The 144,179-nt window shown below is 37.4% G+C and overlaps 1 protein-coding gene and 1 pseudogene across 1 annotated transcript; both read left to right on the top strand.

The window, feature by feature from the left end:
* The first annotated feature begins 63,024 nt into the window (after positions 1-63,024).
* On the top strand, positions 63,025-68,611 carry LOC121791927 (EEF1A lysine methyltransferase 4-like). Its single transcript, XM_042189740.1, has 9 exons — positions 63,025-63,364; positions 64,702-64,815; positions 64,983-65,051; positions 65,166-65,185; positions 65,270-65,322; positions 65,452-65,482; positions 65,571-65,652; positions 67,454-67,686; positions 68,331-68,611. Exons 1-8 carry the CDS (start codon positions 63,175-63,177, stop codon positions 67,663-67,665), a joined length of 771 nt encoding a protein of 256 aa, XP_042045674.1. The 5' UTR covers positions 63,025-63,174; the 3' UTR covers positions 67,666-67,686; positions 68,331-68,611.
* A 10,512-nt stretch (positions 68,612-79,123) lies between these two features.
* Positions 79,124-133,340, top strand: LOC121776697 (annotated as a pseudogene).
* Positions 133,341-144,179: the final 10,839 nt, after the last annotated feature.

Genomic DNA, 144,179 nt, shown 5'->3' with positions numbered 1-144,179 from the left:
TTAATCCCACAAGTAATTGAAAGGCATATGGGCAAAAATTATGTAGAATAGCATATGGATAATTAGGTTTGGATTTAATTTAGATAAATATCCCAAAGCAATTAATTAAATCCATGAAAGAAAGTATTATTCCCAATGGATAGGAGGGCCGAAAATTCCAAATAATATGGCTAGAAATATATGCATGATCCCACTGAACTTAATTCACACATTGGAAGCTTAATCACATTAACTCACATAACCCACAACAACTAATTTTACATAATTAACTCAAACACATAGAGACTCAATTTCCACAAAAGAAATTCTTGTTCAACATCCACATTAATTAAAAAAAAATCCATCAAATAAAAATAAAATAAAATTAAAAGTCACAATTTTCCGGGGTGCTACATCCTTCCCCTCTTAACAGAAATTTCTTCCCGAAATTTAGTCGTCTCACAAAAACAAATCGGGGTACTTCTCTTTCATCTTATCTGCTAACTCCCACGTCATAGTACTTTCACACATAACACACCTTTATGACATCACACAATTCATGCTCACGTTGCAACATAATAGTATCATCACATTAGCATATTCACACATAACTTCCATACACATGCATACTCTTGCCAATACACCCTTATCATATCATCATCAATTCCATATTCTTTCAATAACTTAAAATATACATCACTCTCTTGTGGTTGAGCGTGATGCTTCGGATGTTGAGCCTTCGTGACACATTTAATCTAGGGGTACTAATCTAGACTTAATCTGAAAGAAGACTCTCGGACCAGAGCGAAAGAACGAAGCTCTGATACCACTTTGTCACGGCCGCCCTCACTAAGGATAGTAAAGACGGGGAAATCATGACTAGGGAAGGGACTAAGGAGCAGGGAAGAAGAAGAGGAAAGCAAAGAAAGACAACATCTTAAACAAAGCTTCAAAAGAAAAGTTTTAATCGATTAAACAATTAAGCAGCGGGTTAATATCTCAAGGTAATTAATGTCAAAAAGTAGTGTAAAGCAAAACGAAAGACTTTAACAAAAACGATTCGAAACAAGGCAGCGGAAAAACAAGTATCAAAGGAGAGTCATAGGTGACGCCCATGTATGAAGACACGACGCATCTGGGAATTCCTAAAGCTCACTCAACATCCGCTGCAACATCCCGCTCAACCTGCACATAGGAAAAACGTATGCAGGGCTAAGTACTTGTTGTACTCAATGGGCTCATGCCGAAAACATTTTATAACAGTTATGTCATCCAAACTAGTGAACTCGAGTTTTACATGTAGTTAAGAAATATCATCGAGAACACAAAAACATTAACATAGTCTGGCCAGACAAAACAATCTCCCCACTTTCCCATCAATCAATCAATCATTCACATCCTCTTACCATAGTACAACGAAAGTGGCCACACTAATCGCCCACGAGACTGACTGACTTGCAAGGACGACTCTCGATCCCACCTGTGTACACAGCTTGATAGGGTTTGCGGCCCTACTCATACCCGAATTCGTTTATCATAGCCCTATAGCCTAATGGAGCGAACTAACAAACTAGGCATCAAGCACAATCTCAACATAGCCCTATAGCCTAACGGAGCAAGCTCAAACGAACTAGGCATCAGACAACAATCTCAACATCAAAACAATCACGGCATGACATAATACTTTAAACCACCCTTATAGCTCCACAATCATACTTTGGAAAAATAAAAGAGTTTAGTTAAAGAAAGCCCACCTCGATTACTTACAAACACGGTTAACAACTTTATTGAAATCCTTGCTCTTCGTACCCACGTACGCACAACAACCCTTATCAACATCATAACCACATAATACAACACAATCAGCCTTCCATCAATACAATTTGTCATGCATGTCCTATCGTTCCTTTTATCTTTTTCTTAAATTGCACATCACAAACGTTCACCAACATAAGGAAACGCCCATAGTATTTCTCAACGTGTCACACATAACCACGCCATAAGATACGTTCCTTAATCACACATGTATCATTTATTCACTCAAAACTTGACAACAAGTATTATTTTAACATGACAGAAATCTGGCAGAACTGCGCGGTTGTTTTGTAAAAATCATTAAAAATCCATCCGAGCTCCGTTAGGGCTAACATTTTACCACAACACAGTAGACACATCAAATATCATCCAGCTACAATTTCACATCAAAATCACATCTTTAGCTCGGTCAAATAAAAATGAAACTCACTGGACGAGAATACAAATTCTGACAGAACTGTGCAGTTAATTTCAAAACTTCATTAAAAATTCATCTTTCGTCAAAAGAGGCTAAAATTTATACAAAACACAGAAGACATCTCAAATTTTACTCAGTTTAAAATTCGTGCCAAAATAAGGTCGTTTGGTCGGTCAAATACACGTCGGAATCTACTGTCCGAACACCACAGTTTTCGTGCTTCACAAATTCGAATTAGGGTTTGTCTATCATTCATCCAAACACATATATTCATGCTTCCAACACATAATCATGCTTTAAAAAGATCTCACCACCATGTTCTCATATATTAACATATCATTCACCAACGAATCATCCACAAGTTCATTCATCCACATCAATAAACGCATACACATATATTTTCTCATGTAACCCTCAATCCCAACCGATTAACTTTGAGATCTATGATCTCTACACTCACTATATGCATGAGAGGTTCAAAAAAAACATGGGTTCAATGGAAAGGATGAGAAAGAGAATTCAATATACCTTTTTTTTGTTCAAAACAATCGGTAGGAATGATAATTGATGCGATTCTTTGATGAATCTTGAATTTCCAACTCCACAATGATGCAAGAACAAGGAATTGGTGAAGGATTGGTGGAGAAGGAGAGGGACAAAGGGAAAAAGTGTGGGAGAGAGGAGAGGGAGAGAAAAAGGCGTTGAAATAATGGGTCTAGGGTTTGGGTTTCTCCATTTTTATATTCTAGGATTAATTCCCCACTTAAATAAACAAAAATAAAAAATAAAACAAATTGTGGAGTGAAAATAGGGAAAAGGGACGTGTACTAGGGAAGTATTTAAAAAAAATATTTAAATCCTCAATTAAACAGGAATAGGATTTAAATTGGTAATTTCTTATAGGAAAAGACTCCCATAAAATAGGTAACAAATAAATTAATCCCACAAGTAATTGAAAGGCATATGGGCAAAAATTATGTAGAATAGCATATGGATAATTAGGTTTGGATTTAATTTAGATAAATATCCCAAAGCAATTAATTAAATCCACGAAAGAAAGTATTATTCCCAATGGATAGGAGGGCCGAAAATTCCAAATAATATGGCTAGAAATATATGCATGATCCCACTTAACTTAATTCACACATTGGAAGCTTAATCACATTAACTCACATAACCCACAACAACTAATTTTACATAATTAACTCAAACACATAGAGACTCAATTTCCACAAAAGAAATTCTTATTCAACCTCCACATTAATTAAAAAAAATCCATCAAATAAAAATAAAATAAAATAAAAAGTCACAATTTTCCGGGGTGCTACATCCTTCCCCTCTTAACAGAAATTTCTTCCCGAAATTTAGTCGTCTCACAAAAACAAATCGGGGTACTTCTCTTTCATCTTATCTGCTAACTCCCACGTCATAGTACTTTCACACATAACACACCTTTATGACATCACACAATTCATGCTCACGTTGCAACATAATAGTATCATCACATTAGCATATTCACACATAACTTCCATACACATGCATACTCTTGCCAATACACCCTTATCATATCATCATCAATTCCATATTCTTTCAATAACTTAAAACATACATCACTCTCTTGTGGTTGAGCGTGATGCTTCGGATGTTGAGCCTTCGTGACACATTTAATCTAGGGGTACTAATCTAGACTTAATCTGAAAGAAGACTCTCGGACCAGAGCGAAAGAACGAAGCTCTGATACCACTTTGTCACGGCCGCCCTCACTAAGGATAGTAAAGACGGTGAAATCATGACTAGGGAAGGGACTAAGGAGCAGGGAAGAAGAAGAGGAAAGCAATGAAAGACAACATCTTAAATAAAGCTTCAAAAGAAAAGTTTTAATCGATTAAACAATTAAGTAGCAGGTTAATATCTCAAGGTAATTAATGTCAAAAAGTAGTGTAAAGCAAAACGAAAGACTTTAACAAGAACGATTCGAAACAAGGCAGTGGAAAAACAAGTATCAAAGGAGAGTCATAGGTGATGCCCATGTATGAAGACACGACAATCAATCATTCACATCCTCTTACCATAGTACAACGAAATTGGCCACACTAATCGCCCACGAGACAGGCCGACTTGCAAGGACGACTCTCAATCCCACCTGTGTACACAGCTTGATAGGGTTTGCGGCCCTACTCATACCCGAATTCGTTTATCATAGCCCTATAGCCTAATGGAGCGAACTAACAAACTAGGCATCAAGCACAATCTCAACATAGCCCTATAGCCTAACGGAGCAAGCTCAAACGAACTAGGCATCAGACAACAATCTCAACATCACAACAATCACGGCATGACATAACACTTTAAACCACCCTTATAGCTCCACAATCATACTTTGGAAAAATAAAAGAGTTTAGTTAAAGAAAGCCCACCTCGATTGCTTACAAACACGGTTAACAACTTTATTGAAATCCTTGCTCTTCGTACCCACGTACGCACAACAACCCTTATCAACATCATAACCACATAATACAACACAATCAGCCTTCCATCAATACAATTTATCATGCATGTCCTATCGTTCCTTTCATCTTTTTCTTAAATTGCACATCCCAAACGTTCACCAACATAAGGAAACGCCCATAGTATTTCTCAACGTGTCACACATATCCACGCCATAAGATACGTTCCTTAATCACACATGTATCATTTATTCACTCAAAACTTGACAACAAGTATTATTTTAACATGACATAAATCTGGCAGAACTGCGCGGTTGTTTTGTAAAAATCATTAAAAATCCATCCGACCTCCGTTAGCGCTAAAATTTTACCACAACACAGTAGACACATCAAATATCATCCAGCTACAATTTCACATCAAAATCACATCTTTAGCTCGGTCAAATAAAAATGAAACTCACTGGACGAGAATACAAATTCTGACAGAACTGTGCAGTTAACTTCAAAACTTCATTAAAAATTCATCTTTCGTCAAAAGAGGCTAAAATTTATACAAAACACAGAAGACATCTCAAATTTTACCCAGTTTAAAATTCGTGCCAAAATAAGATCGTTTGGTCGGTCAAATACACGTCGGAATCTACTGTCCGAACACCACAGTTTTCGTGCTTCACAAATTCGAATTAGGGTTTATCTATCATTCATCCAAACACATATATTCATGCTTCCAACACATAATCATGCTTTAAAAAGATCTCACCACCATGTTCTCATATATTCACATATCATTCACCAACGAATCATCCACAAGTTCATTCATCCACATCAATAAACGCATACACATATATTTTCTCATGTAACCCTCAATCCCAACCGATTAACTTTGAGATCTATGATCTCTACACTCACTATATGCATGAGAGGTTAAAAAAAAACATGGGTTCAATGGAAAGGATGAGAAAGAGAATTCAAATATACCTTTTTTTTGTTCAAAACAATCGGTAGGAATGATAATTGATGCGATTCTTCGATGAATCTTGAATTTCCAACTCCACAATGATGCAAGAACAAGGAATTGGTGAGGAATTGGTGGAGAAGGAGAGGGAGAAAGGGAAAAACGTGTGGGAGAGATGAGAGGGAGAGAAAAAGGCATTGAAATAATGGGGCTAGGGTTTGGGTTTCTCCATTTTTATATTCTAGGAATAATTCCCCACTTAAATAAATAAAAATAAAAAATAAAACAAATTGTGGAGTGAAAATAGGGAAAAGGGACATGTACTAGGGGAGTATTAAAAAAAATATTTAAATCCTCAATTAAATAGGAATAGGATTTAAATTGGTAATTTCTTGTAGGAAAAGACTCCCATAAAATAGGTAACAAATAAATAAATCCCACAAGTAATTGAAAGGAATATGGGCTAAAATTATGTAGAATAGCATAGGGATAATTTGGTTTGGATTTAATTTAGATAAATATCCCAAAGCAATTAATTAAATCCAAGAAAGAAAGTATTATTCCCAATGGATAGGAGGGCCGAAAATTCCAAATAATATGGCTAGAAATATATGCATGATCCCACTTAACTTAATTCACACATTGAAAGCTTAATCACATTAACTCACATAACCCACAACAACTAATTTTACATAATTAACTCAAACACATAGAGACTCAATTTCCACAAAAGAAATTCTTATTCAACATCCACATTAATTAAAAAAAATAATCCATCAAATAAAAATAAAATAAAATAAAAAGTCACAATTTTGCGAGGTGCTACAGTATTGATTGCTTTTATGATAAGGGATTTGTTTAGAGTATACGTCATAGGGGTAGAGGTGTGACAGTTTAGGTGGTATCAGAGCAGGGATAAGGATCCCGCTGGGACATTGCATCCATGCATTGCATATGATACATATTGGTTATAAGTTGCATTTGCATTTGAATTATCAGGAACATGGATAATCCTGATCACATGTCATCGAGAAGAGAAGGGTCAGCCGTCCCGCATAATTCATTAACTGTAAAAGCATCTTATACACCTGTTGCATCATCTGGGGGTAGCCAGCCAATACATAGGTGGGTTGAACAAGAAGTACAGGGGCTAGAAATGAGACCAAGGGATAGAAATTTTAAAGAACTGCCAAAGATGGGAGCCGTTGACTTTGTTCGGACTACTGATCCTGCCGAGGCTGAGACATGGTTGAAGAGGACAGGTATTGCAGAAGAACGTTTTGATTACTCAGTGTCTCTTCTCCAGGGTGATGCTTACTATTGGTGGGAGACTGTTCCATGAGCTATGATACATCCTTCAGTACTTAGTTGGGATGACTTCTTGAGAGAGTTCAGTGGTAAGTATATGCCACCAGTGTATCGTGATGAGAAGCAAAGAGCGTTTTTGTCCCTTAAACAAGGATCTATGTGTTGGGGTTTTGGAGCCCCTTGCACAGCGGAAGACTTGTACAAACAAATAAATCAGACGTAGGATCTATTTGACAGATTACGGGATTAATCAATTCACATGTTAATACAAAATTGCATGCTAGAACGCAAATAATTCATGCTCATAGAATATAAATCCTAAACATGAATTCTACGGAGTTAGCCAATTTACCTCGTTGATTCTCCAAAGAATCGTCGATTGCTTGCACCTTCTCCACGATGATCTTCAATACTAGACCACAGATCTTCTGACTGGTGTCCCGAACTGTATCTCGACATCAGGGTGGGCTGATCTTATCGAAATACTAGGACTCGAATAAAGAAGACAGAACTTTCTCACGGAGAAGGAGCTGAAGAACTCACGGAGGAGAAATTCTTGAAAAAATCGTCCTCTTCATAATAATAGAAGTGGACGAAATTTTCATACTGAAAATTAATTAAATTTCTGTCTCTTTTATTCTCATATTTATAATAGTTCATATTGGGCCCAGTTAGGGATCTATGGAAGGTTTTGGATATGGGCTCCCCCAATTAACTTTTTACTAATTAAATTGAACCCATAATTTAATACAAGCTTATATTGGAATATTACGAGCAGCCACTACAGAAGTAATATTGAACTCCCCATCCAAATCCGAAATTATAAGTATTCCGGGTTTCCATTTTATTTATTATTTATTTCCCGCGCTTAAGATATAAATTCCCATTAATTAATTAAAGTCTGCTATGGACTTAATTAATTAACATCTTATTAATTCCAAGAGTAGACTTAGCAAGAAACACTTATTTATTATTCATAGAGTAATAAAACTCCAACTGGCCAGTTTCTGAATAATAAAACCTTGTTCAAGCTCCTCTTGAGGACATTATCAAACGAGACTCACCTCGCGCACGATTCAACATAATAGCAATCCTAGCACCGCTAGATAATGATCACCACTACCCAATATACCTGGATCGTTGGGTGATGAAAAACCCGCACCTTTGGTAAGTCAAAGTAGTAGATACTCAATATCGTATGCTCAATGCTAACGTACATTGATTAAGAAATAGATATTTATCAAGACCTCGTCTTTCAGTAGATAGCATAAAGACACGTCTTGCTGTTAGATCCATTCAGTGCTATACCACACCAACGTCATCTTATTTCAATAAGGCTTAGAAATAATCGGACTGACATTGCAACCTTTCACGATAGGTAGCCAAAGCCTATCTAGGTTGTGAAATTCTTCTTTTTCTTTTGCAAAGCATTGCATAGAACCGACTGTAGTTACCTTAAAGTGGACGACGCCCACAACCAGTCTACTAAGCAAAAGACTTAGGCTTTGTTTACTTCTTATGCATTTAAATGTTTATAAAACATCTTATAAACGCAAAAGCAAACACAATGTAATAATATACTGATTCTATTCGTGCGAAATGCTCGAATAATACTGAATCGGGTCAAAAGTGGATTGTAGAATTTTTTCTTACACAAGCAAGATTCTATTCGTGCGAACTCGCTCGAAACATGCTTTTCAGTATACTAAACCTAACAATCTCCCACTTATACTCAAAACATGCTTTCGAGTATACCCACTGTTAGGATCGTCGACTGCAACATTAGTTTGATATTGTCCGCTTTGGGTCAAGCCCGCACGGATTTGTTTTTGGGTCACTCCCAAAAGGCCTCAAACTAATTGGGGTTGGACAGGAATTATATACACCTTCCAACTTCCCTCACTTATCCGATGTGGGATGGGTTTGTACCCCAACAAACCTCCCCTCAAACCGAGACCACATCGGGAACGCAGTCGACATGAACATGGGTCGTTCCAGCCCTGACCCCTGGGTCATCCTGGGCCCGACTCTAACTCTGAGTCCTTCAGGGACCGACCCTAACCGGGGCTCATCCAGGCACAACCCATAGCCACCTGGGCTCTGATACCACTTGTTAGGGTCGTCGACTGCAACATTAGTTTGATATTGTCCGCTTTGGGTCAAGCCCGCACGGATTTGTTTTTGGGTCACTCCCAAAAGGCCTCAAACTAATTGGGGTTGGACAGGAATTATATACACCTTCCAACTTCCCTCACTCATCCGATGTGGGATGGGTTTGTACCCCAACACCCACTGCCAAAAACTCTCCCACTTATACACAAAGCAGGTATTGGAGCTAGATATATCGAACTACCAATCATTTCACATCATGTTTGAAACATGTTGCCACAAAGACATTTTTCTGTGAAAAATCTGCTTGGTTGTTCTCTGATAATATCTTTTCCATCACTATGTCTTTGCTGCGTACTTGATCTTTAATTAATTTTATCTCTCTATGTGATTGCTTAGCTTATGATCTCGTGTCCTTTGCTAGAATATAAATACTCATTGGCATACTCAAACTTATGATCAAAGCTACTAGGAGTATACTCCTAAGGTAAACACATATAACGAGGATGACTTACTCAATCACTGATTAGTCATAAGACTTAGTCAGTGTAACCCCAAGGACATTGCATGAATGACTGACAAACTAGAATATAGCGATTAGTCTTTTTCAAGTACTATGATATATTCATTACCTCAATCAAAGTCCTTTGCCATGGTTAATATGATATATACTTGCTATGAAAAAGCACAACTAATATCAAACTTAGTACACATCATAGCATACATGAGACATCTATCTGCAGAACTAGTCTCATAATTCTTGTTCTCACTAAGCGTCAAACAACACTTGACTAGAGACAATACAATTCCATCTTGAAAGGTAGAAACCTTTGTATGGAAATTCTAATGCTAAAATGTTCCAAGCTATGTGTAGAAATAGGATTCCTAAGAGAATCTCAACATTCTTTCTAGCAATCTTAAAGACTTTAGATGCTTAGAATGTAATTAGTTTCTCTATAATCCTTTATCTTAAACTGGGTAGACAACCAGTTTCCTACGCTAGATGCCAATCTTAGTTGTTTGCAACTTTTATAGATTTCATAATCGTAGAGTACCAATAATACCATATTTAATGCACTTTCCACTTCCTTGTGCATACTACACACTTAAAGAGCACATGTCAAATTCCAAACATTTGACAATCTCGACAAAACACTTATCTCTGATTTAGATGCTTGCCTAAGACCACAAAGGTCTTCATAAGCTTCTAATCATGTGTTTCTTGCCCTCTATTACATACCTATTAGGATGTTCCATGTAGATGATTTCTTCAAGACTTCTATTAATAGAAAGCTGTCTTGACAATCATGATACATACATTCTAATTATGTAAGTGCTGATAGACAATAGGATCAAACAAATCTTGGCACAACGACAGCGAGAAGATGATATTTCTCTTTGGGCATAGCCCATTGTCATTGTCTAGCCATTTGAGATCCACATTTATACTTGCAAATGTACTAGCTCCCACTGACTGACACATCCTATAGGTAGTATTGCAAGTCTTGTATACATGTTGTCTATCTAAGATTGTAGTTTGGAATCTATCACCTTTCCAAGGATGAATATCCAAATGAACCAATTATACATTGTAGTTAAAGGGATTATGTTCAAGTTAATCTAAGACCGAGTCTTTCGACACTCTTAGACCCATGAACTAGTCATGTTCCTGGGAACGCTCCCACTACGACATGGTTCTAACAATCTTAGGTGTTGAAGTTGATTTTATTAGTGCAAAAGTTTCTAATGGTATGACTCTTTGGTAATATGGAAAATCCGATATCTCTCTATGTCCTGAGAGTTATCACGCTGTTAGGCTTTTAGTTCTATTCTTGATCTTCATACAAGAATTATATCTTTGAAGATTACAGAACTTATAATATTACATCATTTGGGACTACCTTAAAACATACCTCAGTACTCAACTCCAATTACTTGGATACCTTTCCAACATGCGTTGGAACAACATTACACCTTGAGATGTGCTAGACTAGAGTCACTCTAGTCCATAACTCGTGTTTTGTAGAAGGTACTGATGATGGTAGTTTCTTTAAGGTGTATCTCGTTGTATCTAATGCTTATCCCATCAATGATAAGATTTTCATGAGTACAACTCATCACTTGATCAAACTTGTCTTAGAAAGACTTCGATTCCTTCTTACATAACTATCCCATTCTTTGAAAGAATGCTTGGATTCGTTAATGGAGATTAGACTCCCACTACTGATCATAAAGCTTTGCTCGTCTTCTTATTGGTGTAAACCATTGAGACTTGCTAGTCTTTCTACGTTGCACTTTTATAAGTATTCTGAATCATAGAATTCTAACTCATAGTGCATCAGATAGACATTCTTGACTTTCAACCTATTTAACAAACAAATTGTTAAAAACTTGATAGTCTAGATCAGTTTGAACAATAAATAAGTATTTTCTTGGTCTTAAGACTAAGAGCCATAAACACTTTATCATTCATTGTTTAAGAAGTCGATGTATTGTTTATTACTCAATCTTGTTGCATCTATGTTGTTTCAATACTATGATGCCTTAAACATCAACCATAAAACAATAGTTGAGCATTAAGAGCTCCCACTACAACAAAATCCTAACTGGATCAAGATCTCTTACTTAGAAGTTGCATTGTCATGTATGTCATTGTCCTTCTATAAAAGAGGTCAATCAAACTTACAAAGCATCTTTACTCGCTTTAGACAAACTTTGATGACAATTCAGGCTCTCCCATTTCCATATCTAGTCTTTTGTTCAAATGAAGTAGGACTTAGGAAAAATGCAGCCTTCATGAATTCGTCATCTATCATGTTACTTTCCTCTAACAGTAACATAACGACTAATATTCTGAAGGTTTTCTACTTTTCAGTTAAACCTTCTTGTAGTCATTTCTTATTACTTTAGGCGATGACTTGAGTCAGAAAACTATTTGAGTGATCAAAAGATCCCTCAAAACATTCTTTCCCTCTAGGATATTCCAATAGAATCATCTTGACAGATTCTATTGATATCCAACTTTCATCGTCACTAACAAAGACTTGTCGTGCTACTTAAAAGAAAATAGCTTGACCTTATTCCTCAAAGAACTTGTCAAGTACATGTAAAAAGCATTCTTGAACAATCTTCGTAGGATTATGTCGAGGAAATGGAGGACATGAATTATTGAGTATAAACTCTCAGTTTTAGCGATGAGAATCTTATCCATTTACATTTCCAGCCCACATAATTTTGGCATTCGAGTTTATTCCATTAAGATTGCAGACAAAATATGAATGACATAATGAAGATTTGGCAAATAAACTTATTATCACATACTTATGCTCAATACATAATCGCAAATAACCACAAAACAATTATGTATCTTGCAACTGTAAAATTAAAATTTTGTACCCTCCAGAGGAAGTCAATACGCATTAAAATCTTACAATTTTACTGGTCACAACACCGATGAATAGTCCAGAGACCACAGAGTGGCATGGCCGCCTAATGTTGCCTAAGCAAGACCACCGAATTTAGCATTACAGAGTCTCATTTCTACAACACACTCCCATAACAATGCTCATGTGCTGCTAACAAGATCAAGCTATCTCATAAATTCTGTGTGAACTTCTGAATCTCGCAGTTTCTTAGGATTATTGTCCCCACAGAGCAGGTGGCGATAATATTGGAAACCACATTCTAGTTCATACTATTTATTTTCGAGAAATCCGCCCTCATGAACTCGCTATTTCTTAGGATTATTGTCCCCACAGAGCAGGTGGCGATAATATTAGAAAAAAGCTTCATAAATTGCAGACCAATTGATGGAGACCATATACAACGCACTTGTTGTAATTATCGCTTAGATATTTTATATGGTTTTTGCATAATTATCACATAAGCAGATAAAGCAGATAATCCACTTACAAAGATAAACACCAAATAAACAGATAAATCCATTTAATGCATGACATTTAGGATTTATCAAGATAGTCTTAACTATCTAAATCCATTTAGGATCATTCTAGATTTTATTTCGATAAAATCAAATCCTTCAATTCAAGATAACGTTGATCTAGGATTATCATTATTTAAATCGTTCTAGGATATTACTAGAAAGAAACAATTCCATCATAATCCATACGATAAATAAAATCCAACCAACCAAGATTTATACAAATCTTAATTCTATTTAGAATAGATATCTAGAATATATCATACATTACTTAGGATTTCTTAGATAAATAAGTTTATCTAAATCCAATTAAATAAGGACTTTCTTATATATTATCTTTATCCTAATCTATCTAGGATATAAATCCAAAAGATAAGGATAACTTGGATTAATGCTTATTTTAATCCATCTAAAATTTGTCATAATAGAATTAAATCTATTCAAATCTATAAGATAAAATAAATTAATATTAATATTAATCCTAATCCATCTAGGATTTATTCTTGGAGTAAATCCATATAAATCCATAGAATTAGATAATATTATATTATAATTATTCAAATCTATCTAAGATTTATCTAGGAACAAATCCTCATAAATCTATAAGGTAAGAATAAAATATTATATTATCACTATCCAAATCCAACTAGAATTTATCTATGAATAAATTCATATAAATTCATAGGATAAGAATAAAATAATATTATCATTATCTAAATCCAACTAGGATTTGTCTAGGATTAAATCCATATAAATCCATAGGATATAGATAAAAATTAGATTATTATTTTCCAAATATAACTAGTATTAATCTAGGAATAAAATCCATATAAATCCATTAAATAAGGAAAGAATCTAACTAATCCAAGATTTGATTCATAATCAAATCTCATATAATATATAAAATTCTCAAAAGATATATTCAAATCTTATTTCCATATTAATCTTGAATTATTTCCAAAATTGAATCCAAGGATTTGGAAACCCTAATCAAAATTGGAAAGCGAAGTCACGGAATTGAGGTGATGCGACGTCGCGCGGGTGGGACCCGCGCGAGCGTCGCGCATAGGGTAAACCCTAATCTTGCGTCGTCGTACTCGAGTCCGGGAAACTGCCCGCGAAGGGCTCCCACTCGAATCACAGCTGCTACTCTCCGTAGCCGCCGGCGCCGCTCATGGCAGACCACCGTCCTCGGCTGCTGGAGCGCGTCATCGTCGGATTGCTGGCGCTGCACTGCGGGATACCAACGCTGCTGTCGCTGCGTCGTCGCACCCGCCGCTGCCCGATCCCCACTGCTGATGCTGCACAGCCACCTTCGCGGTGCTGCTGCTGCCTCGTTTCCACACTGCCGCGTCGCTGCTGCAGTCCGTCGACGACACAGCTGCTGTCCGGCGCTGCTGTCCGAAGATACAGCAGTTGCTGCCGGAGCTGCTGTCCGTCGCCAACTCTCTTGCTTCCGTCGACTGTCGAGTCTGGGAACTGCCCACGAAGGACTCCCACTCGACTCGCGAGCTCGCCCAACTTGACGTCTCCGACGCTGCTGCGTCGACGTCGCTCCGCCGGCGCTGCCCCGTTCATCGCTGCTGCGGTGTCTTCAATTCGAGAGTCGAAGTCGAATTGACTCACAATTCACGAAAACAAAATTTCGTTCATGCATGTTTTCAAAACCATTGGAATCAAACTAATCATTACCACATAATTATTATGTTATGATTACAAATAGTAGGAATTAGATTCCACATGTTCCGACTCCAACAATCACGGAAAAACACAACGCAATTCATCCAGCCACGCAATGGTCAAAACATGCATTCAAGCAACTCATATAACATGAAATTAATCCACATAATCAGAGCCAAAAATTGGCTCTGATACCAATTGTTGGGTTTTGGAGCCCCTTGCACAGCGGAAGACTTGTACAAACAAATAAATCAGACGTAGGATCTATTTGACAGATTACGGGATTAATCAATTCACATGTTAATACAAAATTGCATGCTAGAACGCAAATAATTCATGCTCATAGAATGTAAATCCTAAACATGAATTCTACGGAGTTAGCCAATTTACCTCGTTGATTCTCCAAAGAATCGTCGATTGCTTGCACCTTCTCCACGATGATCTTCAATACTAGACCACAGATCTTCTGACTGGTGTCCCGAACTGTATCTCGACATCAGGGTGGGCTGATCTTATCGAAATACTAGGACTCGAATAAAGAAGACAGAACTTTCTCACGGAGAAGGAGCTGAAGAACTCACGGAGGAGAAATTCTTGAAAAAATCGTCCTCTTCATAATAATAGAAGTGGACGGAATTTTCATACTGAAAATTAATTAAATTTCTGTCTCTTTTATTCTCCTATTTATAATAGTTCATATTGGGCCCAGTCAGCGATCTATGGAAGGTTTTGGATATGGGCTCCCCCAATTAACTTTTTACTAATTAAATTGAACCCACAATTTAATACAAGCTTATATTGGAATATTACGAGCAGCCACTACAGAAGTAATATTGAACTCCCCATCCAAATCCGAAATTATAAGTATTCCGGGTTTCCATTTTGTTTATTATTTATTTCCCGCGCTTAAGATATAAATGCCCATTAATTAATTAATGTCTGCTATGGACTTAATTAATTAACATCTTATTAATTCCAAGAGTAGACTTAGCAAGAAACACTTATTTATTATTCATAGAGTAATAAAACTCCAACTGGCCAGTTTTTGAATAATAAAACCTTGTTTAAGCTCCTCTTGAGGACATTATTAAACGAGACTCACCTCGCGCATGATTCAACATAATAGCAATCCTAGCACCGCTAGATAATGATCACCACTACCCAATATACCTGGATCGTTGGGTGACGAAAAACCCGCACCTTTGGTAAGTCAAAGTAGTAGATACTCAATATCGTATGCTCAATGCTAACGTACATTGATTAAGAAATAGATATTTATCAAGACCTCGTCTTTCAGTAGATAGCATAAAGACACGCCTTGCTGTTAGATCCATTCAGTGCTATACCACACCAACGTCATCTTATTTCAATAAGGCTTAGAAATAATCGGACTGACATTGCAACCTTTCATGATAGGTAGCCAAAGCCTATCTAGGTTGTGAAATTCTTCTTTTTCTTTTGCAAAGCATTGCATAGAACCGACTGTAGTTACCTTAAAGTGGACGACGCCCACAACCAGTCTACTAAGCAAAAGACTTAGGCTTTTTTACTTCTTATGCATTTAAATGTTTATAAAACATCTTATAAACGCAAAAGCAAACACAATGTAATAATATACTGATTCTATTCGTGCGAAATGCTCGAATAATACTGAATCGGGTCAAAAGTGGATTGTAGAGTTTTTTCGTACACAAGCAAGATTCTATTCGTGCGAACTCGCTCGAAACATGTTTTTCAGTATACTAAACCTAACTCTATGTCGGTTGCAGATTATGAAGTGAAGTTTACTCAGCTTTCTCGTTATGCATCGGCATTGCTACCTACAGAACAAGATAAGTGCAGACGTTTTGAAGAAGGATTGATATATGAGATAAGAAGTAAAATCACACCTTCAGACTTTCGTACTTACAATGATCTACGTGCAGCAGCTATACGAGCAGAGAGACTAGTGAAAGAAAGACGTGTGTATATTCAAAGACAAATGAGGGGACCACCGGAGTATAGGGGTAAATCAAGCTCGAGCATTTCAAAAAGGCCTAGTTCTTTTTCTTCGGCATCGAGTTTCAGTAGAGGAGGTCCATTGGGTCAAAGAGGCGGGCGTGCACCACCTTTCAGTTATGAGTGGGGACAAGGATCTGGTATGACAGCACATGCATGACCTTTATGCGTGCACTGTGGACGACCACATACAGGGGAATGTCGAATAATTACAGGAGGTTGCTTTCACTGCGGACAACAAGGACACTATTATAGGGAATGCCCACTTCGGTCTAACATGATATCAAGTGGAAGAGTAGCGACGGAACCAACAGTACCGAATGTGCGACCCGCAGCATCGAGTGCAAGCATTAATCGAGGTCGTGGAAGAGGACAAGCTATGAGTGCGCCTATGGGCCAAGGGCGAGGACAGTCAGAGGCACATGGATCTACACCCCGGGGACATGCTTGTGTGTTTGCTATGACACACGAGGAGGCATCTAGAGCACCAGAGGTCATTACTGGTACACTTTATTTAGTTGATGCTATGATATATACATTGATAGATCCAGGATCTACTCATTCATTTATATCACTTGTCATCACATCACATATGCATAAAGAACTTGAACCTCTAGATCATAGACTAGGTGTACACACACCCTTGGTGAGTTATTTTAGTATATACAGTATATCGAGATTGTGTTTCAACTGATTCAAAGTGGATGTGAAGCATATCTTGCCCATGTTGTAGATTGTACTACGGTTAATGATCAAGTTCAAGACATTTCCGTTAATAAAGAATTTCCTGACGTTTTTCCTGAAGATTTACCTAGGTTGCCACCTGATCGAGAAACAGAGTTCACTATTGAGTTGTTACCAGGTACTGCACCTATTTCAATTCCTCCTTATCGAATATCGCCATTGGAGTTACAGGAGTTGAAGAAACAATTACAAGAGTTGTTAGATAAGGGATTTATACGGCCCAGTGTTTCACCTTGGGGAGCGCTAGTGTTATTTGTAAAAAAGAAAGATGGTACATTCCGACTTTGTATAGACTATCGGAAATTGAATCAAGTCACGGTGAAGAATAAATATCCATTGCTGAGAATAGAAGATTTGTTTGATCGACTTCAGGGTGCACAAGTGTTTTCAAAAATAGATCTCCGATCAGGGTACCATCAGTTAAAGATTGTTAAAGATGATATTCCGAAAACAACCTTTCGAACTCGATACGACCATTATGAGTTTTTGGTTATGCCTTTCGGACTGACGAATGCACCTGCAGCTTTTATGGCACTAATGAATAAAGTATTTCAACCATTTCTGGATTAGTTTGTGATTGTTTTTATTGACGATATATTGGTCTACTCGCGAAGTACAAAGGATCATGTTAATCACTTGCAGTCAGTATTACAAGTTCTACGAGATAAACAGCTTTATGCAAAGTTGAGTAAATGTGAGTTTTGGTTAGATCATGTGGTATTTTTGGGACACGTGGTGTCAGGTCGAGGAATAGAAGTAGATCCACAAAAAATTGAAGCAATTGTTAACTGGAAAGTGCCAACTACAGTCACAGAGGTTCAAAGCTTCCTGGGTATATAGCTGGATACTATAGACGTTTTGTGGAAGGATTCTCGATTATTGTGGGATCAATGACAAAATTGTTACGGAAGAATGCCCCTTTCATATGGAGTGAAAAATGTCAGAAGAGTTTTGATGAGTTGAAGCATCGATTGACTACAACACCCATATTGACTATTCCGACAGGTATAGGAGGATTCGTTGTGTACAGTGATGCTTCTCGGCAGGGACTTGGTTGTGTTTTGATGCAAAATGGAAAGGTTGTTGCTTATGCGTTACGATAGCTAAGAGTACATGAAGTTTCATATCTTGTTCATGATCTGGAATTGGCAGCTGTTGTTTTTGATTTGAAGATTTGGCGTCATCATTTATATGGAGAAACTTTTGGAATCTTGACAGATCACAAGAGTTTAAAATATTTAATGAGTCAGAAGGAGTTGAATATGAGACAAAGACGGTGGATGGAGTTGCTTAAAGATTGTGATTGTACCATTGAATACCATCCGGGGAAGGCAAACGTTGTTGCAGACGCATTAAGTCGGAAGTCAAGCAGTATGGTAGCACACATGTAGATGACCCCATTATCAGAGTTGATTGCTCTTCGAAGTTTGAATGTAAGATTACAGCTAGATACGAGTGAAGGGTTAATAGCGACTCTTGAAATTCAACCAGTGTTGAGACAATGAATTCAAGGTGCTCAAATGAAAGATGAAAAGTTTGTAGAATTTATTAATGAGGTACGAAAAGGTAGAGACACACCGTTCATTCTACAAGATGATACATTGATGTTTGGCACTAGATTGTGTGTACCAGATGTTGATAATCTTCGGAGAGAGATTCTAGATGAGGCACATAATGCTCCTTATGCAATGCACCCAGGAACAACAAAGATGTATCATACTATGAGGCAACATTATTGGTGGCCAAAGATGAAGAAAGAAGTGGCAGAATTTGTTTCAAAGTGTTTGACGTGTCAACAGGTAAAAGCAGAACATCAAGCACCTGCCGGTTTATTGAAACCTTTATCTATTCCTGTTTGGAAATGGGAGCGTATCACAATGGATTTTGTAACGGGTTTACCGAGGACTCAGAAAGGGAATGATGCTAGTTGGATCATTGTAGACAGATTAACTAAATCAGCACACTTCTTGCCTATACGATGGGGTTGTTCGTTAGACTAGTTGGCTGAAATGTATGTGAGGGAAGTAGTACGCTTGCATGGTATTCCGATTTCCATTGTATCGGACAGAGATCCGCAATTCACATCCCGATTTTTGGAAAGTTTTCAGACAGCCATGGGAACCCGACTACATTTTAGTACTGCTTTTCATCCCCAGACAGATGGTCAGTCTGAAAGAACTATATAGACGTTAGAAGAAATGCTTCATGCTTGTGTGATTGATTTTCAGTGTTCATGGGACAAGTATATTCCGCTGATGGAGTTCGCGTACAATAATCAATAATAAAAAAATGAGAAAGAACTATCCACATCTGTTTACGGGTTAGTGATTTTTTTTGGATGCATTAACTCATGGGAAAAGTGAATTTTGCGGACAAAATTCTTAAAGAGGGGAAGAATTGTGACATCCCCAACCCGAAACATGCATCATTTTGCATATTAATATGGTTTTATTTATCATTGCATATATATAATACTATTTACATAATTATATATTATACATGTATAAGCGTGTATGTGTATGTGACCTTAAATAGCTAATTTAAGTGTGCATAGGAGTGTTTTAGTGCATGAAAATATATATATATATATATATATATATATATATATATATATATATATATATATAGGGGAGCGTTATTCTCCTTTTCACATCTTAGATCATTTTTCCTTCTTAATATTACGCGTTAGATCTAAGGCATCAACGGATCAGATTGATTCTATAAAACTGGTTCCGTGTTGCATCATAGAAGGTGGTTGTATGCATTACAGGGTTATTATTGTCATTTGACGGAAAAGTAACTGCCACATTTTGGTATCTGCGAATAATGCACCACATGGTCACGAGTAATGCATATAATTGACTATATAATGCACAATATGTGAACTGCAATGCATACGAATAAGATGTACCATGTTATGATGTTTGGACACACGTTTCTTGTTTCCCCTAAGGGTTTAATAAGCTTAGGGGCTAGGGTATAGTACGTAGACACGTATGTAATCTTCACATGGTAACGAGTAATGGATATAATTGACTATATAATGCACAATTTGTGAACTGCAATGCATACTAACAAGATGTGCTGTGTTATGATGTTTGACACACGTTTCTTGTTTCCCCTAAGGGTTTAATAAGCTTAGGGGCTAGGGTATAGTACGTACGCTTTAATAACAAATTATAAAACGATACGAATAATTCACCAAATTGTCACGAGTAATGGATGTTATTAACTATATAATGCACAATATGTGAATTGCAATGCATACGAATAAGATGTACCATGTTATGATGTTTGACACACGTTTCTTGTTTCCCCTAAGGGTTTAATAAGCTTAGGGGCTAGGGTATAGTACGTAGACATTACTAACAAATTGTTGTTATTGGAATATACGTATGTGCATTATTTGGTTTAGGTAGTGCATTATGTAGCTGTTAATTGTCATTATCTCAGTATATTATGCATTATTAGAGGTATTGTGTATATGGGTTAATCAACGGATTGAAGATTACATACGTGCATTTAGTAATGTCTACGTACTATACCCTAGCCCCTAAGCTTATTAAACCCTTAGGGGAAACAAGAAACGTGTGTCAAACATCATAACATGGTACATCTTATTCGTATGCATTGCAGTTCACATATTGTGCATTATATAGTTAATAACATCCATTACTCGTGACAATTTGGTGAATTATTCGTATCGTTTTATAATTTGTTATTAATGCGTACGTACTATACCCTAGCCCTTAAGCTTATTAAACCCTTAGGGGAAACAAGAAACGTGTGTCAAACATCATAACACAACACATCTTGTTCGTATGCATTGCAGTTCACAAATTGTGCATTATATAGTCAATTATATCCATTACTCGTTACCATGTGAAGATTACATACGTGTCTACGTACTATACCCTAGCCCCTAAGCTTATTAAACCCTTAGGGGAAACAAGAAACGTGTGTCCAAACATCATAACATGGTACATCTTATTCGTATGCATTGCAGTTCACATATTGTGCATTATATAGTCAATTATATGCATTACTCGTGACCATGTGGTGCATTATTCGTAGCGGTTTCCAGCCATTATTAGATTACTATTGTACCCTCATAATGCACAAAATAGGACAAATAATGCAACACGGGATTAATTACCCAATGTTGATCTTGACCGTCCATTTCTCTAATCTAATGGCTGATATTAAGAAGGAAAAAGGAGGAAATATAGGAAAAAGAAATGAATACATCCCTATATATATATATATATATATATATATATGGGGGTGCATTATAATGATAACCCCAATTTCCGTAATAACCCTATAACTAAATCTAGACCACACATTTTTAAAATCACGTGGTCTAGATTCAAACTTAGATTTACTTCATAAAAAAAAGCGCGGGGGTAAATATGTCATTTCGCTCATGATAAAATTTACGTATCCAAATTTCGCTCATTTAATTTCTGAATTTCGCTCATTTTATCATTTTATCAGTCAGTCAAAAGTATCATTTTATCAACTCAGAGTATCATTCTATCCGGCAAAACTATCATTTTATGCAATAAACCTAACATATATCATTTTATCATTTTATCAGTCAGTCAAAAGTATCATTTTATCAACTCAGAGTATCATTCTATCCGGCAAAACTATCATTCTATGCAATAAACCTAACATATATCATTTTATCAGTCAGTCAAAAGTATCATTTTATCAACTCAGAGTATCATTCTATCCGGCAAAACTATCATTCTATGCAATAAACCTAATATAATCGGCACAATACATAATATACAAACCTACAAAGCAGTAAACGTATCATTTTATCAACTCAGAGTATCATTTTTATAAGGTTACTGTCATTTTATCCGCTTAGATTATCATTTTATCAGGTAAAAGTATCATTTTATTAAACAAAAATGTCATTTTATACACCAAAAATACGTATCATTCTATCGGCTGAAAGTATCATTCTACCCGGCAAAACTATCATTCTATCGGCTGAAATTATCATTCTATCCGGCAAAACTATCATTTTATGCAGTAAACCTAACATTTATAAGCTAAAAGTATCATTTTATCAACTCAGAGTAACATTCTATCCGGAAAAACTATCATTCTATGCAATAAACCTAACATATATCATTTTATCATTTTATCAGTCAGTCAAACGTATCATTTTATCAACTCAGAGTATCATTCTATCCGGCAAAACTATCATTCTATGCAATAAACCTATCATTTTATCATTTTATCAACTCAAAGTATCATTCTATCCCGCAAAACTATCATTCTATGCAATAAACCTATCATTTTATCAGTCAGTCAAAAGTATCATTTTATCAACTCAGAGTTGTGCGGTTATTAATGTACAATTCCATTAGGGTTTACTGGAAGTTTTAGAATACAGTACATGTAATTGAGTTAGAATACCGTAGGCTTAATCTCGGCATAGGGCTATAGCTTTTGATTTTTTGCCGCAACTTAAATCCTTTCCCTAAGGGTTTAGCAATCGTTGGGCCTAGGGTGTAGTGGTAATGTACATATATTACTGTGTAATGGTTTTTATTGAGTCTGTAATGGACGATTTATGATCTCAATCTATATGTTTGCTGAGCCGTTTTTTTGGTGATTGTATACAGTGGTGGTTGTACCTGAATGTTCTCCAGAATTGAAGCTCGTCGTTGGTCAGAAGTTCCAATCACTAGAATTTGCTTTCGAGTTTTACGATGTATATGCCCGCGCTGTTGGTTTTGATACGCGCAAACAAGGAATGAGGAAGACGGACGGTGTTACTACTTGGTATTATGTTGTATGCAATAGGGAAGGCAACAAGAAGTCGAACGAGGAAGACCAATTGAATGCACGCTCTGGTTTTTCTATGAAACGCAGACGGTTATCCAAGTGTTGTGGTTGTAAAGCGAGTATATGTTCAAGTTCTTTTCCGAAGAAGGACTTCCAGGTTATATTATTCAGGAGTTCAACGAGGTTCATAACCATTATATGGTTGAGTCAGAGCATCAACATTTTATGGCACTTAATCAAAAGTTGGATGATGTACATCAAAAATTCATTCTTGACTGTTCCAAGGCTAATATAGGCCCCACACATACCTTTAAGGTGTTGAAGGAAATTCTCGGTGGGTTTGTACTTTTCGGTTGCACTGTCGGGGATATCAGGAATGCTTCTCGAGATATCAAAGCATACACACATGGGTTCGACGTGCAAATGGTGTTGGATGATATGGCTAAGAAGAAGGAAATGTCCGAGGCGTTCACATATCACTACGAAGTTAATGCTACTAACCAGTTGGTTGCTCTCTTTTGGTGCGACGGTTTGATGAAGATGAATTATCATATGTTTGGTGATATTGTGGCGTTTGACTCCACGTACAACACAAACAGGTATAAATTAAAACGAACTGTATTGTACATTACTCTCTGCATTACAACGCTTGTCATATACATTATTCGTAGCTAATGATGCATTATTCGTAGGTAATGATGCTAATGATGCTTTACTCTATGATACGCAGGTATTGTATGATCTTCACACTTTTCACCGGAAAGCACAATCATGGAAGACCTGTAACCTTCGCCGCTGGATTGGTGTGCAATGAGAAAACAGGGACATTTGCTTGGTTGTTCAAACATTTCGTTGAATGCATGGGTGTAGCACCCAAAATGATCGTAACAGATCAAGACTTGGGCATGAGATCAGCTATTGAAGAGGTTCTTGTTGGCACTCGACACCGATGGTGTATGTGGCATATAATTCATAAGTTGGCCACCAAGGTTCCAAACAGGATGCTGAGGGATGAAGATTTCAAGAAGGAATTCAATGCCTACATTTGGTCGAACCTCCTTGAACACGACGAATTCGAAGATGAGTGGAATGGAGTGGTGGAACGTCATGGGCTAGAAGACGTTGACCGGTTCAACACATTGTACGACTATAGGTAATTTTGGATACCGGCGTACTTCAGAGATTTTCCACTGGGATCGATGATTAGGACTACGTCCATATCCGAATCGGAGAACAGCTTCTACAAAAAATTTTGAAACCCCGAGCTAACATTGCCGAATTCTACTTGAATTTCAACAATGCCGTTGAATTTTAGCGGAACAGTAGAACAAAGTTGGACTACCACGATGCAACTGCCCAGCCCATATTGGCCACTGCTTTGCCATTCGAGAAACATGCTTCGACGTTGTACACCGATAGTATGTTCAAGAAAATACAAGAAGAAACTGTTGAGGGTAATGACAGATGTCTCGTGCTTGGTTTTTCATCTACAGATATGGTTTACACCTACAAGCTTGGGGACAGCAATTGCAATTCGTATTTTGTGAGGCACAATAAGACTGATGACTCATACTAGTGCGAATGCAAACTTTTCGGTAGGCAGGGATATTTGTGCAATCATATCTTTTTTTTGTTCTGGAACAATGAAGTGAAAAAATTCCTGATAAATACTGCGAATGCAGATGGATGAAGATTCCATTAGCCAAGGCTGTACATGGGCAAATTGATGAAGCCCTACCTACCAGGTCCATCATTGACGATAGTCAAACTGTTTCAAATTAAGGGATTTCGATCTTCTATGGTTTTCTTCGACGATTTAAGACAGACATTGATGTGCTTCGTGCATTCGTAGGTGGTGTGGAAGAACTTGGTAATTCTCTTCAAGCTGGAACTCTTACAACGTCTGCCTCGGAAAATAGGTGAATGATTGAAGAGTTTTATGGAATGGTAAGGCCTGAGGTAGTTGAGGTCCATCCTCCGGATGTTGTCAAGACCAAGGGCCACGCTAGCAGCTCCGCGAGCCGTCTAATTTCCAAGAGAGAAAAAGGCTATAAAGGAGGCTACTAGGCCTCTTAGACGGTGTAAGGCATGCGATGGGATGGGCCATCACGACTCTAGAAATTGTCCAATGCTTAAAGAGATGTCGATGGAGAAAGAGGAGCGGAAGGCCAAGAGGAAAAGTTGATGTATTTTGCACCTCACAACATTATTGGTTTTGTTTTTCGGATTAGTCTTATGATTCAATTTGTTGTCTTAGTCATATTAGTATTACCACTGTCAACATTTTATACATAATAATATTGCATTATTAATCTGTTAACGTACATTATTATTCATGAAGTTGTACATTATTGTTTATAAGCACTTAACTTACTGTACACAATTATTCTAGTACAGTTCATTAATAAGCACATTATGTACATTATTCGGTTAATTACATCCATTATATTTTGAGAGTCCATGATCGCATAACTCTATTTGCAATATCTGTTCAATTTTTTGTACATTATTATTTAAATTCACTTAACGAGTTTTACATTATTTTATTCCTATTTTACATTATTAAGCATTAACGTGACATTATTCGGTAATTTACATCCATTATATGTTTTGATTTAATGACATCATACACTAATACCAAAATATGATTATGTTTGCAAGAAGTTCAGCACACTAGATATTGTTCAAAAAGCCACAAGTTTGTTGTTTTCCCTTCCAACATGAGTTATAAAAAAACATAGAGTTCAAACAAATAAAAAAAACGTATCCAATCATCATCGATATGATTACTCCAACCCATAATTGTCGACCCACTTATCAAAGTTGAACTTTGGTGGCCTCTCTCTCCAATGCCTGGTGAATTGACTTTGGTTGTGCCACCTCTGGAGTTATGTGCACAGGTAACGAGAATCTTTGCAAACTTTATTCAGAACATTTCCAAGCTCTTTGTCCCCTTGGCGTTGAATCTGCACTCCTATTGTAACATCCCAAATTTTGTGACATTTATTTAAGATATGTCGATTGGAAATTTCATTTATGAAATTTAAATTGTTGTTACGTAATTGAGTTTGATTATGTGGAATAAATCGTCATGGGGAAATTGGAATGAAGTGCTAGTTATATTTAATGTGGGGAATCAATTTAAATAAAGATCATGCATCTTGTTCTAGCCAAATAAAGTGGCTATTGTCGGCCCCTCCAATTATTGGAAATCTTCTTGGATTTAATTAATTATTTTGGGATATTCATCCAAATTAAATCCAAATCAAATTATCCCTAAATTGTGCTATATGAAACTCGAACTCTAACCTTTTATTTTTGTGAGTTTCGGATATCCTCTACTTGAATTAAGAGGATGAATTAGTTTCTTTGATAAAATTGGTACCTTGTTGATTCCTTCATTTATTTTTAAATCCAATTAAATTTTGCCACATTTTATTCCCTCACCCCAATTAAATTAAGAGTTGCATTATTTCCTTGTGGCTAATTAAGCCAATTTTCGGCCACCCTATTTGTAGAGGAGAATATATTTGTTTCCTATTATGTGGAATTCCCTTTATTCAATACCAAATTAATACCTAAGCCAAATTAATTGGGGATGTGAATATTTTCCTTCTATTGTGTCTCCATCCCACACTTTTTTAGCTTAATTTCCTTGGGGGAAATCTATTTTATTGCTGCCTATTTTATGGGAGTCTTTTCCTATAAAGAAATTACCAAATTTAAATCATATTCTATTTAATTGAGGATTTAAATAATTTCCTTGTGCACACCATCAAGATTTTCGCCCCTTCCCTCATTATTTCCTACTTGGAGATTTAATTTATTTTGTTCCCTTGTTTATGGAATATTCATTGACTATTTCCTAAATTGTGAATCTATTTCTCTCCAAGTAAATACCAAATAAATGCCTTATTGAATTTATTAACCTAATTTTCGAAATATTGCCTTCTTTTTAATTGTGGGATTATATTTATTGGCCTCTATTTTTGTAACGCCCCACTTTTCGAACCCTAATTTTCGAACCCTAAAATATTGCATTAAATGTTTTAATGCCGTGAAGTATGTGGATTAATTGACGAGTGAATTAATTGCTTGATTTCTATGCGACCTAATTTTGTTTTGGAGTTGAGAGGTGGAATAGTCAATCTTGTCGAATTGATGACGTGGCCTTAATTAATCGATGCGGAGTGAAATATAGCCGCAAATTATATTTTTATTTTGGGGAGTGAGATTTTAATAGGATCATCAATAATTGCCTTACCCATTTTATTGGAATTTTCGACCACTATGAATTTATGGAGAGGAAATATTTTATTGGATTTAATTATTTGCTTGGGATGATTACCCAATTAAATCCAAAGTCTAATTATCCTATTTCTTGATGAAAGAATCGGCCCCTATTATTCCTAAGGGAGATTTCGAAATCTCCTAGCTTGTGGGAGAAGAAATTATTCATTATTTATTTTGATCCCTTAATTATTTCTTTCCATGTTTTAATTGGAATATCCTAGCAAATCTTGCCTTATCTTTATTTTACTCAAGATTTGGAAATTATTCCTTGTGGGATGAATTTAAAACACCCGCGTATTCCCAATTGTGGGAGGATTCTTATTTTATTTTTCTTGCTCCGTATTATTTTATTCTGCTATGTGAAAATACTAAATTAAATCAATGGCTAATTAAATAGCCTTGATTTTCGAATATTCTCCTTATTTCTCCCACTAATCACACGCCTTTTCCTCCATAAAATCTCCCCAAATCTCCTCTAATTATTTTCCCAAATCTTCAAATTAATGTGGATTTGTTTTTTCCAACTCTATAAATAGGGATAACTAAGACTCCTAAACCTAGCCCCACAATTCACACGCCCCCTCTCACCTCACACGCCATTCTCCCTTGCTCCACTTTTCCCACACTTGTTCTTCCACTCTACTCAAGATCCTTTCGAATATCCAAGAGATTATTGAAGAATCAAGACTTTTATTCGTTCCTACGGTTTGTTTCGTCCAAGAGAGGTAAAAATCGGACCCTATTCTTCAATCCTCTCCATCTCAACTCTTCTTTTGTTCCCTCATGCATCTAGTGAGTGGAGGGATCTCAAATCTAAGGGATTTAATCGGTGGGAATTTGTGTTTGGATGTGTGATTTGCTTTTTGAATGAATTGTTTGATGATTTAATGAATCTATGGTGAATGATATATGATGTTACGAAAACATGAGTATAAGGACTCTCTCGAGCATGTTTGTGTGTTAAAACCATGAAAAAGTTGATTTTGAATAAATAGGGATAAACCCTAACTCGAATTTTTAAAGGCATGAAAAGCTGTAAGTTCGGACAGTATGTTCCGACATATATTTGACCGACCAAATGAACTCCGATTTGATCGATTCTTTTTCCTGAGTAAACTTCATGATGTCTTCTGTATTGTGTGCGAATTTCAACTCATTTGGACGAAAGATGATTTTATGGTGAATTTTTAAAGTTGACTGCATATTTCTGGCAGAAAGTGTTTTCTCGACCAGTGAGTTACGTTTTCTATTTGACTGACCTAAAAACGTTATTTTAACATGATTTTTTAAACTGGAAGTTATTTGATGAGTCTACTGCGTTGTGGTAAAATTTTAGCCCCAACGGAAGTCAGGTGAATTTTTAATAATTTTTATAAAATGGTTGTGCAGTGCTGCCAGATTTCTACCTTTACAAAAACACTATGTTGTTATAAGTGATATACATGATTGATATATGTGATGACATGATGTGTTCAAAGATAGGAAAAGGGAAAACGATAGGGACATGCATAATATTAAGTCAATGGTTGTGACTGATAAGATATATACATTATCTAAAGGTGATAACTCGTGCGCGAAGCGTGATAACAAAGGAAAGGCAGTAGTTGGTATCTAAACGGTCGAGGTGGGCTTCTTTTCTACCCTACACTATGTGTGGGCTTTCTTTTACTAAACTCTTTTACGTATGATTGTGGAGCTATAAGGGTGGTTTAAAGTATTTATCATGCCGTGATTTGTTTTAACGTGCCTATCTGATGTGGCTGTTGCCACTGTTATATAAATCGAATTCGGGTCCTCGTAGGGCCGCAAACCCTACTCTGATTAGTGTACACCTATGGTAGATCGTGTGCTAGCGTACGGGCTGGCCGGTCTAGTGACCTGGTTTGCGGCCGCATTCCTTGTCATGTATTGGCAGATATGGCTATTGTCTATGGGAAAATGACTGATCAGTCGAATTTTACAATGGAAAATGATTTGAGTGCCTCGGGCCTTTCTAAAGCTAAACCCCGATGGTTACTTACGTATGGCATGATAAACTATATCTTTATTAAAAATGTTTTCGGCATAAGTCCACTGAGTATTTTATAAGTACTCAGCCCTGCATATATTTTCCTTATGTGCAGGTTGAGCGGCGACGAGCGGTTGGCGGTGTTGAGCAAATTAAACGAAATGATAATATTGTCTTGAAACAACGAGTGTCGTCATGTCTTCACACATGACTTCACTCTTTCTCTTGGTCGTTTTCCGCTGCGATATTTCTTTTACTTATTAGCAATTGGGCTTGAACTTGAATTTGTTCCGTTATTGGATATTTTAAAGTCTTGTTGGATAATGTCAAACTTTTAATCTTTTCCGTGAATATTAATGTCTGGCCCAACTCATTATTTAAACCCGAGCCCTCATCTTGTTTTATACTTAATTGCTCGTTTAATATGTTGGTCAAGCCTTATTGATGAAACCCTAGCCTATTTTCCTTGTTATATTTAAGTCTGTTTAAGTCGCGATCGCCCGCATTTATTATACCCTAGAAGGGCGGTCGTGACAGTTTAGTATCAGAGCCTCAGTTCTTTCCGCTCTGGACCTAAGAGTCTTGTTGGGTCAAAGTCTATTCATGTGTAATTTGACTAAATGATAATCGTCGAAGGCTCAACACCACGACTCGTCTCCGCCCAACCACGAAGAATGAGGTAACAAGTATCTCAATTTATATTGATCCGAACCTGTGAAATGTTGGAAATTTCGATGGGAATATTACTCTTGTGAGAATGAAATTATTTTGATGGAAATCGAAGATAATATGACGTCTTCGAAAATGTTGTTTGAAGTGTGGGATGATGAAAATACATGTATATGAAATTGTTTAATACTACTATGCCAAAAAAATGATGAATATTGTTGTGCACACCCCGATGAGGAAAATCGGCGAATATGTGATTGGACTTGTATGAGTTTGGATAGATGAAATTCTAAATGATTGAAATCACATGAATTGTGAAATGTAAAGTATGTGTGTGATTACTCGATTATACTATGAAACAACACCTATGGAAAATAAGTAAATACTATGGCTTTTGGAAAATGTTGTGAAGATATGAACCGTGAGACACTATGAGATTATACAATTGTTTTTGTTTAACAGTGAGGCATGATGGCTTTGAATATGCTGGATATTGAAGTATGATTGTGAACTTGTATTCATTGATGTTGAGATTTGCTATTACGTCCACGAAACTGCAAATTTTTACTTGAAGAAAATATATGCTGCTTCCATGAACGACAAAACTTTTATGCCTAGGCGGTTACAATTTCATGACTATGAAACTGTGAAATGCAAAGCATGATACACGTGTAGTTGCGAGTTTTTATTGTGATACAGATGAACATGAACTGCATGATTTATGAAATGCGATTCCATGGATGATTGATTGACTGAGTGTTGCTATTCACATATATTAATGTACGATGGTTGTTATGCTATGGAACACCAAATGATTTATACGAATAAATGTGTTGATTGTGCAATATATGCATGACGTTTATGTGGTGAAAATTCATGACCGGTGAAGTACGAGGTATCGTATAGAACCACTATTAAAGTGGAATGTGGAACTTTTGAACTTAGCTGCAAACGTAGGAGCCAGATGAAGCTTAAGTTAGGTAATGATCAGATAGATGTTGAAGTACGAGGCTTCAAGCTATGCTTGAAATTATAACTGTAAGTTGACAAATGCAATATCACTTTCCTGAGTGGTAAAACCAACAAAAATATATATTTCGAACTTTGGTGTATCCTCACAATGGCGAGATCATACCTAAGATCTAATAAAACCATGCAGTCTTGCATACCATGCCAAAGTGGCGATGCGACACAAATACGACGACGTTTACGACACCTTAAGACCATGTGTGAAATGGCAATGCTTTTCGAAAACTACGTGGCATGGCAAGAAGACTTTGAAGATGCGACTATCAAAAAAAAATGTTATTAATTTCGACAATACGATGAATCTCAACTTGGAATCCACGATTCCATAGAACGATGATACCATGTTCAGGCTCGTGAAAATGTGCGAGGGAGTACGACCCTCGTAGCTAGAATGAACGATTTTTTTTCAACAGTACTTACTTGGATTCTAAGTACTTTCGGGACGTTTTGAATAAATGTGAGCCCTTGTCTATTTAAACACCTTGGTTGACTCCCAATTTGCAAGTAATGCCCACTATATTTTTCCCATATCGAGTCATGACTCGCTTTCAGTTCTTGAAAATTTGTACTTGCCTTCGTACCTTGGACATCTTGATTAGTCGTCTTCTTTGATTCATCTTTCGTAAGGACAATATTTTGACCTTGTGAACTTCCGTCATTGAACTTCATTCCTAAGGTCGTTTGCAGTTATGACCTTCAGTGTGATCACACCTCCAGACCTGTTTTCTTTAAAGGATGGAATATTCTTCATGGAACTACTAGCTCACCTCTTTATTCGGTAACCATGTATGTGGCAAGTTCTTTCTTGCAGAAGTGAAATTCTTTTTAACTCGGTTTCACTACATATATTGCTTCATACTCAATGATTTTTCTTTCTGCAACACCAAGTTAAGACTATCTTGTTCTCTTCTTCCTTAATGGTTGATCTTGTTAAATTTCTGAAAAATTCCATTCACTTTGAGTTGCCTTTAACAAACCCGCAAACCCATTGATGTGAGTTCATCTTTTTCCAATACCATGATGTTGTTGAACCATTATTTGTACTACTTCATGACATTTGTCTATGTTTCTAAATCCTGCCGCGACTGATTATTTTAGGCTTTGACCCGTTTGAACGATATCATTCATTGCTGTCCGGAATTTTTGCAAATTGTGATCTAGCAGTCGGCTATGGAATTTGAGAATTTTTGTAATTTCATCATGTTTCCATGACCTATCTCATGTTCTTTCGAGCTCTCATCAGAAGTAAATTCTCAAATCTCTATGGGTTTTATTTAATACCTCTAAACCATTTGATTCTCAGAATGGACGGGTTGAGTCCAATGGAACTCAATCATTGCATTGTTGTTCTTGTTTCCTTGATTAATTTTGGAGCCTTCCCGACTAAAAACATCCTCAGCAATGTTGCAACAATTTGAAATCTGTTCATATCCAAGTAAGACTGTTGGGTCAAATTTCGAATCCTTGTTACTAGACAGTAGGGAAATGCAGTAGTCGACTCGGATATATGCAAGGAATAAGTTTCTATAGTCGGACAGGCTCAAAAATGACACACCCACCAGAAGCATCGACATAACCGACGAGATACATATATGAGTGAACGATCGATCGAACGATAAGCGAATAAAGAATATGAGAAGATGTATTTACGGTCACCATCGTGCGAGGAAATTATAGAGGAAGTACAAGCCCCTTCATAGAGGTTATTGCACAAAATAAATATCGTCAGCAAGAAAGAACCTATGAAAGGTGACGAGAAAGAGCCACGGGACGGCGATACGATCGAGAAAAGAAATGTGTGATAATACCATGAATATTAGAAAAAAAAATCGTGTGGAAGTTAGAAGACAAAACGAGAAGAGTTAATAGAAATTTTCATGGGAGAACTTAAGTTAGTCGCTCACGATTTGCAAGTTATGGCGATGAGGGATATCGACGTAATTCTAGGAATGGTTTGATTAACCACGAATTTTTGCGATGATTCGTTGTAAGGAGAGACAGATATCTCTACAAGCCCAGGGCAAGGAACCCACCTTATGCTATGGAATCTTGATGAACCGGCGAGCATCTATCATCTCCGCGCTCCAAGCTAGTACGATGGTAAGAAAGGGGCGTCCTGCCTATCTTGCCTAACTACAAGGAGAAGAGGTAGGAGAAAGTAAAGTGGGAAATGTTGTCGTTGTACGAGAATTTCCCGACGTTTTCCCCAAAACTTTACCTGGACCACCGCCAGACCTACAACTGGAGTTCACAATCGACCTAGAGCCAGGGTCGGCACCTGTGTCCAAGACACCATACAGAATGGCGCCTAAGGAGTTAGAGGAACTCAAGATACAGCTCCAAGAGCTTATGGACCTGGGTCTTATTAGACCCAGTGTTTCACCGTGGGGCACACCGGTGCTTTTTGTGAAAAAGAAGGATGGATCGATAAGAATGTGTATCAATTATAGGGAACAAGATGACCCTCAAGAACAAATATCCACTGTCGAGGATAGATGACCTATTCGATCAACTTCGAGGAGCCGGTGTATTCTCTAAGATGGACTTGAGGTCCGGGTACCATCAGTTGAGAGTCCGAAGAGAGGATATACCAAAGACGACTTTTCATACGAGATATGGTCACTATGAGTTTGTCGTAATGCCGTGTGGATTGACGAATGCACCTGCGGTATTCATGGACTTAATGAATCGAGTGTTTCATCCGTACTTGGATAAGTTCATTTTGGTGTTCATCGATGACGTGCTTCTCTACTCGAAGAATGAGATAGAGCACGAGGGACATCTACGAATCACCTTGGAGACGTTGAGGACCGAGAAGCTATACGCTAAATTCAGCAAGTGTGAGTTTTGGCTGGAAGAAGTCAACTTTCTTGGTTACATCGTGTCGGCAGAATGAATCCGAGTGAATCCTGCCAAAGTTGAGGCTATACAACAATGGAAGTCACGATCGTCACCGAACGAGATTCGGAGTTTCCTAGGTTTGGCAGGATACTACCGAAGGTTCATAGAAGGATTCACCAAGATAGCGAGACCAATGACCCAACAACTCAAGAAAGGAGTCAAAGTCAATTGGACCCCGGAGTTTGAAGCAAGCTTTCAACCCTTGAAGGAGAAATTGACCACCGCGCCAGTGTTAGCTGTGCCGGAGCCTGGAGTGAACTACGTAGTCTACACCGACGCTTCGAAGGTGGGACTAGGATGCGTGTTGATGTAGAACAACAAAGTTATCACATACGCGCCACGATAATTGAGACCGCATAAGTTGAGCTACCCAACCCAAGACTTGGGTCTAGGTGCAGTAGTACATGCCCTAAAGATTTGGAGGCATCATCTCTACAGAGCTCGATGTGAAATCTTTACGGACCACAAGAGCCTGAAATATTTCTTCGAGCAAAAGAGATTTAGACATGCGACAACGAAGATGGCTCGAATTGGTGAAGGACTACGATTATGGCATCAACTACCACCCTGGCAAGGCAAATGTAGTGGCAGATGCCTTGAGCCGGAAGGGTCATTCCCAACTAGCCACCTTTCTCACCATAGAAGAAATCCTGGTTCGCGAGTGTAGTAAGATGCGCTTGGAAGTGGTGAGAGCACCGGAAACAGTGGAAGCGCGAATCGCCACTTGAATGGTTGAACCTAATCTAAGAACAAGAATCGTTGCAGCACAACGAATGGATACGAAAGTTGGAAAATTTCGAACTAAAGTGAGAACTGGAAAATCTGGAAGTTTTAGTGAGGAATCCGACAACGCCCTCACTTTCGAAGAGAGACTGTGCGTACCAAACAACGTGGAACTCAAGAACGAGATCATGAGTGAAGCTCATGAGACTCCATACACCGCTCACCTGGGAAGCACGAAGATGTATCCAGACTTGAAAGAGTCCTTTGGGTGGAATTGTATGGAGAGTGACATAGCGACATTTATGGAACGCTGCTTAGCCTGCCAGCAAGTGAAGGCTCTACATCAACGACCGTACGAAAAGTTTCAACCACTAGAAATTCTCGAGTGGAAATGGGAGCACATTGTCATGGACTTTATGACAGCTTTGCCAAAGACGCAAAAAGGGAATACTGCCATATGGGTAAGTATAGACCGACTCACCTACCGATTCCCGCAACGCCTGGATCGAGCAAGCTAGCTAAGATCTACATATAGGAAATAGTGCGACTGCATGGAGTCCCAGTGACGATCACGTCTGACCGTGACTCGAAACTCACATCAAGATTTTGGATGAGTCTGCAACGCGAGCTTGGAACTCGATTGAATTTTAGCACGACTTTTCACCCGCCGACCGATGGACAATCTGAGAGGGCGATCCAAACTCTCGAGGTCATGTTGAGAACCGTGGTGCTCGACAACGGAGGAAGTTGGGAATCAATGCTACCGCTGATCGAATAAGCTTACAACAACAGTTTCCAAACAACAATAAACATGGCGCTGTACGAAGCCTTGTATAGAAGAAACTGTAGATCGCCGCTCTCTTGGGACGAAGTTAGCGAACGAGGAGTACTTGGACCTGATGCAGTTAAAGAAATGATTAAAATTGTTCGACAAGTTCGTGAAAAGATCAAAGAAGCTCATGACAGACAAAAGTCGTACGCGGATGTCCAACGAACCTACTTGCATTTTCAAACCGGCAACAAAGCTTTCCTCAAAGTATCCTCGTCAAGAGGGATAACGCGTTTTGGTGTCAAGGGAAAGTTGAAGCCACGATTTATCGGGTCTTATGAAATGCTAGAAGGAGTAGGACCCGTTGTGTACCGTTTGGCGCTACCCCCAAGCCTTGGAAACATGCACAACGTCTTTCACGTATCACAATTGCGGAAACACGTATTTGGCCTAAAGCATGTGATTCACTACGAAGAAGTCGCGTTGAACCCGGACTTGAGCTACGAGGAGAGACCCCAAATGACTTTAGACCGAAAGGTCCAGAACGTGACAAAATAAACCGGTTGCTTACGTGAAAGTACTTGAGAGAAACCACGGACACGAGGAAGCCACGTGGGAGCTTGAGGACAAGGTAATGGAACTGTACCCAGAACTCTTCCCTTGAGAGTACCAAATTTCGAGATGAAATTTCTTTTAAGAGTGGTAGGATGTAACGCCCCACTTTTCGAACCCTAATTTTCGAACCCTAAAATTTTGCATTAAATGTTTTAATGCCGTGAAGTATGTGGATTAATTGACGAGTGACTTAATTGCTTGATTTCTATGCGACCTAATTTTGTTTTGGAGTTGAGAGGTGGAATAGTCAATCTTGTCGAATTGATGACGTGGCCTTAATTAATCGACGCGGAATGAAATATAGCCGCAAATTATATTTTTATTCTGGGGAGTGAGATTTTAATAGGATCATCAATAATTGCCTTACCCATTTTATTGGAATTTTCGACCACTATGAATTTATGGAGAGGAATTATTTTCTTGGATTTAATTATTTGCTTGGGATGATTACCCAATTAAATCCAAAGCCTAATTATCCTATTTCTTGATGAAAGAATCGGCCCCTATTATTCCTAAGGGAGATTTCGAAATCTCCTAGCTTGTGGGAGAAGAAATTATTCATTATTTATTTTGATCCCTTAATTATTTCTTTCCATGTTTTAATTGGAATATCCTAGCAAATCTTGCCTTATCTTTATTTTACTCAAGATTTGGAAATTATTCCTTGTGGGATGAATTTAAAACACAGGCCTATTCCCAATTGTGGGAGGATTCTTATTTTATTTTTCTTGCTCCGTATTATTTTATTCTGCTATGTGAAAATACTAAATTAAATCAATGGCTAATTAAATAGCCTTGATTTTCGAATATTCTCCTTATTTCTCCCACTAATCACACGCCTTTTCCTCCATAAAATCTCCCCAAATCTCCTCTAATTATTTTCCCAAATCTTCAAATTAATGTGGATTTGTTCTTTCCAACTCTATAAATAGGGATAACTAAGACTCCTAAACCTAGCCCCACAATTCACACGCCCCCTCTCACCTCACACGCCATTCTCCCTTGCTCCACTTCTCCCACACTTGTTCTTCCACTCTACTCAAGATCCTTTCGAATATCCAAGAGATTATTGAAGAATCAAGACTTTTATTCGTTCCTACCGTTTGTTTCGTCCAAGAGAGGTAAAAATCGGACCCTATTCTTCATTCCTCTCCATCTCAACTCTTCTTTTGTTCCCTCATGCATCTAGTGAGTGGAGGGATCTCAAATCTAAGGGATTTAATCAGTGGGAATTTGTGTTTGGATGTGTGATTTGCGTTTTGAATGAATTGTTTGATGATTTAATGAATCTATGGTGAATGATATATGATGTTACGAAAACATGAGTATAAGGACTCTCTCGAGCATGTTTGTGTGTTAAAATCATGAAAAAGTTGATTTTGAATAAATAGGAATAAACCCTAATTCGAATTTTTAAAGGCATGAAAAGCTGTAAGTTCGGACAGTATGTTCCGACATGTATTTGACCAACCAAATGAACTCCGATTTGAACGATTCTTTTTCCTGAGTAAACTTCAAGATGTCTTCTATATTGTGTGCTAATTTCAACTCATTTGGACGAAAGATGAATTTATGGTGAATTTTTAAAGTTTACTGCACATTTCTGGCAGAAAGTGTTTTCTCGACCAGTGAGTTACGTTTTCTATTTGACTGATCTAAAAACGTTATTTTAACATGATTTTTTAAACTGGAAGTTATTTGATGAGTCTACTGCGTTGTGGTAAAACTTTAGCCCCAACGGAAGTCGGGTGAATTTTTAATAATTTTTATAAAATGGTTGCGCAGTGCTGCCAGATTTCTACCTTTACAAAAACACTATGTTGTTATAAGTGATATATATGATATATATATATATGTGATGACATGATGTGTTCAAAGATGGGAAAAGGGAAAACGATAGGGACATGCATAATATTAAGTCAATGGTTGTGACTGATAAGATATATACATTATCTAAAGGTGATAACTCGTGCGCGAAGCGTGATAACAAAGGAAAGGCAGTTGTTGGTATCTAAACAGTCGAGGTGGGCTTCTTTTCTACCCTACACTATGTGTGGGCTTTCTTTTACTAAACTCTTTTACGTATGATTGTGGAGCTATAAGGGTGGTTTAAAGTATTTATCATGCCGTGATTTGTTTTAACGTGCCTATCTGATGTGGCTGTTGCCACTGTTATATAAATCGAATTCGGGTCCTCGTAGGGCCGCAAACCCTACTCTGATTAGTGTACACCTATGGTAGATCGTGTGCTAGCGTACGGGCTGGCCGGTCTAGTGACCTGGTTTGCGGCCGTATTCCTTGTCATGTATTGGCAGATATGGCTATTGTCTATGGGAAAATGACTGATCAGTCGAATTTTACAATGGAAAATGATTTGAGTGCCTCGGGCCTTTCTAAAGCTAAACCCCGATGGTTACTTACGTATGGCATGATAAACTATATCTTTATTAAAAATGTTTTCGGCATAAGTCCACTGAGTATTTTATAAGTACTCAGCCCTGCATATGTTTTCTTTATGTGCAGGTTGAGCGGCGACGAGCGGTTGGCGGTGTTGAGCAAATTAAACGAAATGATAATATTGTCTTGAAACTCCGAGTGTCGTCGTGTCTTCACACATGACTTCACTCTTTCTCTTGGTCGTTTTCCGCTGCGATATTTCTTTTACTTATTAGCAATTGGGCTTGAATTTGAATTTGTTCCGTTATTGGATATTTTAAAGTCTTGTTGGATAATGTCAAACTTTTAATCTTTTCCGTGAATATTAATGTCTGGCCCAACTCATTATTTAAACCCGAGCCCTCATCTTGTTTTATACTTAATTGCTCGTTTAATATGTTGGTCAAGCCTTATTGATGAAACCCTAGCCTATTTTCCTTGTTATATTTAAGTCTGTTTAAGTCGTGATCGCCCGCATTTATTATACCCTAGAAGGGCGGTCGTGACAATTTTATTCCTCCACAATTAATTAATTAATTAATTAATGGGATTAAACCTAGGACTATATAATCACCTAAACTAAACCCTAGCCCCCATTCTCCCTCATAATTTTCGTGCCTCACCTCTCCTCCCTCTCTTCATCCTCTCCAAAATTTCTTCCATCATTGTTCTTGCATCCATTGAAGTTTGATTTTCAAGAGTTCCCGACGAATCGCATCAATCTTTGCTTCTACCGTTTGATTTTCGATTCAAGAAGGTATAACTAAATATTTTCCTCATCTTCTCCATTGAAACCTTTTTCTTGATTCCTTCATGCATATAGTGAGTGTAGGAATCATAGATCGCAAAACTAATCGGTGGGAATTTGTGTTTGTATTAGAAAAACTGTGAATATGCGATTGTGAATGAATATGTGTAAAGTTTGAATGATTCATTGGTGAATGATGTGTGGTTATATGAGAACATGATTGTGAGAACCTTTTGAAGCATGTTTGTATGTGGGAAGCATGAAAAATTGTGTTTGGTTGAATGAAGAAGAAACCCTAATTTCAAAATTTTGAGACCTGAAAACTGTGGTGTTCGGACAGTGGATTCCGACGTGTGTTTAACTGACCAAAGGATCTTATTTTGGTTCAAATTTTTAACTGAGTAAACTTCAAGGTGTTTTCTGTGTAGTGTGTAAATTTCAGCCCCTTTTTACGAAAGATGAATTTTGAATAAATTTTTGAAGTCGACTGCGCAATTCTGCCAGAAACTTGTATTCTCGCCCAGAACGTTTCATTTTCTATTTGACCGAACAAATGGCCTCATTTTGATGTGAATTTTTAACTGGATGAAATTAGAAGTGTCTTCTATGTTTTGTGAAAATTTTAGCCTCATTGGGTATCGGATGAATGTTTGGTGAATTTTTCAAATGAACTGCGCAGTGCTGCCAGAATTTTTATGTTCCGACCAGAGAGTTGCATTAATGTTTTGACTGACCAATCGACATGATTTGAGTGAGAAATTTTAACTGAATGAACTTGAATGTGTCTAATGTGTTGTGACCAAATGTTAGCTTCATATGAGGTCAGATGGATTTTTGGTGATTTTTACAAACAAACCGCGCAGTTCTGCCAGATTTGTTGTTATGTGGAAATATCACTTGTTGCCAAGTTTTAATGAATTATATGATGCATGTATGATTTGGGAAGGTATCCTGTGACGTGATTATGTGTGACACGTTGAGAAATATTAGGGCATGTTGTTCCTTATGTTGATGAATGTTGGGATGGGTAAATTAAGGGAATGATAAAAGGAACGATAGGACATGCATGGTAATGTGAATTTATGGAAAGCTGATGTGTGTTGTGATGATTGGCAAGGGTTATTGTGTGTACGTGAGCACAAGGAACGAGGGTTTCCTTAGGTGGATATTGAACTGATTAAACCAACGAGGTGGGCTTTCTTTACAAATCTTTTTATTTTCTGAAAATATGATGTGGTGTTATAAGGGTGGTTTAACTTGTTATGTCATGCCAAGGATTGTTTTGATTGAGATTGTGTGCATGATGCCTAGTTCGTGTGAGTTTACTCCGTTTGGCTATATGGCTGTGTTGTGAAACGAATTCGGGTCTGAGTAGGGCCGCAAACCCTATCAGGCTGTGTACACTGGTGAGATCGGGAGTCGTCCTTGCTAGTCGGCCGGTCTCGTGGGCGAATAGTGTGGCCACACTTTCGTCGCACTGTGGATTGATGATTGTGATTGATGGATTGTTGAGAAAATGGGGAGATTATTTGACTGGCTAGTCTATGAAACGTTTTTGTGTTCTCGATCATATTTCTTTACTACGTATAAAACTCGAGATCACTAGTATGGATGACATAACTGTATAAATGTTTTCGGCATGAGCCCATTGAGTACAACAAGTACTCAGCCCTGCATATGTTTTTCCCTATGTGCAGGTTGAGCGGGATGTTGCGGTGGATGTTGAGTTGGCCTAGGAACTTTGGATGCGTTGTGTCTTCATACATAGACGTTATCATTGACTCTCTTTAAACCTTATTTCCGCTGCTATATTTTTGAACTATGCCTCAAGACTTTATTCTGTTTCGTACTGTGTTTGAGCATGTTTGATTGTGTTAGGCGTTAATCTGATGTTTACCCTGTTACTCTGAAATGGTTTTTCGTGAACTAAACCGAATGTTTTCTTTTGGAAGTTAATTGGATTTTAATATTTATTTTCTCCGCTGCTTCTTTTGAAAAATCCTTTTCCATTAGTCGTTGCTAATTAATAATAAATTTATAACATTAAGTTTCTTTAAACTAAAAATTTGTTGTCTAAACTTTTAATGAACTAAAATATTATTCCTTTAAGCTAATTAAGTTTTCATATAAAATGTTATTCTTGTAAGTTGTCATTTTTGTTGTCCCTTGGTCACGATCGCCGCGTTTGTAGTACCCCTAGTATGGGCGGTCGTGACACCTATTCTTTTTCCCTCTCGCCAAAGAAGGTCTCCATATGCCGCATGACATAGACCCCCGTCTCCATGGTGCAGATGTTGTTCTCCAGGGCATTGTCACGACATGTGTACTACATTTTCGGACTTGAGCTGCCATTTTTGGAACCTTGCACTTCGTAATTGCAACTGCCGAGAACTTTTTCTACATCAAATAAATAAAAAAGGTACAAGAACTAAAAATAATGTACATTTTGTTGAATATAATGCAACGTAACTGAAGACCCACATTACATACCAGAATGGAGGGTGTCTTCCCATACTTTGCGCTGAAGGAGCCTTGGGATTCAGCCAAACTATGGTCGATGATGTTCATTTTGCCATCAGGCAGATCGAAACAGACCACGTACTGTTGGCTCGTACCCCAAATTGGGAAGAAGAACTGCACAATGAAAGGTACATTATATGACACAATATTGTGTACATTATTAATGACTATCAGATACATTATTATAATATCACTCACCATGTCATATTTCTCCCATTGAAAGCTACCCGTTCCAAGCGTTTCCTCGAATAGTGGAGTCCAGAAAGACTCAAACTGCCATTGTTCTGTCCATTCAGGAGGTGTGTCGACCACAGTGTGTTTCTACAGTTTATTAGGCTAACTTGTTAATTATTTGTAATTACAATTGTAAATGACAGTATAACATTTTTCACTCACACATGGATTTGTTGAGAAGAATAGCCTGGAAACAGTCTCTGGTGCCTTAAGAATTTCCATGTTATTCAAGTATGAGCTCCAAGTATCTATAATAGCGGAGCTCACTGCCTTGAACGACGCTAAAGACTAGAACTCAATATGGACAGTTTTCCTAATGTTGTCTTGGTAGACAATAGAATCCCTGAATACCATTAAACCGTTAAACAAAAATAACTGATGTGCCAACAATAACAACAAAATTACAAAACATACTTATTTGTTTCAGCTGTGCTAAGAACCCAGTAGTAGACCTCCTTGTCAAAATTGTTGGGCTTGGCTGTTAGTCTAACTGCCCGCTCGTTGAATGGAGACCGGGCAGCCAGACTGGCTTTCTTCAATCGAGATGTTGCAAGATTCGAAGCCTCCTGCACGAATGGAAGATATGGTTAACACAAGTGAGCAACATCCATACATGGTAAAATTGACATATCCAGTACTTTAATGTTTGAATGAAATAAGCTATTTCATACCACATCTCCAGCCTCATCCTGTTGGATCTGCTTGCCTTTCCCTTTTCCTTGAGCAACCACATTTGGAATGGCCAACTCTTTTCCACTTCCACCCTTTCCAGCTACATCTTTAGATGGCTGTGTTGTTTTCACAACACCAATCTCAATGCCCTTCCCCTTAGCTGAAGCAGGTTTATGATTGAAAAAAATAAAAACCAACTAATGTAGGTAACCACCAAAATAATGTACCAATACAAGCATATAATGTAGTTATGCAACCACCTTTGGAATGGCCAGTTGTTTTCCCTTCCCTCCCTTAGGAGCTCCCTCCTTAATGGGCTGTGTTATTTTGTCAAACTGAATCTAAGCGCGTCCCCCCATGGTCGAGGCATGTATCTGAGTTAAAAAACAAATTAATTTAGGAGACCTGTATAATGTAGTCAGACAGACATATATTGTAATAATAAATGCAGTGGCAATAATGTACCAATACTAGTATATAATGCAAGTAATGTTTAAGATGTAAATACCTTGACACTCTCCTCTACCGTTGCACTCTTTTTGGTGGCTTTCTCTGTCTGAGTTTTACTCTTAGATCCGATACCAGCTCCATCTTTCCTCACCACAATTGCACCACCTCCATCTTCAACTCTTGTCTCAGACCGCCTGTACACAATTGCACCAAAATTGAAAACATGTTAATAATGTACAAAAGTAAGAGCACCAATGGGTTTAGTTCGTTAATGGATACCTCAGTCTTGCTCAGCACTCCCCCACCAGCCGCCATATCTGATGATGTCCCAGTTGCACCGAATGAAGTATGCATTTCATATGGGACTTCAAGTCCGGCTACACCATCATCCTTTGATATGATATCGGGGATATCATTACCTCTTGGCTCGTGTATTGAAATGTCTCTTGGCTGATCATCAACTACCGGCTGATCAACAACTGGGGCATCATGTGCTCTCTCATCATTGTTGTTTTCCTCTCCACCACCACTACCCTCTCCCCTATATGTTTGATGTGTAGCAAAGGGGTCAGGACAATCGAACCCACCCAACACAAACGATGGCCTAGCGAAGCTGCTACTAATCGTCTTCTTCTTGTTATATGCCACCATCATCTTCTCCATCTCTTCAATCCATTCCTGGTTGTACTCTTCTTCGTCGTCCCTTGCCTGCGTCAGTTTTGTTACAATTTCATCATCTTCCACCACATTCTCATCCTCCAATCCCAACAATTTCTTTCCTATCTGACTGCCTACTTGGAAGCACTCATCATCTAGCAACTCAACAGGTATTCTTTTAAAATCATCTACCCAAGTCGAAATTGCGTGGTCCATGAGCGACCTTGAAGCGATAAACTGATCTCTGATTCGCTTCGCTCTATACCTGCTGGGCGCTCCTCCTTCTCCACTATTCAACGATTCCAACCTCCTTACTTCCTCATCCTGAAGAAACTTCTCCTTGTCAATCCGAGCCTCCAACCTCCATGTTCCGTACCGGTCACCCTTTGCGTCCTCCCTTTGCTTGAGGGTCTCCGACGTCCAACCTTTTATTGTCGGCCAGGCACGGATCACTCGCCTCCGGCAGTGAACCACGCGGTCCAGATACGCACACTGACAATAACCACATAATGTAACAGTTCAATAATGTACCTAAATATGTATACAATGCATGTGCAACAGGGGTATAATGCCAGAGATCAACAACAGTAATGATTATTGCAACTGAAACTTAACAGATGATTCAAGGAAACATATCAATAATGTACCAAAAGCTATTACATTTTCCATGCAAATCAGTAATGTACCAACAAGTCCATGTAATGCATACATTGTAGATGCAACAAGATTGACAGAACTATATAATGAAGCAAATAAGGTGCAATAATGTACCAATCCATATATATAATGCATTTGTTACCGCTAATTCACTATTGCATATTGTATCATGACAGTAATGTATGTAAATTGGCATATAATGCAGTTTTTATTTCACTTACCGATAAGAAGTGGATAGGCCAGGTGAAAGACGCAATTAGGCCTTTTGCCCAAAAGAACGGATAACAGGTACCCACACCAATTCATGTTTTGGAATCTCATCAATATCGTCGATGAAATGCAGAATCTTTGGCTTGCAATTGCCTTCGGCATGAGTTTCAATAACGGCATTTTCCATCATGAACATGAACAGTTTCTTGAAATCTGGTCCCCCATCAACGTCCTGCATCATCAACTTAGCAATGTCTCCGGGGTCATTTTGAACCGCCCCTTATTACACCGTACTGCAGCATAGTCGTTGAACTTGAAGTTGCTTTGTTTGTCGGTTGGGCGTGAAATTGGTGTCGGACCTCTCGGAAAGCCTAACATCAGATGTACGTCCTCATCATCCAGGGTTAGGCTCTCACCCCAGACAATGGAATCTGGCACCGAGCTAGATTAAATACCGTGAGAACCCAATAGGCTAGGTATCCCAGAATCTCCTTTATGTTGAAATGGAGGATAGCTCCAAAACCCAGTTCACAAACAGCATCCTTCTGCCGTGGAGTTAGGCTTTTTAAACAGTTCAGGAACTCGGTTGGAGTCCTTCGACAGTAGAGATGGTCGACTTTCTTGCCTCTCGGTTTCCTCGGCTCGACCTCTTCACAAGCTGTACTCGTCTCCGCCTCTTGCTCAGCCAATCTCTCCTGGAACTTTTGCGCTATCGCAATAGGAATGACATCGTCAACCGTTTCGTCAATGTCCAACCAAGCGTGCTTGGCTGCTGTCCGAAATACGACATCAGAAATGTTTATAATTGAAGGTATCAATACTGTATTGCATTTATATTATGTGATGCATACTACTTGGTATATAATGTACAACAACCATCAAATAATGCACAAATGAATATAACAAATGCCAATTAACAAGCTTTCTATTACACCGATTGATGTAGCTTAAACCAAATACATAACGCACACCATTGCTTATAATAATGTACAACTACTCCATGAATTCTAAAGGAAAGTGCAATAGATTGCTAACCTGCATCCTGTGTTGGTTGGCTTTTGAAAGGTCTGCCTCTTTTCGTTATTGTGGATCTGTGAGACGAACAAAAATCAAAACCCGATAACATTTCCTCTACAAAATCGCCCAATACACAATTGTAAACCAGTAATTAACTACGAACTTCAATAATGGACAGAACCTTAAAAAATGCACACGATTTCATGATTTACGAAAATATGGACCAAAACGTGTTTGAAAGTTGTGATATTGTTTGTGAGAAAAGATTGAATGGACTGATAAGGCTCATTTCATGCATCAATTTTGGGGGTAAAACATATACTACTTGATAGGTTTATCGCGCAAACAAGTGTTAAAATGTGCAGAAATGCTACTTGTCCAAGGCAGCAAGGCCGAACTGATCAAGCACGTACAAAAGGCGAAAAAGGCCAAAAATCGGGGGAGTTGATCGAGGGGCAAGGTCAAGCAGTTAAAGTGGGGACCGCTGGTTTCTAGAAGGAAAACGTGAGGAAATGAGCTGGATGTGGCGCACCATTTTGTTACCCAGGACGACGTTCTAGAAGGGGACACGTGCCAGCTTGTGAAGACGCCAGGACGAACCGATCAGAAATTTGTTATCCAAAAGCGTCGTTATTCTAGAAGAAAGAGCACGTAGCAATCAATGAGTCGCTCATCCTCTGCATGAGTGAATATTCCCTGTCAAGATCGTTATCCAGCTGGAGGCCGAATCGAGCTTATAAATAGAGGCTGCACCACCACAAGAAAGTATCCGAGACTTTACTTTCCGCCTAGTTTAGCTTAGTTCAGCTTAGTTCAGCTCTCTAGCTTAGTTTAGCTTAGTTTAGTTCAGATCTCTAGTTAAAAGGGCGACCGAAGGGAGCGCTGCAGAATAACCATTTCTGTCGGCGTAACTTAAGTTTCCCGCTGAGATTCTTCTCAGTTTACCGCTTTCTTTATTTTTGAAGTGTTAGCTTAGTTTATTTTCACGCTGTAATCGTATCTTAGTTTAATCGAAGTTATTCTCTCTTTTAAATCGAGCATTTACTTTTCTGTTATTACCTGCAATTTACTTGACCCAGTATTTAAATTTCCGTTGATCAAGCTAGCTAGTTTGAATTCTGCCTAGATAAAAACTGTAGTTAAAACTCCCAAGTTAAAGCGTGGCATCAACCAACCCCCCTGTTCACTACTCACACACTCGACACACTAACTTCTCTGTGGGATCGACCCCGAACTTACCGCTTTACTGTTAAAGTAGTGCAAAATCGGGAGTTATAAATATTATCTTTGGCGCGTTTCGGTTCGAGGATTGATTCGATTAAGTGGCAACGACAATTTGCTAACTAGTCCAACCGATTCAGTTATCCTCCATATAACTTGATCCAATCTTAATCAGCGCGTTTCCGAGCCTGCCAAAATGGCGCCGTTGCCGGGGAAGCATGGTGTTACTTTATGTTTGTGTGTAGTGCGTAGGAGTAAATAGTTTATTTCTTTCTTTTCTTATTTGTTTTTCCTGCTGTTGATGAGAAGGTACCACCAAGGCGATTACTGGAATCATCCTTTGATATATAGAAGAACTAACAATCATTGGAGTGTCCAGGAAGTCGGCGTAGTTACCACTCGTTACAGAGCAGCTTTAGAGGCAGCAGCAGCAGCTGAGCAAAACCCACTACCACCACCACCAAAGCAAACAGAAGCAGAGATGGTCGTTGTCATCGACGACTCGGGAATCGGCTCTTTGCACGCTCATGATGAGAAGAAGCCCACACATGCCATTGCCGCCACTCCTGGGATGCGGACCATCGCTATCAAATCAGGAGTGCTGGCCGTCTTGACCCACTTCTACGGTCTCTCGAAGGAATGTCCGTACGTCTTTCTGGAGGAGTTCTGCCGATACTGCGATATTCAGCCCGTCCCGGCTGGATCCACGTCTGAAGATTACAGGCTCAAGGCTATCCCCTTCGTTTTGAAAGGGGACGCAGGAGTATGGCTGTCAAGGCTACCAGAGGGATCCATCAGGACTTGGGCGGAATTCCGCATGATATTCCTCGACCGTTTCTTCCCAGCATCAAAGACAAGTGCCCTGAAAAGGGAGATTACAGAGGCCAGACAAGAGTACGACGAGCCCCTCGGCCAGTACTGGGATAGATTTCAAGGGCTGCTTCAAGCATGCCCCAACCACAAGCTGGGAGAAAAGGAGATCTACTCGATCTTCTACGGCGGACTCACGGTGGACAACAAGAACGACCTCAACCTCGCAGCTCAAGGGGATTTCTCAAAAACCCCTTTTAGCCAAGCTAAGAATATTCTGGAGAGGCTGATCGAGGCCAAGCGGTCGTATGAGACAACCCGAGGGCAGTACAGACGAGGGGCAGTGCACGCAGCAGAGGCGCGCAATGATGAAAAGCTAGAATCTCGATTTGAGCAAATGGAGAAAAGGCTGCTGGAGGCAGTGGAGAATGCCAGACCACCACCACCAACTGCACCCAAGGAAACGCAGTATTTGCCGCAACCACCGCCGCCAGAGGAACATCATTACTACTACTGCGAGTTTCCCCCTGAGGTTGAGCAAGTGAATATCGCATGCCACTAGAATGCAAATGGCAACTGGATCCAGGGGAAGCAGAGAGATGCTCCATGGAGGGATTACCCAAACTTCAGATGGACCGATCAAAATCAGAACCAACCACAACTACCCCATCCACAGCAGACGCACTCCTCTGACGGGCAGTCCAACTGGCCGTCCCGAATCATGGGTAGACCAAACACTGGAGGAAACACAGTACGAGGAAGTCAAGCAGGTTGGTCAAGTGCCCCTCAAGGGAACTGGTCAAGCGGACGACAATCCAATTGGTCAAGCCGACAAAAGGAAGGAGACTGAGGAGGATACCAACACCAAATCCCCCAGTATAGCAACCAGGGAAGGCAGTCAAGTAACCAAATGGTGAGTTATGTTCCACAGTACTTCCAAGGGAACCAACAAAACCACCAGTTCCAGAGCCAACCAGAGCAGTACGGATTGTCCGGTTTCTATCAGTAAGGTTATGGAGGAGGCCGATTTAATCAGAGAAATAACAGGCAGCAAAATGAAAATCCAGGGGATATGACGATTCCACATCAGCCCAATGATGCGGTGCGTGAAATACAGGAAACCCAGAGGGAACAGAGGGCTGCATTAGAGATGCTTACCAAGCAGTTATCTCAAGTCGCCATATTGCTGGGCGAGCTGAGAGGTAATGAAGGAAATATTCTGGCTACAGTGCAACCACCAGCAGGGCAGGAAAACGTCAACACAGTGTCCCTGAAATCATAAGGAGTTTATCAAAGCAAAACTACAAGTTTTCCGACACCCAGGATCAATCATAATGCAAACTCTAAATCTGTCACCTCTGATCAAGTCACAGCGGAGGAAGAATCTGACATCTGAAAACAGGTTGCTGAAAAGAGAAGGAGGATCGAAGCAAAAGAAGTGACCAATATGATCCGACCTGGTGATCTTCCTCCCAAGAGAACTGACCCAGAGGTATTTACGCTCCCAATCTCCGTCAGAAACGTCCAAATAGAGCACGCAATGTGCGACCTAGGGGCCTCCATCAATATTATGCCATACACTATATTCAAGAAGCTGGGGAATGCCAAGCTCATCGAAACTAATATGGAAATACAGTTAGCAGACGGATCTTGCATTTACCCCGAGGGAGTTCTGGAAGATGAGGTCGTCAAGGTGAATAGATTCATGTATCCCGCGGATTTCTTTGTTATAAAGATGACGAAACCAGGAGCGGATGAGTCTATTGGAATTTAGGGAGACCTTTCTTATCCACCGCCAACACAGTCATTGACGTTCGCTAGGGAACAATTAATTTGGAGTTTAAAGGAGAGCGACGTATAATCGAAATTAATAAAGCTGCAAAACGGTTGCAGGACAGAGAAAGCCTACAAAATGTAGACGCCATTGGCCCTCGGAGACAGAAGCATCCGATGGAGGAGTCCTTCAAGGAGCCACCATCTGTCTCCACTAAGAGTAAACTGATCAGGAGAGAGGCCGAAGATTGGCTTGAAGTGACAATGACTGGAGCAAGGGATGATCAAGCCGTTGGGGGCGCAATTATGGAATTTTGCCAACCATCGCGACCCACCGAGGCAGGAGAGGGTACCCAACCGAGAAGGGTTTAAAAACCTCCAGACTGAACCCCCCCACTAAAAGGAATGCTGAAAAGGGATCTCTCGCTTACAAGGCAACTACTCCCCCAACATCACTCCCAGCTGATGCCTAAGAAGCGAAGTTCAACTTGGTCGGACCTTCGAGAAGTCACGGCAAAACTTCCATACCCCATTGACCAAGAGGAGGTCAGAGCATCGTTAAGACGCGTTGGAGCCCATAGAAGACTCATAAAGGATTTCACCGAAAGAGCACAGGTCCTGACGAAGTCACCCCGGAGCAACGTTAAATATCCTGATGTCTGCGAGACCGCGTTCCCGTTTCTAAGAGATCGATTCAGGAGTTATTCTATGATACGCGGTCCTGACTGGAATCACTCTTTTGAAGTGATGTGTGAAGCTGGTGACCATGCAATCAGAGCAGTACTGAGTCAGAGAATCCGAGGAAAGAGTCATGTGGTCCTCTACGCGTCAAAAACATTGGGTCAGGTGCAAAGAAACTATGATGCGACCAAAAAAGAAATGCTGGCAGTAGTTTTTGCATTTGAGAAGTTCAGACAGCATCTTCTTGGTTTGAAGGTGCTGGTGTATACTAACCGTGCGGCCATCAAGTACCTACCGTCAAGGGAGAAGTCAAACCCGCAATTGATCAGATGGTTACTCTTCCTACAGGAATTTGAGTGGGAGGCAGTTGATAGGAACAAATGTGAAAATACAGAGGCGAATCACCAGCGCCGAGCTCTGCAGGAAGAAAGAAAGGGGGGCCTTTCAGACAGAATCCATGAAAAGCACTTGTATTTGATCAAGTCCAAGTCTGAGAAACAGCGGGTCTACCAAAAAGGGAGGACTGATCAAGGAAGACAAAATAGCTGGGAACGACTTGAATCCAAGAAGGCAAGGCTTGCAAGTAGCAACGGATTGAAGGAAGAATGGTTACCCGGAAAGGACAAAAGGGAGGCGTTTGTAGTGGACTACATGTCACTACCAACGCCTAGCTCGCGCCAGTAAACAGGTAAAAGGAGTGATCGAGTATTCATGGATAGTCTGCTTGATCAATCGATAATGTCTAAATTTCTTAATCTGATCAAGTGACATTCCAAGAAAACTCGGTCAGCCCCTTGTTAATGTAAATAGTCTTTAGTAGGTTTAGTTTTATTTAAATCAAAAGTCGGAAGTAAAAGCAAGAAACTGATCAAGTAGGATTATGTGAGATGTCATGGCCCACGTGATCAGTGCAAGTTGAGTTCAATTAGTGGTGTAGGGATTGAGTTGATTAAAAACAGGAGATGATAAGAAGTGTGCAGTAATTAAAGGAGTGTCAGGCGGCGCCGACTGTTGAAATGAAAGGAAACCCTGAAGAGAGAGGAACGAAGCGTGTCGGGGAAGCTTTGCCACCTGGTATTCTAAAAAGGCGCATCGGTATGCGAAAGGTCGCAGAGACTTCGATAGGAAGGAATCTCAATAGTCGGAGCTCAAGCATAAAAGGGATCTTTCGGATCTCACTTTCCATCAGCTACCTCTTTACTATCCTTATCTAATTCTCTCCAATGAAAATCACCTACAAACATAATCAGAAGAGATGAAGGACAATCAACTCAAAGTTTCCAGTACCTCCTCGTTTTCTTCAGGAGCCGGCATCAACAGTGATAATCAGAGATCCTTGTTACCGCCCAACCCACCAACAACCAGAACCCCTTCATTACCTCCTAGGGTCATCGGCCCACTCCCAGTTATGAGCTCGACTGACATAAGGCGTGTGGGTTTCTTACTCAGAAGTTTCCCCATCGGCGCTGACCCCGTGGAAAGACACATCGCCGTCAAGGTTCGCCAAACAATTTCTCGACCAAAGGATTTCTCTACGCCGCCACCGACGGAGGGTATGCTTGCTCAAAACACCAAGTCACTACCCAGTGGCAAGGACCTTATGCACCTTCATGAAGAGGTGCCTCTTCCTAGTAATCCCCTTTGGCAACGGAAGGAGACAGAATGTAACCTTTCTTTGACTATAGAGGTTTACTCCATCCCGAAAAGGACGCGTCACCAGACTCCGAACCAACTCATTCTTGAAGCTGAGGGTTCAAGGAAGCAGGTGGATGAGAAGAGACAAGTAGACCGAGGGACCATGCCAGCCGCAGAAGCAAGCAAGACTGTGGGAGGCAGCGAAATTAAAGCTGAGGAAGGAAGTGTTCTTCCTCCTCCGTAGAAGGACCACCCTACCAATCAAGGTGTGAAAGTCCACTAACGCTGCCAGCATAAGTCTTCCCCTCCCAAGGAGAAAAAGAATAAAAATTCCAAAGAGGAGGAGCTCCAATAAACGTAAGAACCATGGAGGCAATAAGGAAGGCCTGTGAAAAGGAGGCTATAAGGAAGGCGTGCAACATCCCCTGATCCAACCATCCAGAAGGCAACAGTATCACCCTCAACTATGTTTCTTTGTGCAAATTGCATTTTGATTCCACTCTCACACTTAGTTCTAAGTCGAGACTAAGTGTGAGAAGTGTATGGAAAATTGTTTTTAGTTTTGCTTAAGTGTTTTGTGTTTCTTAGCATGTTTTGATTATTGGCACCGCCTCACACTTAGCCGAATGCTTGGTCTAAGTGTGAGAAGTTTCCCTTGTTTGTTTTTGTGCAAATTGCCTGTACCTAACCCTTCTTTCCACTACATCCAGTCCCTCGGGATGAGCTCATATGCAGTGGGGAGGGGGACGGGTTAGTTACAGAAAATTCATACATGCTAAAATTTTTCAAAAATAACAAATTTTAGATAGCAATAAGATAGGAAAAATGTATGAAATCGGATAAATGAAAGACTTGATTACTTCGTGGAAGAGTTAGAGAAAGGATTCAGTACGCTCACATGTAAAACTTGATTGCAAAAACTTGATCAATTTGAATGACGCAAGTATGATGGAATCGCTCAATTTCTAAACCAACTGTGAAGCCTCTCTATATGTGAGTTATAAACCAAAAGTAGAACACTTTCTACTACTCTTTACAAAAGAAAAATTACGAGAGGCTAACTTTTAATATTGAGATGAAAATTGTACAAGTAGTGAGGACTAAAGGCATTAGGATTTAACCAGTTGAGCCGTTTTTCTTCCTTCGTTCCACGAACCCGCCTCATTATTAAAGGCACCCCTTAGTTAGCCACTTTGAGCCCATACACTCTTACCCATTCTTTGAAACCTTAAAACCAAAAATTTTTGTATCACATGAGGGAAGAGGGTCAAGGAGATGAAATTTATCAAGGGGGGACAAAAGGGGATAGCAATAGAATAAAAAAAATTAAAAGGTAGCCGGGTCGATCAAGTTAGACAATCAGGTTGATCATATAAAAAAATTGAGAAAAGGTTTAAGAAAAGAAAGGGGCAGGAAATAGTTGCAACCTGACCCAGGAAAAAAATAAAATAAAGCTGAAAGTTATAAGGCTAAGGGTCAACATTGACCGAGAAGGAGCATCAAGTGGAAGAAGAAATAAACACCCCAAATTTGATCCAACAAGTTTAGTCAAATCTTTGGCTTTTTGACTCATGTGATTTTCTCTTTTAAACTTAGAACCCCTAGGACCCTACCCTAACAAGTTACTACCCCTAGGCCCTGTTACAACCCAAAACAAAGACTTTAAGGAACTATCTTGTGCAGTCCGATTCAAAGTATTAAATTTGTAGCAACACCGAGTGAACAGTCCTAACATCTTTGGTGAGAAATGAGTGATTGAGTGAATCCAACAGTGGTTTTTAAATTGAGCAATCTTGACAAGCTGACTCCTTGATCAAGCAGAAGCGAAAAAGCAAAAACATAAGGTACTGGTTAATGGTATGACCTCGACCTCGGGTATGATTGTTGGAAAATTATTCGGTCCAATGCATACATGTGAATACGTGTTTTTAGTTCTTGTTCTTCTTTCTTTTGCTTGTGAAATAAGTAAACCATGCCTGAAATTTGCCTTATCTTTTTCTCTTTCTTTTTCTTTCTCTTTATACTTGAGGACAAGTATGTTTTAAGTGTGAGCAGTTTGATAAGGCTCATTTCATGCATCGGTTTTGCGGGTAAAACATATACTACTTGATCGGTTTATCGCGCAAACAAGTGTTAAAATGTGCAGAAATGCTACTTGTCCAAGGCAGCAAGGCCGAACTGATCAGCACGTACAAAAAGTGAAAAAGGCCAAAAATCGGGGGAGTTGATCAAGGGGCGAGGTCAAGCAGTTAAAGTGGGGACCGCTGGTTTCTGGAAGGAAAACGTGAGGAAATGAGCTGGATGTGGCGCACCATTCTGTTACCTAGGACGACGTTCTAGAAGGGGACACGTGCCAGCTTGTGAAGACGCCAGCACGAACCGATCAGAAATTTGTTATCCAAAAGCGTCGTTATTCTAGAAGAAAGAGCACGTAGCAATCAATGAGTCGCTCATCCTCTGCATGAGTGAATATTCCCTGTCAAGATAGTTATCCAGCTGGAGGCCGAATCGAGCTTATAAATAGAGGCTGCGCCACCACAAGAAAGTATCCGAGACTTTACTTTCCGCCTAGTTTAGCTTAGTTCAGCTCTCTAGCTTAGTTTAGCTTAGTTCTGCTCTCTTAGCTTAGTTTAGTTCAGATCTCTAGTTTAGCTTAGATAGCGTAGTTAAAAGGGCGACCGAAGGGAGCGCTGCAGAATAACCATTTTTGTCGGTGTAACTTAAGTTTCCCGCTGAGATTCTTCTCAGTTTACCGCTTTCTTTATTTTCGAAGTGTTAGCTTAGTTTATTTTCACGCTATAATCATATCTTAGTTTAATCGAAGTTATTCTCTCTTTTAAATCGCGCATTTACTTTTCTGTTATTACCTGCAATTTACTTGACCCAGTGTTTAAATTTCTGTTGATCGAGCTAGCTAGTTTGAATTCTGCCTAGATAAAAACCGTAGTTAAAACTCCCAAGTTAAAGCGTGGCAGCAGCCAACCCCCCTGTTCACTACTCACACACTCGACACACCAACTTCTCTGTGGGATCGACCCCGAACTTGCCGCTTTACTGTTAAAGTAGTGAGAAATCGGGAGTTATAAATATTATCTTTGGCGCCTTTCAGTCGAGGATTGATTCGATTAAGTGGCAACGACAATTTGCTAACTGGTCCAACCGATTCAGTTACCCTCCATATAACTTGATCCAATCTTAATCCGCGCGTTTCCGAGCGCGCCATGGACCACTAGGTGGTGTGTCGGCGGTGAAAATTGGCGATTAACAGTGGGTATTACCAAAAATTGAACCATTTAAACCCTACCTTGTTGTCAACTTGAACTTGATGGTCGCGCCCGGAGGGAGAGACGTTACGACTGTGAAACGGCGCGGGAGGTTGATTTAACGGCGAAAATCAACGCAAGGGTTGATTTCCGGTGGCTTGGAGTGGCGGCTAGGGTTTGGAAATTGGGGGGAATTAGGGGAGACGAAATTGAATCGTGGGTTGAGGAGTGAGACGGTTGAGTGAGACAGAGAGTGAGTAGATGGAAGGTCGGTTGAAAATCCCGCTTAATTCTCGCTCCTTTCGTTTGTGATTCAGTGTTGTTTTACAATTATACCAGTATAATGTACAGAATATGCCTAATAATGCAACACGGATTCATTTATCAAAGTTTTATCTAGTCCGTCCATCCACCTAATCTAATGGTTGATATTAAGTTGGAACTTAACACTAAGGGGGCAATAGGACCTTAATACTCCCATATATATATATATGGGTGTGATAAAATACAAACTCTCTAAAATACAAACTATACAAACTTTATCATACTCACTCAATACAATTAATCATCGGTTAATATAAGAGATTTTTCTAATGTCAACATTTTGACATCGAAAAATCAGAATTTGGACACCCCCGTCGACAGAATTTGTACACTCCGTACATCCCCCGGTGACATAATTTGTACATTCTGTTGACAACGACCCCCGGTGACAGAATTTGTACAGTCCGTTGACATAATTTGTACACTCCGGTGACAGAATTTGTACACTCCGGTGACATAGTTTGTATAGTTTGTATTTTAGAGAGTTTGTATTTGATCACACCTCTATATATATATATATATATATATATATATATATATATATATATATATATATATATATATATATAGGGTAGTGATCTATGGCAAACACCCCTTAACCAAATAACTAGAGAACAAATCATAGCCACAAGATCAAAAAAATCAAGGGCTAGTATTAATTTTCAAATTTAAGGAGAAATTAGTTCCCTCAATCACAAATTTACTCTATAATAACAAAGCGGGGTATTATGGTCATTGCACATAAAAAATTAGATTACCACCACCGTCAAAAAATGGATAGTTGTAGCAGCAACACACGATGATGGAGATCTACACCGTCCCTTGCGACTCCCACTGCGTCCGCACCACCGTCACCGCTACCGCTCCCACCGCCGCAACTCCTCTCTCGTGGCGGGGCTAGGCATCCAGTGGTGGGTCCCCGCCCGCGCCGTCACGCTCCAGCTCTGCGTGTTGCCCAACTGCCTCATCTTCGAGTTGTACCACGCCCCCCGCTGCCCCGCCGTGCTCCGCCGCTTCCTCGTCGACACCGACGTGATCCTGGTGGGGCTGTGGAACCACAGCGATGCGGCGATGCTGATGCACTCGAGGTGGGGGAGGTGGTGGATGCGCGGGAGCCGACGCACGAGCTGAGGGGGTGCCTGCTGGGGGCGTCGATTGGGGAGCTGGCGGAGGAGGTTTTGGGGATTTACGGGATGGGGAAGGATAATGCGGTGGGAAGGAGCGACTGGGAGGATAAATGATAAATTTGTTGATAACTTAGTTGTCATCTGTTATTTTCATTCTATTTTCTATCTTCTGACCAAACTGTCCAAATTTAGTTTCACTTAAAGCCAAAATAGAAGCAAAAAATAATATAATTATCAAATGAAGTAGTTGGAAACAAATATTTAATACTGGAAATATTAAATAATAATGTGTTTTGTGAACAATAGTGAAGTAAAATCAGAACAAGAGTGATGTGTTTTGTGAATAAGAGTGAAGTGAAATCAGAATAAGAGTGATGGGAGTGAAGTGAAATCAGAACAAGAGTGATGTGTTTTGTGAACAAGAGTGAAGTGAAATCAGAAAATGTGTTTTGTGAACAAGAGTGAAGTAAAATCAGAACAAGAGTGATGTGTTTTGTGAACAAGAGTGAAGTGAAATCAGAATAAGAGTGATGGGAGTGAAGTGAAATCAGAACAAGAGTGATGTGTTTTGTGAACAAGAGTGAAGTGAAATCAGAACAAGAGTGATGTGTTTTGTGAACAAGAGTGAAGTGAAATCAGAACAATGTGTTTTGTGAACAAGAGTGAAGTAAAATCAGAACAAGAGTGATGTGTTTTGTGAACAGGAGTGAAGTAAAATCATAATAAGAGTGATGTGTTTTGTGACACCTATGGCAAGAAAAACTACCCTTGTGGCTGCTGACAAAAATAGAAAGAAAATCTAATTCATACCAATCTATATTTTTATAAATTCATACCAATGTATTAAGATTTAAATATGCATGGTTGTTATAAAAAAAATTAAATATGACCAAATATACATATTAACTAAGTAGTACTTAATATGCATCTCATCACATCTAAAGAGTCCCATAAGCCGTACCCAACACTTAGCTGCTATATGTGTGATACTGCTACAGCATACATATATCTAACTTTTAATTTCATAAAATCAACACGATATGTTTTATATAACTGTATTTGTGTTCACTCTTATTAGATTGATAACTTAGTGGATAATAAAACATTGTATATATCCTCAGCGAATAAAATCGACACCAGTTTTGAAACCCATAGAGATAAAAGGGGAGTAGTTTTTCTTGTAGTCAAATTCCAAATAATGTCATCAAATAAACAAGAAATACAAACATCACTAACAAATTTTCTTCCATAAAAGATACTAGTGTGAGTACATCACTAAAACACATCAGCATCAGCATCAGTACATTAAATATTCATACCAATCTGTGCATCAGCATCTGTACATCAGCATCGGCGCCACCGCGGAGCGTTGCGTGAGTGTGGAGGCGGAGAACTCGGTGATGGCCGCGCAAATGATGGAGCTGACGCATAGGCTCGGATCTCTCAATGAAATATTGAGCTGCATCGGTTCTGTTAGCGCCGCCGCTGCCGTCGGCGGGGGCGGAGGATGCATGTTTCAGTCGGAGGAGTTTCAGGTTGGTGATGGCGCTCCGTGGAACTTAGTGGGGCTGAGCCACCACCCAATCATGGCGGAGATGTTTGACTATTGCCAAATATACCCTTGGCCTATTTTGTATTATTAAAATAAATAATATTTGTTCCATTAAGATGTGTGGCTGAGATTTGTTCTCTAGTTATACACTTAAGATTAGTTATATCTTGATCACTATCCTATATATATATATATATGGATATATGCTAATAGGGATATACTAATATGCTAACTAATTTTAAAGTGCTAATGTACATCCAATCATGTGCTGCCGCATGGCACGAAAAATGCAATATACATTTGTCAAGCTGTAAATGCATTTTCGTAAGATTGCATTTTTGTTATATGCGGATTGCATTTCTTATTGTTGAGTTTTGCTTTTTAGATATAAGCTGTTTATTTGCATTTTATATATAGACGGATTGCATTTATATATAATTTATTTTGCATTGTAGACAATTTACGTTAACATGCAAAACTTAACAATATAAAATGCAATTTTCCTATAACTAAAATGCGATCTACGAAAATGCATTTACAGCTTGAAAAATGTATATTGCATTTTTCTGTATACAATATTGCATTTTTCGTGCCACGTGGCAGCACGTGATTGGGACTCATAGTCCACTAACTTATTCAACTCACTTTTCTTTACATTTCTTCAAACTCGTACCCACACTAAATGTGACTCCTATCATGAGACGGAGGTAATATTATTTTTAAATATATTCCCCCCGTCCCTGAAATTTTTCACACTTCTTTACTGCATTCGTTTTGTAAAAATAATAATAAATAGTTAGAGTGAAGAGAGTGTAAAGTAATAGAGAGAATAATTTAGTTAAGACTTTTCTCTACATTATTCTTTTTATTACTTTACCCTCCCCCATCTTAACTATTTATTATTATTTTTACAAACGAGTGCAGAAAAGAAGTGTAACAAACTTTTAGGGACAGATGGAGTACGTTTTTTTTTAGGTTCATGTAAATCAGATTTAAATCATGTAAATTGGGTTTTATCATGTAGTTTATATTTAAAAATTAAACCATCGTGTAATATCATGTTTGATCGTGTAAATCAGGTTTGTGTAGTTATCTTGCTGTGTCAACCTGCATTATAACATGTCTTTAGCGGATCAGTGTCGAATGCGGGTCAGACCCTATTGGATTGGGTCGTTAACAGATTGATCCGATACCTATCCAACCCGTACGATTTGCCACCTATAGTTAGAACATACAAATAAAGCATGCTCCATTTAGGTCATCTACAACAATGTCTCTTATTCATCTTTTAACCATCTTGTAGCTACATTATTCATGGTACCGATACCACTTTTTATCCCATCTCTTCTTAAGAAAAAAGTACATGCAACCCTTCATTTCTTAACTATCTCTTCTCTCTATACACGGGTGATGGGTCCATCTAATTCTTTTCTTTAATTTAAAAATGCAACTAATTAAAAACTATTTCATTTAAAATGCCTAATTAAAAAACTTGAAATTACATTTTATATTCCTAAATATGAAAGTGCATAGTTAAATTCTAAACGTTATATAATTAAAATCCTAATAAGTATTGTGGTGGCGGAAGATCCTCGGGGAAGGCCTATTTGAGCCCTAAGAAGCTGAATTGCTTCGTGTGTCACCAATTAGATCGGCGTCATATGGAAATTGTCGACCATTGTGGCGTTAAACAACATTGACATTAGGATATAATTAAAATCCTAATAAGTATTGTGGTGGCGGAAGATCCTCGGGGAAGGCCTATTTGAGCCCTAAGAAGCTGAATTGCTTCGTGTGTCACCAATTAGATCGGCGTCATATGGAAATTGTCGACCATTGTGGCGTTAAACAACATTGACATTAGAACTTTATCCAGATATTTGGGGGCCTCTTAGATTGGTTCGCCTCGTCCTATGCCTTTAACCGCACCCGCAACCTCTGTCCTTGCATTGGCTCACGTGAACTGGCTTGCGACCTCCTCGTCGCTGGGCTCGAGTTGATTGGTCACCCAATGTGTGGTTCATCAGTTTGGAGCTCGAGACTGTACTAGACTAGGTGCCACCCGTCCACTTATCGATCCTCTGAACCCTATCCCAAGTGTTGATATACTCTAAGGCCCTCCCTTTAGTGTCTTGTTAGGGAAGATCAACATAGCTGACCTCATTATTACAGCGCAATTCTTCATTCATGTAGAAGCAAGATAATTCGTGGATATCCTTGTTCAGTAGGTCGAAATGACTCTGAAGCATCTTACACATGCAAGAAGGAGTTCCTGACGGCCGCAAGTTATTGTAGGTTTCAGCCACCCTCGCCCCCAAAATATTCCAATGTTGTTGGGTTCCCACGATCGGATTCTTCAAAGTGGCGGCCAATACTTCGAACAACTTCTGTGTCTTGGCCACGGTGTAGGGATGACGGGCACTAACCTCGATGTTCCGCACGACTTCTGGATGTTCTTGTGCATTTTCATCTGGAATTTGGTTGTTGTCCTCCCGTAATTTTGGACAACAATTGTGTCTACCCATAGGGAGTCGCCTTGTACTACATGTGGGGCATGTGCACCATGTAGGGTCAGTAGATATCCTTAGTTGGAGTTCGCGACCTCTAGTAATTGGGCGTCGTTGGCCTTGGGTACCTGAAGTTGGATAATATGGTGACGGCGAATTATTGTTGTTGAGATTGAGGATGCTCCACATATTCAATTTGGGTTGGCCGACTATATCTGCACAAATTGAGAATGAAATTTTGGAGAGAAAAATGAGTGAGAGATGAAGTACAGAGAGTTTTTAGGTTAAAAATATTATGTGGTGAATGTGTTATTTATAAATAATTTTAAGTTTGTTGGAGGATAAAAAAATGCATAAATAAAAGATATTAGCTAAAAAATGGTAATATTTTGTGAAGTGGAAATTTTTTATTAATTATTCAGTTTTTTCAATTTTTTTAAACAATTTTTAACGACCACAAATTACGTTCACTCGCAGGGCAACGAGTGGACTTCAAGAGCGAACAGAGACGCGCCATGTGGAGGGAGACGGAGTGGCCTTCCCCCACACAACACTCTTTGAGAAACAATGTCTAGCTAATGTTTCATCTCGGTGAGACGACCCCAACGAACACCGTTGTCAATGTTTTAATTGTAATTTACTTGCAAGTTATTAATGATTTATTGTACTATACAACTTATTACTTAGGAGTGTATCGTATTTATATTCAGTGGCTACATTGAATAGTAGTTTTGGTTGATATCTCACAAATAAATGATAAAATTATATTTTGCATTGGGATATTGATCCCTAAAATTATAAACTTTGGTAAATTTTGATATTTTCCATGAATCTTAAAATTAATTTTAAAAATAACAAATTTTACATTTTATTTGTTATTTCCCAATCAAACCTAAATAAGATATGTTCTAAGAAATACATCTATTTTTATGGGATAGAGTGACTAGGGATGTCAATCGGGCAAACCCGTTCGGGTTGTCGGGCCATTCGGGTACGGGCTACTCGGGTTATGATTTTTTTGGGTTATAAAAGTTCGACCCTAACCCTAACCCTTCAGGTTTCGGGCTAACCAACCGGGTTATTCGGGCCAATTCGTATTTTTAATTCTTTTAATATTTTCAAAAAAATAATACGTATTTTAAATTTTCTTTAATTATATACATATTTTTAATTAATCATTCAACAATGAAATACGTATTTTTAATTTTCTTTAATATTTTTTAAAAAGATTAAGTTATTTAAATATAAATAAATTATTCATTACATAATTATTTACAAAATATCTATCAATAGTATGTTTATGGTTATATATTTAAAACATAAATCAACACTTTGTTTCAAAATTCAAACATAAATCAATTCGTAGAAAATTGAATAAAATTTTCATAACGTGAGAGGTGCATCGTAGATGTAACAAAAATATTTTGAATTGTTAAAGAGTGAATTATCAAGATGCTAGGTCAAATAAGAAAATTATCTTTATTTTTGAATTGTTAAAGAGTGAATTTTCTTGAATTATGATTGGTCAAATTTAATTTATTCCAGCTGTAAATAAGTCAAATAATATCTTTATTTTAAAAAATCATCAAGGTACGCATAATTCAATGACGAAGCGACGCCAAAACACTTTGCACTATTATATTAGAAATATACTAAATGAAAGCTTTTATATACGAGTATTTATGAATTCATGAACCACATAGTGATTTTTTTCGTGATCTTATATAATCAGTTGACGTATTTGGATTTTGCATTGTTTTAGAGGGTTGTTTTGGATGATTTTGATTATATTTCTATATTTTAGTATGTTTACATGTTTGTTGAGAAATGATAGAAAATGAATTAGAAAATGTACACAAAATATGCGGATGTGCTGCAGCCTTGTTTGAGTCAATGTTTCTTGCGATTTTGAAGTGTGATAAACCTAATGCATATCATTCTCTTCATCTTCGAAATGCTTCGCGTGGATATATTGCACGCCTCAATCGGAACTTTGTAGAGAAAGTTATGACCGTTACAAAAACTGCTCGCTGTGCAGAAGCCTTCAACCCGACGGGCAGACCCGTAACCCGAACGGGTCAGCCCGCCTAACCCAACAACCCAAACGGGTCAGCCCGAATGGTCCGATTTTAAATTCGGGCTGCGAAATTACAACCCTAACCCTGTATTTTTATTGGGTTATTCGGGCCGGCCCGCGGGTTCCGGGTTACATCCATATCCCTAAGAGTGACTATATTCTTAGGAGGGTAATGGGCCAAAAAGCTGGCTGACGGCCCATAAAATAAATTCGTTGGCCGTTGCCGATGAGTACAGCTTAACCGTCAACAAACAGTACATAGCGCTGCAATGAGTTGTACCTTCAATATCTTCCACTAAAACAAGACTATCTCTAGAAATCGGCAAAGACAAAGTGTAGACTTCACTTGTACTCTCTTCTCTCTCTCTCTCTCTCAACAAAGCGGAGACTTGACGATGTTCAGGGATGTGTCGGCGTGCAGCACCTACAACTACGCCGACGCCCTCTACTGGGACGCCCGTTACATTCAAGAAGTGGAGTGCGGCTCCTTCGATTGGTACCAGCGCTATTCCGCTCTCCGCCCCTTTATTCGCAAATACATCCACCCTAATTCCCGCGTCCTCATGATTGGCTGTGGGAATGCAGGTAATTCATTCTTTTTTTAATTTTGCCCTTTTCAATTGCTGAAGTGAAGGACCTGATTTTGGCATCGCCTTTATCTAATTACTGCTGTCTTTTTTCCTGGAAATATCTGATTTTTGAGGCAATTAGTTATGAGTTATGTATCAAGAAACACTTCATGTCTATTCCTCTCTCCGTCCCAAGTTAGTTGAGACATTTCTTTTGGTCACGTGAGTTTAAAAATTGATGTTAAATGGTTAAAGTGAAGAAAAATGAAGTATGGGGGTGAAAGAGAGAGTAAAGTAGGATATTTTGCCAACACTGGAAACGACCCCAAAAAGAATACTCCCTCCGTCCACAAAAAATAGTCTCATTTGTGGACGCACGGGTTTTAATAAGAAATTGGTAATGTAAGGGAGAGGGAAAAAAAGTAGGTAAAGTAAGACCGATATTGAAGAAAAAGTTAGTAATGTATGGGAGAGAAGAGAAAAAAGTGGATAAAGTATGAGAGAAAAACTTTCCATTTTTAGAAATGAGACTTTTTTTTGTGGACATGACAAAATGAGACTATTTTTTGTGACGAGGGAGTGAGACTCAACTACCTTAGGACCGAGGGAGTACTATTTATCGGCTAAATGGTGTAATATGTCCCAAACTATATCACGGTTTTTTCAATTCTGTCCTGAACTATCTGCCTTGAAGTGGCTTGCCGCGTGTAAAAATGATTTCTTTCAAAACCAAGACACGTCAAATTCGTGACTATCCTACATAGATTTCAGATACTGAAGATTTTTCCCACGATATAGATTTCCATGATTTGGGTAGTATTGGTTAAAGTCGAGAAAGGACTGGAAAATGGAAATGTGGCGTTAGCCTAGAGAGATAAAATCAATATAGACTAATCATTGTATAGTAAGATTAATTACAGCTTTGGGATATACCAAGGCCCTGGATAATCTTTATCGTTTCAGCTAATTTTGTTTGATTCATATCTCATTCAAAGTGTAGGAATAAGGATGAAAATACTCAGTCATATATCTTATCAATCAAGAAAGTAAAATCCTTCTAACAGTTTGGTATATATTTGACTATTTACCCTTATTTATTTGTTTTTTTATGAGCATTGATGCTCTCGCTTTCCTGGCCGGGGAAGGAATTTGCTTAATTATCATGTTGTCGGTATAATTATTCTGCACAGGTAACTTTTACTCAGTTTGTGACTACTTGTATTGTTTAATTCTTCTTCAACTTTTAGGCTGTTGTTCTTGTGCATTTTGATTATATGCTTACATGTGTTAGTTTCATAGAAGCTTGTCCTTTGTATCATCTCTAAATAGATAATCTCAATATCACTTTGCTAGTTATCTCGGAGGACATGGTTAAAGATGGGTTTGAGGATATAATGAACATCGACATATCTTCAGTGGCTATTGAGATGATGAAAAAGAAGTATGAGAGTGTACCTCAACTTAAGTGTATCCTTGCAGATTATTATTATTTCTAAACATTTTCCTACTCAACATTACAGAAGTATGGTTGATAGGTCCTTTCAACATTATCGGTTGCTTAGGTTTTATTTAACTTTTCCCTTTTTTTGGTTAGTACACATTCTTTCCCTTGATGTCCTTAAAAAGTTCTCCAGACATGCAAATGGATGTTAGGGACATGAGTTTATTTCCCGATGATATGTTTGAGAGTGTCATCGATAAAGGTAAGTGGATGTCATCTTCTGATATGCGTTCCAGAGTTTGTAGTTTTGTTCACGTGCTGTAAATTAATCGAATATTTCGCCTGATATCTTTACTGACCTGCTGACCTGCATAAGGGACTCTTGATTCATTGATGGTGAGTTAGATATACACCTTTCTTTCTTTTCATCGTCTCTTTACTTAAACAGCTGACAACTTTTTTGTCGGTTTTGTTCTTTAGTGTGGTACTGATGCTCGATTAAGTGCTTCTCAAATGTTGGGTGAAGTTAGCAGGTTCTAGGACTTTATGCTTTTGTGCTGCTCATTTAAATTCTGTCTCTTTTCAATTCTCGGTCAGTTTAGGTTTACATTGCATTGCACGTTTTTTCTGCTGTATGACGAGTTTCTAATATCACCTTGCAGGCTTCTTAAACCTGGAGGAGTTTATATGTTGGTAATTATGGCTAAATATGATATATCTTTCCATGCCTTATTATGAAGTTACCGCTCAATATACATTTTCTTACTCTGGCTATTTTCAGATAACGTATGGTGATCCTAATGTGCGGATGCCGCATATAAACCGACCGGTTTACAATTGGCAAATCAAATTGTATATCATACGTAAGTATACTCTTCCTACTGCATACAAATTCTTTACTATAAGTGTCACAACTTGGATTTGGTGAATCATCAATGCGTACTTTTTTCCGATATCCATTTGTTGTTTCCTTAATACTATTCCCTAAGTGTTTTCTTACTCCACAGTTGCCAGTTGGTTACCTTAAACATAGTGCTCGTAAAGGAAAATACTTACTCACTCCGTCCCACTCAAGATGTCCACTTTTACTTTTAAGTTTGTCCCACTCAAGATGTCCACTTTCTATATTTGAAAATAAATCTTTCTCTCCTGTCATTAAAATATTCAACTACTTTTTTCTCTCTACTTACTCCACCTAACAATTGCTAAATCCCGTGCCACTCAAGAATGTGGCCATCTTGAGGGGGGTGGAAGGGAGTATATAAACCTTTGGAGCTCCTTAATTATTATAGTGACCGTCCTCTCTAGACCTTTAATCGCATAAACATGCATAGAATTACGTATTGCATGGATAGCTAGTTTATGGGCATTTATGAATGATGAGATGGATGGATAAACGTAGTATTGAGTATTTGAAGGATATGATGGACAAACAGGTTCAAAATTAATCAACCCATTAAAGTAAATGGCAGGTTTGCCTGTATAATTTTTATCCATCCATCCAATCACTCAAAGTGAACATCTCATGGAGAAAAACATTCATGTCGATTGTGATGGCATGTCTATTTGCAGAATTAGGTAATGTTCATGGAATCAAAACCCAACCTAAAGTTGATTGATCTCCATGGATTTGTATACTGATTTTTCTTTCATTTAAAAGTTCTTACTAATAAGATGAAGAAGCTCCACCTTTAGAGAATTCTGGAAAAAAAGAAAGGAACACAATTAGAAATCGCAGAACACATATATTCCCTCCGTCCTACCGTAACTGCGGCGTATTCCTTTTTGGGCCGTCCCGCTATAAATGAGGCAATTCCTTTTATGGCAAAAAAAACAACACTCTCTCTCTATCTTACTTTATCATCTTTCCTACTTTTTCTCTCTACTTTTTTCGCTCTCCTACTATATTCTCTCTTCATTGAAACACTAGACACGACTTCCTAAAAACATGTGCCCAAAAGAAATGTGTTACATATGGTGGGACAGAGGGAATACTAAGTTTATACAACCTCATGAATACCTTCACAGAAACACTAATTCATCTCTGTACTTGTTTTCCCTCTTGACTTCTTCAGCCTTTCCCCCCTCGTTCCTTTTTCTTATCATGCCACCAGCAATGTGACTATTCCCACAATCTAATGCAGACTCCTCTTCGACAAACTGATTTTAAGCTAATAAAGAGCTTCTACTGAATATACAAACATGTATGTGAAATTAATCTCAGAATTGTTAAACTGGAAAGGACAGAAAACAACATATTCCATCTATGTATTGTTTTACCTGTGACTTAAGCCTTATTTGTTTTGTTATTGGATGTTTTCTTTTATTTTATTGACATGATTCATTCAACTTCTCACTAAGTTGTTTGACTAAGAATAGTTCGAATGCAGAGAATCTTCTTCTGTAGTCATTATTAGCAAAGAGATTGAAAACTACAAACTGATCAAGATTAATCGTGGATGGAACTGGTCTCTCAAGAAACAACGATAATATTTCGGTGAATTTGGTTTATGTCATTACTCATTTAGCCTTCATGGTTTAGTTAAATCACACCAAACAACATGTCTGAAAACTCTACGATATTCGTTTTGATGAATTACTTGAAACAGAGATGTTGTGGATCTTGTGGTATGGTAATGTTGAAATACCTGTCGAATGTTGCAGCTAGACCTGGATTTCAGAAGCCTGGTGGAGCCCCTCCTTTGAGGTCACACCTCGACCCCATTCCTCTCACAGAGAAAGGCCTACTTCCTGCAGATTATGTGATGGAAGATCCAGAATCACATTTCATTTATGTGTGTAAAAAGATAGCTGCACTAACTGATCTCCCCAGCAAATCTGCTGATTCCTTGGCTGATGACGCTATGCAAAGATAATACACAGAGCCTGATTCGAAGGTCTGTTCCTTTTGTTAGTAATATAGCTTACATCACTTTCTTCCAATTCTGGTTTGGTACATGTAATAAAATTTTGCCTCCAAATATACGAACATAACTTTTCACACGATTGTCGATTTCCACAAATTAATGTCATATTGGCTAGTTGAAGTGGCAAATTGATGTCATAGCGACTAGCTGAAGTGGCATGTACATCCATCCACTTACATTAGCCATATAGGCAGATTAGTCATCCCCCTCAATACTGCCTCCGTCCCTTAAAAATAGAACCTATTTCAATTTTGGGTTGTCCCTTAAAAAAAAGAAACTTTTGCATCTTTCTGTTTTAGGACGTGGGCCTCCCAATCCGCTAGCCATACTTCCACTACTTTTTCTCTTCCTCTCTCTTACTTTACCAATTGTGCATTAAAACTCATGCCGTTTCAAAAGTTTCTGTTTTTCGAGGCAGGAGGTAGTATTATTTTGGAGGCAATCAGCTACCAGGTGAAAAATCACAACTGAAAGTTCATGTATTTTAGAGGCAGAATTCTTAGTTCATGCGCATAACCAGAATTTGATGAAAGTTGGTGGTATATATGTGCAACTACCCCTATTTAGAACCTGTTTTGTAAACATGTGACCTATGTAGAAGCATTTTATGGCAGTTAGCTCCTGATAATCAAGCTAGGCGTTAGAGGGATAGAGAGGAAGAGGCTTGTCCGCACTCTGAACAACGGATAAGTGGTTGCTGGTCGGAAAGTTAAAATCTGAGATTACGCTAGCCATGTTTGTGTTTGATTCCCAACTTACTCGATGAATAGGTTTCCAATTCTCCATATTGTTGAATTATACTCCATATCACTAATACATGCCTCCTTGGAAAACAAATCTGGTGAGTTCTTCTGTTTATGTTTAAAAAGATGAAATAAGATTGAGATTGGTTCGATTTTGTGTAATCATATCCTTCTCTCACGTGTCACACGCGCACGGATATCATCTTGCTAGAGCATCTGCTGCTTGGAAATGCATGTGTAACTCTGCAGTTAGGGTATAGTTTGTAAATTTGGTGTCCTTTACAGTTTGCAAGTTATATATAATTTCAATATTTCCATACTTTGCTAATCGAGATAGAAAGAGGGCTGTTGATGTAAGAAAAGATAAATCTCATCCTCTAAATGCAAACTCTAAATATTATACAAACTTCAAACTATGATCTGGACCGTTAGAATATGTCAACAGATGATAAAATAATAGCAACAAAAATGTCAACACAGTGTCAACTGTTGATGCTGTATTGACATTTTACACTATGTTGATATTCTGTTGAAACTGTGTTGATAGTATGTGGAGGAGTTTGGAGTTTTTACAATATATAGAGTTTGCATTTTATCACTACCTCCAATAACTATCTCTAATCCTTCGTTTTATTCGCTACAAATTTTAATAATACCTTCTTGGCTTCTAAGATTTTCATGGATATCATCAAGAAAAGGTGTTTGTATGCAGACAAATGGGTACATATACCCACGCGCACACACAAAAATCAGTTTTCTATTGTGTTTTTCTTCTGTAACTGTGTGTTTTCTTTTGTATTAGTGGAATTAGAGGACTGATCAAGGTCTAACTAATTTTAAGTGTATAAATAGAGAATAAATCTCAGTCACACATCTTGTTACTTCAATTTAATCTTATAAGTTAAACAAATTTTCAGAATTTTGTTAAAAATAATAGCCCAAGGGCATTTTCGGAATTCAATATCTCAAACTCAACGTGATTTCTCCCAAATTCAAAGTGCGATTTCTTCCAAAATTCAAGCATCAATTTCGTCCAAATTTAAGCGCCGATTTCTTCCAAATTCAAAATTTGTTCTTCATCGTGAATCCTCCTGATCTGTTCTTCATCGTAAATTGCGTGATTCCTAAATTATATATCTCGTTTTATTTCAGATTTCTGATCGTCTTCATCGTGAATTGTCCAACGCGACTAATTATCCACGATTTGTTCCTCCGTCGCGATATTTTCTGATTCATTAATCAGGATTCATTCCTCCATTGCGATTGATCAGCCACGATTCATTCCTCCAGCGTGACATCCGAATTCCTGATCATATGGATTCAATTCCGATACGATCATTGGGGGATTATTTAGATTCTGATTACTCTTTGTCGGGAAAGCAAGGAGAAACTGATTTAGAGGTAATTATCAAAATTATTATCAGTTAAATTGACGAAGTTGAAGTCTCTGTGTTTGTTCTCAACATGATTAGAGCGTGTGATGTGAAAAGACGTTAGAGTGAAGTATTTATTGGTTAACGTGATGTATATATGCTTTAAATTGAAGTGTACGTGTTTTGAGAATTGCTCAACATGATTAGTTCTAATATTACTTATATTATGTTGGAGTGGAGTATTTATTGCTTATAGTGATGTGATTATTTCATATAGTGAAGTATATATAACGAACATTGAAGTATAACATGACTTTTTTATACAACATTGATTTATCGCTTACAGTGATGTGAATATTTCATATAGTGAAGTATATGTAATGAACAATGAAGTATAACATGCCTTTTTTATGCAACATTGATTTATCGCTTACAGTGATGTGAATATTTCATATAGTGAAAGTATATGTAACGAATAGTGAAGTATTGAACATATACTGATGTATGTTGAGCATATAGTGAACTAGTATATACTTATAGTGAAGTATATTCTGCCTGCCTTGTAGTGCATATAGTGAACTAGGATATATGCTTATAGTGAAAGATATTACAATGAATCAGTGAAATATATTGAGAACATAGTGATGTATATTGTGCATATAGTGAACTATGATATATGCTTACAATGAAGTATATTACCTTTATAGTGAATTATATTATGCTTATAGTGATGTATACAATGCTTATAGTGAATCATATTGTGAAGTATACCATATAGTGAAGTAAACATGTGAAATAGTGAAGTTTATATACCATATAGTGAAGTAAAAATGAGCAAACACTTTATGGTGGTGACTTGTCTTATACTGAAGTTTATATTACTTACTGTGAATTAAAGTTTCTTTATAGTGTACTTATATGACGATTTTAATATGTAGGTCTTGTATGAAGTTTGCTCCGTTTACAGACAAGAATAATCACGGTTTTCCCGTGACATTTGCTGCTGGACTTCTGCCCAAGGAAAATACTGACTCCTTTTATGGTTAGAACCAATTTGTGAAACGTATGGGTGTGGCTCCCAAATTTATTGTAATATACCAAGATTTGGGAATCAAAGTTGTTATTAAGAAGGTCCTTGACAATACGACCACTGGTGGTGTATGTGGCACATTGTAAATAATGTTTAGTTCACTTTTTACTTGTTTTTAGTTCACTATAAGGGAGTTTGTTTCGTTGCGGTTTTTTTGTGCTCGACTCAAGTGCGAATTCGTTCTTAATTTCTTACATATATTTAGTTCACTTCTTACATGTATTTAGTTCACTTTCTAATGGTTTTAGTTCACTGTTAATGAGTTTTGTTTCGTCGAAAACTTTTTTTTTCGTTCAGCATACGTATTTCATTGTAAACTTATTTTTAGGTTCACTATAGGTGTGAATTATTTAACTACTTTATATTACTCTCTGCTTTCATAGTAGTGAAGTCATTTTGCCATTTTTATACATTTCATAATAGTGGAGTCATTTCCCTTTGTAGTAAAAGTCAACACATTTTCTCGTTCTTACTTTTCCCTCTCTTTTACTTTATCATCTCTACCTTTTCTTCTCTCCAACTTTATTACTACATCCGTCCCACATTAAGTGTCACATTTTCCCATTTCGATCCGTCTCACAATAAGAGTCACATTTCATTTTTACCATAAATGGTAAGTAGACCCCACATTCCACCAACCAATTCTATTCACATTTTATTATAAAATTAATATATATAAGTGGGACACATAGTCCACTAATTTATTCAACCCACTTTTCTTTATATTTCTTAAAATCTGTGCTCACATTTATACATTAAATATGACACTTAATGTGGGACGGAGGTAGTATCTTTTTATTTAATACATTACACATTTTTTTCTTAATCTCCGGCCGAAAATAATATCTTCACTACTATGGAACAGAGGGAGTAGCTCATTTGTGAACTGTATATTGTTTAGATGCATAACAAGTATTTCATTTGTGAAAAAAAATAGCTATGAACTAAACAGATAAAATTTTTATATAAAAATAAATGTTAGTTACAGACATATTATTGAATTTAAATGAAACGAATAGGGTTTATAGTGAACTAAATGAAACATGTTAAAAATATCAAATTGGTATAATCTTTGCCTTCATAGACGCCAAATTTTCAATCATCATCTTAGCCTCTGCTTTTGCTTCTCTAGATCTTTATCTTCGTATTTCTTTAAATATATGAATCACAAACACTTCACTCTAACCATAGAATATATCACTCTAAGCATGTTTTTACTTCACTGTGATGAAAAAAACAGATCACTATAAGCAATGATCACACACACTTCACTCTAACTATGGAATACTTCACTGTAAGCATGTTTTTACTTCACTGAGATGAAAAAACGGATCACTATAAGCAAGGATCACAGACACTTCACTCTAACCATGGAATACATCACTCTAAGCATGTTTTTACTTCACTGAGATGAAAAAACAGATCACTATAAGCAAGGATCACAAACACTTCACTCGAACCATGAAATACTTCACTGTAAGCATGTTTTTACTTCACTGAGATGAAAAAACGGATCACTATAAGCAAGGATCACAGACACTTCACTCTAACTATGGAATACATCACTCTAAGCATGTTTTTACTTCACTGTGATAAAAAACAGATCACTAATAGCAAGGATCACAACCACTTCACTCTAACCATGGAATACTTCACTCTAACCATGTTTTTACTTCACTGAGATGAAAAAACAGATCCATATAAGCAAGGATCACAGATACTTCACTCTAACCATGGAATACTACACTGTAAGCATGTTATTATTTCACTGAGATGAAAAAACATATCACTATAAGCATGCATCACAGACAATTCACTCTAACCATATTTTTACTTCACTAATATGAAAAAAATAGATCACTATAAGCAACTTGTTCTCGAGATCCATCTTCCCGATTCTTCGACCTTATTTCAGTAGAAGCTGTAGTAACTTGATGTTGAGGTCTATCCTCCCGATTCTTTGACCTCTTTTCGGCTACAGCGGCTTCATTTGTTGAAGCTTTATCACCAATTGGCTTTTGCATTTGTTCTATAGAAATACTTAAAATTAGAAGATTCTTTCTTTTTAAATGCATGAAGAATCATAAGACTGAAATTATTGCATGAAACCTTTGAGTTTGATGATGGGTATAAACTAAGCATTCATTGCTGCCAATGTTTTATCCGCTGAAATATCAAACATCAATAAAGGCACCATTATGCGTCATAATACTTCACTCTAACCATGGAACACATCACTCTAAGCATGTTTTTACTTCACTGATATGAAAAAAAATAGATCACTATAAGCAAGGATCACATACACTTCACTCTAACCATGGAATACATCACTCTAAGCATGTTTTTACTTCACTGATATAAAAAAAATAGATCACTATAAGCAAGGATCACAGAAACTTCACTCTAACCATGGAGTACATCACTATAAGCATGTTTTTATTTCACTTTAGTTCCATGTTTTTACTTGGTGTATACAATCGTATCCTCCGGTTGTATAAATAACAATACACCAAAATATTGTAGATTAAATTAAAAAATAGTAGGAATGACTCATGGTCGGAGCCTTGATGTTTACAGCCGGAACTTCCGGTTGCATTTTTCTTCGGACGTTCAACAGATACAAAAAAATTTAAATCTAAATCAATTCTAAAATCAAAACCTACAAATAAATGTTAATCAGTAGGAAATTTACATTTTGAAAAATCTCTTTGATTTGTAGCCATTTGTTCGACTAAGGAATGTGAGAACTGGATGTTGACGACTATGTATGGAATGAGGCGACGGCGACGGCGACGGCGACGACAAGGTTGAATCGCGCAACAAAAGTTGGAATTTTGCAGAAGAGAGAAGAGGAGAAGAGAAGTTTAACCGCGCGAGGTTTAATTTTCAAAATGAGAGCAATTTTACTTTTAACCCTAATTTTGTTTGTTAAATGACAATTATACCCCCACCTTCTTGTAGTGAAGTAAATCTTTGGTACAATGAACTGATTTTGCTTCAATTTCGAAAATGACATGGCTAATATCGGCCCTTGATTTCTTGATCTTATGGCTGAAATTTGTTCTCTAGTTATGGACTTAATAGGCACTTGCCCCATATCACTACTCAGTGGAATTAATGATATCATTGTGATGTTGTAATAAACTGGATTGCAGTAATAAATTGTCGGGTGTAATATAACTCAGAAAAAAATAGAAGTAAATTTACACTATATATAACACTGAAATTTGAAATCGTAATGTTGTAAAGCCTAGTTGTGGAGGAAGGTCTTCACAAGATGAGACACATCTATGTTTTGTTCATTGCAGCACCTCAAACGGTTCAAGCTCTGGTGAATAGAGGATGTCTAGGGTGAGGATAGAGCTCTGACAGTGTAGCGAGAGTGTGTATGCTATATAGGATGGTCGCAGCATCTCAAAGACCAACTGTCAAGATCTAAGTCTCCAACTCCCGAGGCATTGGGACATTGTCACGATGACTGACACAAGGCACGAGATGAGGCGGCGGCGCGCGTGTGAGCTTTACAATCCACCACTTGTGCACACAATTATTACATGTAGAAATGAAGCCTCTTAAATACAAGATTTAACGAAGATTTAATCTCCATAATATAACTCCATTTAATTATTTCATTTTTAAGTGACAAACTTTAATTCTCACTCACCGAAAATTGGTGAGAAAATGAATATGCAATGATCATCTACTCGTAACATAAACCGATTCTAAATTAGTACTAATAAGGATTGGTTGTTTGCCTCGATTTGGCCATGTTGAGAGGAATTTTCTAAGTTCGGGGAAAAAGATGACTTTCAGAAAAAAATTTAAGATCAAACTCTTGCTCGTGAAACAATGTTAAATTGTATTTGAAACTGTATTGTATTGAATGAATATAAGGTGAGATCGCTCTTTATAGACGGGACGAAGTAGTGAACAAGAAATACAAAATATACACCTAGAAATATACATAAGGGAAAGAAATCCCTTAATATTCACTATGATTATTCTGTGATATTACTACCTTTTCTAAAAACTCCAACCAACATTACTATGCAAAACTTGAGTCTAAGATTCCGCAACGACATTATGCTTGTAAGCCTGAAATCTCACTCCTTCAACTGTTGTCCAATGAAAGCCTCAATATTTCCCGTCAACAAAGTACTATGAAAATATTACTTGTAGATTACAAAGTTAGGATTTGGAGTACTAGACAGATCATAACAATTTGTAGTGTGCATCACAAATAACCTGCTATTACGTCAAAAAAATGTGAATTTCATCGATGTCACAGTATTGTAATAAATGTGTTGCATAACAATTATATACTTTTTGCATGGTACAATTATATTAGTATCATATAAGCTTTTTTAATTAAATTTATATCTTGCTTCATGTTTAAAGAAATATAATTTCCATTATAAATACTCCTCTCATCCCATAATAAGAATCACATTTGTCATTTTAGGTTCGTCCAACAATAATAATCATATCCTTCTCTCATCCCATAATGTTACTCTTTTGAATTTATTTATAAATTTAAAATATAATACATACGAGATTATTTCAATCCCTAGATACTTTGAATTTAATAATTAATAATTTGTCTTAGTTATTTTTTAATGCATCTACACACTAATTTTTTATTATGCAACAATTGAGGAAAATATTAAAATTTTAAATTAAATATCTATATATCTTAGAAAAATATATTTTTATTTAATATTGTATAGTATATGAATGAAGCTCAAAATTATGATAAATTTTCTGTAACAATTCTTTTGTATTGCTATAGAATAATATAACTAATACCCCTTTCATAATAGGATTTACATTTGGTGTGAGAATGAGTTTTAAGTAATGTAAATAATAGTGATGAAAAGTTAGTGGAATATGAGGTCCACTTTTTATATTCCATCAATCCCAAGTTACTTGAGTCGTATTCCATTTTGGATTGTCTCAAGTTACTTGAGTCATTTCTCTTTTTTGGCTAAAAACAAAACTTCTAATCTCACTTATTTAATTCTTTCTTTTACTTTGTTTTCTCCTCTTTCTCTTACTTTATTATCTCCTCGACTTTATTTAATTCACTAAACCCAACTTCTTAAATCACGTGCTGAAAAGAAACATCTCAAGTAACGTGGGACGGAGAGAGTATTAGTTTTATAATAAAATGTGAGTGCAGTGAGTTAGTGAAATGTGAGGACTTTTTTATATTGATTTTATAATAAAATGCGAGTGAGGTGAGTTAGTAGAATATGAGACCTACTTACCATTTAAGGTAAAAGTAAAATGTGACTCTTATTGTGGGCGGATGGAGTATAATGTAATTTAATTTAAAATTCAAAAACATTATATACATATATAATTTAATTGTATATTTATATTTATTCTTATTAATTTAACCGTAATCATCTTTAATGAAAATATTTGATCAACCACATACATGAAATTAATGATAAAATAAGTTGACTTCCATTGTAAAGAAGGTAGATTCTTATCTATGTCCTTTCCCTCTTTTGCCCCTTTCTCCTTTTCTTTTTATTCTCTCACATTATGTATAGGGAAAAGTGGATCGGTCACCATGAAAATTCTTGATTCACATTCGCTTTTCTGATAGATATGTTTAATTGCTTTTTCTCTTTTGAAATAACAATATAAAGTAAAAGGTAAAAGAAGAAAAAGCAAATAATGTAACAACCCAATTATGACCAAAGACCTGTTAGTGATCAGCTATTTCCAATTTTTTATTCCATAATTGGAATTTTATCAATTTTTGTAGTAAATGCAATTGAAGTCATCACTCCTTACTAACATTTCTTGAAATGAAGAATATCAATTACTAATTGGTAATTAGAAGCTCACTAAGCTTCTGGATGAGAGAATCAATGAGGGATAATGTGAATGAGCTTCTATTCAAGCTGAGAGAGTTATCATTTTGCAACTCTGCCTCTCCGAAATTAACTACATGCACTACTCCTGTCAAGACATCTTCATTAAACATATGTGAACCTATAATTTTTCTGTCGTCATTATCATATAAAAAATAAAGTTGCTATTCAGATTTATTTGGATCGTTTGAACAGTGCTAGGTGAGAACTCATACACATTATATTCGTCTCCAGATGATAAATTGGGAATGAATCATGAGAACTGTATTTTTATTTAACGTGGGAAAAATTTACATGTCCATGATGGTTACTTAAAATAGAATTGTCCAATTTGATCAAATTGTCCTACTTATTTGGTCATACATACTGTAGATTCTAGAGAACTACCCTGGCCTTTAGCACAAATAAAGTCAATTTTTAAATTTACTTCAGTATATTTCGGATAATTGAGATTTGGAAACTTATACTTAAATCGTTCCAATTTCGTTATGTACTGATGTTATAATTTATTAGGTTAATCTACTATTTCGATTTGATTATACTCTCTCGTTCCATAAAAATAGGGACTTTGTGGACGACACGGGTTTTAATGTGAAATTGGTAAATAAGAGAGATGTAGAAAGAAAAATTGATTGAAATATTGTTAGTGGAGAATGAGACTCACTTTATAACAGAGAAAAAACTGTCCAAAATAGAAAACAACTATTTTTGTGGAACGGACTAAAATAGGAAAAGAAGATTATTTTTATAGAACGGATGTAGTATAAAAATAATCAAATAAGTGCCCTACGTCTATATATAGAGTTTGAGTTTGATTCAATTTAAATATTTATTGATTTCAAAAGATAAATAAAAAAGAATCGGAATACATTCAATAGTCCAAACTCGAAGGGAACGCTCTCATGTGCGAGCGTTCTACCGAACAGTGTGCTCGAGTCTGACTCATCCAAACCCGGTTATCTAAATAGATAAAATAAATTAAGGTTTTTAAGTTATATTTTTAAGAAACTAATGTACCACTTGATGCACATATCTTATATGTATTTATAGTTTTGTAAATTGTAATTTGTATACTTATTTAATACTGATAATTTGTTGAATAAGTAATATAGATGTATGGACATAACAATAACTGAAGTAAGAAAATATAATCCAATATATTTCCAAGATCAGATTCAAATATAATTTAGTAATCTCCAATTCTTAATTTGAAGTCGCATAGTCTAAATTTGTCAGACTATACTTCTCAACAATGTGAGGTATATTGCAAATTTTATTTAGTATGTGTGGATAAATAATTCAAATCTTCAAAATTATGTTTCAGATGGACTCTAAATATAGATAGCACAATCCACAAGCTTTTCTTCAATTTCAGCTGGACTCCAAAAGTTGAATGTATAAAACTAATGCGATTTTTAAAATCAAGATTTGTGGATAAGATCTAAAAAATCACAAACTTGGATCGATGTTTTATGCGATTCTAAGTTTCATATTTTTGGTCAAAGTTAATAATTTAAACGACATCATTTTCAAAGATTCATTTTAGCTTTAATTTTGCCACCTTAGATTCCGACTAGCCACAACATTTTTTGATGTTGTCCAAATCCAAAATTCACTATATAAGATCATAGGAGGAGGATCCTCTACTGTGCCCAATTACACAACAGATCTTGATGTGCCACAAAACGCAGGAGGATGAGATCCTCCTCTAAGGCCATCCACAATAGGAATAGCCCAGTAATAGCTCAGCCATAGCCTAGCCACTCCTCCTGCCACATCATCAACACTAAAAATCCTTCTGCCACATCATAAATAGCACAGCCATAGCCTAGCCACATCATAAATAGCCCAGCCACATCAATAGCCACATCACTCAAAATTATATAAAACAAATAATTAACAATCACACAAAATACGCAATTTAATTTACGATACATATACGAGAAAATTCAATAATATTATTAAAATTTAAAAAGTACATTAATTAAAAAAAATTACATAATTAACAAAAAAAAAATTAAAAATTAAGATAGAGAGAGTACTCGTTAATACAAGTGGTGCGAATGAAAATGACGGGCAAGTCGCGTATATATAGTGTTTCGAAAACAAAAAAAAAATTTAAAAATTCGCGCTAGGCGGTGCGCTAGGCGATCCGGACGCTGCAATAACGCCTAGCGGATCGCCTAGCGCCACGGAACCGCCGAGCGCTAGGCGGTTTTTTTTCGCGAAAATCGCTGGGCGGCTGCAATAGACCGCCTAGCGCACCGCCTAGCGCCGGCGCTCGGCTAGGCGGTGCGCTAGGCGCTATTGTGGATGCTCAATAAGATCATGGAGTAGTTTATATTTCTAACAACTAACTTTAAAATTTATGTAAAATGTTAAAGTTTTGTGATTTTAAAAAATGTTATATTCTTTAGAATAGACTTAATACCAAGAATTGCGCTTACTTTATCAATATTTAAAATTTCACCCAATAGTACCCAATAAAAAAAATACTCATCCGATGTCCATTATATAATGCTAGAAAACTATAACAAGCAAGAGTACAAAAAATTTGTATTCTTTGTATACCTTTCATTTCTGTTATCCCATGTAAATGGGAAGACTCAAACTCAACGTCTTTCCACTATTTACAAATATGGAAAGATGAAAAACAGAATTGGCAGAAGCCATTACAACAATTTTGAAGAAGCTCAAGTTTATTCACAGGAAGGGCTAAAAGAAAATGATCTAATATAGGGATTGCCTGGCCAGCCACCGGTCTGGTTCAAGCAGTACGGTGGATACGTGACCGTGAACCAAACCGCAGGCCGAGCTTTCTATTACTACTTGGCTGAGGCTCAAATCTCTCCGAATTCATCGCCTCTCCTTCTCTGTCTACTAATAATAAACTTTTTATTGTTAGAATAATTTATAGGCTAATTTCATTTTGTAGTAGTACTTATTAATTTGGACTAACTGTTTGAATCATAGCATATTTCTTTTGTCTAATTTCTTATTTAATCACAGTATATTTGTAAAATTTATAATCTCTCAGTCCACAAGAATAATGCCACTTATGGACGGCAAGAATTTTAATAAGAAATTGGTAAAGTAAGAGATATATGGATATAAAAATGGATAAATTATGGAAGAGAGGAGAAAAATTAGATAAAGTATGAAAGAAAAACATTTCATTTATAGAAATAAAACTAATTTTTGTGAATGTCCCAAAATGACAAATTGTGACTATTTTTCGTGGAATAGGGTCTGGTTGTTCTTCATTTGGGTATGGAGCAATGCAAGAATTGGGACCCTTCCGCGTTCACAGCGATGGCAAAACTCTCTACAGAAATCCATTCTCATGGAATCAAGGTCTCTCTCCCTCACTTTCACTTTCACTTTCACTTTCACTTTCACTTTCCTTTCTCTCTTAGAAAGTGGTATAATTATGTTGGTATACAAATCCTTCCCATATCGGATGAGTGAAGGAATTGGATTAGTATATAAGTGATATCCACCCCTAATTAGTATGAGGCCTTTTGGGGTGACCTAGAAATAAATCCGTGCGGACTTGGCTCGACCTAATTTGGATAGTTATGAAATTAATATGCAGTTGACGATTCCAACGAATTAAAGATTAAAGGATGAATTCAATTAATTCAGGTGCAAATGTGGTGTTTTTCGAGTCACCAGCGGGAGTTGGGTTTTCGTATTCGAACACATTGTCGGATGTGAAGAGCAACGGGGAAGAAGAACAGCCATTGACAACTATAATTTCTTGGTGAATTGGTTCAACAGATTTCCAGAATACAAAGAGAGGGATTTCTACATTGCAGGGGAGAGCTATGCTGGCCATTATGCACCACAATTGGCACAAACAATTCTCTATCACAATCGATACTCCTCCAATACTACCACTATTATCAATCTCAAAGGAATTATAGTAGGCCATTTTTATTAACAAATCAAAAAGGATTTGAGTTAAAATGAATATATATATAGGGTAGTGATCTATGGCAAACACCCCTTAACCAACCCCTTAACCAAATAACTAGAGAACAAATCTCATCCACACATCTTAATACTCCAAATTAATCTTATGGCTTAGCTATTTTTACATGTTTTAAATAAAAAGTAATTAAAAAGAGTATTTTTGGAAACCATATTTCACGTTACTAAAAAAAAAGAACTCACTTTCTTCCGTTGATCAGGCTGCATTGTCAGAAAAAAAAACACTCAAATCTTCCCCCAAATTAGAATTCTCAGCAGCAACAGCTACAAAAATCCCCAATTGAATAGATAAAACTCAATCAGCATTCAAACTCACAAATTCAGTCGCATTTGCCCCATCGGCCGCGGCTACGGACGGCGAAGGAGCAGTCCCACCGCGTGCGCTTCGAGTTGTTGCTGAAGACAAAGGGGAAGAGATTGGTCATAAAACGCGCCGCTTCTCCTCGTCCGTCTTCCTCCGCCTCCTCGCCCGCAGTCATAGAGCAGCAAAATCGACATAAAGCATCTCCTCTCTGCAGCTCTAACCCCTCTGATATTGCTTATACGCAGAATTGAGCTTTAATTGCGTGCGAATATATGGATGTGAAGCATCCATAGATGATGTGGCAGCTGGCGTGGGGCTTAATTAACTAGACTCTTAATTTTAAAAACATTGTAATTAAAGCACCATATTTTTACTTCATATCACTATAGCCATGCTAACAGTGATGTGTTTTGTTAACAAGAGTGAAGTAAAATCATGCTAATAGTGATATGTTTTGTAAACAAGAGTGAAGTAAAATCATGCTAATAGTGATGTGTTTTGTAAACAAGAGTGAAGTAAAATCATGCTAAGAGTGATGTGTTTTGTAAACAACAGTGAAGTAAAATCATAATAAGAGTGATGTGTTTTGTAAACAAGAGTGAAGTAAAATCATAATAAGAGTGATGTGTTTTGTAAACAAGAGTGAAGTAAAATCATGATAAGAGTGATGTGTTTTGTAAACAACAGTGAAGTAAAACCATAATAAGAGTGATGCGTTTTGTAAACAAGAGTGAAGTAAAATCATAATAAGAGTGATGTGTTTTGTAAACAAGAGTGAAGTAAAATCATGCTAAGAGTGATGTGTTTTGTAAACAAGAGTGAAGTAAAATCATGCTAAGAGTGATGTGTTTTGTAAACAAGAGTGAAGTAAAAATCATGCTAAGAGTGATGTGTTTTGTAAACAACAGTGAAGTAAAATCATAATAAGAGTGATGTGTTTTGTAAACAACAGTGAAGTAAAATCATAATAAGAGTGATGTGTTTTGTTAACAACAGTGAAGTAAAATCATAATAAGAGTGATGTGTTTTGTAAACAAGAGTGAAGTAAAATCATACTAAGAGTGATGTGTTTTGTAAACAAGAGTGAAGTAAAATAATGCTAATAGTGACAAAATTGATCCCAATAAATCCAATTGTAAAACTCAATTAAGTTTGATTAAATTTTTAAGTTTTAATTTAGATTTATAATTTCCTCAATTAGCTAGAGTTTATTAAGTTTCGAATCAAATTTAATAATTATTTAAAATAAAATTTAAAATGATTGGGAAGAAGGCCGATCTCACACGAAAGCATTCTTAATTAAGTTTGTCGTCTTTAATTATAAATCATTATCTCTAATCAATGCATCCAATATAATATAATCACAGCTGAAACAGAAAAGCAGGTACTTATGTTTGTTTGGAATATAATTGGAGGGATCCTTCTGCAAGATACAAAATAAACCAAATTCAAAGGAATTTATAACAGAGAAGCCGATTCCCTGTTTGCACTCCCTTCCCTTTCGATTGTTGTTCTCACACAAGTATACCATTACAAATCAATCGGAACTCAAAACTAAATCAGCAACTAAAGCAATTAATTTAATTGCAGGATTAAAACAGGTTGCAATTGGCGGCGCCGGCGTGGTGGGTGATGTTGAGCTCGGCGGCGGAGGCTGGGGAGAGGAGGAAGAGAGGGGAGAGGAAAAGGAGTGTGAACAAAAGCCTCATTTTTTCTAAAATTGGAGTTGGAAATTTGAAGGAGACGGTTGGAGTTGAATATGGTTTCCAAAAATGCCCTTGTTAATTATTTTTTACTTAAAACATGTAAAAATAGCTTAGCCATAAGATTAATTTGGAGTATTAAGATCTGTGGCTGAAATTTGTTCTCTAGTTATACACTTAAAATTAGTTATATCTTGATCACTACTATATATATATATATATATATATATATATATATATATAGAGTTGTGATCATATGATAACCCCCAATTTGTGTGATAACCCTATAACCAAATCTGAACCACACATATTTTCTAATCTTGTGGCTGAAATTCAAACTTAGATTTACTTCATAAAAAAAGGCGCAGGGGGTAAATATGTCATTTCTCTCATTTAATTTCTGAATTTTGCTTCATTCTTTCATTCTCTCTCAGTTCGATTATCTCCTCTTTCTCTGCGATTTTGTTTCCATATTCCTCTTCTCATCGATTTTGTTCCCAGATTTGATGGTGTTGAGGGAAGAATTCTGGTTGATGAAGCTTCTGAAGCGGCAGATGACGCCGGATCTGGAACAGAATCGCACCGTCTCTTCCCGGAAGAAGGCCGGCCGAGAAATGTTGACTCTCCTCGCCACCGTCGTTAGACAAAGCTAGAGAGTCTTAATTTCGTTCCAAAAATAATTTTATGTTTTGCGTCAATAAAATAAGTCGATGTTTTCCCTTCATATTTGACTGAATTACATGTTATATTTGGTTGTAGTGTGTTGTGATTGTGAGTGACTGTGTATATAGCAAACAACTTAATAATTATGATTGCCTATTAATTGGCATTTTCAATCGATACCGTTTCATCTAATGGTTTAATTTGGTTACATTTGTTGAAACGGTAACTATTTCTTGCACTTATTAGTAGGAGTAGTAAACAATTAGTAGTAGTAGTAGTTTGTTTTAGTGTCCCGTGACCTTGATATATATTTATTTGGAACAAACACGATCGAGTATATCCCAATTTAATTTGATTTGTTCAAAAAATTTAAAAACTTGGCAAGGCTGGGCTATATGTCTGGGAAATAATGTTTGTTTATTGGTTTCCAGATGGACAACCTCATCACGGTTCTTGTGTCGGATTTTGAATCCATCATTTAAATTAGTACAAACACTCTCTTACAAGCTCACTATGTTGTACTCTTGGGACTTACTCAACCACTCAAAACAGAGAGAGATCTAATTATCAATTGTGCTGGTTGATGTATTATATTGGCGTCGGCAATTAAAATGACAAATGTTCAAAACACTTCTTCATTTTAGTGATGCTAAAATGATAGTTTTGCCAGATAGAATGATACTCTGAGTTGATAAAATGATAGTTTTGCCAGATAGAATGATACTCTGAGTTGATAAAATGATAGTTTTGCCGGATAGAATGATATTCTGAGTTGATAAAATGATAGTTTTGGTTAGATAGAATGATAGTCTGAGTTGATAAAATGATAATTTTGCATGATATAATGATAGTTTTTATTTTTGACATTAGAGCTTCATGCTGCTGGAAGGGAAATTGATGAGTTATATGTCAGCATGTTTGTCAGTTAGGTTTGTTATCTCTTTGGTTTAGAGCTTGTCAAAGTTGCTACTTCACACAAGGTTTGAATTAAAAAAAAATTTAAAATATCAGCTTGTTATCGTATAGCCATGTCTAAATAACTAAAAATATCATAATCTTGGAACAAAAGAGTAAGGATAAATTGTTTGGTTATAAGCTTAAGCGGATGTTTTTGCGTAATTGCCAGCAATAAGGTCAAGGTAATAAACACCAAAATGTGAAGAGGTAAACTTAAACAGACGGCATTATCCAGTTAGATTTATAGTTGTTTTGCAAATAAGAGTGAAGTGAAATCATAATAAGAGTGATGTGTTTTGTGAACAAGAGTGAAGTGTTTTCTGGACAAAAGTGATGTGTTTTGTAAAAAAGAGTGAAGTGTTTTCTGGACAAAAGTGATGTGTTTTGTAAAAAAGAGTGAAATGTTTTCTGAACAAGTGTGATGTGTTTTGTGAACAAGAGTGAAGTGTTTTCTGAACAAGAGTGATGTGTTTTGTGAACAAGAGTGAAGTAAAATCAGAATAAGAGTGATGTGTTTTGTGAACAAGAATGAAGTGTTTTCTGAACAAGAGTGATGTGTTTTGTAAAAAAGAGTGAAGTGTTTTCTGAACAAGAGTGATGTGTATTGTGAACAAGAGTGAAGTGTTTTCTGAACAAGAGTGATGTGTTTTGTGAACAAGAGTGAAGTGTTTTCTGAACAAGAGTGATGTGTCTTTGATTTTTTTCTATATTGATTTTTTTCTCATATCCATGAAGCTGCTGCAGCCGAAATAAGGTCTAAGATGCGTGATTGAAACACGATTGCAAAGGACACATCAGAGGACACGACAAAAGACGATTTGTAATTGAAACTATCATTTTATCATTTCAAACTATCATTTTATCCACTGAAACTATCATTTGAAGCTATCATTTTATCATTTTATGCAAAAGTATCATTTTATCATGCTAAGAGTGATGTGTTTTGTAAACAAGAGTGAAGTAAAATCATGCTAAGAGTGATGTGTTTTGTAAACAAGAGTGAAGTAAAAATCATGCTAAGAGTGATGTGTTTTGTAAACAACAGTGAAGTAAAATCATAATAAGAGTGACGTGTTTTGTAAACAACAGTGAAGTAAAATCATAATAAGAGTGATGTGTTTTGTTAACAACAGTGAAGTAAAATCATAATAAGAGTGATGTGTTTTGTAAACAAGAGTGAAGTAAAATCATACTAAGAGTGATGTGTTTTGTAAACAAGAGTGAAGTAAAATAATGCTAATAGTGACAAAATTGATCCCAATAAATCCAATTGTAAAACTCAATTAAGTTTGATTAAATTTTTAAGTTTTAATTTAGATTTATAATTTCCTCAATTAGCTAGAGATTATTAAGTTTCGAATCAAATTTAATAATTATTTAAAATAAAATTTAAAATGATTGGGAAGAAGGCCGATCTCACACGAAAGCATTCTTAATTAAGTTTGTCGTCTTTAATTATAAATCATTATCTCTAATCAATGCATCCAATATAATATAATCACAGCTGAAACAGAAAAGCAGGTACTTATGTTTGTTTGGAATATAATTGGAGGGATCCTTCTGCAAGATACAAAATAAACCAAATTCAAAGGAATTTATAACAGAGAAGCCGATTCCCTGTTTGCACTCCCTTCCCTTTCGATTGTTGTTCTCACACAAGTATACCATTACAAATCAATCGGAACTCAAAACTAAATCAGCAACTAAAGCAATTAATTTAATTGCAGGATTAAAACAGGTTGCAATTGGCGGCGCCGGCGTGGTGGGTGATGTTGAGCTCGGCGGCGGAGGCTGGGGAGAGGAGGAAGAGAGGGGAGAGGAAAAGGAGTGTGAACAAAAGCCTCATTTTTTCTAAAATTGGAGTTGGAAATTTGAAGGAGACGGTTGGAGTTGAATATGGTTTCCAAAAATGCCCTTGTTAATTATTTTTTACTTAAAACATGTAAAAATAGCTTAGCCATAAGATTAATTTGGAGTATTAAGATCTGTGGCTGAAATTTGTTCTCTAGTTATACACTTAAAATTAGTTATATCTTGATCACTACTATATATATATATATAGGTATTTGATCAAAACAAAAATGTACTTAAAACAAGAATTACAGACCAAATAATGTCCGTTGGATTATTAAATCTAATCTTAAGATGAGAGTAATTAACGGCCTGATTTATTGTTGAGATATTAATATTTTAATCATTTTTAATCGATGAAGGCTAAATAAGTAAATTTCATTTATAGGTAGTTATACTAAATCCTAATTTCATGCATCGTATTCTCTCCTCTAACTGCTCTCTTGTTGATTTTAATAGCCCTTAATTTATTATGCTTCAATACTCCGTTTAAACTGAATGTAGTTATGCATATTCTGTTCAGTTGAAGATTAGCAAAAATTCTTCGTCGATGTAATCATTTTGGCGTCGTCTTATTCATTGTCAACATTTTTGTCTCAAGTCCAAAAACTAGATGCTTGCCATTTCCTTTTAAATTGTTATCTTCCATTCAATTATTCAATTTGAGGTGCTTGTATCGCTGTGGAATATATACGGTGAGTTTTTGCAATCTACTTCAGTTGTGTAACTCATTTTTATTGTATGGTTGCAATTTTTATGTTGACGTATGAATTTATTTTTATGAAATTTCATTGATATTGTGTAATCTTTTAAGAATAAGTTTTGATATATTTTGTTACGATATAGACAGCCGGGAATGGATTATGAAACACCATCTACTTCGCATGTAGAAAATCAGTTACACGTAGATGACATTGTGGAGAATACAGGTTATCCTTTAAAACATCCTTTGAAGACTTATACTTTTAATCCTTCATTTTATTCTTGCTTATGTATCAATATTAGTAACGATGTAAACTTGGCGTGTGACTATGACATTTTAGTGCAGGCTGTTAGTACTCCCTCCGTCCCGTGCTACTCGCACGTTTGCTTTTCGGCTCGTCACAAAGTCCTTACACTATTTATAATTTAAGTTAGAATTAATGCATTTAATTAATATGTTAGTTTAAGTTAAGAGCTCTTTTATTAAGTGATGTCTCATTACACCTAAAATTCTTTTTTAATTACACAAAAAAATCAATCCCAAATTTACGGCCTAAAATGAAAAGTGCGAGTAGCATGGGACGGAGGGAGTATATAATTTGTATCAGCTGTTTATGATTTGCTTATAGGTGTGTTTAGTATGACCCATATTTGTATATGATAGTTGTAGCACTTCTATGAAGCGATTTCAATCTATTATGACATATTATAATAGGAATTACCCTTTTGAATCTATACATTTAATTTATTATTTTCTTTATAGTAGTATCAATTATGAACCGTTTTTATTTTATTATTACCTATAAGCATACTAGTTCCAGTTAAGGATTATTGTAATTTTCTTATTGAATTTTTGGTATTTTCTCATTTTGAATTATTTCAGATTTAAATATTCCAGAATGCCCAATAGAATTTAAACCATTTGTTGGTCGTAGCTTCCCTACTTTGGACAACGCAATTGAGTTCTACGAGAACTATGGGCGACGCGTTGGATTTGATTCAAGGAAAAACGGTTCAAAGAAGGTTGATGATATCACCTTATGGTTTTACATGGTGTGTAACAGAGAGGGTGAACAGAAGTTTAATGATCAACAACCCAAACGACGACGAAAATCTAAAAATGTGGATGTAATGCTTCTGTTGCTTTCAAATTTGATTCAGATCGTGGTTACGTAATTAAACATTTTAACGAAGAACACAACCATCCCATGGTTGAGGTACAACACCACAAGTTTATGAGGCTAAATCGTCGACTTGAACCAGTGCATCAAAAATTTATTTCAGATTGTGCTGGAGCTAATATCGGGCCATCTCTAACTTTCAAGCTGCTTACTGAGTTGATGGGCGGTTATGAGTCTGTTGGTTGTACTGTGTTGGACATTCGTAACTATACACGAGATATCAGAAGATACGCTGAAGGATGTGACGCCCAAATGATCATAGATGAGTTGAAGAATAAGAAGCAAAATTGTGATGCCTTCATGTACGAGTATGAAGTTGATTCTCAGAGTCGTTTGAATCATTTGTTTTGGTGCGATCCTATAGCCAAGTTGAATTTCTTGCAATTTGGTGACATTGTTTCTTTCGATACTACGTACTCAACTAACAGGTAAATTTATGTAGGTATATTTTATGCTTTTTTTGGTTTGTTATGACATGTTATGTTGATATACCAGTATGTTCGATTAAATCGTTTAATATCCCATTTTTTTTGCTCGAAGGTACTCCATGATATTTGCTCCGTTTACTGGTAAGGATAACCATGGTCGTGCAGTGTCATTTGGAGCTGGTTTGCTTTGTAGTGAGAGTGCGGATTCGTTCTCTTGGCTTTTTAATCAGTTTGTGAAATGCATGGGCAATCATCCGAAGTTGATAATTACTGATCAAGACTTGGGCATGAAAGTAGCTGTTGAAAAAGTTCTGGTGAATACTCGACACAGATGGTGTATGTGGCACATCATGGCAAAGGTAGCTGAAAAGGTTCCTAAGTCACTTCTTGGTAATAATGATTTCAAAAAGGATTTGAATTCATGCGTTTGGTCTGAGTTGATTGAACCTACTGAGTTTGAAGACAAGTGGAAGAATGTGATGGTGACTTATGATCTTGTTGACTCTGAATGGTTTGTCTCTATGTTTGAATCAAGAAGGTATTGGGTTCCAGCCTACTTTAGGGACTTTCCTAATAGTTCGTTGATAAAGACGACATCTGTTTCGGAGTCGCAGAATAGTTTTTTCAAGAGGTACACTCAGTCTAGGGCGAACCTGGTTGTTTTTTTAATGAATTTCAATAATGCAGTTGATGCCCAAAGAAACTATTCTGCAAAGCTGGATTATATGGATTTTAATACAACTGCAAAGTTGAAGACAGAATGGTCGATTGAGAAGCACGCATCCACAATATTTACTGATGGGGCGTTCATGGAAATTCAAGAACAGATTATGGAGGCTTATAACCATTGTAGTCTGGTTTCTATTTCCAATGACTCAAGTACAGAGATTTATAAGGTTTTAGATCATTTTTCAAACACCTGGACGGTCACATTATCTGCGCAGGATTCGATTTGTGTATGTGGTTGTAAGATGTTTTTGAGGACTGCTCTTGTATGCTGCCACATCTTCTTGGTGTTGAAGAACAAAAAATATCGATTGATTCCGGAGTATCTGATTGGTGGTCGATGGTTGAAATCTTCTTTGCTTAAGGCTGTTCATGGCGTCCAAAACTCAGATGTTGCCACCCATGTTTATGTTGATGAAAAGAAGAAGGCTCAAGCAATTTTATTGGGAGAGATGTTGGGTCTGTACCAAGCGGTGTCTGTTGATATTGACCAAATTCATGAGCTGACATTGATAGTGCGTGAAGCTCGACAACAAATTTTTGCCGATGGGGTTGTGACGTCTACAGCACAGAAGAAGAAAATAATGGAGGAATTTTATGGGGCTGAGGCACCTCAGGAAGTGGAGGTTCAACCACCTGAAGTTGTCAGCACCAAGGGATCCGGTAGTAGACTCCCTTCTAGAGTTGAGAAGGCTTTGAAGCTTAAGAACAAGCCTATGCGTCAATGCAAGAAATGTCAGGAGTGGGGTCACCATGATTCTAGGAATTGCGACAAATTTAAAGAGAAAGAAATGATGCGCTCCAGAAGAAATGCTGATGTTTGATACAAGTTTTTTAGTTTTTAAATGTGATGTTTGTTTAATTCATTTAGTTTGAACATTTCGTTTGCAAAGTTAAGATTATAGGAATGAAAGTGGTTTAATTTTTAAATTTTTGTGGCTTTCTTTTTTGGCCATAGGTATACGGTTTGGATAAATTTTGTAATTATTATGCTTAATGTTACATTATTATGATCATGACCTATTTTTTGTTTGTTATGACACATTAGAATACATTCATCTTTTGAGTTATAAAATATAATCATGTGTTACGATTTCAATGTAGTTATAGTTTCACCCTTTTTTAACATACTCTTGTTATGACACATAACATCACCTAATATGACCAAAATGGTTGTCTATTATTCTACATAATTTTTGTGGATTGCTTGAAATCTTTTCCACTTAAAAAAATGCATGGTTGTTGTACTGCATTTGTTACACACCAAATTATTTTTGTGTTGATCGTACTGTTGTTTAGGTAAGTCGTTTGGGTCACAACAGTGTTAGATTTTGATTTATGGTGTTATTATTATTATGACACATTGTTTACTCCAATTGTTATGACCTTTTTATGCACTCTATTATGCCTTAATATATGGTTTACTGTTTACAGCCTTAAACGTTTCGAAAAAACAACCATTAATGAGAAGACCGTATGATGGAATTACTCTTAAGACACATTATATTACCATGACCTATTTTTTGTTTGTTATGACCCATTAGAAGATATTCATCTTTTTAGTTATAAAACATAATCATGTGTTATACATTGAATGTAGTTATAGGTTCACACTATTTTAACATACTCTTGTTATGACATATAACATTAATTAGTATGACCCAATTGGACGTCTATTATTCTACATAATTTTTGTGGATTACTTGAAATCTATTTCACTTAACAAAATGTATGGTTGTTGTACTGTATTTGTTACAAACCTGATTATTTTTACGCGGATCGTTCTGTTGTTTTGGTACTTCGTTTGTGTCATAATAGTGTTAGATATTGATTTATGGGGTTATTATTATTATGACACATTGTATACTACAAAAGTTATGACCTACTTATGCATTCTTTTATGTCTCAATATATGGTTTACTGTTTACAACACCACTTTCGAAAAAATACTTTTAATAAGAAAACCGCAAGAAGGAATTACTCTAAAAAAATTCATAACTTATAGGAGAACCAGACTGACGTTGTGTTTGATATCCGTGAGATGTGTAAAACACAATTCCAAAAAAAGGGTAACAGTGTCATCAAAGAAACGAACAAAATGAAAAACTTATTTAACCTACGAAATATACATTTGCACCGATCCGTAGTTCGCTATCATGTGTTCTACGTTGATCTTGGTTTTCTTGTTTTCCTTCGCATAATGTTTATATGCCGCTTCTTTATTGAGTAACGCGCTGTGATTAATTCCTGCCAACATCAACACACGGTTGTATTTAGCTCTTAAAAACTGTAGCACACCTTTGTTCTTTGTTGTTAGCCCACAATTCCATTGGCCCTCCCTTTCACCCATGTAGACTTCAAGGTGTCTAAGCAAATAAACGCCACTGTCTTCTGCATTGTCTCTTGTTCTCCAACTCATCTTCATCCTCTGAATAGGAGCATTTATAACTGATTTGCATTGATTGTGACATCCTATTCTTGATAAATACTTACAAAAGAATGTCCTCTGTAATGCATGTAAAGTGTTAGTTTCAGTAATTATGTTGTAGTAATGTGAGTTGTAATTTGAATTCGTACCAATGCCTCTGGAATACTTCCGTAGGTGAATCGCATGTCATTGTCTTCTCCATCTTTACAAGCATCTATAATCACCACTGATTTTCGTTTGAAACAAAAGCACACAGTGTAGTACCTTTTTGAAATGCAGAATGCAAAGAATACCTATTTTGTGTAATGTGTTAGTACTGAATGGTAGAATGAGTGATTTTTTTGTTCATAGTAACGTAGTAGAATGATTATGACTATGCAGCAACATACCATGTCTATGTCACCCCATGCGAAGTGTGGTATTTCGCTGACCTCTTTGTCAATGTTTGAGGCAAATTCATCTAGTTTGTCTGCATCATCATCCCGTCCATTACTCATAACAACCGTGTATAGCTGCACATATTTGTATCAGAAGTGTTAGTTTTTATGCTTAGGTTAAAAAAGCATCGAATGGGGTAACTCACGGCAGGGTAGGTTGTGAAAAATAGTCGTTTTGGAGAGGTGACAGATTTCAATGCTTCCATATGGTTCAGTACGGAGCAGAATGAGCTAATTACTCCACTTGAAACCTCATGATGTGGCAGTAGCGAACAGAACTCCAAAAGCATGACCTCAACTACTCGGTCATTGTAGATAATTTGTTCTCTGTACTTATTACAATTATATATTTGAATGAATTCAGGGTAAAAAAAAAACAAAATCCTTGAAGATATCAAAACGCTTACTCATTCCCGTGGTGAGTGGTCATCAACCAGTAATACATTACTCGTTCATCTGGTGTAAGCTTTCGTGACACAGACACTGCTCTCTCAAGAAATGGTGATCGCAGTGCATTAGAACATCTCATGTCTGTCTTGGTGCGAATGTTCATATTAAATGTTTGTTGCCTGTCATTTGGCTAACAGTAGAAGGTTTTAATCAGGGGTATATGATTTAGATACAATATGATTGGTTGGATTAGGAGGTATGCGTCATACCACATACGTCTACATTGCTAATTACAACAAAGCTTACTTTTTTGTTTGACTTGATTACCAAAGCTTCGCCCACTTTGGTTCTGATTTATTAGTGAAAGGTGTGACAAAATCTGCATCATCCTCATCACATTCCATGTATGCTTCTACTGCAGATTTTACTATGGCCTCCACATCGAGTTCCTCACCCTACATAAAGTTAACAAATCCGTATATATTACGTAATATTAAATATCAACAAACATCATAATAATTTTGACAAGTCACATACATTAGTTTCATCATTTATCCTAAGCTGATTATCCAATCTTGGTGTCGTTTTCGTTGCTGATGCCTCCGAACAAAATTCGTCTGCAGCGTCATCACCACCGCCATCCATGTAGTCAGCCATTGCTGATTTTACAATCTCTTCAACATTGATAGTCACTTCCTGTTTATGTAGCAGTGTGTATTAGGCAGTGTAATAATATGCGGATGATGAATTTATGCCTGATATATTGTTAATAATGGGTCCATACAAGAATATGTAGCCATCTAGTTTGTACCTGTTCTTTACCCTTCTGCTTCGATGCAACGCTACTACCGTTAAACGATGTTCCAATCATGTTGTTGCGTTCCTGTGTATCACTCTGGGCGGAATAAATTTCAATACATAAATAGGAACTCAACAAGCTTTGCAGTTCACATAGTGTTCTAAATTCATTTTAAATTTGGATATTTACCTTTGATGAACACAAAAGTGCTTCTTCAGATCCAACACTTATAATTGTTTTTTCTGTATTCGAGCTCTGAATCATTCCCACAGATGTGAAGCTACTAATCTCCACGACAGACTACATTATATAATAATATTACTGGATGTGTATGTATGTCAATGATGTACAGAATCATTTGGTTAATATTATACGTACGGGTCAGCTTAGAAACAATTTTGTAGCATTAACCAATAAAGCCAAATGTTAGTACAATAGGATTACCTTGTTCACTCCATTATGTGGTGTAACATCACAATTTTGAATTACATTTACGTTTGTAATATCAACTTGTTTCACACCGCGTCTTCTTGCGATTCCACCCTGCAATTCATTATGGTCATAATAAGCTTTGAACACGTATTACAATATAATTAATTAAATGGATACGTCAGGGTATGAAAATGCAATAATCGAAGTTATAATAACATATGGATGTGGCCATAGTAAGTAGTAAAGTCGTCTGAGGCTTAATATAAATATTTAATTGATCACTGCTGGGTCGTAATAGTGATACAATATAAACATTTAAATGGACACGCCAGGGTTTGAAAATACAATAATCGAAGTCATAATAAATTGTGGATGTGGCCATAATAAGGAATTAAGTTGTTTAAGGCTTACAATATAAATATTTAATTGATCACCGCTGGGTCATAATAGTGAAACAACCGGAGTCATAATAACATATTCGGCCAGAACAAGCATTTACTTAGTAATGCATTTTTTGTATACACAATTTAACAACTAAATACATATCCACTACACGCTAGTTAAATGTATAATAAAATATAGTTAAAATTTTGGTCATTGTACGCGTCTAATACGCCAGATGAGTAGTACAAATAATAGTTACATGAACACCTTAGGTAAGAATATGCAGTAATTTAGGTCATAATAATATATAGTCGAGTTTGGTCATGGTAAATTTTTATCAGCTCTTAAGATTAAAATATAGCTCGCGTATAAAAAAGGCATATTATTCGTCTTACTCGTATACCGTAAATACTTAAATGATCAGTTTTGTGTCATGTTATGCGCCATACCAAGTCATAATAACATGGTGTCAATCTTGGTCGTGGTTCGATTTTAATGTCATAATAATAAATAATAATAATAATAATATTACAATGAACATTTTAATGTCAAAATATACGCTAACATATGTCATAATAACGTATAAACACGATAGGTAACATTTAGCATGAAACTATTAATACGCTTATAATACACATGCTTCAATCTTGGTCATGGTACGATTTATATATGTCATATGAGTAAGTAATAATAATAATAATATTAAAATGGACACTTTCACTTCAAAATATGCGCTAATATATGTCATAATAACATATAACCATGTTAGTTCATAATAAGAATGAAACTATTAGTACGCTTATAATATACATGCTTCACTAAATAGATACATAACAATTTTTGGGATGTGGTTGTCGGAGTTGCTCAAGTCTATTGTGATCTAGCTCATAATGTAGAATAATAAACTAAATCAAACTCGAGCCTGGGTCATATTTATCACATAATTGGCTCATAGATAAAAAAGGTTATAGAATGTGACAATTAAGATGGTCCTGGGGTTCACAGTGTCAATTGTAGCAGTACAAATCACGCAGGTCTTGTGCACTAAACTGTCCAAAATTATAGTACAGACCAAAATCGTTCACCATCCTAAATAAGTTTCGGGTTTGAGTTAGCTTTTAACTTACATTCTTTTGTTGAAATGAAGGATGGATGTCGAAGGGTGGCCCTTCATCAGCGAGCTTTGTAAGCCTGGTTGTGACTTTGATCATGTTCTTCACAGCTTCTACAAGTTCGTGTGAATTGAATTTCTCCTTCGCCAACGCTGCCTCCAGAGATGTCACGGTTTCTTTCTCATCCACCGTCGTCTCAGTAATGACCCCAATCATATTGCATGCAGTTGAACCTGCAATCTTCATGGATTCAAAATTCTGGATCATGCATTTCAGATCAGTCATACTTAACATCAAATTTGAAGGCCCCTCGCAGCATCTTCACTAGCTGTTGCAAAACCCTCGATTGCAACTTCCAATTTATCCTTTTCTGTTGTCTCTGTCTCTTTGAATACAATTATGGTCGAAGGACGAGGCAGCTTGTCAGGGTCACCTCTTTCTACTAAGCTTCCCCTCCCGAAATTATGTGACGATTGAAGCTCCATCTTCTCTCTTAGCCTTAGCTTCTCGCTTGTCCACCCAAAAACTGTTGGGAAAACGCGCGAAACCAACATTTTTTGGTGGAAAACCCGATCCACATAAAAGGCCTGATTTAGATGTTCAACAGATTAATAGTAAATGACAATGATGAAAGATGTGTAATATAATATGTAATTTTCGTACGTGTAATATAGAATTATATTAACATAATGCTTCCGTAAAGGTTTATGCATCGCTTACCACCAAGAATGATATGGGTCCTGTAAACGGTGTATTTTTGGAGGACCTCCAGCTCTTTACTGCAACAGATAGTGTCTCCAGCACATATGCACACCAGTTGTACTCCTTCACCACCGAAATATCTCTGAACAAATGGTCAATATGTGTCCTACACTTACCATCACCACAAGGATTGATGAGTACTGTGTCAACTATTAGGAGGAAAACCTTCCGAAACCACTCGCCCCCAGTTTTATACTTTAATGCCTCCTTCATCAGATCATCTGGTAGAATTCGCTCGACATGCTTCCCAACCCGTCGACCCACCTCATCAACGAATGGCTTCTTCTTTTGTCTGTTTATGCGGTTGATCAAAGTTCCACCGATAGGCAGCCCTAAAGTAACGTACACATCTTCTGGGTATATTGACAGAAGTTGGTTTTCCAACTGTAGTGTCCAATCTACGTCGTTGAATCTTTTCACCAGGTCATAAGCCAATTTCCCCGGGACCTCAGTTATTCCAAAATGTTGTAGCGCACCAAAACCCATATCAACCACTTCATTCAACTGTACTTCGTTAAGCGATTGAAACAACTCGATTATTTTCCTAGGGCTGGTTTTCAGCTTCAAAGCTCCATGTATGACATTTTCCTCATCTGTCTCTCCCTTCTCTACCCCCTCCCCTACTTTCTCCTTCTCTTTGTTCAACTTAACTTTGGCAACCTTCTTTGATGCAGCGACCTTTCTAGATTTTTCAGCAGGCTGTATTCCAGCTTGTTGGTCTGCTTCTGGTTCGTGTATTCCAGAAACAGATCCTTTCATGCGCTTCGACCCTGTAAAAATAAAACCAAATCTCATTATATTATGCATAAGTGGTAATATTAGTTGGTGTAGAGTATTGGCATACCTTTGGTCTTATCAGGCGTATTCTTAACTGCATCATTGTCTGGGACATGGCATGTATCTGCATTCACATTACCAGTCGTTTCCAGATTCATTCTTTTTAAGCTTTCCTGTGCACGGGCTCTTTTCCTAATAATCAGTTCATTGGCTTTGTTCAAGGACAATCCAGTCCTTCCTACAGCTAGACATTGTGATACATTTTCAAAAACATGATCAAGTTAGTTCTATTGTATTCCCCAATCATAACAAACATAGACAACGAAGTTTGAATATGAAATTGAGACATAAGCATCATAACAATTAAAATATTATATAACACAAATCACTTCAAATACTGCAAGACATCTTAAGTTTAGTATTGTTCTCACCTTTTCCAGATTGAGATACGGGTTCAGCCGTGTCTCCAGCATGTTTAACCAATACTGGCAACGTTTTTGGGTGTAGTCCTAGCATCTGAAACTGTAATCATGATTAGTGCTAATTGTACATAAATATTCTGCCAACACTACATACAATGACATTCTTATAAACACATAGTATCCATCTCTGAAATCGCCAAATCAGAGTCAGTTACCAGGATTTGTTGGTTTTGCAACAGCCGCTTGCCCTTTTGTCGATAGAGGTGTTGTTTTGTGTTGCAATACAACCCCTGATACATAATCACAATAGCTGTGAACATTAAATTTTAAAATTCACATAACAAAAAACTAGGTACCCAAGCAATAATTTTTCTGTTCTGTATCTCTTTCTTTTGAATTTTTAAGAGTGAAGCGGCACAAAAATAAAACAATTTAAGCATAATAATATAGATTTATGTCATGCATACACTCACAGACCAATATGTTGTTGGGTTTGTTGCAGAATGGGGTTTTGGTTATGACAAATAACACAATTACATACGCTGCTTTCCAAAATTGATATGTTATTAACGCATTAAATATACAAGAAGGGGAAAACAATTTACCTGTTTGAGATTTGGGGATCTGTGGTGGCTTATTTTTAGTGTTCCTCCGTTCATATACTAGTTGAACAAAAAATACTTTTAGTGTTGATGTATTTGAAAGCGGTATAGGCTATGGGATACTACAAACATCTAACCTTTTCCGTCGGTCGTTGCAGATCCAGAAGCTCGAGTATTCACCATTTTCGTGCTGATTGTCTGATTTTCCCTGCGTTGCTTGGTGGTTCGGGAAAGATTGTATGTGCTGGAGCGTGTATTGTGGCTGGCTGATGTCGGTGAACTATCGGACGCCTCTTCGACTGACCCAAGAGTGGTGGGAGCTAGTAAATGCTGTGCCGCTTCAGAAATTCTAGAAGTAATGGTTGATTTTGGTGATTAGGGTTTTTTGTGGCGTTAGATATATTTTGGGGGGAGAGACGCAATGAATAGGCGGGAACCGAACAATCCGCGTAATGGCGTGTGGAGTGGTGATTCCATTAAATCCGCGAAGATAAACGGATCGTCTGGGTTTTATTTCCCATTTTTACCCTTTTATGCCTCCATTATACCTTATTATGACATACATTTATAATGTTCAAGAGCAAATCATGGCCGCCCATAGTCAGATCTAACGCTTCAGATTTAGTCTGTATTTTGGACTTAAGGGTGTATTTTGGTAGATTAAGACCCTATATATATATATATATATATATATATAGAGTTGTGATCATATGATAACCCCCAATTTGTGGGTGATAACCCTATAACCAAATCTGAACCACACATATTTTCTAATCTTGTGGCTGAAATTCAAACTTAGATTTACTTCATAAAAAAGGCGCAGGGGGGTTAAATATGTCATTTCTCTCATTTAATTTCTGAATTTGCTTCATTCTTTCATTCTCTCTCAGTTCGATTATCTCCTCTTTCCTCTGCGATTTTGTTTCCATATTCCTCTTCTCATCGATTTTGTTCCCAGATTTGATGGTGTTGAAGGGAAGAATTCTGGTTGATGAAGCTTCTGAAGCGGCAGGATGACGCCGGATCTGGAACAGAATCGCACCGTCTCTTCCCGGAAGAAGGCCGGCCGAGAAATGTTGACTCTCCTCGCCACCGTCGTTAGACAAAGCTAGAGAGTCTTAATTTCGTTCCAAAAATAATTTTATGTTTTGCGTCAATAAAATAAGTCGATGTTTCCCTTCATATTTGACTGAATTACATGTTATATTTGGTTGTAGTGTGTTGTGATTGTGAGTGACTGTGTATATAGCAAACAACTTAATAATTATGATTGCCTATTAATTGGCATTTTCAATCGATACCGTTTCATCTAATGGTTTAATTTGGTTACATTTGTTGAAACGGTAACTATTTCTTGCACTTATTAGTAGGAGTAGTAAACAATTAGTAGTAGTAGTAGTTTGTTTTAGTGTCCCGTGACCTTGATATATATTTATTTGGAACAAACACGATCGAGTATATCCCAATTTAATTTGATTTGTTCAAAAAATTTAAAAACTTGGCAAGGCTGGGCTATATGTCTGGGAAATAATGTTTGTTTATTGGTTTCCAGATGGACAACCTCATCACGGTTCTTGTGTCGGATTTTGAATCCATCATTTAAATTAGTACAAACACTCTCTTACAAGCTCACTATGTTGTACTCTTGGGACTTACTCAACCACTCAAAACAGAGAGAGATCTAATTATCAATTGTGCTGGTTGATGTTTATATTGGCGTCGGCAATTAAAATGACAAATGTTCAAAACACTTCTTCATTTTAGTGATGCTAAAATGATAGTTTTGCCAGATAGAATGATACTCTGAGTTGATAAATGATAGTTTTGCCAGATAGAATGATACTCTGAGTTGATAAAATGATAGTTTTGCCGGATAGATGATATTCTGAGTTGATAAAAGATAGTTTGGTAGATAGAATTGATAGTGGTTGATAAAATGATATTTTTGAATGAATAATGATAGTAATTTTATTTTGACATTAGGCTTCATTGCCTGCTGGAAGGAAATTGATGAGTTATAGTCAGCATGTTTGTCAGTTAGTTTGTATCCTTGGTTTAGACTTTGTCAAGTTGCTACTCACACAAGGTTTGAATAAAAAAAAATTTAAAATATCAGCTTGTTATCGTATAAGACATGTTAAATAACTAAAAATATCATAATCTTGGAACAAAAAGAGAAGGATAAATGTTTGGTTATAAGCTTAAGCGGATGTTTTTGCGAATGACCAGCAATAAGGTCAAAAATCAGTTACACGTAGATGACATTGTGGAGAATACAGGTTATCCTTTAAAACATCCTTTGAAGACTTATACTTTTAATCCTTCATTTTATTCTTGCTTATGTATCAATATTAGTAACGATGTAAACTTGGCGTGTGACTATGACATTTTAGTGCAGGCTGGGAGTATATAATTTGTATCAGCTGTTTATGATTTGCTTATAGGTGTGTTTAGTATGACCCATATTTGTATATGATAGTTGTAGCACTTCTATGAAGCGATTTCAATCTATTATGACATATAATAATAGGAATTACCCTTTTGAATCTATACATTTAATTTATTATTTTCTTTATAGTAGTATCAATTATGAACCGTTTTTATTTTATTATTACCTATAAGCATACTAGTTCCAGTTAAGGATTATTGTAATTTTCTTATTGAATTTTTGGTATTTTCTCATTTTGAATTATTTCAGATTTAAATATTCCAGAATGCCCAATAGAATTTAAACCATTTGTTGGTCGTAGCTTCCCTACTTTGGACAACGCAATTGAGTTCTACGAGAACTATGGGCGACGCGTTGGATTTGATTCAAGGAAAAACGGTTCAAAGAAGGTTGATGATATCACCTTATGGTTTTACATGGTGTGTAACAGAGAGGGTGAACAGAAGTTTAATGATCAACAACCCAAACGACGACGAAAATCTAAAAAATGTGGATGTAATGCTTCTGTTGCTTTCAAATTTGATTCAGATCGTGGTTACGTAATTAAACATTTTAACGAAGAACACAACCATCCCATGGTTGAGGTACAACACCACAAGTTTATGAGGCTAAATCGTCGACTTGAACCAGTGCATCAAAAATTTATTTCAGATTGTGCTGGAGCTAATATCGGGCCATCTCTAACTTTCAAGCTGCTTACTGAGTTGATGGGCGGTTATGAGTCTGTTGGTTGTACTGTGTTGGACATTCGTAACTATACACGAGATATCAGAAGATACGCTGAAGGATGTGACGCCCAAATGATCATAGATGAGTTGAAGAATAAGAAGCAAAATTGTGATGCCTTCATGTACGAGTATGAAGTTGATTCTCAGAGTCGTTTGAATCATTTGTTTTGGTGCGATCCTATAGCCAAGTTGAATTTCTTGCAATTTGGTGACATTGTTTCTTTCGATACTACGTACTCAACTAACAGGTAAATTTATGTAGGTATATTTTATGCTTTTTTTTGGTTTGTTATGACATGTTATGTTGATATACCAGTATGTTCGATTAAATCGTTTAATATCCCATTTTTTTTGCTCGAAGGTACTCCATGATATTTGCTCCGTTTACTGGTAAGGATAACCATGTCGTGCAGTGTCATTTGGAGCTGGTTGCTTTGTAGTGAGAGTGCGGATTCGTTCTCTTGGCTTTTAATCAGTTTGTGAAATGCATGGGCAATCATCCGAAGTTGATAATTACTGATCAAGACTTGGGCATGAAAAGTAGCTGTTGAAAAAGTTCTGGTGAATACTCGACACAGATGGTGTATGTGGCACATCATGGCAAAGGTAGCTGAAAAGGTTCCTAAGTCACTTCTTGGTAATAATGATTTCAAAAAGGATTTGAATTCATGCGTTTGGTCTGAGTTGATTGAACCTACTGAGTTTGAAGACAAGTGGAAGAATGTGATGGTGACTTATGATCTTGTTGACTCTGAATGGTTTGTCTCTATGTTTGAATCAAGAAGGTATTGGGTTCCAGCCTACTTTAGGGACTTTCCTAATAGTTCGTTGATAAAGACGACATCTGTTTCGGAGTCGCAGAATAGTTTTTCAGAGGTTACACTCAGTCCTAGGGCGAACCTGGTTGTTTTTTTAATGAATTTCAATAATGCAGTTGATGCCCAAAGAAACTATTCTGCAAAGCTGGATTATATGGATTTTAATACAACTGCAAAGTTGAAGACAGAATGGTCCGATTGAGAAGCACGCATCCACAATATTTACTGATGGGGCGTTCATGGAAATTCAAGAACAGATTATGGAGGCTTATAACCATTGTAGTCTGGTTTCTATTTCCAATGACTCAAGTACAGAGATTTATAAGGTTTAGATCATTTTTCAAACACCTGGACGGTCACATTATCTGCGCAGGATTCGATTTGTGTATGTGGTTGTAAGATGTTTTTGAGGACTGCTCTTGTATGCTGCCACATCTTCTTGGTGTTGAAGAACAAAAAATATCGATTGATTCCGGAGTATCTGATTGGTGGTCGATGGTTGAAATCTTCTTTGCTTAAGGCTGTTCATGGCGTCCAAAACTCAGATGTTGCCACCCATGTTTATGTTGATGAAAGAAGAAGGCTCAAGCAATTTTATTGGGAGAGATGTTGGGTCTGTACCAAGCGGTGTCTGTTGATATTGACCAAATTCATGAGCTGACATTGATAGTGCGTGAAGCTCGACAACAAATTTTTGCCGATGGGGTTGTGACGTCTACAGCACAGAAGAAGAAAATAATGGAGGAATTTTATGGGGCTGAGGCACCTCAGGAAGTGGAGGTTCAACCACCTGAAGTTGTCAGCACCAAGGGATCCGGTAGTAGACTCCCTTCTAGAGTTGAGAAGGCTTTGAAGCTTAAGAACAAGCCTATGCGTCAATGCAAGAAATGTCAGGAGTGGGGTCACCATGATTCTAGGAATTGCGACAAATTTAAAGAGAAAGAATGATGCGCTCCAGAAGAAATGCTGATGTTTGATACAGTTTTTTAGTTTTTAAATGTGATGTTTGTTTAATTCATTTAGTTTGAACATTTCGTTTGCAAAGTTAAGATTATAGGAATGAAAGTGGTTTAATTTTTAAATTTTTGTGGCTTTCTTTTTGGCCATAGGTATACGGTTTGGATAAATTTTGTAATTATTATGCTTAATGTTACATTATTATGATCATGACCTATTTTTTGTTTGTTATGACACATTAGAATACATTCATCTTTTGAGTTATAAAATATAATCATGTGTTACGATTTCAATGTAGTTATAGTTTCACCCTTTTTTAACATACTCTTGTTATGACACATAACATCACCTAATATGACCAAAATGGTTGTCTATATTCTACATAATTTTGTGGATTGCTTGAAATCTTTTCCACTTAAAAAAATGCATGGTTGTTGTACTGCATTTGTTACACACCAAATTATTTTTGTGTTGATCGTACTGTTGTTTAGGTAAGTCGTTTGGGTCACAACAGTGTTAGATTTTGATTTATGGTGTTATTATTATTATGACACATTGTTTACTCCAATTGTTATGACCTTTTTATGCACTCTATTATGCCTTAATATATGGTTTACTGTTTACAGCCTTAAACGTTTCGAAAAAACAACCATTAATGAGAAAGACCGTATGATGGAATTACTCTTAAGACACATTATATTACCATGACCTATTTTTTGTTTGTATGACCCATTAGAAGATATTCATCTTTTTAGTTATAAAACATAATCATGTGTTATACATTGAATGTAGTTATAGGTTCACACTATTTTAACATACTCTTGTTATGACATATAACATTAATAGTATGACCCAATTGGACGTCTATTATTCTACATAATTTTTGTGGATTACTTGAAATCTATTTCACTTAACAAAATGTATGGTTGTTGTACTGTATTTGTTACAAACCTGATTATTTTTACGCGGATCGTTCTGTTGTTTTGGTACTTCGTTTGTGTCATAATAGTGTTAGATATTGATTTATGGGGGTTATTATTATTATGACACATTGTATACTACAAAAGTTATGACCCTACTTATGCATTCTTTATGTCTCAATATATGGTTTACTGTTTACAACACCACTTTCGAAAAATACTTTTAATAAGAAAACCGCAAGAAGGAATTACTCTAAAAAAATTCATAACTTATAGGAGAACCAGACTGACGTTGTGTTTGATATCCGTGAGATGTGTAAAAACACAATTCAAAAAAAGGGTAACAGTGTCATCAAAGAAACGAACAAAATGAAAAAACTTATTTAACCTACGAAATATACATTTGCACCGATCCGTAGTTCGCTATCATGTGTTCTACGTTGATCTTGGTTTTCTTGTTTTCCTTCGCATAATGTTTATATGCCGCTTCTTTATTGAGTAACGCGCTGTGATTAATTCCTGCCAACATCAACACACGGTTGTATTTAGCTCTTAAAAACTTGTAGCACACCTTTGTTCTTTGTTGTTAGCCCACAATTCCATTGGCCCTCCCTTTCACCCATGTAGACTTCAAGGTGTCTAAGCAAATAACGCCACTGTCTTCTGCATTGTCTCTTGTTCTCCAACTCATCTTCATCCTCTGAATAGGAGCATTTATAACTGATTTGCATTGATTGTGACATCCTATTCTTGATAAATACTTACAAAAGAATGTCCTCTGTAATGCATGTAAAGTGTTAGTTTCAGTAATTATGTTGTAGTAATGTGAGTTGTAATTGAATTCGTACCAATGCCTCTGGAATACTTCCGTAGGTGAATCGCATGTCATTGTCTTCTCCATCTTTACAAGCATCTATAATCACCACTGATTTTCGTTTGAAACAAAGCACACAGTGTAGTACCTTTTTGAAATGCAGAATGCAAAGAAATACCTATTTTGTGTAATGTGTTAGTACTGAATGGTAGAATGAGTGATTTTTTGTTCATAGTAACGTAGTAGAATGATTATGACTATGCAGCAACATACCATGTCTATGTCACCCCATGCGAAGTGTGGTATTTCGCTGACCTCTTTGTCAATGTTTGAGGCAAATTCATCTAGTTTGTCTGCATCATCATCCCGTCCATTACTCATAACAACCGTGTATAGCTGCACATATTTGTATCAGAAGTGTTAGTTTTTATGCTTAGGTTAAAAAAGCATCGAATGGGGTAACTCACGGCAGGGTAGGTTGTGAAAAATAGTCGTTTTGGAGAGGTGACAGATTTCAATGCTTCCATATGGTTCAGTACGGAGCAGAATGAGCTAATTACTCCACTTGAAACCTCATGATGTGGCAGTAGCGAACAGAACTCCAAAAGCATGACCTCAACTACTCGGTCATTGTAGATAATTTGTTCTCTGTACTTATTACAATTATATATTGAATGAATTCAGGGTAAAAAAAAAACAAAATCCTTGAAGATATCAAAACGCTTACTCATTCCCGTGGTGAGTGGTCATCAACCAGTAATACATTACTCGTTCATCTGGTGTAAGCTTTCGTGACACAGACACTGCTCTCTCAAGAAATGGTGATCGCAGTGCATTAGAACATCTCATGTCTGTCTTGGTGCGAATGTTCATATTAAATGTTTGTTGCCTGTCATTTGGCTAACAGTAGAAGGTTTTAATCAGGGGTATATGATTTAGATACAATATGATTGGTTGGATTAGGAGGTATGCGTCATACCACATACGTCTACATTGCTAATTACAACAAAGCTTACTTTTTTGTTTGACTTGATTACCAAAGCTTCGCCCACTTTTGGTTCTGATTTATTAGTGAAAGGTGTGACAAAATCTGCATCATCCTCATCACATTCCATGTATGCTTCTACTGCAGATTTTACTATGGCCTCCACATCGAGTTCCTCACCCTACATAAAGTTAACAAATCCGTATATATTACGTAATATTAAATATCAACAAACATCATAATAATTTTGACAAGTCACATACATTAGTTTCATCATTTATCCTAAGCTGATTATCCAATCTTGGTGTCGTTTTCGTTGCTGATGCCTCCGAACAAAATTCGTCTGCAGCGTCATCACCACCGCCATCCATGTAGTCAGCCATTGCTGATTTTACAATCTCTTCAACATTGATAGTCACTTCCTGTTTATGTAGCAGTGTGTATTAGGCAGTGTAATAATATGCGGATGATGAATTTATGCCTGATATATTGTTAATAATGGGTCCATACAAGAATATGTAGCCATCTAGTTTGTACCTGTTCTTTACCCTTCTGCTTCGATGCAACGCTACTACCGTTAAACGATGTTCCAATCATGTTGTTGCGTTCCTGTGTATCACTCTGGGCGGAATAAATTTCAATACATAAATAGGAACTCAACAAGCTTTGCAGTTCACATAGTGTTCTAAATTCATTTTAAATTTGGATATTTACCTTTGATGAACACAAAAGTGCTTCTTCAGATCCAACACTTATAATTGTTTTTTTCTGTATTCGAGCTCTGAATCATTCCCACAGATGTGAAGCTACTAATCTCCACGACAGACTACATTATATAATAATATTACTGGATGTGTATGTATGTCAATGATGTACAGAATCATTTGGTTAATATTATACGTACGGGTCAGCTTAGAAACAATTTTGTAGCATTAACCAATAAAGCCAAATGTTAGTACAATAGGATTACCTTGTTCACTCCATTATGTGGTGTAACATCACAATTTTGAATTACATTTACGTTTGTAATATCAACTTGTTTCACACCGCGTCTTCTTGCGATTCCACCCTGCAATTCATTATGGTCATAATAAGCTTTGAACACGTATTACAATATAATTAATTAAATGGATACGTCAGGGTATGAAAATGCAATAATCGAAGTTATAATAACATATGGATGTGGCCATAGTAAGTAGTAAAGTCGTCTGAGGCTTAATATAAATATTTAATTGATCACTGCTGGGTCGTAATAGTGATACAATATAACATTTAAATGGACACGCCAGGGTTTGAAAATACAATAATCGAAGTCATAATAAATTGTGGATGTGGCCATAATAAGGAATTAAGTTGTTTAAGGCTTACAATATAAATATTTAATTGATCACCGCTGGGTCATAATAGTGAAACAACCGGAGTCATAATAAACATATTCGGCCAGAACAAGCATTTACTTAGTAATGCATTTTTTGTATACACAATTTAACAACTAAATACATATCCACTACACGCTAGTTAAATGTATAATAAAATATAGTTAAAATTTTGGTCATTGTACGCGTCTAATACGCCAGATGAGTAGTACAAATAATAGTTACATGAACACCTTAGGTAAGAATATGCAGTAATTTAGGTCATAATAATATATAGTCGAGTTTGGTCATGGTAAATTTTTATCAGCTCTTAAGATTAAAATATAGCTCGCGTATAAAAAAGGCATATTATTCGTCTTACTCGTATACCGTAAATACTTAAATGATCAGTTTTGTGTCATGTTATGCGCCATACCAAGTCATAATAACATGGTGTCAATCTTGGTCGTGGTTCGATTTTAATGTCATAATAATAAATAATAATAATAATAATATTACAATGAACATTTTAATGTCAAAATATACGCTAACATATGTCATAATAACGTATAAACACGATAGGTAACATTTAGCATGAAACTATTAATACGCTTATAATACACATGCTTCAATCTTGGTCATGGTACGATTTATATATGTCATATGAGTAAGTAATAATAATAATAATATTAAAATGGACACTTTCACTTCAAAATATGCGCTAATATATGTCATAATAACATATAACCATGTTAGTTCATAATAAGAATGAAACTATTAGTACGCTTATAATATACATGCTTCACTAAATAGATACATAACAATTTTTGGGATGTGGTTGTCGGAGTTGCTCAAGTCTATTGTGATCTAGCTCATAATGTAGAATAATAAACTAAATCAAACTCGAGCCTGGGTCATATTTATCACATAATTGGCTCATAGATAAAAAAGGTTATAGAATGTGACAATTAAGATGGTCCTGGGGTTCACAGTGTCAATTGTAGCAGTACAAATCACGCAGGTCTTGTGCACTAAACTGTCCAAAATTATAGTACAGACCAAAATCGTTCACCATCCTAAATAAGTTTCGGGTTTGAGTTAGCTTTTAACTTACATTCTTTTGTTGAAATGAAGGATGGATGTCGAAGGGTGGCCCTTCATCAGCGAGCTTTGTAAGCCTGGTTGTGACTTTGATCATGTTCTTCACAGCTTCTACAAGTTCGTGTGAATTGAATTTCTCCTTCGCCAACGCTGCCTCCAGAGATGTCACGGTTTCTTTCTCATCCACCGTCGTCTCAGTAATGACCCCAATCATATTGCATGCAGTTGAACCTGCAATCTTCATGGATTCAAAATTCTGGATCATGCATTTCAGATCAGTCATACTTAACATCAAATTTTGAAGGCCCCTCGCAGCATCTTCACTAGCTGTTGCAAAACCCTCGATTGCAACTTCCAATTTATCCTTTTCTGTTGTCTCTGTCTCTTTGAATACAATTATGGTCGAAGGACGAGGCAGCTTGTCAGGGTCACCTCTTTCTACTAAGCTTCCCCTCCCGAAATTATGTGACGATTGAAGCTCCATCTTCTCTCTTAGCCTTAGCTTCTCGCTTGTCCACCCAAAAACTGTTGGGAAAACGCGCGAAACCAACATTTTTTGGTGGAAAACCCGATCCACATAAAAGGCCTGATTTAGATGTTCAACAGATTAATAGTAAATGACAATGATGAAAGATGTGTAATATAATATGTAATTTTCGTACGTGTAATATAGAATTATATTAACATAATGCTTCCGTAAAGGTTTATGCATCGCTTACCACCAAGAATGATATGGGTCCTGTAAACGGTGTATTTTTGGAGGACCTCCAGCTCTTTACTGCAACAGATAGTGTCTCCAGCACATATGCACACCAGTTGTACTCCTTCACCACCGAAATATCTCTGAACAAATGGTCAATATGTGTCCTACACTTACCATCACCACAAGGATTGATGAGTACTGTGTCAACTATTAGGAGGAAAACCTTCCGAAACCACTCGCCCCCAGTTTTATACTTTAATGCCTCCTTCATCAGATCATCTGGTAGAATTCGCTCGACATGCTTCCCAACCCGTCGACCCACCTCATCAACGAATGGCTTCTTCTTTTGTCTGTTTATGCGGTTGATCAAAGTTCCACCGATAGGCAGCCCTAAAGTAACGTACACATCTTCTGGGTATATTGACAGAAGTTGGTTTTCCAACTGTAGTGTCCAATCTACGTCGTTGAATCTTTTCACCAGGTCATAAGCCAATTTCCCCGGGACCTCAGTTATTCCAAAATGTTGTAGCGCACCAAAACCCATATCAACCACTTCATTCAACTGTACTTCGTTAAGCGATTGAAACAACTCGATTATTTTCCTAGGGCTGGTTTTCAGCTTCAAAGCTCCATGTATGACATTTTCCTCATCTGTCTCTCCCTTCTCTACCCCCTCCCCTACTTTCTCCTTCTCTTTGTTCAACTTAACTTTGGCAACCTTCTTTGATGCAGCGACCTTTCTAGATTTTTCAGCAGGCTGTATTCCAGCTTGTTGGTCTGCTTCTGGTTCGTGTATTCCAGAAACAGATCCTTTCATGCGCTTCGACCCTGTAAAAATAAAACCAAATCTCATTATATTATGCATAAGTGGTAATATTAGTTGGTGTAGAGTATTGGCATACCTTTGGTCTTATCAGGCGTATTCTTAACTGCATCATTGTCTGGGACATGGCATGTATCTGCATTCACATTACCAGTCGTTTCCAGATTCATTCTTTTTAAGCTTTCCTGTGCACGGGCTCTTTTCCTAATAATCAGTTCATTGGCTTTGTTCAAGGACAATCCAGTCCTTCCTACAGCTAGACATTGTGATACATTTTCAAAAACATGATCAAGTTAGTTCTATTGTATTCCCCAATCATAACAAACATAGACAACGAAGTTTGAATATGAAATTGAGACATAAGCATCATAACAATTAAAATATTATATAACACAAATCACTTCAAATACTGCAAGACATCTTAAGTTTAGTATTGTTCTCACCTTTTCCAGATTGAGATACGGGTTCAGCCGTGTCTCCAGCATGTTTAACCAATACTGCAACGTTTTTGGGTGTAGTCCTAGCATCTGAAACTGTAATCATGATTAGTGCTAATTGTACATAAATATTCTGCCAACACTACATACAATGACATTCTTATAAACACATAGTATCCATCTCTGAAATCGCCAAATCAGAGTCAGTTACCAGGATTTGTTGGTTTTGCAACAGCCGCTTGCCCTTTTGTCGATAGAGGTGTTGTTTTGTGTTGCAATACAACCCCTGATACATAATCACAATAGCTGTGAACATTAAATTTTAAAATTCACATAACAAAAAACTAGGTACCCAAGCAATAATTTTTCTGTTCTGTATCTCTTTCTTTTGAATTTTTAAGAGTGAAGCGGCACAAAAATAAAACAATTTAAGCATAATAATATAGATTTATGTCATGCATACACTCACAGACCAATATGTTGTTGGGTTTGTTGCAGAATGGGGTTTTGGTTATGACAAATAACACAATTACATACGCTGCTTCCAAAATTGATATGTTATTAACGCATTAAATATACAAGAAGGGGAAAACAATTTACCTGTTTGAGATTTGGGGATCTGTGGTGGCTTATTTTTAGTGTTCCTCCGTTCATATACTAGTTGAACAAAAAATACTTTTAGTGTTGATGTATTTGAAAGCGGTATAGGCTATGGGATACTACAAACATCTAACCTTTTCCGTCGGTCGTTGCAGATCCAGAAGCTCGAGTATTCACCATTTTCGTGGCTGATTGTCTGATTTTCCCTGCGTTGCTTGGTGGTTCGGGAAAGATTGTATGTGCTGGAGCGTGTATTGTGGCTGGCTGATGTCGGTGAACTATCGGACGCCTCTTCGACTGACCCAAGAGTGGTGGGAGCTAGTAAATGCTGTGCCGCTTCAGAAATTCTAGAAGTAATGGTTGATTTTGGTGATTAGGGTTTTTTGTGGCGTTAGATATATTTTGGGGGGAGAGACGCAATGAATAGGCGGGAACCGAACAATCCGCGTAATGGCGTGTGGAGTGGTGATTCCATTAAATCCGCGAAGATAAACGGATCGTCTGGGTTTTATTTCCCATTTTTACCCTTTTATGCCTCCATTATACCTTATTATGACATACATTTATAATGTTCAAGAGCAAATCATGGCCGCCCATAGTCAGATCTAACGCTTCAGATTTAGTCTGTATTTTTGGACTTAAGGGTGTATTTTGGTAGATTAAGACCCTATATATATATATATATATATATATATAGAGTTGTGATCATATGATAACCCCCAATTTGTGTGATAACCCTATAACCAAATCTGAACCACACATATTTTCTAATCTTGTGGCTGAAATTCAAACTTAGATTTACTTCATAAAAAAAGGCGCAGGGGGTAAATATGTCATTTCTCTCATTTAATTTCTGAATTTTGCTTCATTCTTTCATTCTCTCTCAGTTCGATTATCTCCTCTTTCTCTGCGATTTTGTTTCCATATTCCTCTTCTCATCGATTTTGTTCCCAGATTTGATGGTGTTGAGGGAAGAATTCTGGTTGATGAAGCTTCTGAAGCGGCAGATGACGCCGGATCTGGAACAGAATCGCACCGTCTCTTCCCGGAAGAAGGCCGGCCGAGAAATGTTGACTCTCCTCGCCACCGTCGTTAGACAAAGCTAGAGAGTCTTAATTTCGTTCCAAAAATAATTTTATGTTTTGCGTCAATAAAATAAGTCGATGTTTTCCCTTCATATTTGACTGAATTACATGTTATATTTGGTTGTAGTGTGTTGTGATTGTGAGTGACTGTGTATATAGCAAACAACTTAATAATTATGATTGCCTATTAATTGGCATTTTCAATCGATACCGTTTCATCTAATGGTTTAATTTGGTTACATTTGTTGAAACGGTAACTATTTCTTGCACTTATTAGTAGGAGTAGTAAACAATTAGTAGTAGTAGTAGTTTGTTTTAGTGTCCCGTGACCTTGATATATATTTATTTGGAACAAACACGATCGAGTATATCCCAATTTAATTTGATTTGTTCAAAAAATTTAAAAACTTGGCAAGGCTGGGCTATATGTCTGGGAAATAATGTTTGTTTATTGGTTTCCAGATGGACAACCTCATCACGGTTCTTGTGTCGGATTTTGAATCCATCATTTAAATTAGTACAAACACTCTCTTACAAGCTCACTATGTTGTACTCTTGGGACTTACTCAACCACTCAAAACAGAGAGAGATCTAATTATCAATTGTGCTGGTTGATGTATTATATTGGCGTCGGCAATTAAAATGACAAATGTTCAAAACACTTCTTCATTTTAGTGATGCTAAAATGATAGTTTTGCCAGATAGAATGATACTCTGAGTTGATAAAATGATAGTTTTGCCAGATAGAATGATACTCTGAGTTGATAAAATGATAGTTTTGCCGGATAGAATGATATTCTGAGTTGATAAAATGATAGTTTTGGTTAGATAGAATGATAGTCTGAGTTGATAAAATGATAATTTTGCATGATATAATGATAGTTTTTATTTTTGACATTAGAGCTTCATGCTGCTGGAAGGGAAATTGATGAGTTATATGTCAGCATGTTTGTCAGTTAGGTTTGTTATCTCTTTGGTTTAGAGCTTGTCAAAGTTGCTACTTCACACAAGGTTTGAATTAAAAAAAATTTAAAATATCAGCTTGTTATCGTATAGCCATGTCTAAATAACTAAAAATATCATAATCTTGGAACAAAAGAGTAAGGATAAATTGTTTGGTTATAAGCTTAAGCGGATGTTTTTGCGTAATTGCCAGCAATAAGGTCAAGGTAATAAACACCAAAATGTGAAGAGGTAAACTTAAACAGACGGCATTATCCAGTTAGATTTATAGTTGTTTTGCAAATAAGAGTGAAGTGAAATCATAATAAGAGTGATGTGTTTTGTGAACAAGAGTGAAGTGTTTTCTGGACAAAAGTGATGTGTTTTGTAAAAAAGAGTGAAGTGTTTTCTGGACAAAAGTGATGTGTTTTGTAAAAAGAGTGAAATGTTTTCTGAACAAGTGTGATGTGTTTTGTGAACAAGAGTGAAGTGTTTTCTGAACAAGAGTGATGTGTTTTGTGAACAAGAGTGAAGTAAAATCAGAATAAGAGTGATGTGTTTTGTGAACAAGAATGAAGTGTTTTCTGAACAAGAGTGATGTGTTTTGTAAAAAAGAGTGAAGTGTTTTCTGAACAAGAGTGATGTGTATTGTGAACAAGAGTGAAGTGTTTTCTGAACAAGAGTGATGTGTTTTGTGAACAAGAGTGAAGTGTTTTCTGAACAAGAGTGATGTGTCTTTGATTTTTTTCTATATTGATTTTTTTCTCATATCCATGAAGCTGCTGCAGCCGAAATAAGGTCTAAGATGCGTGATTGAAACACGATTGCAAAGGACACATCAGAGGACACGACAAAAGACGATTTGTAATTGAAACTATCATTTTATCATTTCAAACTATCATTTTATCCACTGAAACTATCATTTGAAGCTATCATTTTATCATTTTATGCAAAAGTATCATTTTATCATTTGAAACTATCATTTTATCTACTGAAACTATCATTTTATCCTCTGAAACTATCATTTTATCCACTGAAACCATCATTTTATTAAGTGCAACTATCATTTTACCTTCTGAAACTATCATTTTATCCCCTGAAACTATCATTTTATCCCCTGAAACTTTCATTTTATCAAGTGCAACTATCATTTTACCTTCTGAAACTATCATTTTATATTTTGATAAAATGATAGTTGCATACAATGATAGTTTTGTGGGATAGAATGATACTCTGAGTTGATTAAATGATACTTTTGGCTTATATATTTTAGAACAACTTACTAAAATGGGTTGTGTTTGACCTGTACATGCTATACACATAACAAACCCACAAATTTATTCTTCATTGCAACAATACAATAAGATGAAATATGGTAATTAAAATCCTCTAGTAATTTCAACGTAGCCACCATGTTTCATTATTTCCACCCCTGATTTCACAGAAGTTGAACACCAAAACTTGTTGATAAATCATTCTTTCGTCGTTGTCGAGTTGCGGGTTTCTGCAAAGTGGACACGTTCGACGGCCATAGGCAGCCCATCTCTCAAAACAAGCCATGTGGAAGATATGGCTGCATTTGAGCTCCCTAACCTCTTCGGCGGATTCGGTGTACATCGGAACTGAGGAGAACTCCTTCCCCATTGGTTTACTGCATACAATGATAGTTTTGCCGGATAGAATGATACTCTGAGTTGATAAAATGATACTTTTGGCTTATTTATGTCAGGTTTACGGCATACAATGATAGTTTTGCCGGATAGAATGATACTCTGAGTTGATAAATTATTTCAGATGATCTAGCTGGTTAGTATGATGAGTCATAAAATCATGTGGTTTTTACTTATGGCTATAGTTTACCTTGAGTTTGTTAATCCAAAAGTGAGCTATAGTTTATCTGTCTCTTATATCGTCTTTATATCTTCTCTGCTTCGTGCGAATGCAGATTGCATTGGGGTAAATAGACTGGGAAACGAGCAAATATTTAACTTCATGTATTTTTATTTGGTTGAATATGATTGTGACTATACAAAATTCCATTCGTATTATATATTGCTATTGCTCATGATGAGAGAAGACACCGCGCTTATTTCTTATCTCTCTTCTTCGGTTTTTCTGGCTCTAAAAAACTTTGCTAGCTCCTCGACTTACCTACTCGTTGCAAAGATTACAATGTCTGATGATTTTCAATCTCACCACGCTACCTCTATGTTCCGTTAATTGATGCATGCGGTATATGCCTAAATATCTACTCCACATCAATTCAGAAACAAACAAAACTAGTTCTCAAACACCTGCTCCAACTGGCTGAGGAGGCGGACGCGGCGCTCCTCGACGGAGGCCGGCTGGGAGATCCAGAGGTTGTAGTTCCGGAAGAGGCCCCTGGGGAAGTTGAGGAGCGCGCCATTGGAGGAATTGGGTTCAGGATCGTAGTCGTCGTCGGAGGGTTTAGTAACGAAATGCAAATTTTGCCCTTAATATATCCGAAAAATGATAGTTTTACTTGATAAAATGATAGTTTTATTAGATTAAATCTAGACCACATATTTTAAAAATGTGTGGTAGAGATTTAGTTATATGGTTATCACATAAATATGGGTTATCATTACAATGCACCTACTTATTTTGATAATCTCCCTATATATATATATATATATATATATATAGGGGTGCGTTATAATGATAACCTCAATTTCCGTAATAACCCTATAACTAAATCTGGACCACACATTTTTAAAATCACGCGGTCTAGATTAAAACTTAGATTTACTTCATAAAAAAAAGCGCGGGGGTAAATATGTCATTTCGCTCATGATAAAATTTACGTATCCAAATTTCGCTCATTTAATTTCTGAATTTCGCTCATTTTATCAGTCAGTCAAAAGTATCATTTTATCAACCCAGAGTATCATTCTATACGGGAAAACTATCATTCTATGCAATAAACCTAACATATATCATTTTATCATTTTATCAGTCAGTCAAAAGTATCATTTTATCAACTTAGAGTATCATTCTATCCGGAAAAACTATCATTTCATTTTGTCACGTTAAAGTATCATTTTATCAGCTTATATGCAATTTCTTCAGCTAAACTATCATTTTTATAAGGTTACTGTCATTTTATCCGCTTAGATTATCATTTTATAAGGTAAAAGTATCATTTTATTAAACAAAAATGTCATTTTATACATAAAAAATACCTATCATTCTATCGGCTGAAAGTATCATTCTACCCGGCAAAACTATCATTCTATCGGCTGAAAGTATCATTCTATCCCGTAAAACTAAAATTTTATCATTTTACGTGATATTTGGCGAAATTCTGAGTATCATTTTATCAGACAAGAGTATCATTTTATCTACTCAGAGTATCATTCTATCCGGCAAAACTATCATTCTATGCAATAAACCTATGATTTTATCATTTTACGTGATATTTGGAGAAATTCAGAGTATCATTTTATCAACTCAGAGTATCATTCTATCCGGCAAAACTATCATTCTATGCAATAAACCTATCATTTTATCATTTTACGTGATATTTGGCGAAATTCAGAGTATCATTTTATCATTCAGAGTATCATTTTATCGGCTGAAAGTATCATTCTATCCGGAAAAACTATCATTTTATCAGTTTTATGTCATTTTGTCACGTTAAAGTATCATTTTATCAGCTTATATGCAATTTCTTCAGCTAAACTATAATTTTTATAAGGTTACTGTCATTTTATCCGCTTAGATTATCATTTTATCAGGTAAAAGTATCATTTTTTTAAACAAAAATCTCATTTTATACACCAAAAATACCTATCATTCTATCGGCTGAAAGTATCATTCTACCTGACAAAACTATCATTCTATCGGCTGAAAGTATCATTCTATCCGGAAAAACTATCATTTTATCAGTTTTATGTCATTTTGTCACGTTAAAGTATCATTTTATCAGCTTATATGCAATTTCTTCAGCTAAACTATCATTTTTAAAAGGTTACAGTCATCTTATCCGCTTAGATTATCATTTTATAAGGTAAAAGTATCATTTTATTAAACAAAAATGTCATTTTATACACAAAAAATACCTATCATTCTATCGGCTGAAAGTATCATTCTACCCGGCAAAACTATCATTCTATCGGCTGAAAGTATCATTCTATCCGGCAAAACTATCATTTTATCATTTTATCATTTTACGTGATATTTGGCAAAATTCAGAGTATTATTTTATCAGTCAAGAGTATCATTTTATCAACTCAGAGTATCATTCTATCCGGCAAAACTATCATTCTATGCAATAAACCTATCATTTTATCATTTTATCATTTTACGTGATATTTGGCGAAATTCAGAGTATCATTTTATCATTCAGAGTATCATTTTATCGGCTGAAAGAATCATTCTATCCGAAAAAACTATCATTTAATCAGTTTTATGTCATTTTGTCACGTTAAAGTATCATTTTATCAGCTTATATGCAATTTCTTCAGCTAAACTATAATTTTTATAAGGTTACTGTCATTATATCCGCTTAGATTATCATTTTATCAGGTAAAAGTATCATTTTATTAAACAAAAATGTCATTTTATACACCAAAAATACCTATCATTCTATCGGCTGAAAGTATCATTCTACCTGACAAAACTATCATTCTATCGGCTGAAAGTATCATTCTATCCGGAAAAACTATCATTTTATCAGTTTTATGTCATTTTGTCACGTTAAAGTATCATTTTATCAGCTTATATGCAATTTCTTCAGCTAAACTATCATTTTTATAAGGTTACTGTCATCTTATCCGCTTAGATTATCATTTTATAAGGTAAAAGTATCATTTTATTAAACAAAAATGTCATTTTATACACAAAAAATACCTATCATTCTATCGGCTGAAAGTATCATTCTACCCAGCAGAACTATCATTCTATCGGCTGAAAGTATCATTCTATCCGGCAAAACTATCATTTTATCATTTTATCATTTTACATGATATTTGGCGAAATTCAGAGTATTATTTTATCAGTCAAGAGTATCATTTTATCAACTCAGAGTATCATTCTATCCGGCAAAACTATCATTCTATGCAATAAACCTATCATTTTATCATTTTATCATTTTACGTGATATTTGGCGAAATTCAGAGTATCATTTTATCATTCAGAGTATCATTTTATCAACTCAGAGTATCATTCTATCCGGCAAAACTATCATTCTATGCAATAAACCTATCATTTTATCATTTTATCATTTTACGTGATATTTGGCAAAATTCAGAGTATCATTTTATCATTCAGAGTATCATTTTATCGGCTGAAAGTATCATTCTATCCGGAAAAACTATCATTATATCAGTTTTATGTCATTTTGTCACGTTAAAATATCATTTTATCAACTTATATGCAATTTTTTCAGCTAAACTATCATTTTTATAAGGTTACTGTCATCTTATCCGCTTAGATTATCATTTTATAAGGTAAAAGTATCATTTTATTAAACAAAAATGTCATTTTATACACAAAAAATACCTATCATTCTATCGGCTGAAAGTATCATTCTATCGGCTGAAAGTATCATTCTATCCGGCAAAACTATCATTTTATCATTTTATCATTTTACGTGATATTTGGCGAAATTCAGAGTATCATTTTATCAACTCAGAGTATCATTCTATCCGGCAAAACTATCATTCTATGCAATAAACCTATCATTTTATCATTTTATCATTTTACGTGATATTTGGCAAAATTCAGAGTATCATTTTATCATTTAGAGTATCATTTTATCAACTCAGAGTATCATTCTATCCGGCAAAACTATCATTCTATGCAATAAACCGATCATTTTATCATTTTATCATTTTACGTGATATTTGGCGAAATTCAGAGTATCATTTTATCATTCAGAGTATCATTTTATCGGCTGAAAGTATCATTCTATCCGGAAAAACTATCATTTTATTAGTTTTATGTCATTTTGTCACGTTAAAGTATCATTTTATTAGCTTATATGCAATTTCTTCAGCTAAACTATCATTTTTGTAAGGTTACTGTCATTTTATCCGCTTAGATTATCATTTTATCAGGTAAAAGTATCATTTTATTAAACAAAAATGTCATTTTATACACCAAAAATACTTATCATTCTATCGGCTGAAAGTATCATTCTACCTGATAAAACTATCATTCTATCGGCTGAAAGTATCATTCTATCACGAAAAACTATCATTTTATTAGTTTTATGTCATTTTGTCACGTTAAAGTATCATTTTATCAGCTTATATGCAATTTCTTCAGCTAAACTATCATTTTTATAAGGTTACTGTCATCTTATCTGCTTAGATTATCATTTTATAAGGTAAAAGTATCATTTTATTAAACAAAAATGTCATTTTATACACAAAAAATACCTATCATTCTATCGGCTGAAAGTATCATTCTACCCGGCAAAACTATCATTCTATCGGCTGAAATTATCATTCTATCCGGCAAAACTATCATTTTATCATTTTATCATTTTACGTGATATTTGGCGAAATTCAGAGTATTATTTTATCTGTCAAGAGTATCATTTTATCAACTCAGAGTATCATTCTATCCGGCAAAACTATCATTCTATGCAATAAACCTATCATTTTATCCTTTTACGTGATATTTGGCGAAATTCAGAGTATCATTTTATCATTCAGAGTATCAGTTTATCAACTCAGAGTATCATTCTATCCGGCAAAACTATCATTCTATGCAATAAACCTATCATTTTATCAGTAAGTCAAAAGTATCATTTTATCAACTCAGAGTATCATTCTATCCGGCAAAACTATCATTCTATGCAATAAACCTATCATTTTATCATTTTATCATTTTATCATTTTACGTGATATTTGGCGAAATTCAGAGTATCATTTTATCAACTCAGAGTATCATTCTATCTGGCAAAACTATCATTCTATGCAATAAACCTAACATATATCATTTTATCATTTTACGTGATATTTGGCGAAACTCAGAAATTAAATGAGCGAAATGACATATTTACCCCTCTGCCTTTTTTTATGAAGTAGAGTATCATTTATCCGACAAAACTATCATTTTATGCAATAAACCGAAAATATATCATTTTATCATTTTACGTGATATTTGGCGAAATTCAGAAATTAAATGAGGGAAATGACATATTTACCCCTCCACCTTTTTTTATGAAGTAAATCTAAGTTTTAATCTAGACCGCGTGATTTTAAAAATGTGTGGTCCAGATTTAGTTATAGGGTTATTACGATATTTAGGGGTTATCATACGATCACGACTCTATATATATATATATATATATATATATATATATATATATATGGGTTGTGATCAATGTCGAACCAATTTTAAAGACCGAACTAGAGACCAAATCTGGGCCATTAGATCTAGTTTTTTTGATGAGATGTGCTGCTGTGTAAATTTTTCGGTCTTCATTACAAGCCCATTTTACTTCATTGTATAGATTTATTACTTCATTCCGTACGTAATACCTTGAAACTACAACATGTTTTTACTTTCTTCCAGTAGGTTTTGAAATGATTCAACATATGTTTCATTTGAATTCATTGACTTGAGTTTTTACTTTATTTACATTAAAAAATGCAATTTATTCAAGTGCGTTTATTACTTCATTCAGAAACGTTATTATTTCATTGGATAAGGTTTTTACTTCATTCCAGTAGGACTTCACATCCTTCATTCCAATAATTTATTGCATCATTCCATGTGTTTATTACATCATATCAGCGTTGTGGCGGTGGTGATAGATATTGTAGAGAGAAAGAACGACACACGACGGCGAAACCGCATTTACGTACTGGAATGAAGTAATAATCCTACTGGAATGAAGTAAATACCTACTGGAATGAAGTAAAAACCTACTGGAATGAATTTAAATCTTTGTAACATGTTTGTATGACTTATTTACCTTCGGATGAATTAAAATAGGCTCGTGATGAAGGTAAAAATAAATTATAAATTTGTGCCTCTCATCCATAAAAAACTAGATCAAAAAACCCTAATTTGGTATGGTTCGGTGGTTCGGTCTTTAAGAGTGGATTTGTGAATAATGAGACTCTATATATATATATATATATATATATATAGGGTAGTGATCAATGTATAACTAATTTTAAGTGTATAACTAGAAAATAAATCTCAGCCACACATCTTAATGGAACAAATATTATTTATTTTAATTATAGAAAATATGCTGGGGTAATTTTGAAAATTACAATATTAAATTTAAATCTGCGTACAATTACACTGTTTCCTTAATTTGAACTACAGGGAATTGCTTCAAAACCTATACAAAGTGAACGCGAACAATTAAACGAAGAGAAATCGAAGAAGCAGAACCTCAGATCTGGTATTGACGTAGCTAACATCAGCGGCTACACCAGGCGTTCCGGCGATATCATAGTGTGAGAGGTGTGAAACCATCGGATTCAGCTTCATTAAAAGAGATGGCGTCTGTCCGATCCCTCCGGTGGTGCCCAAAATTGCTACCTTCCATTGCTGCCCCGGCGGCGAAGCGAAGGCACAGATCGACATGTACGACGCTGTCGCGCTCCTCCGCAGAGCCCATCTCAACAAGGCGGCCGTCATTGTTAATTTTCGTTTATGTAAATATGAGCTTGAAAGTGTGTGCGTAGTGTTTGTATGATTATGAGAAGCGGTCAATGTATGATTGCCTTTCTCGATACCACCTCGCCCCTCAACATGCTCCCTTTGATGTTTTCCTTGTCGCATTGCAGTCGCAGAAAGAGAGAGAGTCCTCCTTATCCTCTCCTTTTAATAAACTTTTGCCATCAATATTCAATTAATCTCATATTGCATTCTAAAAATGAAGAAGATAAAGATTGGAGATGATAATCCACAAATCCGAATCGGTGAAAAAAAAAAGAAATATTAGCATGATTTTACTTCACTCTTGTTTACAAAACAATCACTCTTAGCATGATTTTACTTCACTCTTGTTTACAAAACACATCACTCTTAGCATGATTTTACTTCACTCTTGTTTACAAAACTCATCACTCTTAGCATGATTTTACTTCACTCTTGTTTACAAAACGCATCACTCTTAGCATGATTTTACTTCACTCTTGTTTACAAAACACATCACTCTTACTATGATTTTACTTCACTCTTGTTTACAAAACACATCACTCTTACTATGATTTTACTTCACTCTTGTTTACAAAACACATCACTCTTACTATGATTTTACTTCACTCTTGTTTACAAAACACATCACTCTTAGCATGATTTTACTTCACTCTTGTTTACAAAACACATCACTCTTACTATGATTTTACTTCACTCTTGTTTACAAAACACATCACTCTTAGCATGATTTTACTTCACTCTTGTTTACAAAACACATCACTCTTAGCATGATTTTACTTCACTCTTGTTTACAAATCACATCACTCTTAGCATGATTTTACTTCACTCTTGTTTACAAAACACATCATTATTAGCATGTTATTGTGGAGTAAATTTGTGATTGTAGACTAAATTTTTTATTAAATCGCCAGAATCGGAGGAATCGAATCGATTGAATAGAAATTTATTAAACCAATTGCGAACAGACGCAATAAACTGACTTCCTATCTCACAAGCAGTTCACTTTTATAGTTTCCACCTTGAATCCATTGAACACAAATTTATCAGCATACACGCAATACACTGAATTCATATCTCACAACTAGTTCAGTTTCCTCCTTGCATGTGTATTTTTCACCTCATCTCACACACGCAGAGTTCGCATTCGTTAATTCTCGTACATAGATAAGCTGTAGTGGACCACCACCTCATGCCCGTAGTGGACCACCACCTTTCCGTCAACCTCATCGCAGCTGCACGGCAGCGGAATGGTCAGATTCTGGCCCACTTCGATTAAATCGGCATTAGGTATCCCCGTTGGCAGCCTGAATTTCGACTGCGGTGACGATGTTGGAAAAGACCTCGGCGACGATGTGCCAGAGACCACAGTGTAGACGGGGCGGCCGTTGGAGACGCCGGTGCGGTTGCAGAAGATGCAGAGGAAGGAGATTCGAAGCTTCTGTTGGGCGACCTAACCTGATTTTAATATCAAGCTTTTACAAAATTACCATAATACACCACCTTATTATTATGGAGTAAATTTGTGATTGAAGGAACTAATTTCTCCTTAAATTAGAAAATTACATGTATTAATACTAGCCCTTGATTTTCTTGATCTTGTGGCTGTGATTTGTTCTCTAGTTATTTGGTTAGGGGGTGTTTGCCATAGATCACTACCCTATATATATATATATAGGAATGTATCAGTGCCCTTACACCTTTCTAGGGGTGGTTCGGTACGGTGTACCGTACCATGAGTGCTATACCGTATACCGTACCGAAAGTTACGGTATGACAAAACACCATACCGATATCGTAGGGCTGGCAAATCGTGCGGATTGGGTCGTTATCGGGTTAACCCGATAACGACCCAACCCAATAAGGCCAAACCCGAACCCAACCTGTTAAGGAAACCCCAAACCCGAACACGAATCCGACCCGCCCCTCCGAACCCGGACACGACCCAAACACGATAGCGACACAAACCCCTTTGGGTTGACCCTACACGATAGCAACACGATATCGACCATAACACGATAACAACACGAACCACTTTGGGTTGACCCAACACGATAACAGCTGCCAATCTGTAAAAAAAAATTCAACTCATTTTTAACAGGTAATCTGCCCAAAGAGTACAGCCGCGCAAGCTGTGGGGCAGCGACGAGCAGGGGATGCTCTCACGCGAGCTCGATAGACGGGGCAGCGAAGCAGCAGGCCAAACGCCGAAGGACGAAGGCAGTGGTGACTCCGGTTCACCGAGCACCGATGGCGTTAATCCGCCGAGCTCCGGTGAGGCACAACAACGGCGGCGACTCAGGGTCGATGCCGCAGTGAGACGAGAAGAGAAGAGAGACGGTAGAATCGGAATCATGTTCGCTGTTCTTAGAGTTGAGTTTGGGATCCCCTCGATTTGAAATAAAATGTAGAGATACAGCTGGACGGAGACGGAGTGTGCGGGCGGAGTCCGCCGGAGAAGTGGAGACGGCGGCGCTGAGGCGAGAGGAGGGAGATGTAGCTGCTTCTTCTTCTCTCAATTAGTGGTTTAGAAATTTGGGGACGGATGAAATGGGGGAGAAATAGTTGGGAGTTCCCTTTTCACTTCACTGTGGGATGATTTTGAGAAAATGGAAGAGTGAATTGGAGGAAAACTCACGATGGGAGAGCATCTCACAATTAATTTTTAACAGGTTACCTGAATCCGACCCGCATCCGACCCGAATTTTTCGTGTTCTTATTGGGTCAACCCAATAATGACCCGTATCCAATAAGACTTGATCCAAACCCAATTATTTCGTGCGGATTCGTGTCGGATTATCGTGTCATGTCAAAAATTGCCAGCCCTACGATATCGTACTGAATTTTCGTTATACCGAATTCCAGTATACCGTAAAATTCGGTAAGGTAGTTTTTGATACCGTTACCATACCGTATTTTCGATATACCGATCCACATTTCGGTTCAGTATACCGAACTGCAGTACGACATGCCTTTATACCTGTTATACCGAAAAAAAATCATTATACCCAAAATATGCAAAACAACAATATAATTTTTATTTTTGTATAACAGAGAATTATATTTTTAAATTTTAGTATAAATATTATGTATATGTATTTATATATAATAATCAATCGGTATACCGAAGATTCGGTATACCACGGTATACCGCGGTATAGGAAATCTAATACCGTTACCGTATCGAAAACTACGGTATACCGAAAAATCGGTCTTTTCAGTACTTTTTCGGTACCGTAAGTCCAGTATTTCGGCTAATTCCTCAGTCCTACACCTTTTTAGTGTAAAACACAATACACATCATAGTCATTTGATCCTTGGATTTTAAAATATGAATATATCTCTATATGTATATATGCAGATCGGAAATGGTTTTATGAGCTGGGAGACAGACGTGAAAGGGATGTACGAGTTCTTGGGCAGCCATGCTATAGTATCAGATGAAATAACAGTCCGAATAATGAAATATTGCTATTCCTCGAGTAGCGATAGCATACAACAACAAGATGAATGCAGTGAAGCTGTTGAGAAGCTAACTCTCTAGCCAATGCTGTCAACAATTAAAACATTTATGCTCCCACTAGCTTCAATCATAGCCTCACACAAAATCCTAACAAGCCTTCTGTAAGTCTTTGCTTCCGATGATCATATTTATATATGGAGTACATGAATGTAATCAAATCCAAACTCTATGTATTGTACAAACTTCAAACTATAATTTGGACCCTTAGATTTGAATATTTGATGTCAACACATGACAAATAATGTCAACAAATGACAAATAACGTCAATAAAAAATGTCAACACAAGGTCAACATTGTTAACCGATTGACATTGTGTTTGACATTTTCTGTTAACGTTATTTGTAATCTGTTGACATCAAATCTTGAAATCTAACGATCCAGGTCATAATTTGGAGTTTGTGGGAAAAATGCAGTTTGTATTTTATCACTGCCCATGGAATATGATTTTACATATATATCAATAATCAGGTGTTGCATATGGATCCTTGTACCGATGATTATGGGAAGCATACTTGAATAGGCCCCAAGTTCAAAAGGCCCTCCATGCTAATCACACCAACATCCCCTATCCTCGGCAACTTTGCAGGTTCATTACTACTACTATAACACTTTTCTCTCATTCACTTCTTCCAATTTTGTAAACAAAAAACAACTAACTCAACTCAAACTGCCTTTGGTTTTAAAAAAAAATTGTAGCAATGATATATCCTTTTATTTGCAAGATATGCCTAGGACAATACTTCCTCTTCTCAAGGAACTTATGGCGAATGGGCTCCGAATTTGGTTGTACAGGTTGCTAATTTAACACATACTTACAATACGTGATTCATTAAATTCTTCTATCAATACTAATGTTTTACTTTGGTGTATGTACTCCGAATTTGGTTGTACAGGTTGCTAATTTAACACATACTTACAATACGTGATTCATTAAATTCTTCTATCAATACTAATGTTTTACTTTGGTGCATGTACGTTGGAATCGTGCTGGGTCAAATGTTTTTTGACTAATAATAAATATTACAAGACATTTAATTTTGTGAAATTAAATACAATAACGTCGATCTACGTTCCGAGTAGATGACCGTAGTATATTCATTTTTTCAAATCCGATTCTCAATGAGTAAGAAATAATATATTAAAGTTGGTCACAATAAAGCTAGAAATGAGGTATGTGAAAACACTAAGGGATTAATTAACTAGGTGTTAATTATCTCACATCGGGGATGATAAACTTCTCTAATGAAGTATTTAATCAGATGAATTATCATGTGTAATAATTATCGTGGAATAAGACGGGTGACAGAGCCCACACGCGCGCACGCGCGCCACCGCCGCCTGCCCGCGACCCGCGACCCGCGCACCGCACACCTTGTGCCTTGTGCCTTGGTCTTTGGGTGATCTTTGGGCTGTTCTTTGGAGCTAGTCGTTGAGCGTGGTTCGTGCATCGCTTGTTCTTTTTAGACCAACCCAAACTCTACGCTATCCCCGACGGTTCCTGGTCCACGTCATGGACCCCGACGCATAACGGGAGTCAAAAGGTCCCCGCTGGACCCCGACTCACAACGGGAGTCAAAAGGTCCCTGCTGGACCCCGACGAATAACGGGAGACAAAAGGTCCCCGATGGACCCCGTCGGTCCATGGTGTATCCCGTCGTGTGGATGTTCAGGTGCGTCGTGTCTCTTCAGCTCCCACTGGCTAGTGCACCAGTCAATAACCCCCGGCGGTTACAGTCAAGCCATCATGGAACACATAATGGCTGTTGACTCCATCATTGCTCTGCAGGTGGACTTGGCCTATAAATAGGCATGCATCCATTGCATTCTACACACAACATACTCAAGCATTTTACATACACGCTCTCTCTCTCTCTGCATAAACTTCCCGTCGAAGCTCTGTCCCCGCCTCACTCCCGTTCACCGGAGCTCTGCTGCTAGCGGTGCTACTACTTCAGAGACGAAGCCGTTTTATCTTTGGGGACGACACGCCAAACCGTGAGCACTACCGGGGTGTATTTCGTCTTGCGGAAAGAGGACTCCTCGACTCGGCTTACCGCTTTCCACAATCCTTTACGTGTAATTTGTTCAGTTATTTCCGTGTAATTTTCCTTGTTTTATTTTCAATTGTAATTTTGCCCGGCAAGACTTGTATCTCATTCCACAACAATCGCAAGACGAGATATTCTTGCCACTAAAGGAGTTTACACACCAACTGAACTTAAATCAACACCTTTGCTTGGAGATGTCGACTGACCCGTCTACCGCCGCTGCCACCGTTCCATCCACTGTGTCCCCCCGTCGCTCCCGTCAACACGTCGTCGGACATAAGGATGATTCCGACTCCTGGCTTCACAACTTCTTCATCAACAACCCCTTGGGTGTTTGACAACACCTTTGGGACGATTTTCGGATTCACCTCGAGTGGGTCGGTCGGTTCCACTTTCAGTGGTTCCATTGGATCTTTCAGTGGGTCGAGTGTCGGGGCCTTCGGGCACGGCACGGGTGTTGGATCCTTCGTGGTCAACACGGGTGCTAGCTCATTCGGGCGTAGCACGGGTGCCGGATCCTTTGGGGTCGGCAAGGGTGTCGGATCCTTCAGGGTCGGCACGGGCGTTGGATCCATCGGGGTCGGCACGGGTGCTGGATCCTTCAGGGGGCATGAATACGGGGGCCTCCATGCTCCACACAACTATGGGGGGTACTGTGTCCCACCCAATTGTTAGCTCTTACGGGGGCAACGGACTTGGTCCCTTTCATGGGACAAACTCGGCACGAATGGCACCAAGAATGATGCCACCCGCCGAGAAGCCATCAAAATTCAAGGGAACAGACTTCAAGAGATGGCAACAGAAATGTTGTTCTACCTAACAACATTGGGCGTCGTGAACTTCCTCAAGGATAACGAGCAATGCCCGCCAAGCGAGGACGAGGCACGTGTCGAGGTGTACGTCGAGTATGACGCTTGGCGCAAAGGAGACTATCTTTGTAAAAAATTTATTTTAAGTGCTTTAGATGATAGTCTCTATAACGTGTATTGTACTATTCCCACATCAAAACAAGTGTGGGAAATGCTAGATAAGAAGTACCGTAGTGATGATGCGGGTACTAAGAAATTTGTAATAGCCAAGTACTTAGACTACAAAATGGTCGACTCCCGACCGATCATGGACCAAGTGCAAGAGTTCCAGCTGATCACCCACGACCTCGCCGCTGAGGGAATGTCCCTGCCTGAAGCCTTCACGGCGGGCACGGTCATTGAAAAACTTCCACCCGGCTGGAAGGACTTCAAGAGCTACCTTAAGCACAAGCGAAAGGAGATGAATCTTGAAGACTTGATCGTGAAGCTGAGCATCGAGTCAGACGTGCGCAAATGCGATGGTTTGGCTAAGGGCCATGGCCCACCTGTTGCTAAGGCCAATCTGTAAGAGCGGGGCTGTCCCTCCAACAAACGCTCCCGTCCATTTGCAAAGGACAAGGGCAAGAAGAAGCAGCCTGCGAGGAAGGTTGAAGGCAACTGCTACAACTGTGGCAAACCTGACCATTTTTCCAAGGACTGCCGCAAGCTGAAGAAGAAGCCGGCTGCCCACGTTGTTGAAAAAGAGTTCAAGGACTGGGATGAAAGTAACCTTGTTGCTGTGGTCACTGAAGAAGTGAACCTTGTTGATAACAAAGGTGGCTGGTATCTCGACACTGGAGCTACTGCCCACGTCTGTGCCGATATGAGCAAGTTCGCCTCCTACACCGCTGTTGAAGGCAGGAAGATCAATATGGGGAATCAAGCCTCGTCTCAAGTCCTCGGCATTGGAGACGTGATTCTCATGATGACGTCCGGCGTCACCATCACTTTGAAGGATGTGCTGCACGTCCCGGACATCCGCAAGAACCTAGTGTCAGGATCAATACTAGTGAATAAGAGGTTTAAACTTGTATTTGAATCTGATAGGTTTTCTTTGTACAAGTTTGGAAAGTCACTCGGAAAAGGCTTTGTAACTGACAGACTTTTCAAGCTTAGTGTAGCTGTACGCCATATCCCTAAGCCGTTGGCTAATAATAAGAACGCATCTACTTCTTCTTACTTGGCTGAGTGTTCTAACTTGTGGCACAATAGATTGGGACATGTAAATTCAAATGCCATTAAAAGATTAGTAAGTTTAGATTTACTAAAGGAAAATGAAGTAGAAACTCAAAACAAATGTGAAACTTGTCTTGAGGTGAAAATGACTAAGTTACCGTTTCATTCGGTTGAACGGAACACAAAACTCCTTGAATTAATTCACACGGATGTATGTGACTTAAAATTGGTGCAAACGAGAGGTGGTAAAAAATACTTTATCACATTCATAGATGATTGCACATGATATTGTTATGTCTATCTTTTAAGAAGTAAAGACGAAACAATAGAAGCGTTCAAAAATTATAAGAACGAAGTCGAGAATCAACTTGTATGTAAAATCAAAATGATTCGAAGTGATAGAGGGGGTGAATACGTAGCCCCATTTGAGGAATTATGCAACGCAAGTGGTATAATTCACCAAACGACTGCACCATATTCACCACAATCTAATGGTATTGCAGAACGCAAGAATCGAACTCTCAAAGAGATGATGAATGCGTTACTAATCAGTTCAGGGATGCCCCATAACATGTGGGGGGAAGCTGTTTTAACAGTCAACTACATCCTAAACAAAATCCCACGCAAAGGTAAGGACGTTACTCCTTATGAGCCGTGGAAGGGAATGAAGGCAGCATCAATTCGAGTGCTTCTTGCGATTGCTGTTGTACACAATCTTGAGATTCATCAAATGGATGTCAAGACTGCGTTTCTAAATGGTGACCTTGAAGATGAAATCTATATGGAACAACCTGAAGGTTTTGTAGTACCTGGACAAGAGAAAAAGGTATGCAAGCTGGTTAAATCCTTCTATGGATTGAAACAAGCGCCGTTGCAGTGACACTTGAAATTTGATAACGTGATGTTATCAAATGGATTTAAAATCAACGAATGTGAAAAATGTGTCTACATTAAGAACATTGATAATGGATACGTTATAGTGTGTCTCTACGTTGATGATATGTTAATCATGGGTAGTAACACCCAAGTGATTAACGACACGAAGACCATGTTGAAGAGAAACTTCGACATGAAGGATATGGGTCTAGCCGATGTAATACTCGGTTTGAAAATTCTAAGAACATCTGAAGGAATCACATTAGCACAATCTCATTATGTTGAGAAAGTATTAAAGAGGTTCAACGCCTATGACAGCATCCCGGCTAAGACGCCTATAGAGCTCAATGTTCACTTGAGCAAGAACATGGGTGAGCCCGTTGCACAAGAAGATTATGCACGGGTCATTGGATGCATTATGTATCTTACTAATTGCACTCGACCTGATATTGCTTGCGTCGTGAACAAGTTGAGCCGCTATACGAGCAATCCAAGCAAAGAGCATTGGAAAGCTCTTGTAAGAGTTTTGAGATATCTCAATTATACTAAAAATCACGGGCTACACTTTTTGAGATACCCCCCGGTACTTGAAGGGTACTGCGATGCAAATTGGATATCCGATAACAAAGACTCACTTTCAACAAGTGGATATGTCTTTACTATTGGGGGTGGTGCTGTCTCGTGGAAATCCACGAAACAGACATGTATAGCCCGATCCACTAAGAAATCTGAATTCATAGCTTTAGATAAAGCCGCAGAAGAAGTCGAATGGCTTAAAAACTTCCTTGAAGATATTCCATGTTGGTCAAAGCCCGTGCCTCCAGTGTTAATTCACTGTGATAGCCAAACCGCTATTGGGAGGGCAAACAATGGCTTGTACAATGGTAAGTCTCGACACATTCGTCGACGACATAATACCGTGAGACATTTGATCACAACATGGGTGATTACAATTGACTATGTGAAGTCATTGGATAATCTAGCGGATCCGCTAACCAAAGGGTTATATCGTGATCAAATGAATAAATTGCTTGAGGGAATGGGTTTGAATCCACAAACTAAAGAATTGTCATAGTGGTAACCCAACCATGATGACTGGAGATCCTAAGAACTTGGTTCAATGGGAAAACTAAGCTATGAGAGTTCGTGTGAAACACTCATCTACATCTATTCCCTAGAGCGCAATAGAGTGTTGGAACACTTGCCTAGTGGTGAGGTTAAGTCTATGACTTTTAATGATCCCTAAAGGATCTCGTTGAGAAGAAGTTCTCAAGGAGACTAAGTATGACAAGATACTTAACGAGGAATCACTTATGTAAGTGTGAAGTGGGGCCGCATCAAACAATACACTTATGAATCCAAAGTGGTGTCCAAGGCCTGAAATGGACACAAAACGTGAGAACGGATGAGGTTGAGGTCTTTAAGTGTTAACACCATTGTCTCGGTGCACGCCGTGGAGGAATAGTTCAAAGCATCGCGCTACTAGTCCGCTTGTGTATCCGATGGTGTTGACTATGGATGGTTCAAAGCCAAAAACTACCTATCCTTATGCCTACATACCTCTTGAGGGTTGAGCTTGCGTCTGCATACATATGCATTTGGCAATTTCCACTCACGTGGGGGATTGTTGGAATCGTGCTGGGTCAAATATTTTTTTGACTAATAATAAATGTTACAAGACATTTAATTTTGTGAAATTAAATGTAATAACATCGATCTACGTTCCGACTAGATGAGCGTAGTATATTCATTTTCTCAAATCCGATTCCCGGTGAGTGAGAAAAAATATATTAAAGTTGGTCACAATAAAGCTAGAAATGAGCTATGTGAAAAGACTAAGGGATTTATTAACTAGGTGTTAATTATCCCACATCGGGGATGATAAACTTCTCTGATGAAGTATTTAATCACATGAATTATCATGTGTAATAATTATCGTAGAATAAGACGGGTGACAGAGCCCACACGCGCGCCACCGCCGCCTGCCCTCGACCCGCGCACCGTGCCCCGTGCCCCGTGCACCGGGTGCCGGGTGCCTGGAGCCTGGTGCCTTGTGCCTTGTGCCTTGTGCCTTGGACCTTGGACCTTGGTTCTTGGCAATTGGTCTTTGGGCTGTTCTTTGGAGCTAGTCGTTGAGCGTGGTTCGTGTCCCGCTTGTTCTTTTTAGACCAACCCAAACTCCACGCTATCCCCGACGGGTCCTGGTCCACGTCATGGACCACGACGCATAACGGGAGTCAAAAGGTTCCCGCTGGACCCCGACTCACAGCGGGAGTCAAAAGGTCCCCGTTGGACCCCGACTCACAACGGGAGTCAAAAGATCCCCGCTGGACCCCGACGAATAACGGGAGACAAAAGGTCCCCGATGGACCCCGTCGGTCCATGGTGTATCCCGTCGTGTAACATGTCCAGGTGCGTCGTGTCTCTTCAGCTCCCACTGGCTAGTGCACCAGTCAATAACCCCCGGCGGTTACAGTCAAGCCATCATGGTACACATAATGGCTGTTGACTCCATCAATGCCCTGCAGATGGACTTGGCCTATAAATAGGCATGCATCAATTGCATTATACACACAACATACTCAAGCATTTTGCATACACGCTCTCTCCCTCTCTGCATAAACTTCCCGTCGAAGCTCTGTCCCCGTCTCACTCCCGTTCGCCGGAGCTCTGCTGCTAGCGGTGCTGCTACTTCAGAGACGAAGCCATTTTATCTTTGGGGACGACACGCCAAACCGTGAGCACTACCGGGGCGTATCTCGTCTTGCGGAAAGAGGACTCATCGACTCGGCTTACCGCTTTCCATAATCCTTTACGTGTAATTTGTTCAGTTATTTCCGTGTAATTTTCCTTATTTTATTTTTAATTGTAATTTTGCCCGGCAAGACTTGTATCTCATTCCACAACAATGTATATGTAAATTAATCATGTAATGCAGTGGGGATGTAGATGGAAATGTACCAGTTACTTCAACTAAGAACACAATCAAAGACATGAAACTTCCCATCAAAAGTTCTTGGGGGGCTTGGTACGTTGGAGGCGAGGTATACATCTCATCTAATTATTTTGAGTAAATGTCAATTTTGGTCCTACACATATGATCAAAATACGAATTAGGTCTAAAACATTCACTTTTTGAAAAACAGGTTCATAACAAATGAAAATATCGAAAAAGTAGTCCTTTTTTCTGACGGTTCCGTAAAAAATCTAACGGTCAACGCTAATTGCACGGTGGCATAACTGTTAGTTTTTTGACGGAACCGTAGAAAAAAGACCATTCCGACAAAGATTTCATTTGTTATGGATCTGTTTTTCAAAAAGTGAATAATTTTATCAAATTCATATTTTTGTCATATATTTAGGACCAAAATTGACATGTCCTATTTTATTTTCTATATATATGCAACATGATTCATGAGCAATCTCGAGTTATTTTTCATAATGAAGAAGATAGCGAAAAAGTGAGTTTAATTGGTTTATGTTGAAGGATATACACAAGTGTATGAAGGAGAGCTAACATTTGCAACAATAAGAGGGGCAGGACATGAAGTACCTAGTTATCAACCTGCTCGAGCTCTTACCCTTATCAACTCTTTTCTTGCTGGGATTCAACTCCCTTATTCTTCTTCCACAGATTAGTCTATCTATATACATTAATACTCTTTTCATTTCTATTGGATGGATTAATAGGATAACAAAATCAACAAGCATTTTATCCTAGATTCTATTTAAAACGCCTAAGACACACTGAATATACTATTTATCTAAAATGTATTGTAGTATATGTTTTTATACTCCCTCTGTCCTTTAATAATATTGCAATTTGATTTCGCCACGGGTTTTAAAAAATATAAAAAAAAGATTGAATAAATAGTGGAATATGAGTCTCACTTATATGTAGTAATAGTTTTATAATAAAATGTGGATGAATAAATTGATAAAATATGAGGTTTGTTGTATATTTGGCTATCAAAGCAATAGAGTTGCGTGGAGTGAAGAATAGAATGCATAAGACTCAACCGAGAACAAGCAGGATTCAAAAGGCGGTTGGAGCTCGGAGCTAACGGCTACTAGCCGTTGGGATCTTTGTTTAGTTAGGAGAAGCTGTAACTGAATTTTGGGTAATTTCTTGATTGCTCTTGTTTGAGAGATGTTAGTATAAGTAGTAGAGAGTAGTTCCTAGTAGTTGTAACTTCACTTGAAATCAAGCTCAATAATACTCACGAAAAGTTTACTCTCCAAAACCCAATTCTTCCTTTTCTCACATTCGAGTTCATACTTGTTGTTGCGTTATTCGATCGAGGCTTTCTACAATTGGCGCCGTCTGTGGGAAATCTTGAAGGTGCTTGATCGTTCCAGTTCGTAACAATGGCGGCCAGACTGGATGTGGAGAAATTCAATGGAAGAAATGACTATGGCTTGTGGAAAATGAAAATGAGAGCTATACTGGTGCAACAAGGCCTTTCTGCTGTTCTTGCCGCGGATGATTCGGATGAGAAGGGAAAGGGTGCTGCACTAGATGATAAAGCAAGGCTAAGCTCGAAGAGATGCAACTCAAAGCGCATAGTGCAGTTATCCTGTGTTTAGGGGATAAAGTCTTGCGCGAAGTGCAGGGTGAGAAGACCGCTGCAGGTATCATGAAGAGGCTAGATGATGTGTATCTAGCCAGGTCCTTGGCTAACCGGTTGTATATGAAAAGAAGGCTCTATTCTTACAGTTTTTCAGAAGATAAGCCAATCGTGGAGCAGTTGGAAGACTTTGCGAAGTCAGTGGATGATTTAGAAGCTGTGGATGTAAAGATAAGTGATGAAGATAAAGCTATATTGGTCTTGAATGCCCTCCCGAATACCTACGATCAACTTAGGGATGCAATTCTTTATGGAAGAGATAAGGTGATCACCTATGGTGAGGTACATGCAGCTCTAATGGCAAAGGAGCTTCAAAAGGGGGGTCATAAGAATCAAGATCAACATCAGCCTGAATCTCTTAGCATCAAGAAGTGGAATAAGAAACCGTTCAAGAAAAGGGCTGAGGAAGCTAAGTCTGATGGGTCTGCAGTGAAGGAAAAGAGGTCTTGCCATTGGTGCAAGAAACCTGGGCATTTGAAGAGGGACTGTTATGGCTGGAAGAAGAAGATAGCTTCTGAATCCAAATCCCATTCGAATGTTGTTAACAGTGATGGAGAGGAGCCAGCTGAAGTAATGAATGTAATGGTCAAGATTGAAAGGGGCTCGTGGATTATGGACTCGGGATGCTCATTCCATATATGCCCCTATGCAGACTGGTTTCATGATCTGAGGGATTGCAGTGGATCAGTGTTATTGGGGAATGACAGAGCATGTAGCATCAAAGGCATTGGTAACATAAAACTGAGGCTAAGGGATGGATCTGTAGTAATATTGTCTGATGTGAGATATATACCTGAAGTCAAGAGGAATTTGGTCTCACTTGGAACTCTTGAGAAGAAGGGTTATTCTTTCATCTCTGAAAATGGAGTCATGAAGGTTTGCAAGGGAGCAGTGGTGAAGATGATGGCTGAGAGAGGTGGAAGTCTATATTATTTGCAAGCCACTGTGGTGATGGGTGAAGTTAATGCAACTATCAGACAAGACTTGATGGCTTGGCATCTCAAGCTGGGGCACCCGGCTGAAGGGACCTTGAAAGCGATGGCTCAGAAGGGCCTTATTGACATCAGTGGCATGGATAATATGAAGAAATGCCAAGACTGCTTGCTAGGAAAATCCAAGAAGAAGTCCTTTCCAGCAGGTACTCATTCATCATCCTCACCATTAGACTATATTCATTCAGACCTTTGGGGCCCTCACCAATTAAGAGTTTGGGTGGAGGGAAATACTACATGTCTATTATTGATGACTTTTCAAGGAAGGTATGGGTATTTATCTTAAAGGAAAAATCAGATGCATTCATTACATTCAAGAATTGGTGTAAGGAGTTGGAAAATGAAAGGGGGGGTGGTTCCTAAGGTCTTGAGGACTGACAATGGCTTGGAGTACTTGTCCAAGGATTTTGATCAATTTTGCAAGGACAAAGGAATTAAGAGGCACAAGACCGTACCTGCAAATCCTCAACAAAATGGGGTTGCGGAGAGGATGAACCGCACACTCCTTGAAAGGGTCAGATGCTTGTTGTCTTCTTCTGGTGTAAGCAAAAGTTTCTGGGCAGAGGCTGTGACAACAACAGCTTTCTTGATCAACAAATGTCCATCTTCAGCAATTGGAGGCGCAATACCTGATGAGAAATGGCATGGTGCAAGGCCTGACTATTCAAGATTGAAGCCCTTTGGGTGTAGAGCCTTTGCACACTTCAAGCAAGGCAAATTGAATGCAAGGGCCTTGCAGTGCATTATGCTCGGGTATGAGAGAGGTGTTAAGGGATATCGGTTGTGGTGTACTGAACCAGGGAGACAAAAGGTGTTAATCAGTAGAGATGTTGTATTTCAAGATGACAACATGCCCTATCTGAAGCAAGAAAGTGGTAAGATTCCATATTCTGACTTCGGTGAGTCCAGCGATGCTTTGACAGAAGTAAAAAAGAGCACTCATGATGAGGCTAGTGTGGAGAACTATGAGGCAGGTGGAGGAATTTTCACTGATCATGATGATCATGTTGATCATGATCAGCAACCTGATGTTGACATGCCTCAAGACTCCACACCACATGGTCCAGATCCTCCACTCGCTGCAAGAAGGCCAAAAAGGACTATCAGGCCACCAGCAAGGTTTAATGAGTATGAGATGTTGTATTATGCTCTTCATGTTGCTGAGGAGTTGGATGCTACTGAACCAGGCTCTTATTCTGAAGAAGTAACTGGAGCAGAGAGAGAACAGTGGATAAGAGCAATGAAAGATGAAGTGGAATCCTTGATTGCTAACAAAACCTGGATCTTGGTTGATAAGGTGGAGTCCAGAAAGCTCATAGGATGCAAGTGGGTCTATAAGAAGAAGCTTGAGGCTGCAAACACTCATACAGTGAGGTTCAAAGCTAGGCTTGTAGCAAAGGGGTACAATCAAGAAGAAGGGATTGATTTCAATGAGGTATATTCCCCTGTTGTGAAACACAATTCCATCCGAGTTCTATTGGTTGTGGCAGCTAGAAAGGGGTGGGAGTTGGAGCAGTTGGAGCAGATGGATGTCAAGACAGCATTTTTGAATGGAGACCTTGAAGAAACAATCTACATGGCCCAGCCTCAAGGCTTTGAAGTACCAGGTTCTGAGCATAAAGTATGCATGCTCAAGAAAAGTATCTATGGCCTTAAGCAATCCAGCCGCCAATGGTATTTGAAATTTGGTGAGAGTTTGTCAAGGCTGGGATTTGCTAGATCACCTTATGACAGCTGTGTTTGTAAGGAGGCAAGCTAATAAAAATCCCATCTATCTACTCTTATATGTGGACGACATGTTGCTAGCTGGTGAGGATATAAGGGAGATTAAGAGAGTGAAACAGCAGCTGCAGAAGGATTTTGAGATGAAGGATCTTGGGAATGCAAGTAGGATCCTAGGCATGGATATTATTAGAGACAAAGGCAGCAAGAGGCTTTGGCTTTTTCAGACAGATTACATCAACAAGATGTTGAAGAAATTCAGACTTGACAACATGAGAAAGACTTCAACACCAATGCCTATACACTTCAAGTTGAGCAGTGATCAGAAGGCAGAAACTGAAGAAGAAAGAAGGGAGATGGAGTTAATTCCCTACTCTAATATTGTTGGGAGTCTAATGTATCTTATGATATGCACGAGGCCAGATATAGCCCATGCTATCAGCACAACTAGCCGTTACATGGCTGGGTTTAGCAAACAGCACTGGAATGCCTTAAAGTGGTCACTGAGGTATCTTGGTGGAGCAAGTAAGCTGGGAATTATGTTCTCAGGTGGAGGTGAGGTAGAAGAAGAGCCTTTGGTGGGGTATTGTGATTCTTATTATGCCTCAAGCATTGACACTAGAAGGTCTCAGACAGGGTACATTTTTACACTATTTGGATCTGCAATATGCTGGAAGTCGAGCTTGCAGAGTGTAGTTGCGTTGAGCACAACTGAGGCTGAATATATGTCTCTTACATCGGCTGTGAAAGAAAGCAAATGGCTGCTGGGACTTGTGTCAGAATTTGGAGTTGTGCAAGAAGGAGTAACAGTTTTTTGTGACAATAGTGGAGCGATATGCCTTGCAAAACACCAAATGTTTCATGAACGTAGCAAGCACATTGACGTGAGGCTACACTTCATCAGGGATGAGGTTGAAAGTGGTAGAGTGAGGGTGAAGAAGATTGACACCGCACACAACCCGGCTGATATGCTTACAAAGCCTTTAAACAAAGACAAGTTTGAATATTGTTGTAGGTTGGTAAGCTTGTGCTCGGTCGAGAGATGAACATTGCCTTGTAGCCAAGGTGGAGATTGTTGTATATTTGGCTATCAAAGCAATAGAGTTGCGTGGAGTGAAGAATAGAATGCATAAGACTCAACCGAGAACAAGCAGGATTCAAAAGGCGGTTGGAGCTCGGAGCTAACGGCTACTAGCCGTTGGGATCTTTGTTTAGATAGGAGAAGCTGTAACTGAATTTTGGGTAATTTCTTGATTGCTCTTGTTTGAGAGATGTTAGTATAAGTAGTAGAGAGCAGTTCCTAGTAGTTGTAACTTCACTTGAAATCAAGCTCAATAATACTCACGAAAAGTTTACTCTCCAAAACCCAATTCTTCCTTTTCTCACATTCGAGTTCATACTTGTTGTTGCGTTATTCGATCGAGGCTTTCTACAAGGTTTATTTATATTTATGATAAAAGTGAAATATGACTCTTAATGGGGAACGGAGGGAGTAAAATATTGGCATTGCCATATTTTTGATTCATATTCTTCTCATAAACTACTCCATGTCTTCTGATTGACAATGTCTTACTATTGAACCAATTCTTCTCTTCTGATTATAATTAACGTTAAATCATGTGCAATCTTAAATCAGATCAAGACAATTTGACTGGGGAATACAAGTCGATATTTTTATATTTTTAAGAGAAATAAAGTAAAAGATATAAGATGTGTTGATAATTGCAAAAAAAATGAAACAACTATATAGTGAGATAGCACTATATAGTTGTGGCCTAACATGTGGCTATCCATGCATGCAAATTGAAAGTGTCGTCCAGGTACGTCCCTTGAAAGAACAACAACGTCAGGCGTGTCCAGTTACATCCATCCAAGTTCATTTTCTTAACACGTTCATCACACGTCCATGATTGACGTCTGTAGCCTTTATACTCCCCGAATAATGGCAAGTTGAGTCTGCATTAATCATTTAACAATGGGTTTGCCTATAAATAGGATAGTCATTTCTCTGCAGCAACACCCAAGCAATCTCTTCATACACGCTCTCTCTAACTCTCTGCCTTCACCATCGTTTAGTTCGCCGAAGCTCGTTTGTCAGTGGTGTTGTTCGAGGTGGAAAGAGAAGTCCTCGACTGGGCTATTGATATATAGTTTTACAGTTTCTGATTTAGTAATTCGTTTGTATTTACAGGCCATTTCCGTGTACTCCTTTCTTTTATTTTCTTGGGTTGTATTACGTCCGGCAAATATAAATTTCTACCTAGTTTATAATAATCGCAAGATGAGATATACTTATCAGACTGAAGTGATAATTAATTGAATCTAAAATTTCTAAATATACTTACCTTTGTTTGGAGTTATTGACCGAATGAACCATTTAACCTGTTATTTCTACAATTTTAGTGTTGTGTAAAGCTCCATAGTACATTTTATGGCGCAAGTACTACCTGTGTGTTAAACAATTGTGTCTTTTTCTACAATTTTGGTGTTGTGTAAAGCTTCATAGTTCATAGTACATTTGTATGAGGCAAGTATTACCTGTTTTAAACAATTGTGATTGACACATATGATGCAAGTGTTTCCCGTTTTAAACAATCGAAGACAACATATGATTTAAATTGATCACTAAAAGTGCCCTGAGTGTTCTATCTGCACGCGCTGAATGGTGAATTGATTTACGCGAACTGATCAAGTGGAAATGCTTGACTGATCCAGGTGGTATGCCTTGCCTTCGTATACGCGAGCTTGTAAGTGGATCAAGTGGCAGAATTTAACTGATCAAGTCGACTTAATGAAACCAATTAATGTGTCGTTGGACGCACAAACAGAATTCGGGGCTTTCAAGACCTTAACCCACAATACTATGAATTAGTAAAGGGAAGTAAGGGTCGAATCCCTCAGAGACGGTGTGTTTACATTTGTTGTGGACAATTTGGGGATGGCTGCTGCCACGCATACAAGGTGGGTTAAGTTTATCCTACTTGACTGAGTAAACTGGGGAACTAAACTAACTAAACTGATCCATCGGCCTGGCCTAACTAAAACTTGCAAATGCTAAATGATCAATTGGTTTGAATTGAGGAGCTCATACCAAGACTTTCTTGAAATAGCCAAGCAAAAGGTAAAAGTAAGTGGGGTTGATTCCTTGCAAAGCGTACGATAAAATTAAAGCTTGACAACGACTTCATCTTCCTCAAGTGTTCAATGAAAAACACAGCATAAATAAAATCTCGGACATTGCTAAACTGGAGAGCGACTGGTAACTACATGAACAAGATTTAATTAACTGAAGCTGTAGATCTAGTCTAATGGATCAACTGGAATTACGTGGAAAACGAGCTAAGCCATAATCATGCAGAAATAGAAAAGCTACCAGATCTACGAGATCAAATTCAAATTCAGCTCAAATCTACCATCATCCATTGCAAACAAACTCAGTTCGGCTTCATCATATTTCAACCAACTAGATCTGAACGTTCCCAAGGACTTCCATACGTAAAACTCTTCACAATCAGAACGAGAATCATACATCCACAACTCAGATCCAAACAAACACTACTGCTATGAAATTTAGACAGTTAATCACTTCCAAACACATTCACAACTCAAATCCATGGAAAGATAAATAAAACGATTCATAAACTTACACAACATTTTTCAATGTAAACATTTAAACCACGACTTCAATTCGAATCCAGCATATAAGCAGTTCAGATAACAGAGATAAACTTTGAATGAAATTGTTTCAAACGGAAATTAAAAGATTGTATCTTCGCCCCTGCTTGGGACGGTGTTATACAGCTTTAAAAACAACTCGAAAAGCCACCACAACCAACGATTAAACCCCTAAACCAAGTGTGAAGCACAAATTTTGAAGAACTGGAGTGTAGTTGAGCTTCCCGGTTCAACTCTAGGAGAGAGCTAATGAGAAGAGCTGCCTCATTCTTCCTTCCCTAGGAAGGACTGAGGCTCTGATCCCTATGGCGATCTTTCTTCTGAAAGGTCGGTTGTGCCCTTAGCCTTGGGATCTTTAGAAATATTCCCCATCTCCTTTTCCCGCCACTGCTTCCGCTTGTCTAGCTTGATCAACTGGCAGCGTGTTGTAAAAGGCTACATTCTCCCTTGATCCACAAAACTTTCAATTATGGCGGATTCTCTTCACACATAGCTCAAGATTGCACGTTAGTTTACAGAAACAGGACAGAATTTCACCTCAGAACAAATGCATGAAACGAGTCTTATCAATCACATGTTCTGTACTCATTTTATTCATATACTCCCTCCGTCCACGCGAAAAATAGGACACATTGTGAATGACACGGGTTTTAATGTGGAATTGGTAAAGTAAGAGAGAAGAGAAAAAATAAGAGAAAAGTAGTGTTAGTGGAATGTGAGGTCCATATTATGTCACGACCGCACTTTCTATAGATAGAAAGCCCGGTTGATGGCGACTAGGGGAGGATGAAAGAAGCGGGGAAGAAAGGGGAAAACTATGGCACAACTAAACTTGAACTGAATTAAATCAAATTTATCTATATCAGAGTGCATGATACAAAGATTGTAAACTCGACTTTTACATTACAGCGGAAGAGTCAAGAGTAGATGATATCATGTATGGAGACACAAAGCATCCAAGTAATATTCTATCGAAGGATCTTCATCGTCTATGCTCAATACCGCCCGCCATCATCACTGCTCAACCTGCACAGTTTTAAAACATATGCAGGGCTGAGTACTTGGTGTACTCAGTGGACACATGCCGAAATATATTTTCATAATAACTGGTTTTGTCAAGCCACTCTTTGAGTGAACTCGGGGTTTTAGGAAAAGGTCCGAGAACACTAAAACATTTCCTTTTCTTTTTTCCTTTTTCAAAAGTGATCCGTCGATCTATTTTTTTTCCTAGAACATATATCGTATTTGACTAACTCCTGGGAACACAAGCCCACTAACCTCCTAGTGAACAGAATTCACGAAACTCCTGGTGAACTGAAATGTATGGGCTTATCCTACTTACAAACCCGAATTCACTAACTCCTGGTGAATCGGAATGTATGGGCTCATCCCACTTACAAACCTGAATTCACAAAACTGAAACTCTGGTCTAGTAGGGACATCGCCTTGCTAGTCAATCAGATAGGCAAAGTTCAAAACAAAACATGACTTGACATAACCTTTGCAACATTTATTTTCTCATAAAACCTTTTTGAAACATAAACTCATTTTTCTTTTATCATAAGCCGAACACAACTTTCAAAACTTCATATTTCTCGTAAACATATTTGGAACAAAACTCATTTCTATCGGTCAAAGTCAAACTCAAAACTTTCAAAACTTCATTTTCCTCATAAACATATTTGGAACAAACTCATTTCTATCGGTCAAAGTCGATGAAGATAGGGGTTTTGCACGTGTGTCGTGTGCACGTGTCCCTCCTTTCAACAAGATTTATAGTTCCCCCATTTGCAACAAATATTACTAAGTATAAGCGGCAAGAGAGGGGTCAAACCACAGAGACTAGGGACCTACTCGAGATCGATTCTATGACACGGGGTTGGTGTTAGCCACCACGCCTTAAGCACTTGAACATGGACCTAAACACTAGAGTAGGAAACTTGAACTTTAAAGCATGAGAGAAGAGATTGGGAGCTTAAGCTAAACTAAGGGAGCATGGAAGAGAGTTTTGAAAGGTTCAAGAGAAAATAATGAGACGGAGACAGAGACTTGATATGAAAATTTCTGAACTAAGGGAAACTTGAAACAAACATTTACTTGAAATCATTTCAGAAACAAGAGTAATGGATTTGCAGCTTAAAACAAGATCGAGATTGAAAGGTTGCAGGGAGAAAATAAGCCAGCTTCAGAAACAATTTACTTCTAAACTAGAGCAAAACAAGAGAGTAAATCATACGCAACAACTAGATCTCAACATCTAAGCCACCAATTGCGAAAAGCATCCAAGAAACATGAGAAAATAACATCATCAACATGAAAATAAACTAAAGCTTCATAAAACTGGAAATGAGGGGAGATCCAACATCGGAATCGTCAATTCCTCTGCCGAAACCATTAAATCTAACTAGAAAGCGAGGTGTGAAAGGAGCTTCTAAGATGGAGGCGTCAATTACATCATTGGAACGACCAACACATTGTAAATAGACACTAAAGTCTTGAAAACATGAAATAAAATGTAAATCTGACGTCGGAGTTGTCAATTCCTCCGTCGAAACTACAGAGCTAAGCTAAGAAAATAGTAACTAAACTAAACTAAGTTAAGAGAAGGTGGCGTTAAGCGCCTATTAGAGCTTTCTACCTAAACTATGGTAGCGTTAAGCGCCGCCTCTTAATTGTGGAAAACTTCTATTTATGGAGCAGCTTCAACTTCAACCCTAAGCCAACTTCTCGTCCGATCGCCACTCCAGTTGGCGTTCAAGGTCGCCAGTTATCACACTGCCATCGCCATCTACCTCGCTCGTTCTCCGTGGAGCCTCGGTACCGTCGTCGCCTCCTATCTCTCCTTCCCTCTGACTCCGTCGAGCTCTCACCGTCGAGCTTCCTTACTTCCCCCAAATTTTCTCATTCCTTCTAAAATCCCCTCATCATAATTCCCCAAATTAGAATCCCTATTTGGGCTACAGGTTTAGCTCTCTCTTTTGAGCTTTGTGAATATGTTTTCCTCACTATATTGGTGTAACTTTGGGGTTGTTGTCCCCTTTGGCTGATCTGGTTGCTCTATTTTTTTGGGTTTGAGAGTGAGGTCACTCATCTGTGGTACATTTTTCTTTGTTCTCCTTTGATGAAAGTTGGGGAGGAAACAGGCTGGCTGATCCTACAGCCTTGTTTGTGGTTCTTGACCGTCTAATTTGGTTTATCAACATTCTCCTCTATTTTTGGTTTAGTCTCTCCTTACCTCTTCACCTATGAGCCTTGATAAGGCTAATTTCATGCATCGGTTAGAAGGTTAAATTCAACAATTTACAGGGTCTAACACATCTTTTAAGCCAGGTGTGTAGAAGTAATCGCCGGACCTAGGAATGAAGGTAGATAATCGCCTGGCGAAGGATTTGGCGAGAAATTGAGCATAATGAAGGAAAAATTGCCAGACGGAGGAGATCGCTAGCCGGAGGGTAGAACAG

This window comes from Salvia splendens, chromosome 2 (genome assembly GCF_004379255.2).
Source record: "Salvia splendens isolate huo1 chromosome 2, SspV2, whole genome shotgun sequence".
Classification (NCBI taxonomy): Eukaryota; Viridiplantae; Streptophyta; class Magnoliopsida; order Lamiales; family Lamiaceae; genus Salvia; species Salvia splendens.
This window is presented reverse-complemented; position numbering and strand designations above follow the sequence as displayed.

Bases quoted from the DNA above. Each gene is read 5' to 3' on its own strand.
- LOC121791927 (XM_042189740.1), top strand. From the start codon at position 63,175: ATGTTCAGGGATGTGTCGGCGTGCAGCACCTACAACTACGCCGACGCC. The intron at 63,365-64,701 runs GTAATTCATTCT...TCACTTTGCTAG, and splicing joins GATTGGCTGTGGGAATGCAG to TTATCTCGGAGGACATGGTT. The intron at 65,052-65,165 runs GTAAGTGGATGT...GACCTGCATAAG, and splicing joins TGAGAGTGTCATCGATAAAG to GGACTCTTGATTCATTGATG.